The 144179-nt window shown below is 44.5% G+C and overlaps 2 protein-coding genes and 2 long non-coding RNA genes across 13 annotated transcripts; 2 read left to right on the plus strand and 2 right to left on the minus strand.

Annotated features, from left to right (window-relative positions):
* Window positions 1-11067: 11067 nt before the first annotated feature.
* On the plus strand, window positions 11068-73899 carry PCMT1 (protein-L-isoaspartate (D-aspartate) O-methyltransferase). 4 transcript variants are annotated; one of them, XR_002090550.2, is made up of 9 exons: window positions 11068-11209; window positions 31086-31190; window positions 33993-34024; window positions 43128-43232; window positions 57151-57271; window positions 60242-60327; window positions 62234-62403; window positions 66501-66699; window positions 71582-73899. XR_002090550.2 is itself a non-coding variant. In XM_059713928.1 (9 exons), the coding sequence occupies exons 2-9, from the start codon at window positions 24664-24666 to the stop codon at window positions 71592-71594; spliced, it is 711 nt and encodes a 236-aa protein (XP_059569911.1). In that variant the 5' UTR covers window positions 11120-11209; window positions 24569-24663; the 3' UTR covers window positions 71595-73899. The 4 variants fall into 4 exon arrangements, 3 of the variants coding, with proteins under 3 accessions (XP_006262109.3, XP_006262108.3, XP_059569911.1); XM_059713928.1 differs by lacking the exon at window positions 66501-66699 and adding an exon at window positions 24569-24742 and having other exon boundaries at window positions 11120-11209; XM_006262047.4 differs by lacking the exon at window positions 66501-66699 and having other exon boundaries at window positions 11070-11209; window positions 62234-62452.
* On the minus strand, window positions 68170-71583 carry LOC109283388 (uncharacterized). Its single transcript, XR_002090551.2, has 2 exons — window positions 69654-71583; window positions 68170-68825 (listed from the first exon to the last, which is right to left on the minus strand). It is a non-coding gene; the product is annotated as an uncharacterized LOC109283388 (long non-coding RNA).
* Window positions 73900-90377: 16478 nt separating the features above from the next.
* Window positions 90378-127815, minus strand: LRP11 (LDL receptor related protein 11). Of its 7 annotated transcripts, none has more exons than XM_059713957.1 (9): window positions 127184-127815; window positions 120628-120785; window positions 114347-114488; window positions 105723-105848; window positions 101045-101254; window positions 100048-100218; window positions 97589-97645; window positions 93592-93693; window positions 90378-90553 (listed from the first exon to the last, which is right to left on the minus strand). In XM_059713957.1, the coding sequence occupies exons 1-9, from the start codon at window positions 127707-127709 to the stop codon at window positions 90417-90419; spliced, it is 1629 nt and encodes a 542-aa protein (XP_059569940.1). In that variant the 5' UTR covers window positions 127710-127815; the 3' UTR covers window positions 90378-90416. The 7 variants fall into 7 exon arrangements, with proteins under 7 accessions (XP_059569940.1, XP_059569929.1, XP_059569935.1 ...); XM_059713946.1 differs by having other exon boundaries at window positions 90378-90596; XM_059713952.1 differs by lacking the exon at window positions 90378-90553 and adding an exon at window positions 90617-92265 and having other exon boundaries at window positions 101060-101254; window positions 127184-127811.
* Window positions 127216-129192, plus strand: LOC132243618 (uncharacterized). The gene is made up of 2 exons (XR_009455314.1): window positions 127216-127301; window positions 128140-129192. It is a non-coding gene; the product is annotated as an uncharacterized LOC132243618 (long non-coding RNA).
* Window positions 129193-144179: the final 14987 nt, after the last annotated feature.

Raw genomic sequence — 144179 nt, forward strand, 5'->3', positions numbered from 1 at the left:
GGAACATGCACAAGAATGGTTACTCTGTTGGCACACAGGTGATTTGTGACTGTAGAACGTTTAAAACAACTAGTAAAAATATTGTACTTTGTTTGCTTCACTGAAGTGTACATCAATAAAACAGTCTTAGCTTTCCTTCCTTTTCAGTTCCAAAATGTATTAAAATAATAGTAAATCTATTGACTAAATGTATTATTTGTTTATGGCATTCAAATAACTGCAGAGGATTTAGTTGTGCCCCTGCCACTCTGGTGCTGATATCCCCAGCTTGGAAAATAGAATTCTATTGTTTTTTTCCCTTCACACTTCCTTTTTTAATACAACTCTGAAGTCATGAAAGCTGGCAGAATATGCCTGAAATGGCACAAATAACACTCTGCAAATTCACCTCTATTTTTATCCCCATCTCTCCAAGACCCTGATTTTGCAAAGACTTATCATTGTGCTCAGACTGCAATACAGTTAAGCATATGTGTAAGCCTTCGCAAGATCCCTCTTTAAATGCACTATAGCCAGTGACCTTTATAATAACTAAGCTTCTCTTCTGTACTCTTGTTCTGAAGTTATTACCTGTAATAATCTTCCTTATCTCTTTCCTCAGCCATCACACAGAAGGCTAACGTGGACAGTACAAAAATTCTGCATTATACCCTCACAAATCAGGTTATACAAAACCATTGAGACTAAGAGAGATGTAACGATTTGAGGAACTCTCTCTCACACATCTCAAGCGAATTCACTCTCCTTTTGACAAAATTTGCAGAAAGGAGCAGTTTTAAAATTAAGGAAAATCATGCTTCATTATTCAGAGGTCTCATTAAACAAGAGATGTCTTCACATAATCAGTGGACTGGACCAATAGGCTTTGAAGTAGGTCTCCTGTGATCCTAGTGCAGAGTTTAGAGCCAGCTGGCCAGTTCCCTTGATTACAGAAAATAAGCCAGTTTCCCCAAGGCTGGCCAGCTTAAAAGGAAGCAGCAGCAGATGTTAGCCTATACACTGACATCTAGGAACACATGTACAAATCAAACCTTAGAGGAGTTATCTGACTGTCAGAGGACAGAGATTTAATTCAAGTAATTGAGATTTTATTATTGATGTTTGGGGAAAATTAAAACAATTATATTTAACCTGCATGCTATAGAGGCATTATCTACCCCACTTCACCCATCTCCCTCTCACTTGGGTGCCCAAATGGCTGTACAAGCATGCATTCTGAGATCTGCTGTAGAGTGACTTAATAGAGAGACATCTCTAGATCTTTTCCCTTTAGGGACTGATGAGGTCCTTTGCTGCCCCCATGCACTGTGCTAGAGGAGAGGGGCATAGGAGCTGTGCACAACATCTTTCTAAAAAATACTCTGTTCAAACTATTTTTGATACACCTATTAAAGTTGTAATCGTCATGGACCTGCAGTACTGCCAGGTAGACTTTACAAGCACTAATACTTATGTTCTGGATAATTTATCATTTGTGTTGAATCAGCTTGCTTTTGTCCTCCAGCAAATTTGCATTACACATTACTTTTTCAATTCCTGATCTAAATTACTATACAGTGTTGCATGCTCCACTTAGAAGTGGCAGCAAGTCAGTGGGGTCATTTTATATGTTTATGCATCTGTCAAACTTTATTTTTCAGACCAAGGTTTTCACATATTTTCACTGCAAAGTACAACGTACGCGGGCCGGGAGCGATCCGCGGCCCGTCTTGCGCACGCGGGCTGTGGCCAGCAGCCCGGGCACGCGGGGTCGGAGAAAACCGGGGGCGAGCTAGAATGTGTCACGGACGCGTAGTAGTTGATTCAAGATTGTTTACTTACACCAAAGATGGTCGTGGTGTAGGCTAGACAGTTTTCCAGGCTCAGCTCCGCTTAAATCCTCGTTTGAGGACTACGACAAGTTCACTCTCTCCCACGGAGTTGTTGAAGCTCCTTGGGTCCATCTCTTTTTGCGCGCAGGGAGGGATACATCTAGGAATCTATCGGCGATGGGGAGAGGCCAGAGGCTGATCAGGCCCCTGTTGCCTTTTAAGAAAAGCGTTGGGTCCGTAAGGATCCGCAGCGCTTAGAGATCATCACGCGAGGCGAAGGTTTGTTTCTCTCTCTCTCTCTCTCTCTCTCTCTCTCTCTCTCTCTCTCTCTCTCTCTCTCTCTCTCTCTCTCTCTCTCTCTCTCTCTCGAACTCCGACTTGAGCAGAAACCACCCAAGCTCTTTATACGGCTAGCAAGCCAATCGCTAGCCGCCACGTATGCATAATTTAATGTGAACCAATAATATTGGTTATTCGAATTTCAATACAAATGGCGGGAACTCTTTGCACCGAGCATTTCTTAGATGCAAAAAGAAATGCACCATGGAAAGAAAGCTACAAGTTGGCGGGAATTCTCCGTTGCACCGGGGTTCTCTTCTGCAGCAGAAAACTCCACCGTGCAAAGAAGCTGCAATTTAGCGGGAAAATAATTTAGCAGTGCCAAAGCACACACAAAACACAAAATCACAACTTTGGGTTGTGACACAGCGCTAAACCATACTCACTGAAAGGGTGGTAATGCCATAGTATATGGCATTATTGACACAGGTGTAACAAGCAAGCAAAGCTGGCACCTTGGGCAAACCCAGCATTGTAGAACAAGTCCTAGAATAATTTTGATGGAGTGTTCAGTATTATGAGCATTCTGTGCCATCCACAGCAGCGATTCTTAGCTGGGATTCATTCCATGAGATCCTTTTAAGGGTGGCACAGGGTGATGCACAAGATTGGCATTGGTAAGTGTGTAAACACCTGCACAGGATTCACAAGATAAACCCAGAGATTTAAAATAGGAATCTATAATATTAAAAACAGTTCTGTTACCAAGAACTCAGAAAGACCGCAAGAGGTCAGAAGACTTGCTGTATTATTTTTCCATATTAAAAAAATAAATTAAAGCTAAGAGCTGGCATTTTCTGACCAGGATGACTTGAATCTAAAAAGGGTGAGACCCACTGATTCAACAATCCTTGCATCATACGCTGACAGCAATCCTACCTGTCGTAACCAATTCTAGAATAAATATATAGAAGCAGTTCTTTTGGCACTCGTAGCAATTGCAGTAGGAGGTAGTATAATAAGGGGTGGGCAAGAGGGGCACCTGCCCCAGGTGCCAAGTTAGGAGGAATGCTGGAATCTCCTTCCACCCCCTGCAGAGCCTGTGCCCTGGCAGCAAGCTTACCCAAGCCAGGAACAATAAAACAGTCCCTTGCTGCTGTTGCTACTACAGCTGCTGCTGCTGCTTTAGGAGCAACAACTGGGGTGGACAGAACACGTGGCAGTGGTGGCAGCAGCAGCAAAGTTGGGGACAGTTTAGGAGTTCCCAGCATGGGTATAACTTGTGTCCCCTCTGCCCCCACTCTCAGAACCACATGACCTACTGCCATGCTGTTGTAATGCTTCCACTCAGAACCTGTGTGGGCCCCCCACCTCCTCTTGGAACCACACCCTGTCCTGTGTTGCTTCCCCCCACTTCCCGTTTTCCCACAGGGTTTGCCCAGAGCGCCAGCTCTGCTTGCCTGTCAATATAAAGTCTCAGTACATAGTCACCCCAAGGAAAACAATATAGGATCTGCAAGCCATCTAGCAAAATTTGCAACGACCAGAGGGACACTTTGGTGCACTGAGAGATTTTTTTGCTAAGTCCTTGGAACTAGAAAATAAAGTGTTAATTTTTTCCTCTGTTGAGAGTTTTCCCTCGTTGCCTTAGGAAGGCTTGATCTTAGAATCATAGTATCATAGAGAAGTGGGGCTGGAAGGACCCTCCAGACCTCATCTAGCCTGGCACAGGATCATCCCTAATCCAAACCATCCCATATAAATCCATAATCTAAATTCTACGTAAGACTACCATCAACTCTGACACAACACAGACCTAACACCCTAACCTGCCACAGGTAAAGCAGTATACTATCTCATACTGATCTGGCTCAGGGTGCAAGGTGAGTTTGACACTTGTGGTCTTAGGGAACCTGAACTTTTTTTACTCTCATGTGGGAGCCAGGATTCATAGAAGCCTTGCCATTCTGGGGGGCTCTTGACCTTTTCCCTGTCCTTTTGCTAGGACCTGAGGGGAGACAGAAACTCTTGTGTGACCTGAGCCCCTCTTGCTCCCTCCATGTGAGTAAGGCACTGAAGATGGCCCTAAAAATAACCAGATGTAAACTTATGAAAATCAGGACGTTCAAAATTAAGGTGCAGGTCATCTATGAATGTGGTAGGGAGAAATGACCAGACATTAGGGGGAGGGGACCAGCATGAAGCAGGGCTAACTGCTTGGCTGAGAAGGCCTAGATGAAACATGCAAGGAGATCAGTTAAAGGGGGAGGTGTTAAGTGAAGGTATGGAGTCTTATTCTGTGTACAGCTTGGACTACAGAACCAAGAAAGTGTTCAGTCCCCTAAGAAACTGATTTCTATGACATATGGCCACAACAGCAGAAAGGTGCCAGACAAGAAAGAAAATCTTCTCATATGCTTATAGCTTCTAAAATGCTAATGGCTTAATGGGACAGAAAGAGGAAAGGTGAGCTGGAAGTGGTGGCAGCGAGGACTATACGTTATTGGGGGGGCGGGTCTGCAGAAGTGGGGATACCAGTATTTTGTTAGTTGCTTAAAAACATTATAAATAGCTTGTAATAAAACTGTCATGAATTTGGGGAATGGTCAATGTATGTGATTTCTCTTTGGCCATGCTAACAAATACACCTCAAACATTTCAAAGCACAACTACAATACTCATGTCACTATGATGAAGGGGGCAAGAGAAGGGAGGAGCATTCAGGAATTGCAAAGCATCCTTTCCTGCCAGCCAGCCAGCCAGGTAGCCATGCCAACTTCATAACTACAAACTGACATGATGATTACCACTGCATGAGCTCCAGCTCTTTCCTACCTTGGAGATGTCAGCAGAGTCTCCAATGCCTGAAGAAGGGTGTTTGTGCCTGAAAGCTTGCTAAGAACTTTTTTCTGACTACTCAGTTGGTCTAATAAAAGATACCACATCTACCCAAAGAACCTTGCTTGTCTATGTCCTTAGACCACCACAGCTACCACCAACAACCCTGAAGCTCTTACAAATAACTGTTTCTGTTAAAAAATACTGTTAAGATCAACAATTAAAACTATTATCTTTATACACAAGATGCCACCTTTCACACATCCATCACTAGATCCATAGACCATGCTCATCTCCCACCTACTACCTGTTGGCAGTTTCCATGAGAGAAGAACCCTGTGCTCCACTGCTGACACTATCTATACCATGGCCATCCAACTTCTAGGTGGCTGGGGATTGCATGTAGCACAGAGGTCATACTAGCAGAGACCACACACCCCAGGGTTTAATTTGTGCAAGCCTCAGGCTCCCAGGGTGCACCCCTTCCCTTGTACCACTTCATGTACAGGCACCTGGTGCACCACATGACCCCTCCTTGCACCACACATGCCAGTGGCCCCTCCTTATCATCAACACTGGCAGAATCCTTTATACCATGAACGCCGGTGCTTCCCCATTGCACCATATATGTGCATACGGCCTTCACTTCAGATTCCTGGCTGCAGGCTCCCCCAGTACTGTGAGATGCTCCACCCTAGCCCCTGAAGTGAGAACAGAAAACAAAAGCTGGGGAGAAATGGGGCAGCCAAGAGAATCTGGCTGTAGCAGCAGCCAGAGTGATGCAGAAATGACAGCCAGATGAGAGTCTGGGGCCCACACATTTACCCGTCATGGGCTGCACGCAGCCTGCAGACTGCCAGGTGGACAGCCCCAATTTACACAATGCAGTGCTGAAATGAGACACGCAGGAGCTCTCAGGATACACCTCTTTCCTTTGAACACACATACAGGCACACACACACACATACATTAGGCAGAGGCAAATCATTTCCTATGCCCAGATCATGCTCAGGGGCAATCAGTATGGGTTCATCAAAGGCAGGTCCTGCCTGACCAACCTGGTTGCCTTTTATGACCAGGTGACTAAATCCTTGGATGATGGTGTCACCGTGGACGTAGTCTTTCTAGACTTTAAGAAGGACACTGTCTCTTACCCCATCCTCATCAGTAAATTAAGCAACTGTGGCATTGATGCCTGCACAGTTGGATGGGTAAAAAATTGGCTGATGGGGCTCACCCAGAGAGTAGTGGTGGATGGGTTGTACTCAACCTGGCAAGATGTGAGCAGTGGAGTACCCCATGGGCTTGGTCCTTGGGCCTGCACTGTTTAACATCTTCATCAGTGACTTGGACAAGGGGGTGGAAAGCACGCTGTCCAAGTTTGCTGATGACACTAAGATGTGGGGCGAGGTGGACACACTTGAAGGGAGAGAGAGGCTGCAACTAGATTTTGACAAAAGTGGGCAGACGAGAATAGGATGGGGTTCAATGTAGACAAATGCAGGGTGCTGCACCTTGAGAGAAGGAATCCACAACATACATATGGGCTGGGGAGTTCCCTTCTTGAAAGCACAGAGGCAGAAAGGGATCTTGGATTCATTATTGACTCCAAGATGAACATGAGCTGCCAATGCCAGACTGCAGCCAGCAAGGCCAGCCATACCTTGCCATGCACCCAAAGGTGCATCTCAAGCCGGTCCAGAGAGGTGATACTCCCCCTCTATACAACTTTGGTCAGGCCGCAGTTGGAGTACTGCATCCAGTACTGGGCGCCACACTTCAAAAGGGATGTGGCCAGCCTGGAGAGGGTTCAGAGGAGGGCCACCCACTTGGTGAGAGGGCAGCAGGACAGGCCCTACGAGGAGAGACTGAGGGACCTGAACCTATTCAGCCTCAGCAAGAGGAGGCTGAGGGGGGACCTGGTGGCTGCCTACAAACTCATCGGGGAGATCAACAGCAAATAGGCAGAGCCCTTTTCTCCCCAGCACCACCTGGGGTGACGAGGAACAATGGTAATAAGCTGATGGAGAATAGGTTTAGGTTAGAGATCAGAAGGCAATATTTTACAGTTAGGGTGGCCAAAATCTGGAACCAACTTCCCAGGGAAGTGGTCCTCGCCCCTACCTTGGGCAAATTCAAGAGGAGGTTGGATGATCACCTGTCTGGGGTCTTGTGAACCCAGCATTCATTCCTGCCTGTGGCAGGGGGTCAGGCTAGATGATGTGTTCAGGTCCCTCCTGACCCTAGCTACTATGAAACTACTAAGATCAGCTCATGTCACAATTACACCTCTACCAAGACAATTACACCTAATACCGCCACAATTCCATACAGTTACACCTATCACAGAAAATGCAACTGGAATGATTACAATTGAAATGCAGATAATTTTACTTGTCAGCTCCAATGAGACTGAGTTAAAGTGCCCGGGCACGTACCTTTACTGAAGTCAACACTCTGGAAAACTAAAAAACTCTTCACCAGGCAGAAATACTCTGTTTAAATTGGGGGGTTTTAGAGGGGGTTGGGGGTTTTTTTGTTTTTTTAATATGTATTACAGTAATTAGGGTCAGACTCATATAGGAAGAGTAGTTCTTTGAGAAAAGGGAATTTCCAGGAGAGGGGAAAACAGAATGGGGAACTAGTTCTCTAGAAGACAAATGGAGACCAGCCTGGGTCCCAAGAGCTCCTGGGCTTGCTGTAAGACTATATTGGATAATGCAGGGCCAGGCAGAGATATTTAGCTAGTTAGGAATACCCTAAATTGTATTTATTTTTATTCTGTAGCTTAAGAGCCCATCTGAAGTTTGTAATTAAAGGAAAGATTAGATGAATCCACATATACATGTAGACTTCTTGCAGCCCTAAACAAAAAATTCTAACATTTTAATCTGGTAACTAGTAAATCTACTTGATTCAGAAAGTTTTTTTTATAATGGTATGTCACTAATCACAGACTCCCAAAGGGAAGAAGGATAAACGTACTATTCAACAAAACATGGGCAACTGGTGCCTCTTGAGTCTGGGGGGTACCCACAGAAGCCGGCAGCGGCAGTGGGGACAGGGCTGGCGAGCACCTGCAGAAGCCGCTTGCAGTGTCAGCAGCAGGGACAGAGTTGGTGAGCACCTGCAGAAACCATATGTGGCATCTGCAGCAGGGACGGGGCTGGTGAGCACCCGTAGAAGCTGCTGGCAGTGGCGGCGAGAATGGGGCTGGCAAGCACCTGCAGAAGCCACTGGTGGTGGCAGGGATGGCCCTCTCAGGCGGGGCACATGTGCCCCGCCCCCTGTGCTCCTCCACCAGTCACCTATGCAACAAAACATAATAAGAAATTGTCACAGATAGGGACTTGCATACAGACCCTGGTCTAAAAGTGGAGGAATTGCAAAATTTCACCTTGCAATGGCAAAATGTCACCTTAAAACGTTTGAGGCCATAATGTCTAAAACTAGATGTACTCACAGAAACCATAAAGGAAACAGGAATACAAGCAATTTTGTATATGTGACAGTAGGGATTTTGTATGTAGCAGAACTGACGTTTACCTTTATAATAACACCAATTAAACTCCATGAATGAATACTCTAAGGCAGTTGTTTTCAACGTTTTTTTCATTTGTGGGGCCCTAAAACATTTTGAATAGAGGTTCAGACCCCCTTTGGAAATTTTGAATGAAGGTGCAGACCCCTTTGCATTTTAAGTGTGGCTATTCACATACTTTTGATTGATCATAGTCATCTTTAGCAGACCCCCAGAGGCCTGTGGACTGCAGGTTGAAAAACACTGCTTTAAGGAAAACTAGGTTGCAAATCACGCACTTGAAAATTCATCTAATGTAAGTTCTCTCTGGAAACTTATTTTTTTTCCTACTTGGGACATTCTAATATACTTTTTACCCCTTGCTATATTTTTTCCTTAGAATCACTGATTTGTCCAGTGCGCAGGCAGCATACACGAGGGCAGAATTAGGGGTTACTCAGGAACTCTCATGTTGGCATTTACTCATGTTTGAGTGCTTAACTTTGTAAATTAAATTTTTTTTTTCTTTTTACAAGTCTTTATGCAGTTTAGAAACAGAAAATTTGCATTGCCTAGATAAGCTTTCAGGGCGTTTCTTCAAAATAATCATATTCATAATGATAAACTTAATCCTTCAAAGTTTGAGAAAGTTGATGGAACTTATATTGTGCCCCATACCAAATTATATAAGTGAGATCTTTGAGATTACAAAGAAATATCTAGTTGGTATGTTGATAGACCAGTAGTTTTCAACTTTTTAGACTTGTGGCATTCCTACATAACTTCTGTGAGTACATACAGAAGTACAGGCAAGAGTACGTACCCCTCTCATAACCTTCTGCTTCCTCCCATTGTTCAGTATTGTGACTCTCTTGATCCCCATCCTCTTGCAAAAGGCAAAAAAATAGAAAAAAAAAAAGTCGTCTTTTGCAGGGTTTGTGTACACAGATTTTAGATTGTAACCTCCTTGGGGATGGGCTGTAGGCCTCAGCCTGACCTTGCACAAATATAAATTCCCATACAAAAAAGTAAATTAAGTTAGAGTTAAATTTGAGAGTATGTATTATTAATTGAATAGGAAAAACTGGAATATTTCAACTATCCTAACAACCAGCATTATAAACCTGAAAATTTAGGGTTAAAATTACAATAAGAAGAGCATGGCTGTTAAAGTAAAGTGTGCACAATAAAGGAACCTAAAAGACCTTACTTCACTACAGTGTTGATTGAAATGTACAGTTTTGTCATATTAATGTTTGAGGTGAGAGATTAAACTAATTTCTGTACAAACATTAGATTTTTCCCCTCATATTTTCCTTTGTGGTACCACTATGGGGCAAAGTGAAGGCTGTTTTTTGTTTGTTTTCTTAACGACTGTCATACACAAATGCCAAATTGCAACTGAGTCATTCTAGTGGTTCTGAAATTAATTTGCAATTGACTTGTTGAGAGGACTGCATGAGCGAGACATTTATAACATGACACAGAGGGAAGGAGAGCCCATTCCCCACAGATGTTGTTGTCCTTTAAGCTAGTGGTGTCAAACTCGTCCAGCACCAGGGCCAGAAGAGTGGTGCTGGTTCACAGGGTGGATGAATGGTGTGGGACTGGTCCATAGGCTGGACGATGATGTGCCATGCCATCTGTATCCCCCTTCATCAAAATCCTAGATCCACTCATGCATGCTGGGACCCTGGGCAAGTCTGGCAACCTCCCAGTCCAGGCTGAACACAGGCATGGGCAAACTGGGTGGCCACCTGGATAAAAAGGGGGCCCAAAAATGGTAATTCTTTGATTATCATCATTACCTTTGACAAAGGGGGGGCCAATACTAAAAGTTTGCCCGAATTACCAGGGACCTAGATACGGTGCTGCTCCTAGTGCCTCATTGACTGTGCCCAGGAGCCTCCCATAGGTGCTACGAGGATACATAGGGCAGGAGACTCCACTCAGGAGATATAATGAAGTGGGGGGGAAATCTCTCTTGAAATGACACGTTTCCCTTTGAAGCGCCCAAACAGCGCCCCGGAAAGACTAAAGTGGAGCTGCATAAACTGTGGAGCGCATGTGATGGACGACTTGGTCCTCGGTGCCTGGGCACTTCAAAGGCCAACATCTCATTTCAAGAGGGATTTCCCCCGCTTCCTTAGGTCTCCAGAGCAGAGCCCCCCGCCCTGCGTATCCTCCCGGAACCCATGGGAGGCCCCTGGGCACAGTCCGCCAGGCATTGGGAGGTTGCCGGACTCGCCCGGGGGGGGGGCTGTAGGATTTCACCTTGGGCCCGACTGCGGGGCTAACGGCCTCCCCCTGCTTTGACAAGGGAGAGGCAGCCCGCTCAGGGAAGGCAACATGGCACCCGGCTGGGGGGTCGGCTCTGGAGAAGGGCCATGTGTGGAGGGAGAAGCCCCTCAACCTCCTGCGCGGGGGGAAAGGGGGCGCACATAAACTCCCGCCCCAAACGCGCCCCGTAAAGCATGGCCGCGCATGCGCAGCGCAGGCGTGGGGAAAGGAGCCGGGCGGCGGCTGAGCATGTCCGGCGCGCGGGGCGGTGGCGGCGGGCTCGCGGCCCCTCCCTCGGGCGGGCGCGGCGCCCAGGAGGCGGCGCCTGTGTCGGCGCTGGAGGTGGTGTCCTTCCTGGGCAAGCTGCTGTGCGCAGTCGCGGCGTTGAAGGCGGCTCTCTACCTGCTTCGCCGTGTCTGCCTCGCCATGGCCTGGAAGTCGGGCGGCGCCAGCCACTCCGAGCTCATCCACAATCTCCGCAGTGAGTCTGCGGGACGCCCGCCCCCCTCCTCCCGCCGCGCGCCGGCCGTTGGCGACCGTTGGCATTTCCCCCGCCGGAGCGCGCCTGAGGGCGGCCGCGGATGCTGCAGGGCGGCGCCTCCCGCCGCTGTCACCCCGGGGTCGCCCCGAGGGGAGCGGGGCCGGCGGGGCTCAGCTAGGCCGGCCCCTATCCAGGCGGGACCAGCCCTCTCCAAACCCGCTCTGCGCAGGGGGGACCTTCTCGTTATTTATGTGGTTATTTTATTTACTTGCATATTTATTTATTTGTCTATCTAAGTATTTATTTATTTGCCAGACAGGCACCATTTTATTTATTGATTAACTTATCTGCAGGCAGGCACCTTTTATTTATCTGTTTGTCTAGGTCAGCTGTTCTCCATGCGGTGCCTGCAGGTGGTACCTCCCCCGCAAGGTTTAGTCAGGTGCCCATGTACATTTTCACGATCAGTAAAAATTGTTCTTCCAACCAAAAATGCTGTCATATTGGCGCCCAATTTAATTTTCTCTTAAATTTGAATGTGCCCTTGGCGCACAAATGTTGGGATCCCCTGATCTAGGTATTTATTTATTTGCAGGCGGGCACCTTTTGTTTGTTTGTTCATTTCTTTTTTGGAAAAACATTTTGTACTCCAGGTCGAATGAGCCAAATCCAGTTCTGAATCCTTGCAAAACTCAATTGTTCAAGCACCCTCTGTGGTGCTACAATGGGCAAGTGTCCTCCACCCCAGGCTTTTCAGTCAGGGGCTTCAGATACCCACTAATGGATCTGGGAGTATCCTATGTGCAGGCCCAAGCCCAGAGGCTTGGCATTTGGATGGCCTCGAGGTTCACTTGCCCTTAGCCAAGGGCCACAGGAGCAAGCTAGGGAGGAGTCCCCCATTTCCATGAAGTGGGCATGTAGCTGAGGGCCTCCCACTGGAAGCTGGCAGTGTACAGGTGGGTGCCTCCCCCAGGCAGCTTCTGGGATGCCTCAGTGAGGGGAGGGTGCTGCCAGTGCCTGCGCTGAGGGAAGTTATGAAACCTCCCCCCTCACACCAGCCCCCATGTTGGATGTGGTGGGGGAGGGCAGGGGGTATGGATGGGGGTGTGATCCAAGCTGAGGAGGGGCAGCATGGGATCCCACTAGTTGCCTTGGGGGGAGGTGCCTGTCTGTGTATGGGATGGTGGGGGGCTGGGCTAGATGAGCCCCAGAAGTACCTTACAGCCTTGCTTCTTTCCTGTTCCCCTGCTCAGGGTGGGAAGCATTGAAAGTACTTGCTGAAAGTAGCAAAAAACCAAAATGAGAGGTTAAAAATCAATTCTTTTTCTTCTTTACGCAGGAATTGGTCTAACCTTTCAAAAAGCAAACCAAAGTCAGTCTTATCTTTCAATTAAGAGTTTTGGCCATGGGGAGGAGGGAAAGGCTCTTCGTACCCTCTCCTCCCCCCACACTCTGCCCTCGAGCTCTGGGTGGGGGGGCAGGAGGGGCCAGAGGGCACAGCCCAGGGTGCTTCCTTGCAGCCCTTCCACTGAATAGAAAAACCTCTGCTGTCAGCCCTCGTGTGGCTCTTTTGGGAGAATGGTCTTTGCTATTGCTTCCCATCCCCTGATTTGAGATCCCTCTCTCCCCCTAATACCTCCAGTGCTTGCCTTGGTCGCTGCTCAAGATTCTCCCAGGCAACAGCACTGTGATTTGGCTTGCGTTTTGCTAGTGGCTGCAGGGCTCTGGCTGATAGCTGCGCTGACTGCTTAGGAAAATGGACGAGCAGTAAGAGTGTGTGAAGCAGGCCATGTTCAATTGGGATTTGGATTCGACTCAATTCAGGGGACAGTGATTTGATTTGGATCACCGTCCTGATCTCGATTCGGCCAAATCTGAATCTGAAGGTTCGATGCTGATTCGGAGAATCAGTGATGTGGCCATAGATACCGCTTTACATGTTTTTTCTATGTATCTTGAAGTACCAGGCGCAGCTTGTGAACGCTGACATGGTGGGGCAGATGGCGCGTCCCACAGGACCGTGGGGTGGGGCCCCCCCACGTGCTCAGTGGCGGACCCGGAAGTGGACTGGAAGTACTTCTGGTCCACTTCTGGGTCCACTGCCAAGCATATGGGGGACCCCACCCCCAAGGCTTGGCGATCAACTGTAGGGGGACCCTGGGTGCCTGGTGTTTTAATTAAACAGAAAAAAAAATTCTGATTCTTGCTATTTTATTAGCAAAAATCTCCCCCTTTCATTGAGAGAGCTGTCTGACGTAGATGTGGATTTTCAAACCCAAAAATGCATTGTAAATGGTTCCAGGCAGTAGTTAACTCCAGGATCCAGAAGGTGAGAGTGACTTTGGTTTGCTTTTTGAAAGGTGACTGATTCCTGCATAAAGAAGGGGAAAAAATGTTTTTTAACCTCTGTTTGGTCTTTTGGTACTTTCAGTAAGATACTGTGCAGAATAAAGCATCATATCAGTGACTTGGCTGGGACTCTAGGCTGAAGCAGTTGGAGAACTAAAACCAGATGTTCCAAATAAGGCATGGGAATTAAATTGAGAAATCTTAGAGCTTTCAAGTAGCACAGATTGAACACTGTTTAAAAAAAAAAAAAAAGACTTGAATTTGCAGGGTCAGGTACATTTCCATAATACATATTTTAGTATATAGTTGCATTAAGTATATCTTTCTAATTTTCAGTGCTAGAAAATAATTCTAGGCTGCATAAAAAAGGTTCTAAATGTTGCTTCCAATTTTTTTATTTAGAAAAAAAGACATTTGCAGCATATTTAACTTGTAACTGTTTTGGTATCTGTAACAGTCAGTATAATAACATTATCTATCATTAGATAATGATAGATAGATAATGTTGTTATACTGACAATAGATAGATATTTTTTTCGGTTTCCAAAAATGGCAAATTAGAAATGGTCAGATTCACTTGACATTAAGTTAATTTGCGTGACTTCAGGTAAATTCTAGGATAAAGAGGAAGCCAATTACTTTGCTAGGCTATTTTGTTCCATAAAAGTATGTAATCATTTACATTATACCTCGATGCTTCCATAATATGTTGACTCCAAAAAAAAGAAGCTTATAAGGAACTCATTAAGATTTTATACTTGAGAAGGTGCAGACTGAGAGGAGGGTTCCAAAACGAATTTGTTTGCAGAGTGCGATGTTCAAGATGTAATGGAGAGGCCAAGTGATTGAAGCAAGGGTCTTTGCAGGACCTTCAGTAATGTTTTGCACAGCCAGCTTGTTATAGGTACATGCACAACTTCCTTTCTTTTTTTATTAAAATATTTATTAACACAGAAATACTACCCATAAATGTATTAACTTTTTTCAAAGCTCTCAAGTCGGTTAAGTGAAAACTATTTTACTGCAGTCTTTTACTTTCAAAAGGACTTCTTGCCAAAGGCTGATTTTAAACCAATGATTGACTTTTACCTCCAGTCCCATAGAGCCATTTTAAGATATTCACATGCACCATTATAAAACTGTTCTTGAAACCAGTTTTTCCTTTCTTGAAACAGCAGGACTGACATTCTTCAAAATAAAAACAAAAAAAAGTTTGCCTTTTAGAGAGACCAGAAACTTTTTACCAATATTTACCAACTGTACTGAAAGTTGAAAGTGAATAAAAATAGTTATGATAGAAATAGCTGACCTTAAATATGTGGCTCTAAGTGGCATTTCATTTGCTTTTATATCTAGCATCTAGAAGGAAAGGAAGGGGGCTAGTTGCTATTTAATTTGTTGATGACTAGTTGGTTCAAGTGCATTGGGGATTCTAAACTAGCTCTTTCTTTCTTCTCAATCTGCTGACAAGTTAATTATCTTCTTGATTTTTGAAGCTCGTAACCCTTGGGATCTCTTCATCTCTTCCAGTCCTTCATATCTACTCTCTGACCAGATTTTGTTGTTTCGTACTCTAATATCTTCACTATCCACCTCCAATTTACTGCTGAATGTTAATCCCTGCCATTATAATTTTTCATTCAATTTACTGCAATTTACTCCTCTGATCTCTCTTTTCTGTCCTTTCCATTCAATACAGTATGCTGCAGGAAAAACAGCCTTCCTTGTTTTCTTTTCTGATCGTATTATGCCACTGCTATACCTGGTTATAACTCATCTCATTCTAAGATTGCCACCAGTCTCATCTGATCTTAAAATGATTAATCTTTAAAAAAAGATTACAACTTCAATTTTTTTCCTTAAATTGTTTATAGAGTTTCTAAGGGGGGAAAGGAGGGTAGTCAAGATTTTGTTTATGAATTTCTAATTATGTAGCTTAAAATACCCGCTCCTCCCCACCTTTTTCTTAAAAAAAAGAAAAAAAAAGAAAAAATCTTTCTGGCCACCTGTGTATATATGTTAAAATAATTGCAGCTTCTGTCCTCTTCGTAGAGTTCTTCAATTAAAACGATTGAGTCTCACTGGACAGGAAAGCTTGAAATATTTGTCTCTAGTCAGAGTTAGTGGAATAATGCTATCTTCATGTTAGATCTGAATTATTCTGGGCCTCCATTATTCAGTCTGATAAATGGAAATAAATACAAATCTGTGACAGGCAATTCTCATTATTTATAGATAAATAAAATGTCTGAATATGTTATGTAAATGTGAAGGTTTTAATAACACTCCAGGCTTCATGTTATTCATAGATTCATAGATGCTAGGGTCGGAAGGGACCTCAATAGATCATCGAGTCCAACCCCCTGCATAGGCAGGAAAGAGTGCTGGGTTCAGATGATCCCAGCTGGATGCTTATCTAACCTCCTCTTGAAGACCCCCAGGGTAGGGAAGAGCACCACCTCCCTTGGGAGCCCATTCCAGACCTTGGCCACTCTAACTGTGAAGAAGTTCTTCCTAATGTCTAGTCTAAATCTGCTCTCTGCCAGCTTGTGGCCATTATTTCTTGTAACCCTCGGGGGCACCTTGGTGAATAAAACCTCACCAATTCCCTTCTGTGCCCCCGTGATGAACTTATAGGCAGCCACAAGGTCACCTCTCAACCTTCTCTTGCGGAGGCTGAAGAGGTCCAGGTGCCCCAGTCTCTCCTCATAGGGCTTGGCCTGCAAGCCCTTAACCATACAAGTGGCCCTTCTCTGGACCCTCTCCAGGTTATCCATATCTCTCTTGAAGTGTGGCGCCCAAAACTGCACGCAGTATTCCAACTGCGGTCTGACCAGCGCCCGATAGAGGGGAAGTAGCACCACCTTGAATCTGTTTATCATGCATCAGCAGATGCATGATGAAGTGCCATTAGCTTTTCTAATGGCTTCGTCACACTGCCAACTCATGTTCATCTTGGAGTCCACTAGGACTCCAAGATCCCTTTCCGCTTCCGTTCTGCCAAGCAGGTCATTTCCTAGGCAGTAGGTATGCTAGACATTTTTCCTCCCTAGGCGTAGCACTTTGCATTTCTCCTTGTTGAATTGCATTCTGTTGTTTTCTGCCCATATGTCCAACCTGTCCAGGTCTGCTTGTAGTTGTTCCCTGCCCTCCGGCGTGTCCACTTCTCCCCATAGCTTTGTGTCATCCGCAAACTTGGACAGAGTACACTTCACTCCCTTGTCCAAGTTGCTGATGAAGATATTGAAGAGTATCGGTCCAAGGACCGAGTCCTGCGGGACCCCACTGCCCACACCCTTCCAGGTCGATACCGACCCATCCACTACGACTCTCTGGGTGCAACCCTCTAGCCAATTCGCCACCCACCGGACTGTGTAGTCATCCAAGTCACAGCCTCTTAACTTGTTTACCAGTATGGTGTGGGATACCGTATTGAAGATCTTCCTGAAGTCTAAGTATACGACATCAATCCCTACTCCTGCTTCTAGGCGTTTTGTAACCTGGTTATGGGTTTTTGCAGCTCCTAGTGAAAGGAAAAGTTACATTGGGTGCATCTACACGTGTTGTTAGCACAAAGCAGTAAACTCAGATGCATATTGTGCCAGAGTGTATTGGTCCTGGGTCCTGTATTTGAACATGTCTAGGACCACTGCACATTGAGTCCAGTTGGAGTAGCTGGGGCAGGCTGCCAGATGAGGGGGCTGCTCCACCCTGGCTTAACATGGTGGAGAGGGGCTGACTGGGGCATGAAGGCTCTTCAGTGTGGGACTAGCTGGCAAGAATTGCAATCCAAGTGTGCCTGGAGTGGAGTATTGTAGTAAACAACCATTGATCCTCTGGATCATGGTGTACGCATAAGTCTAGTAAGGTGCCTGATGAATCTACATGTACGGAGTCTTGCAACCATCACACCAAGACCTTAGACACATAGGCCTAGACATGAGTATGGAGGAATGGAGGCTGCCCAAGACTTAACATCCCCCTGCCCCCCCTTTAGGCGGTTGAGACAAATACCAAAGGCCAGACCGAGTTTAGACGTTCAGTGCCTCAGTGGCTGTAGCTTCTACTAGAGAGCCACAGATAAGAAGTGCTGCTGACTACCTAATACCTCAGCAAGGGTGCATTTCTGTCAGGGTGATGTCCCTTAGCCTTTCTCCAAGAGGTACCTGCATGACAGTGGGGGCTATTGTGGTGTCATATACTGGCCTTACTCTGAAGGTTGCAACATTAGTATTTTACAAGAGCTAACCCACTTCTCCCTTACCTGTCTGAATGCAGCCAGGCCAGCGCCATGCTCCTCCTGGTCAGCTGAGGGCTTACCCCCATGTTGTGGCTCCTAGTTAAGGGTTCTAACCCCACAAATGAATGCTGTGGGTGTTCTCTTGCATGGCATACCATCTGCCTCATGCTGCTGGGCTGGAAGAGATGCTGTGGGTCCCTGCCAAGTGCTGCTGGGTCCCTGCCGGAGCCCCTGGTGGGAGTGGGGTGGGAGGCACTGCCTGGGGGTTTAGGCACCCACAGGCTGGAGGCACCATCTGGGCGTGACATGGCTGTCCTGGCAGGTGAAGGTCCCTGTGGGTGCTATATGGGAGGGGCACCTGGCTCTGTGCAGCCATCACCTGCAGCACCCGATGGCAGCCCCACTGCTGCACTCACTCCTGTTTAAACCCTGCCACCAACTGGGCTTGCAGCTGTCTACCACCAGTCTGCCATGCAACTTTGCCTGGCTCTGCTCCCCCGATAACCACTAGTTACCTCGTTGCTGCAGCAGCCATGCAGTGCTGCAGCCCAGATCAGTGCCGCCTCCCAGGCAGCCCCTGCCAGAGCTGTTTGCCTGACAGTAGGCAGCACCCAGCTGGGAGGTAAACAGTAAACATTAGTATAAATAACCTTTTATATGTAGTCTGTTACAGTGCAGAAATCAGCTTCCCTGCTTACACTGATATTGGAGGGCTACCTTGTGGGGGGAAGGGCATGTGTAATATATGAGTAAATACAATGTAAGTTTCTTTTATTGTTCTGCAAATCTCTTGTTTCCTGTCTATAAGAAAAGTGAATCTTTACGAGTTCCTTGCAAAGTCTTTGTGTTCTTTTGTTTTTAACTATAATGAGGTCCCTGAGAAGTCAAACTGTAACAAAGAGTTCTTTGCCTGTGAGTGGACCTCTGGAGAGAAGATGCTGAAGCTTTTGGGGAGACTAGCAGTAGATGATTATCACTTACCTTGGGTGTAGGGAAGTTGGATCACAGGGTAGTATATCTCAAGGGTACTAGACAGGGAATCTAGATCACTAGTGTATCCCTGAGAAGTGGGACTAACAGTCAATATTTAGACACTCGCTCTTTAGACTTACCCAGGTAGGATACAAAAATTAGGTTCATTACAACAGCCCAGCACCCAGCAAAGGAAAGCTCAGCTATGTCTGTAATAGAAAAGTTTCGTGTGTGTGTGGAGACTGCATTGAGTAGCTTCATAATGCCATTTCTGCTGCTTTCTGCAAGTACTACTTTCACATTTGATAAATGATGAAATGCTTTTAAAATTAATTTTTCTATTTCGTTGTAGAAAACATGCAATTTCAGTAATTACTGACACTGCATTGAAAGCTCAAATGGTTCTGTAACTTGGTTGTACCTGCATATAGCTTAGGTTGTATTGTCTTTCTTTATTGCTCTGTGTTGCTTATAAGAATTTGTGTGTTCCATTGATCTAGTCGGGAGCTTAATAATTAGTGCCATAAATGTATCTTACTACGATAAATGCATTTTACATCTTCTAATTGTGACACAAACATCTTTCTCAAATTACCTGAGGGTGTAGGAATTCACTATATGTTTTTCCAGTAGGGAAACCAAAGTTAGTTTTGTGGTCAAGCTTCTGTAGAATGGCATCTTTATTGCATGAGATGTCAATATATTGCAATTTCATTTACGCAGCCTTATCAAGCTTGTTCGCCTGCACCTTTATCATTCATCTGCTAGATAGGGAATATAGCATTAACTGTAAAGGAATGAATGAAGAAGCACTTAATAAAAGGTGCAGTCTGCAAGTATGTGGCCCACATTTCTTAACTGTAGCAGCAAAAGCCCTGCTTGCAATTGTGTGCCACGCATTTAAAGCAATTAAGCTTTTGCCTCTGTCATGGTATGAGGTTTAAATTAGTGGGCTGAACTATTATATTTGCCACAAGCTAGCTACATTTGAAGCTTGTTCTAGCCACCTAGCAGTGGGGGCCAATGTTTTTAGTAGGTGTGCCACATATTAGCCCTGTACCCACCCCAAGTGCCACTCTGATCCCCTTCCCCTGCCAGATCTGCTGCTCTGCTTTCTGCTCCCTACTTTGTATTTCCTGCCTAATTTCCTGCACTGCTTTCTTTTTGCCCTCCTGTCCCCCCCATTTCATCTTTTGCTCTGCTTCCTGTTTCCTGCCCTATCTACTACTGTGCTGCCTGTCCTGTCCCTTATCAGGCACATGCTGTCCTGTCCCAGGCTGCCCTTGTGCCAAAGACTGGCCATCCTTGACCTAGCATAGGCTGTTTTGGAGGCAACACTGAGGTTGCCTAGAGCAGTAGTTCCCAACCTTTTCTATATTGTAGACTGGCATGGGAGTGGGATGGGGCGAATAGAGCCGGCTACCTCCCTCCCGGGGCTGCCCCGCTGCCCAGCGTGTGACAGCTGGTGGCGGAAGCCGCTCATCTGGGCAAACGGACAGGGCTCCAAACAGAGGGCTCATGCCACGACCCTGCAGCCAACCTTCTGTGGTCTGATACCGGGCTGCGACCTGGTGGTTGGGAACCTCTTGCCTAGAGAAAACTGTCCAAACAGAATGACTTGATGTAAAATGTGGTCAATGAATTAATGTTGTCAAACAAAGGTAGATGTAATGTCACAGGTTCTGCAATGTGCTTTCCAGATGCTGGATATAGCAGCAACTAGGCCCATCTGATGGTTTTCATAGTGCCTGTTATGTGTCTGGTTTTACATCAGGTGAGTGTTTACTAGCTTGGTGTGAGAAGAGTTGGGTCACACCAGGCATCTGTGCTCTGTTACGGAATAGCACAAGGTGAGCCTGGAGTTCTCAGTGTCTGTGCATTGGTTTCCTAGGTTGAATGAGCTGATTTGCTGAACAGGTGGTTTTACCCTTTTTTTTTTTTTTTTTTTATTTCCAGTGAGATCTTGGGGAATGCATTCCTTGAAAGTCAAAGTAGTATGATGCCTAGGTATGTAGGTGTCGGTGCAGAAAGATGTTGAGCTGTTTTTGCACGTTGGATGGAAGCAGCTGAGAACTGCCCTCTTGCCCCTTGGTTTAAAGCAGGGGTGGGCAAAGCCTGGGCCATAGGCCAGATCGGGCCTGCAGTGGACTCCATTTCCCATCAGCCCCTGCCCACTTTGCTGTGGCTGGTTTCTAGGGAGACCCCAGCAGTGGTGGGCCATGACAGCATGGGGGCCAGGGAGGTAGGGAGGGAAGAGAAGTGGGACCAGAGCCACACTTAGCAAATTGGCTTGTCTCCTACTTTTCTCCCATGCTCCCAGGACTGCAAGGAGGGCTGCAGGGGCACACACCAGCCTGTAAGACCCTGTAGGAGCAGCCTTGGCAGTGGCTACTGCCCTCGCCCCCTTAGGTACAGATCAGAGGTGGGGAGAAGGCAGACAGTGGAAAGAATAAGGTATGGAAGTCCGGCGCTTGTAGGGAGGCAGTTAGACAGGGCAAAGCTACCATGGAGCTGAGGATGGCATCCCAAATTAAGGATAACAAAAAATTATTTTTTAGATATATAGGGAGTAAAAGGAAGGCCCAGGGTGGAATAGGACCTCTACTAAATGGGCATAAGCAATTGGTGACGGACAGGGGGGACAAGGCTAAACTCCTCAATAAGTTCTTTGCCTCAGTTTTCCTAAGCGAGGGGCAAGACAAGTCTCTCACTGGGATTGTAGAGAGGCAGCAGCAGGGTGCCAGACTACCAAGAGCAGACCCTGAGATGGTGCAGAGGCACTTGGAGGAACTGGATGCGTTTAAGTTGGCAGGCCCGGATGAGCTCCATCCGAGGGTACTGAAGGCACTGGCTGACGTCATTGCACAGCCATTGGCGGTAATATTTGAACGCTCATGGCGCACGGGCTAGGTTCTGGAGGACTGGAAAAGGGCCAGTGTGGTCCCCATTTTCAAGAAGGGGAGGAAGGAGGACCCAGGCAACTATTAGGCCAGTCAGTCTCACCTCCATCCTTGGCAAAGTCTTTGAAAAAATTATCAAGGCTCACATTTGCGAGAGCCCAGCAGAAAAAATTATGCTGAGGGGAAACCAGCACGGGTTCGTAGCAAGTAGATCATGCCTGACTAATCTAGTCCCTTTTTATGACCAGATTGCAAAGCACCTGGACGCAGGAGTAGGGGTTGACGTCGTTTACTTAGACTTCAGGAAGGCCTTCGATACGGTATCCCACACCATACTGGTGAACAAGTTAAGAGGCTGTGACTTGGATGACTGCATGGTCCGGTGGGTGGCGAATTGGCTAGAGGGTCATACCCAGAGAGTCGTAGTGGATGGGTTGGTATCGACCTGGAAGCATGGGAGAAAAGTGGGGAGTTACAGTGGGGTCCCGCAGGGCTCGGTCCTTGGACTGATACTCTTCAATGTCTTCATCACTTCACTCCCTCTTCCAAGTCGCTGTACTCTGTCCAAGTTTGCGGATGACACAAAACTGTGGGGAGAAGTGGACACGCCGGAGGGCAGGGAACAACTACAAGCAGACCTGGACAGGTTGGACATATGGGCAGAAAACAACAGAATGCAATTCAACAAGGAGAAATGCAAAGTGCTGCACCTAGGGAGGAAAAATGTCTAGCATACCTACTGCCTAGGGGACCTGCTTGGCAGAACGGAAGCGGAAAGGGATCTTGGAGTCCTAGTGGACTCCAGGATGAACATGAGTCGTCAGTGTGACGAAGTCATCAGAAAAGCTAATGGCACTTTATCGTGCATCAGCAGATGCATGACGAACAGAACCAAGGAGGTGATAATTCCCCTCTATTGGGCACTGGTCAGACCGCAGTTGGAATACCGCGTGCAATTTTGGGCACCACACTTCAAGAGAGATATGGATAACCTGGAGAGAGGGTCCAGAGAAGGGCCACTCATATGGTTAAGGGCTTGCAGGCCAAGCCCTATGAGGAGAGACTGGGGCACCTGGACCTCTTCAGCCTCCGCAAGAGAAGGTTGAGAGGTGACCTTGTGGCTGCCTATAAGTTCATCACAGGGGCACAGAAGGGAATTGGTGAGGTTTTATTCACCAAGGCGCCCCCGGGGGTTACAAGAAATAATGGCCACAAGCTGGCAGAGAGCAGATTTAGACTAGACATTAGGAAGAACTTCTTCACAGTTCGAGTGGCCAAGGTCTGGAACGGGCTCCCAAGGGTGGTGGTGCTCTCCCCTACCCTGGGAGTCTTCAAGAGGAGGTTAGATGAGTATCTAGCTGGGGTCATCTAAACCCAGCACTCTTTCCTGCCTCTGCAGGGGGTCGGACTCGATGATCTATTGAGGTCCCTTCCGACCCTAACATCTATGAATCCTGGCCTCGTAGCAGCTTCCTGCCCAGCTGCACTCCCTGTCAACGCTGCTGGGGCTGGTCTCCGTAGAAACCCTGACTTCATGCTGTCACGGCCGCGTAGATCTGTCTTATACCTGCTCCAGTTAGTGGCATCTTTGACTGCTCCTCTGGGGATTGCCACTGCTGATGCCCTCCCAGCAGCTCCCTGGCAGCCTCTGTGCCACCTGCTCCTACTGTCCCAGCAGCATGCTCTGGGTGGAAGTGGGACCAGAGCCACACTTAACAAACTGGCTTGTGTCCTACTTTTCTCCCATGCTCCCAGGACTGCAAGGAGGGCTGCAGGGGCACACACCAGTCTGTAAGACCCTGTAGGAGCAGCCTTGGCAGTGGCTACTGCCCTTGCCCTCTTAGGTACAGATCAGGGGTGGGGAGAGGGCAGATGGTAGAAAGAATAAGGTATGGAAGTCCTGCCCCCACTGCCCTCAGCTAGCACCAACTAGATCAGTAGTTCTTTACCTTTTTAGCCTCAAGACACCCTTCCCTATTTTTCCTGATTTTTAGATTGTAGCTCTGGGTACAGTGAAATTCAGAAAAGCTATGGAGGGGTCCCTTGAGGCTAAAAAGTTTTGAGGACTACTGCCTTGCCTTGTGAGGAGTTCAGTGTTCATAGTGATTGGCTTCTTGGTGGGCAAGGAGAGGTGTGGCTGTATTCTCCCTAACCCGTTTGCTTGTGGGGACCAAACTGAATAGATGCTTACAAATCTTCATTATATGATCCCCTGCTTTTTCTTGGGTCTACTTAATCTATAGTTCTGCCAGCAGAGTGCATGCATACTCAGAAAGCCTGTCTGTCTGCGGCAGTGGAGCTGTCCTTTTCTGCTCCTAGAATTACTCTACCTCTGAGTGGAATTAAGCTTATGTTGCTGCCAGGCAGCTGGCTGAAGGCTCATGTAGAGGCTCCCTCATTTTCTGCTGACTGCAACAGACTTCGTGCAGAGGCTGCTATATTTGGGTTGCACAAAGCCACTAGAAGTGCTGAGGTGTCCATCTGCTCTGGTAGTTTATCAGTGGCAACTGCTGGATCAACAGGTAAGAGTAGACGTATGTTTTAGGTTGCAAAGATGTGAACAGTGTTGTTCAAAGTATTAATGGCCATCTGAGTTTTTACCTTGTGAGAAAAGTGGGGCAGGTTACACCTCAGAGCTATTGTTTCAGGTCATGCTGTACAGGGTGACCTTACTGCATCAGTTTTACTTGGTTCTTATTTTGAAGACTATGTTATTTAAAACTTTGACCCTAGAGAGCAGGAAGACAGTGTGGAAGAGGTGTGAATGCTCTGTTTTATGAGTTGCTGGATTATTCCAAGTCCAGGTGTCTTTACATTTCTATATCAATTCTATTTTTCTTAGCTACAACGGTTGTCTAGTAAAAATTTTAATACCTTTCCCTGGTAATATTAATACAGGGAAACATGGTAGAGGTGTACTGATACATCAGCCCATACCATATCAGCACCAACACAAGGAAAATTGATCTTATTGGCAATCGTTTTTTTTTCGGATGATGTGGCCGACAATATCACCGATAAATGCTGCAGCCAGGAGTGCAGCCCAGCAGCTTGGAGAGCAGTGTCTGGCTGGTAAGTCTGTGGGGAGGAAGGGGCGGGGACAGATCAAGGCCCCTGTGGTGAGAGGGGGAGTGGGGCAGGCGCTGCCCAGCTGGCACAGAGTGGAGCTGTGACTTGTCTGGAGGGCACAGGGAGGTGTGAAGCGGGGGGGTGGGTCCCATCGTTGCATGCACCCATGAGGGAGGAATGGAGGACAACTGCTTCTGTGTGCAGGGCGAGGGTGGGCTGCCTGCTGTATGCTCAGGGCTGGAGGCTGTGCTGGGCTTTTCCCAGCAGGGGCTGGGACTGGGCTCCGCTTGGGGCAGGTGGTGGCGGTGCTGGGAGGGGGGGACTATGGCAAATTTTTGGGTGGCCATAGCCTACCCTGTAGCCCCTCTCCCAGCAGCACTGCTGCCCACCCCGAGTGTAGCCTGGGCCCAGCCCCTGCTGGGAAGAACCCAGCACAGCCTCCAGCTCCAAGTGCTCAAGCAGCCTGCCCTTGCCCCACGCGGAGATCTGGGGGGCACATGCCCCCCGAGCATCCCCTGTGGGTATGCGCAGAGGTGGGAGCTCCCTCCCCCCACCCCTCCTGGGCCCCCTGGATGATCTGTGGCTCTGTCCCATGCCCTACCCTGCCATGGCTGGGCAGCATCTGGCCCTGTCCCTGCCCCACTCCCTCACTGTGGGAGCCTCAATCTGCCCCCCAGCCCCTCCCTGTTTCCCTCAGCAGACTTATCAGCCACACACTGCTCCCCAAGCTGCAGGGATGCATATTGGCAATGAGATTGGTATCTGCCGATATGGCTGGTTAATAATCAACCATGGGTATCAGCCCAAAAAATCTTTATCAGTGTACCCTTATATTATGGCAAAACTTTAGAATATAGTCACATCATTTACTTGATCTCTCTGACCACTATTTAAAATGTTTTGGTTCTTCTTTTTGAAATTGCTTATTTAGTGTAGTAATCACACCTTATTTTGTTCCAGGGGCTTGAAAAATACCATATGTGCTTAAATATTAGCTCACTCCTCCAATAATTAAATCCAGTATATTGGAAAATTATAACAAATTTATACATTTTCTGTTATAGAATCTAATTATTGGGGGGCTCCCCTTGAATTTGTTCCCTTCCCACAGCTACAGCAGGGAAAATAAATGTTGGTGGGGGGCAGGGGGGGGAGAGAAGAGGGAGGGCTGGGTAGCCCTCTTGTTCTCTGCCCCCTCAATTTCTTCTTTCAGCAGCCCCTTTTCTCCCCCCACCCCTTGCTGTCAGACTCTGCTCTCCCTGAGCACATGGAAGTGAGGGGCAAATCTTGAAAACACTGACCTTGAAATAAGTACACCTGTAGCAATTTGCATGTAGGGAACTTAACACACATGCATCAATTCGAGATAAGCTAAATCTATGAGCATTTTTGAAACTGCTGCAAGTTTTAGCACAGGAACTCTGTAAACACTTTTAAGCAGCACTTGTCTATAGTTAGGGATTTACCTTAATCACTGCAGAAGTTTGTGGCACAATGGTGCTTTCAATTTTGCTCTCCCCCCACCTCTCCTCCACTGAGTGGCTGAAAAGCAAAAGCTGCAGCATTAATTACCTCTTGACCACTCTGGGGGGGAAGGAGGAGTGAGAGCGAGAGTAAAGGTGTGACTGCATGACAAAGTTCAAATGGGAAATGATTAGAAGAGAAAGATGCCCACTAGGAAAGTTTTCCTGATTTCCTAGTTAACAGATGAAGCCACCTTTTGCTTAGGCATCTGAATTTGAAGCTCTCCAATGTCTTGCTTCCTTCTATAAGAGAAGTAGTTTTTCCACATTTCATTCTCCATGGGTGTTCCTGTTGCTATCAGGCAGGTTTGTGAGTTTTTGTGTTGCCACTCTTCTGGTAGACACCACCTATAATGGGAGTATTTCTCTCCCCTCCTCCTTCAATTTCTTGTCTTCTGAGGAGAGAGGATCTTTACTACTTTACTTTCCTAGACTTCAGCATCTTACGGTTCCTCTTTAGTGAAGAGCTCCAGGGCCTGCCTTTGCTGCAGTTTACAGCTTTTCAAAGTAGAGGTAGAGTGAAACTAATTTGATTTTTATTGATTTTCATGGTATGATTCTGTACAGAAAGAAAACTGACAATATTTTTGAATGATTTTTGGGCTCTTGTATAGTGAGAGATGGGTAAGAACAATAACAAACGTGCTGAAACTGCTTAGAGTGGATAAAAATCAATGTTTTTTTTTTATTTAATTGTTTTTGGGTTTTTTAAAGATGCTTTAAAAAAAACCAACCTATATAAGTATTGTTTTAATTTAAGAGATGTTAAATCTTAAAGATATCATCATGGATTAGGGATTATAACTTCTAATTTATATACTATTTGAGACAATATATTTGTGTAACCTTTTTAGAAAAGTTTTACAAATAGGTCACAATAGATCATGGACTATATTAGAGGCACAATCTTATGGGGTTCCCAGAGGCTTCTCTGTACATTAGTAAAGATTAAAGGAAACCACTCTACCCAGTGGGACTCAGTGCTCAGACCAGAAGATCCCATTAAGTATCTCTGATGCTTAGTTTCAGTTCTCAAACTGGATTTGTCTCTCTAGAGATAACAACATCCTTGTTAACAGCAGTATATGGAGGTGAGAGATAAGAGACCTGATTACCAGGGATCCTGGTTTTCTCTGATTTAAATAAATTCCGTTTTCAGTTAAAAATGTAACCCCACATTTTCCCATGATTTAAATGAAACACCATATATAAATATAAATAAAAATGTATTGTGCCCTATGTTGTGCACTATATATATATAGTGGTGTTTCTTTTTAATCACAGAAAAATGTGGATTTGGGTTTACTTTTTTTAATTGAAAATCGGGGATTTTTTTAAATAGGAGAAAACCAGGATCCCTGCTGATTACCTACCCATTGGCCCTATTGTTTCTCTGCAAGTTTACCTGTACACATGTACACAGAGTCAAGCCCTTATGTCTCTTAAAAGTGCAAAGTTTCAAGAAATTAAATGAATAGAGGATTGGGGATGGAGTAGATCTGGCAAGGAGTAAGAGTCTGGAGATGAATGCATGGAGAGATGGGCAGTAGAAATAAAAGAAACATTTTGATCAGCATTTTATTGAAAATACAAAATACTTCCATAATGACCGCTTTGCAGCAGCTGTCCTGAAGAAGGCAGGTAGAACCAAACTAAGTCTTCCATAAGACATGTGATGGAACCTCGGTAGTAGACTGTTTTGAGTGATATATTGAGATCTGGCTTAATCTGATAACAATTTTGTGAACAAAATCATGACAAAATAGATGCAACAGAGAAATGTTAGAACAGTCTGTTTACATCCTGCTTTACCACCAAACAGCTTTGAGGTAAACAAGCTATTCCAACTTTTCTCTGAGCCTAATCTGCCTATAAAATGAACCGCTCTAAACAGGAGATTTTTACCACACCTTTAACTCTCCTATGAAATAAGAACTTTTGTTTCTACCCAGGAGGACTTTTACAATCTTTTCTCTGATGCCTGAAGAAGGGTGCATGTGCCCAAAAGCTATAATTAAAGAACTTTTTTGCAAAAATCTAGTTGGTCTAATAAAAGATGCCACCTCTATCACGAGTTTTGATTCCTTTTGCCTCTAGACTAGTACGGCTACAACCTGGATATCAAATAACAAGAGTGCACTTTTTGTAGAAAACAATGATTAAATTGAAGCCTCCTGACCAGTGATTTAAATCGTCATTTAAATCAAATCCACCCTGCTGCTTAGAAGAAAGAAGGCAGCATTGGGTGTATCTACATGTGCAATTAGCATGGAGCAATAGACTGTGGTGCAGTTTCCACCAGAGTCAACAGCTCCCAAGCTGGCATAACATATACATGTGTGACCAGGGACCCAGCAGTTAGAGCTTGGGGGGAAGCAGCCCTGAGCTCTGGGTTGTGGTGTTGAGCGGCAGAGGAATGGCTGGCTGGGACATGAGGGTGCAACAGTGTGGAGCCAGCTGGCAGGCAGCCCCTGCACTGTAGCACTCTCATGCCCTGCCAGCCTCGGTCACCAGCTACACGTGTGTTGGCAGCATAAATTACTCTGCCATAGGATACTATCTGTCCTGGACAGTATTATCCTGTGTCGGAGGTAATTAATTTATTGTGCCTCAGTATGAACAAACGTGGACAGGGATGCTTTACTACGGAGCTGATTGGTTAACCCAGTGATAAAGTACACATGTAGAGGAACCCATTGTATTAGTTCATTTGTAGAAAGCTGTTTTGCATCTATGAAGGCCTAGGAATTAAAAAAAAAAAAAAAAAAAAAAAAAGAGAGAGAGAGAGAGAAAGATCTTCAATTCCGCATAAATTGAATGTAGTTTCCTGGGAAAACTTCTGGCTGTGTATGGTGGGAGGAGGGTGGATTTTTTTAAATTCTAGATAAACCTTTTTTCCCTTTTTGGTTTTAATCTACAGTTTCGTTTGTTTGTTTGTTTGTTTGTTTTTTTCCTGCTTCACAGATAATGATAGCAGTAGCAGTAATCAGTTTATAGTGTCTAACTTCTCTCCATTTTTCTTTCCTCACATATTTCCAAAATGTATAATTTTGAATATACATGAATATCTTACAGAAAAGGGAAAACTGTTTTAAAGCTGAGCGATTTATCAATATTCCTTTACAGGGAAAAATCATTTTAATATTAAAAATTACCCCTTGCATAAAATAAATGCAAAGTTGTCTTAACTATTAAAAAAGGCAAAGGAACAGATTTTATATATATATATATATATATATATATATATATATATATATATATATATATATTTTGGATTTGCTCCAGAGATGGTCATGAGAGGTCCCAACTCTCACTTCCTGAATACCCATGTGTCCTGTTTCGTCTCAGAAGCTCCTTGACATTCATACATTCATTAACTAGCCACTCCGTGGAGTATTTCTTTGTCCCTACCCCTGCTGTTTGAACAGTACCTAACATGGTGGCAGCAAATGATGAGAAGGAAATTTATGAGCCACCACAAGTCTTAAAATAAAATATATTTGGCATTAATATTTCCACATTAAAAAGTTTTATATGTAGCTAAGTAAGGATTTGACTTGAATACAGAATTAATATAGCTTACCATCCAGAATGAAGTCAGAACAGGCAGCGTGTGTAATGTGATATGGGAAAGAATTTTAGCTAGAAGGCCATGTGAGTCAGAGATAGGAGTACCCTAAATTAAGAATAAGGCTGTATAAGACATTACTCTTAATATCTTTGTCCCCATGTTTTGGAGGCATGTTCTTTGTGCACCCTCCTTGGTATATATTGTAGGTTTTTTCTTCCTTTTGGTTTTTTGTCTACAGAAAAAAGTTAAGCAAGTTTTGTTTGGGTACTTAGATACAGGTTTGGGGATTTTTTGCTTTCTACTTGAAAAGGCATAGAAATAATTATAATCAGGTCAGTGCAGTAGCCATTTCAAGAAATAGCTTTTAAATTTGCTAGGCCTTGGGGCTGAATTTTCAAAAATGCTGAAGTCCCACTTAAAATAATTTAAAAAATTCCTCTAGTTTAATCTAACTTCATTGAGCATTTTGTTTCACTTTAATTTATATTTTCTGTGTAAACAGATGGTTGAAATATGAAAATAGTGTTTATGAGGAAGCAGCATAGAACTTAACAGTTCTAAATCCTTGGATATTTATTAACTTTTCCTTTTAACTTCTATAGCTACATTCTTTGAACACATGCATATAAAATGGCAGAAGCATTTTTGGCTCATTTTGAAGAGCAGGCAAAATTTGAAATGATGTCTTTTGTGAATACTTTAATGGGGTAAGGCCCATTAATAGCATTCTAATGGTGTAGGAGTTTGATATGAGAGAGGCTTCTGCCAAGACAAAAACAGTTGAACAGTACTTGAAAATAAATGATTGATTTATCAAATTGACATGTCTGTTGCTTGTCATTTATAAAAGTTTCTTTTTTCTTCCTGTGTAGGGGGTCTTTTATTCTAGTATCACAAAGTTCTTGATGTTCATATTTAAATAATAAACCAGGATAGACTTGTGATAATCTTGCAGTCTTTGCAAAATAAGGGAAATTTAAAAAAAAACAAAAACCCTTAAAAATCTTTTTAACGTCTCAAAATATTGAAAGCATCTTAATTTACAGGAAACTTTGTGGTAGAGCTTAAAATTCAGTGTTTTGCATTTTGATCAAAACTTAAAGCATGAGGCAGATTCAAGAGTGAGTACCGTGATTGTTGGTAACTTAAGAGCTTATGCCAGTGCAAAGATAACATGTAAAACAAATTACTGTTTTTGCAGGTATGGTTCTTCATCTACAATTTTCATGAAAATTCTCTCTCTCTTTTTCAGAAAATGGAATAATCAAATCAGAAAAAGTATTTGATGTAATGTTGGCCACAGACCGTTGCCACTATGCAAAATGCAACCCTTATATGGATTCTCCTCAGTCAATAGGTAAGAACATTTATGTAAAAGTTGTGTGTACTTCATTTGGTATAACTCAACAATTTAGTTGTATGTGTTAAGAACGGAATTAAATCTAAAAGTGCTTTAATTTTTATAGGAATAGTTTTAGTTCCTCATCAGCTGATCCAGTCAATATTTTTAATTCAAAATTTCAGTTAATGCAGGATGCAATAGGTGATCACTTTAATGATGCATCTGAGAAATGTTATAGCTCTTCAGACTTTTTTAGTTGTGTACAGTTTTGGGTGAAGGGTGCTATCAAACCTGCCTGACCCATTAATCTGGAGAATGAGGCATAGATCCTAGGGTTCTCGCTTCCTAGGCAGGTACCCTAACCACTGAACCTAATTGCTAGCAGGTAAATGGAGAGTTTGTTTTTGCTTTGCTTTACACTGAAATCAGTGCTGTTGTCAATCATATGTGTGGTTCAGGTAGATCTACCAGGTAGAATAGGATTTGGGCCAAAATGATTGTGATCTTAGTCTTTCATTTCAAGTGAGAAAGATTTGGGAGTACAAGTTGAGCAAAGGATTCTGAACTCTTCTGGAACTTACTTCATGTCAATAGACCCTTAATTTTGTCTTTCAGGCAGAAGACTGACTGGTATAGAAACTTTATTCATTCCAAGTACATTTCAATGCTATATTAACTGACTAGGAGAGAGTAGTTTGAATTATTTTCTTAAATTCATTTCCGAGTTGGGTTTATCAGTCCTTTGGTTGATGGATGCACCTTTTGATATCTTTGTGACTAGTCTCACGCTCCAGAGGAGGCTAGTACACCCTGTGGGGGTCCCGTGACCCGTCACACTACTCTAGCCATGGGGTGCTGCTTCTCACTCACCTACCATGCATTAGATCAAGTTATTTGGTTGGAAGGGAGGCTGTGTAATAGGTCCCAGGGCAAGCCCTGGTTCCTCTAGGTGCCAGTTGGTACTTCTGGGGCACCAGCTATGCCTTAAGGGCTAATTACGTGGCTCCATTCACCCCTTTACATCATGCCCATGCCTCGCAGAAGTTACCAGTTAATGGCTTTAGTGGACATTTGGCCCCAATTTGATGCCAGGCCACCTCGGGCCTTTACACCCTTGTCAGGGCTTTGGCCTTTCTGGCTCAGCCCCTTTTCTTTCACTGGTTCCTGTAGCTTAGTCCCACTGCACCAGACCTGGCTTCCAAGTCTCAGCCCAAGTCTTGCCCTCTCAGGCTGTGCCCTACCTGGGCTCTGGGCCCCTGCTCCTGGTTTTGCCCCACTAGGGATCTCTGCCCTGCCTCGGGTATCAAGCCTCCTCCAGCTCCATCTGGGTCCCCTGGACTTGCCTCCGCTGCTCCTAAAGCAGTACTGTGGATTCTCTATTTTGAGAGTCCAAAGAATAGCTGCCCGTATGATCAGAGTCTTTAAAAGGCAAGCCATACGAGGAAAGGCTATGGGATCTGGACTCAGTCTGAGGAAAATAAGGCTGAGAGGGGACCTGGTACCAACTTACTGCTGCACTAAGGGAATACATCAAGGGCTCAGTGAGCAACGGGTTACCAGGGCACCCAAGGTGAAAACCAGGAGTAATGGCCACAGACTCCTGGAAAATCGATTCAGGCTCAAAATTAGGAAAAACTTCTTTGCAGCCAGGGTGTGCAGACTGTGGAGTAAGTTCCCTCCAGGGGTGGTGCAATCATCTACCACCAGGTGGTGCAATCACCTACCTGGAAATCTTCAAGAAGAGACTAGAGAGTCACCTTGCTGGGATCACCTGGCCCCCAGTTATTTTTCCTGCTTGGTGAAGTGGGCTGGACCCGATGATCTTCCGAGGTCCCTTCCAGTCTTTGAATCTAAACCTTTCTTGAGCTGGGTCTTCTGCCTCACCCTAAGCTCTGCCCTTCTCTGGGCTTGGGGCCCTCTGGCCCCAAATCCTGCCTTTTCTTGGGCTGTGGACCCTCTGGCCCTCCAGGCTCTCCCCTTCTTTAGGCTCTGGGCCCTCTGTCTCCAATCTGTGCCTTGAGCTTGACCCCTGGCAGGGCTTAAGATGATCACTTGGGAACTAATGGGACCTCCAAACAAACCCTTAGTCCCTTCCACAAGCCACCAGGTAAAATACAAACCAGAACAGCAGCACACTGGCTACAACTTAGTTCTCTAGCACGCTGGCCATCTGAAATCCCCCATCCATACTGAGTCTCATTCCCTGCCAGCCCTGAGCTTCTTTTACTGGCCTGTCTCCAGGAAGGCAGGATCTCTATCAGGCTTTTTTCAGCAAGCAGCTTACTGTGGGGCTCCTTCCCCTTCTGCCTCCAGGGCCAGATTGCCCCCTCTGGGTCTGAGCTTATGTTTATGTATTGCCCTGGCCCCGGCCCTGCCCCTTGTTGGTAACATGTCTCCCTGAGCTGCCACAAATTTTTCCTGATTTGGCTTGCTGGCTCAGCCTCAGGGTAACTTACTGCTGCTGGACCCTGCAGTGCTCCTGTACAGGACTCTAGTCCCTGATGCTACCACCACTGCTAGTGAGTGCTTACTTGGGTCCTTTCAACCACTGAGTCTGTTCACAGGGGCTTGGCTGGGCAGCAGGGTCCTGGGCTTGCTTCCCCTTCTCAGTAATGGAGCAGGGGCCCCATTACACCTTAATCATGCTTTTGAAATCTAATATTAATATGCAACTAAAAGAGCTACATAAAGCCTGATATGAGGGTTTGCATCACAGTATTGATAGAATTAACAGTATTTTCTAATTAAAATTCATAGGAATGTTAACAGTGATAATTTAGCTGTTATATCAGTATATTATATTTCCTTGTTTTGCAGGTTTTCAAGCAACAATCAGTGCTCCACATATGGTAAGTATGAGACTTATGATATGGAGTGGGTAGTGAAATGATTGGTACTCTAGCTGCTGCATAATGAAATACTTTAACTGGTTGTTGATAATAGCAATAGTGTTTTAAAATACTGTCTCTCTAACTGTACTATTTCTTGTCAATATTCATAAATCCCTGTATTCAGTATTGTGATAATTTTTCTCCAGAGAATGCGATTATACTGAGATGTGTTTTCTTTGCTGGGCATTTATTATCAGACTGAGTATTAAGTGGTAAACTTCAGGAGAAATTTCAGTACACTGATGTTGTAACACGGATACTAACCAGTACTTTGAAACTAAGAATCAATTTAAGTAGGAGTGCACGGATAGAGATTTTTGAGGCTGATACCAATAGCTTATATTTAAGGAGGTGTATCAGCCGATACCAATTCAATTTCCGATACAGCTGCGTCCACGTGGTAAGTCTGGTGTGGTGAAAGGGATGTGGGGGGATGCAGATAAATGTTCTCCGTGTTGAGGGCAGGTGCTGTTCGGGGGGGGCTGGAGCTGCAGCTTGTGGTTGGGGGTGGCTCCCACCACTGCTCGCACCCTGGGAGGGCATGGGGATTGGGGGGTGCTCCCCGGATCTGTGTTGGGTGGAGTGGGCTGCAGCCGGGGCTGCATGGCGCTCTTCTCAGTGGGAGCTGGACTCGGAGCGGGTGCTGGCAGCGCTGGGAGGATGCTGCATCCATCCCAAATTTTGCTGCCACTCTGATCCCAGCACCGCCACTGCCAGCCGCCCAATTCCCCGCCTCCACCAACATGCTGGGAAGAGTTGGGGCTGTGCCTGGTGGCGTCAGCACTAGGAGCAGAGCAGTGGCGAAATTTGGGGTGGATGCAGCATCCTTCCAGTGCTGCCAGTGCTCTCTCTGAGCCGAGCCCCGCCCCGTGCAGATCCAGGGGGCACACCACCCCATGCCCTCCCGGGGTGCAAGCAGCAGCAGGAGCCGCCCCTCCCCCTGCTCTGCTTGGGCAGCACCTGCCCCTGTCCCTTCCCTCACTGCAGGGGGAATTGATCTGCCCCCACACACCCCTTCCCTTCCCCCTACCCTTCCACCACACCAAACTTACCAGCTGGAGGCAGCTCTCCACAATGCCAGCTCTGCTTCTCACTGCCTGAGTACTGCGCTGTGGCTGTGCCCAACACAAGCATTTATTGGCCAGATTATCAGCCCCATCAGGCCGATATCGGATGCAGCCAGTTTTCGGTATATCTGATATTGGTGCACCCCTAAAGTTAAGTATGTTTTTGCCCTTGCAGTAGATTATGACATCCGTAGGAATACTTCACAGTTAGGGCAGCTAGGATCTGGAACCAACTTCCAAGGGAAGTGGTGCTGGCTCCTACCCTGGGGGTCTTTAAGAAGTGGCTCGATGCCTACCTGGCTGGGGTCACTTGAGCCCAGTTTCCCTCCTGCCCCGGGAGGGGTTCGGACTTGAAGATCTACAAGGTCCCTTCTGACCCTACTTCTGTGATTGTATTTGGGAAATATAAGATTTGTGGAGTAAAGAACAGTTTAAGAAATTTCATAGCGTCTGTATTTGACTGGCTCTAGTGCTATCCTTTAAATTCTAAATATCTGTATTAAAATATTGTTATTAATTACCTTAATGTTATCATTGTATACAGGGCTATACCAGGAAATAACAATATTAGTAACTGTGGTGTTTCAGAATCTTAGTGTTAGTCATCGCATTTCAGTTCATCCTACACTTATACTGGTGATGCACAGGCAACACTTCAGTGTTTCTTTACACAGGTGTATATAATTAAACTACACTCACTAGAATTAGAACACTACACCAAGTGTTTAGTACACAACTGTACAATTAAAAAAAACTTAAGCTTGAGAGAGTCTATCCATACATCACTAAATTTATATCGCTGATTGGTCATAGTGTTTAGCATAGGGATTCCATATTAGTGTTCAGTCAAAAAAGCAGGATAAAAAGTAAAACTACCCATTATGCATCTGTTTACAATTGAAAAAAAAACCCTGCACTGTCAAGAATTGTATTAGCTCAATAAGCAGTTTAGATGTATTTAATGGATGGCAAAAAACAATATAGTACATAAAGTAGTACCTAGCAAAATGGAGTCCTGGTCCATGACTGCATCTCTTTGCCCTTATGCCAATACAAATAAGTACTTTCTTTATAAATTTTTAATCAGTTTCGTGGTCATTAAATTAGTTGTTAGACATCTTAAATCTAACAGTGATATTATTCATATATTGAGATTATTTACAAACTTTAGACTTTTGTTGCCATTTCACTATGAGTTATGTTTAGAGTATTTTTGTTTTTTGCCCAATTCAGTAGGTTAAAGGGATGTTCTTCTAAAAAAAAAATTAAAAAAAAAAATGCTATTCCAAAGGTGATAGAAACACTCATTTATTTATTTATTTTTGGATGGGTGCATATGGAAGGTTTGTTGTTTTTGTTTGTTTTTGCTTTTGTTTCCTGCCAAGTAAAACAGTAATAATTAAAGAGTACTCTGGAGACTTAAAACTGCTATAAGAATACTTATTAAAGTAGAGGATTCTGTAAGTAAGGGTCAGGTTCTATCAGCTGATAAAGAAAAGTAGTGCTGTTTCCTTCTTACTGTGCCTCAATTCGATATTTTTGTTATTCTTACTGTTTAGGAGGGGTTACTTCAGTCATTCTGTTGGTAAAAGATGTGATTTTTTGAACATCCTATGCTATAACTACATTGACTTTACTATAGGTATCAATAACAACAGCATAATGAGACTGGCTTCATCTTCTACAGAATTACAGTTGGAAAAATCATGATTAGTCATCTGTGTTATGTTTCATAACTGCCTATTTTAGTTCCTTCTGAAATAAACTCTCTGTGTTGGGGACATCTGTTTATCATTGCAAGACAAATGGATGTGGCCTGTGGGCAGGGGATTGAGCACCCCTGATTTAAGAAAATCGCACTTCTCTTGTGACTGACATGTAAAACTGGCTGCAAAATTGCCCTGCAAGTTTCTCAGTCTAGGTGGAAAACAGCAACATTCAAGCCTAAATTCAGAGATGGGTTATTCTGTAGTATGAAAAGCATATAGCTCTTCAGATGTTCTGCTCAGACTGAAAAATATGGATGGATATTGGGGAATGAAAGGATTATTCTTAATGTGTTGTTGGGAGGGGAAGGACTAAAGAAGGTTGATCCATCTAGCCATGCTGCTGCATTAGGAGGCTCTGTATGTGGGGTCCGTGCAATATAGGGTTCAGGAGGGTATGAGTTGCTTACTTTTGCTCCTTACGGAGTAGTACCACACCAGTTGTGCTTCAAGAAGGCCTGGTACACCTGGGAAGGAAGGGGTTGAGTTTTCCCCTTATTGCATAAAACTAAACTTTGGCATTGTTGAAAATAAATTAACCTTGGAAAAAGCATCTTGTGCGTGAAGCCTGTTCAGCTAGATTTAAACTACTGATCTAATGCATCATAAACTGAAATATGCCTGTAGAAATATGCAAATTATAGGCATGTAATTAACATCAGCATTTTTAAAAATGGCTTAGGACAGCTGATACTCTGGTATTTTGCTGTTGTGACAATGACACCTTCAGCAGAAATGCTGTTTGCTATTCATGTTGATGTATGAATAAGAACAATTGGAACTAGAAATAGAGGAACACCTACAGTCATATGGTAACTTTGGAAAGAGTATCACACTGAATTTAGTATAAATATTCAGGTGCAGATTTTATTACAAGTGTGTTGTCTATCCTTAACATGACCAGGTCTCAACAGTGATCTGTCACGGACTTGGAGTCACAGTCTCTTGTGTTTCCAGGGTTTTCAAGTCATCTTTATTTGTTGATATAATTAGAAAAAAACTAGTAACATTTACATTTTCCTTTGTATTAGGGTGAATTGCATGTGGCCAACTTAAAGATACAGAGGCCTAATGTTTGGATTTGCTTAATAAAATGCAAAGTAAATTTAAGCTGACTGGAAAATTCCTTTGTAGACAGACTCTTTGCTGGCACAAAACAGGAAGAAGTAGCTTTGCTGCCTGCTTTGCTGCCACCTGGTTTACCATATCTGTGCTACCTCTGAGTAGAGAGATGGTGGAATGGGAAGAAGTAAGACTCTGTAATCTCCAGTTTGGTCCCGTTGGTGGCTGATACCATGTGTGGGGTGTTGTACCAGTAGTATAAATGAAAGCTAACTAGGAACAGCCTGAGCAGAATAAGGGAGCAGTATTTGGCTCCTGGCCAGTCCCTTTGCCGCACACAGGATGTGTATGGATGCAGCAGACAATTCAGCCTATAGAATGTGTTAGATGGAGTTCCTGACTAGTAAACTAATTATAGAGTGGGTATTGGTCAAACTGTAGCCATCCATAAATGATTGGTTCTGTTCTAAAGTCTTTGCTCCACTGAGTTTATGCTTGCTGTAAGGGAAAGTTGCGGGGGCTGACTTGGGAGGGAGGGTTGTGGCCTTCTGGTGCTAATGATGTTATATCTTGTTGATGCTGGCATTCCTTACAGTAACATTTAAATTACTCTAACCCAGGGCTGTCCAGTTGCTAAGTGGGAAGAAGCTGAACACCTTATGGGCCTCACCAGCAGGGGCTGCATGCTTGTGAGCTGTACCATGCCCCCTCCCCTCTTCTCCTCAAAGCTACATGTGGATGCCCTCTCACACCACAGCACTGTGGACCTGTGCTCCACCCCCTGTACCTCATACATGCCCTTCCCCCAGTGCTGTCCCATGCACCTGTGTGGCCTCAGGCACATCCTCTGTTTCCTTGCCCCCCCCCCTCCCCCACTGTGCTGCAGTTCTGCCCCCTGCCCCCCCCCCCCCCTGGCAGCAAAAGCCAGAGAAAAGTGCAGGAGGGAGCCTGAAGACCCCAGCTGCTCTTTTTTAAAAGCAATGTAGAGGGCAGTGGCTGGGCAGGAGCTTAAGGCTGCAACTTAATTCAACCTTTTTGGACATCTTTGCTCTAACCCAGGGGTGGGCAAAATGCGGCCTGCCAGGCCATTCTATCCGGCGTGCAGGGCCCCTAAAAAATTTGGAAAATTAATATTAATCTGTCCTGGGCTACCTGTCATGCGGACCTCGATGGCTTGCTGAAACTCAGTAAGTGGCACACTACCCAAAATAATTGCCCGCCCCCTAACCTGTTACAGCTGCCAAATGTTTTCCAAGATGTACTGTTACCTCCTGGCCAGAGCCGACCCAAGCAAGGTGCAGGCTCTGGGGGAAATCAGCCCATGCAAGGCCCCGCCCCTGCTCTGATCCCATGGGCCCTGGACCTGAAGAAGCTGCTGCTGCCATTGGTGGCAGCGAAAGCTGAGGGGGGCGAGTCGCAAGCAACTCCGCCCAGCTCTGCACTACTATTGCTCCATCCAGCTCCACGGGGCCCCCCAAGGCGTGGGGCCTGGGGCGGTCGCCCTGATTTGCTGCCCTCCAGGGATGGCCTTACTCATGGCAGTTGTGTCATAGCTTAGTTGAGCCACCCCCGTACCAACACTATTTCACATGGGGTGGAAGTTTTATCTGGTTACGTATTTGTGCTACCAAAGCACTATGAAGGACCTGGAATGTATCATGGGGGGAGGAGTTGTATGTCTGCCCTAATGCTTTTACTTAAAAGCAACCATTGTCTAAGTCAGTACTTCCCACACTTTTGATACCTGGGACACGCTTTCTTTTTTTCTGGATTAAAGTTAATGGGTACACTTCACTCTTGTACCTGAGAAGGGGTGCGTTTGTTTCAAAGTATGTAATAGACTAGTGAATTGTCTGTCAAGAATGATGAATGAATTTCAAATAACAAAAACAAACAGATTTTACTGTTTATATTTATAAAATAAATATTTATAAAACTTAAATAAAATAGGCTGAACATTTGAAGAGGCCAGTCCCTTCCTGCACTCGCTCTCGTTCAACGGGCTGAAGGCGGACCTGCCCATGCTGCTGCCCAGCTGCTGCCTGTGCACCTCTTTGCAGGGCAGGGGCAGGCAAACTCTGCACCTCGCAACAGCTGCCCACACCCCAGGTCTTCCTTTGCGCTGCCCCTGGATGCTTCTTTTCCTGCTTGGGGCTCGGGACAGGGCCACTACTGGTCGCCCACTACCTCACACCTCTGCCTGGCTCCCGCTTTTCCTCAGCTGCCCCTTCCCACTGCCCTCCCTGTCGCGCTAGGCTCTCAGTGCCCTCCCGGGAGGAGCTCAGTAGAAACGGCCCTGGCCCCTGACTTTTTTCCCCAATGCTGGAAGTTGGAATCATCCTCACATGGTCACTAAAAAAAATGCTAAGGTTTAGCAAAGAAATTTCTCTGAAGACACAAATGTTCTGTCTCTTACAGTTTTCAAGCTATTTGCATTTAAAGAGCATTACAGACAGACACAGAGACAGACTGACTAAACCCTATAGATAGATAGATTGCCTGTCATGAATGATGGATTTAAAATAACAAAGGAGTGTTTACATGGCCACCCTGCCTCCCATTCACCCTTTGGGGCCGACCATGTAAACACTCCCTGTACTGCTGCCGCCTCTTCTTCCAGCCACCAACTGGTGCAGGGGCTCCTTCCCTCTGTGTCCTCCTCTGAGCAGCAGGGTTTCCCCCTGCCTCCCCTCTTCCCACTCCCCTTTGTCCCCACCATCTCCCCCTCCCTGCCAGCTGTTGGGTGTGTGCACGCCTGCCTCCACCTCCTCCCCACCCAGGCCCACTCAGCCAATTGCCATTCACACTGTAGTGGCGCATGTGCAGTTGACCCAAAGCGTTACAGACAGACAGATGCATGGATTAAGCCCTTTATTACAGGGGTGGGCAAAATACGGCCTGCAGGCTGGACCTGACCCACAAGGCCATTCTGTCTAGCCTGCGGGGTCCCTAAAAATGTCATTTGAAAATTAAAATTTATCTGTCCTTGGTTCCTGTCAAAGATGACAGGAGGCAAGGGCAGTAGGACCCAAGGGAAGCCTGGCTGGCTCCCGCAACAGCAGGGTCTACCTGACCCGGCCCCCGTGGTCTGGGACCAGGTGGCTGCACTGGTGTGGGGAAACTTGGGTAAGGGAGGGGAGGGCAGGGGATGAGCTGGTGCTGAGCATGGGGAAAAGTGGCCCCTCCTGTGGCCCGCGCTCCCTGTTGCAGCCACTTGCAGCCCACGTGGGGCTGTCCTGAGCAGGCACAGGCAGTTCCACGTGGGCTGCGAGCAGCTGCAGCGCAGGGCACTGGCCATGGGGTGGGCAAGGGGCCGCTTTTCCCTACCCCCGTGCTCAGCACCAACTTGTAACCCAGCCCCACGCTGGCTCTGGGCTCGCCCATTGGGGCTGCACCGCAACGACAGCAGCTAGGGGCCCCCTGCCATGCTGGGCAGTGTGTGCTGCTGCTGCCCACCCAGAGCTTACGCTGTGATAGGCTGTGGTGAGGCTGCCAACTGCCTCCTAGCGCTGCCTAGCATGCGAGCTCCAGGCAGACAGCAGCAAACACTGCCTGGTGTGGCAAGCTGGGGGGCTGCAGCTGCTGCCATCATGGCACAGCCCCAACGGGCAAGCCCGGAGCTGGTGTGGGGCCCAGGCTGGTAGCAGGGGTGGGTTACAAGCTGGTGCTGAGTGCAAGGGAAAAGCGGCCCCTCGCCATGGCCGGTGCCCCGCACTGCAGCTGCTCACAGCCTGTGTGGGGTTGCCTGGCCCTGCTCAGGACAGCCCCCGCACGGGCTGCGAGCAGCTGCAGCGGGGACTGCAGGCCATGGGCCGGGGGAGGGGCCGCCTTTCCCGTGCTCTGCACCAGCTTGTTTCCTGCCGGGGAGCAGGGGGTCGGGGCTGTGTGCTTCCCCCTGCCTGTACCACAGGGCTGAGGGGGCACTGGGAGCGAGCGGGTGTGGGAGCACAGGGCCAGCACCAGCAGGGCCCAGAGCAGGGCAGCGAGGGTACAGGGTTTCGGCCGGCTGAGGCTCTATGGAGTTGGGCCAGCTCCCCCTCTTCCTGCTGGTGCAGCCCAGGCAGGCTTCATAGACCCTTGCCAGCCTGAGCCCTGCTCTGGGCCTCACCGGTGCTGCCCCTGGGTCATTGATCCCAACATGGTGACCGGGGGCGGGGCACCTGTCAAGGGGTGGGGCTACCCATGCAGCCCTTGACAGACTGCCAAAACTGGGTAAGTGGCCGTCTTCCTGGAATAATTGCCTCCCCCTACTTTATTATATTAGAATTCCATTCCTCTGCCAAAGGAAACTGAATCAGTGTTGAGAGGTACTGTTAAGTTGTGAAGTTTTTGGGTTTTTGTTTTTTTTTTAATTTGAATTTCATACCATCTTAGTTGAAAATCATTGAGATCTAAATCAGAAAAGATATGGAGGAGGCCTTGAGGCTAAAAAGTTGAGAATCCCTGATTTAGGTGGTGCCACTTAAGGGTGGTGGGACAGAATTATGCCCTCCTCTTTCTGCTGTCTGCCCCCTGCTGACCTGTTATCTGTACCTCAGGGGCAAAAGCAGTCCCTGCCGCTGAGGATTCTTCTACAAGATTTTACATGCTAGCAACTGTCACTGTGGCTCCTTCTTCCAACCCTGGCAGTGTGGATGGAGTGGAGGGGATGGGCTTGGCTGCAAAGTGCATCTGTCTGTGTTGGCAGAATTCACTACTGTGAGTGTGAGGGTGACCAGCATCGGGGCTGCCAGGAGGGAAGGCAGCACTAGCAGTTGCAGTCCCCAGGGTAGCTGGGGCAGGCACAGGGTGCTGGAGAGGGAAGGAGGGCATTTATCTTCTCATGATGGATTTTATGGCATACTTCCATTACTTCCGTGGTAAGCTAGTATGTTGTGACACACCCTTTTGGAATCCAGTGATCTGGAGACCATAGTCTGTCTTTTTGTGGGATCAACTAAAATAGTTGAGAATATTTTGATATGTTTTAAACTTAAATGACAAAAGCATCAAAATAATAGTTTTGCTGTGGCACAAAACGTAACAAGAACACAACATTGAAAGTTGTTTTCTTAAAGCAATCCAGGATTATCATGTATTACTTTAAATCTTTGAAGAATTGAACATTCACTGGGGGAAATTAAACCTTTAAAATACTACAGACCTTTTTGTCTTTCTTTTTATCAGCATGCATACGCCCTAGAACTTTTATCTGAACAGTTGCATGAAGGAGCCAAAGCCCTTGATGTTGGATCTGGAAGTGGAATTCTTACGGCATGCTTTGCACGAATGGTGAGAAACCCAATTTTAACTACTTGAACCAACCAGAACATTTCAATCTGAATATTTGAATTATAATTCTGGTTAAATTTTAAAGAAAAATAGGAAGATGAATGCAAAATTTCATGATTACCATTTTCTTTATATGAAACAGTCTGTCCTCCTTGCTTACTACTAGTCTCAATTCTGTATTTCTCCTGTATCTTCTTTCTCAAGGTAAAGTGACTAGAACTAAACATAAAACACATGGTACTAACAAGTGAGTGCACGCTGTTGACTTGTATTATATTAGTTCCTTGTCTAATCATCCTACCTTTTATTTTTTTGATCACTGCTGGAGAGTTAGAAGTAAATTGAACTATCTGTCTTGACACTTAGAGAAGTGAAACTAGAATACAACACAGTTTGGGAGTGACTACAAGGAACAGTTTTTATACTCAAGTACATTTGGTCTTTTTCACTTTCATTGTTAAATAAGTTGCAGATGTTGATGTAACTCTGGGATGGGCAATTATTTCAGCTGAAGCGCCTCTTAATGAGTTTTGGTGAGCTGTTGAGGGCCACAAGGGTAGCCCTGGCCCTTGACAGCTGCCCTGCCCTCTATTCACCATCTTGGGACTAGAAGTCCCACCCCTAACCCCTGACCTTTGCCAGCATTTGGGGGGGAGGGGGTTGCCATCTTGGAATGGAAAAAAACCCAAATCATATACTAAAAATCAAACATCTACTATAACGTAGTTTAATATTATTTCAAAAAATATTTTTGTCCTGATTTGTGTGTGTTTGCATAGTGTATATAGAACCCATTGCATAATAGCTCAAAATGAAGTCATACTCTTGTATGTTGTGTGTGTGTGGGAGGTAGGGGGTTTGTGGGGAGCTGTGTGTGTGTGTGGGGGGGTTGTGGAGGGGTGTGGGTGGGTATGGAGTTTGTGGGGGGATGGGTATGTGGGGTGTGGGGGAATATGAGCGTGTGCTGGTGGGTGTGGGGTTTGTGGGGGCGTGGGGGGATGTGTATGATGGGTGTGCAAGTTGGGGAGACCCCCCTATAACTTATAGAGCCCCACCTATAAACACACCCTCCCCCCATTGCGCACAGCCTCTGCCGCTGCCAGCAGCAGCAGGCCTTTGAGGTACCTACAGGTTGCAGCAGGCAGAGCCCCCTGGCGGCATGCAGTCCTGGTAAGCCCCAGGACTGCCCGTGGCTAGGCTGCTGGTTCCATTGCATGGGGCTCACATGTAGTTCCTGGGTTCTCCACCCAAGCCCTGCACTGCTGGGGGGAGCCCCGCACAATGAAGCCAGAGGCAAAGGTCATGGAGCTCAGTCAAGGAGAGAAGCAGAGCCACTGTAGCTCCATAGTGTGGAGCTCCCTGCTGTTCCCCATGACCTGCATGTGGCAGTGGGCGGGGCTGGGCCACCAGTTCAATTGTATGGGGCTCCCCCAGGAGGCACATAGCTTGGGTGAAGGACCTGGAACTGCATGTGAGCCCAGGGGAGCCCCGTGCAATGGAGCCAGGTGGACCACACACCTCGACAGCGTGGTGAGGTTTCTGCCACTCCATCCTGCCTGTTGCTGCTTCCCTTCCAACCACCTGCTCATTGTCACTTCCCCCCCACACACACACACACACTTCCCCTGCCAACTGCCACCATTTTGGCCCTCTACCCTCCTGCCCCCACCTGCTGTTGCCACCCTTGCCCTGCTCACCACCACCACTTCCCTCCCTGTATGACCAGGGTCAGGGCCATCCAGTGGGTGAGGGTGGGAGCACAGTGCACACAGCAAGGGCAGCCCGGGGCTGGTCTGGATACAATGAATTGGTAGGCACATGCCCACAGGTGGCTAAATCACCTGGCGGGTTGGATGTGGCCCACAGGCCGTATTTTGCCCGCCCCTGATGTAACTGGATTAGAAGTTGCTGAGGCTTAGCAGAAGCTAAGATTTTCTTGGTGTCTATTTTTCTATCCTCTCTAGTGCACCAGTTAGTTAAAAGCTGACTCCCACTTCTGTGTTGTTTTTATGATGTCACATGATTAAAGGTCTGTTCTTAATATTGCTGGATTACGTAGAAAATTATAGAAGTAAAACTATTGCTACAGCTAACAGGTTTCATAGAGAGGGAGGTTGCATGTGACTTAAACATGCAATTATTGCATCATGGCATTTCCCAACCCCCCTGCTCCTTTTTTCACACACCCACTGATGATGTTTCACTGACTAGTCTCAAGTATTCAGTCTGGCCTGATATAACAGTCTTTGGAAAATGCTGATCAAGCATAGGAATTCCAGATCATTTTGCTGAACTCATGGCAGGTTTTCCCCATCAATGAACAGGAAGTGGTTTTCCATTTGGCAGGTGTATTCAAGGCATTTTCTATGCATATTTGGCCAGATTGGAAGGACCTGGGATTACCATTTATGAGCACTTCTTAATCTGCCTAGGATATGCTGATGACACAACTCCTTGTTATTAATACCAATGCAATGCAGTGGATGTTGGAGTTGGTGTTAGGGGAAAAAGATTAGTGAGAAATGTGGGTTGTTATCAGTCATGCATCCTACCAGGTCAGATATGCATATCAGGATGTTTGATTTTGGGGATCTGAGATAAAATTACTCAGATCCTATGACATGCACCCATAACTTTTAAAACTGTACTGTGTAGCGTGGCAGTGGGCACTGGTCCCTGAAGCCAAGCTGAATGGCACAGCTTTTAAGGTCCAGGTGTCTGTGGAGACCAGGATTGCCCAGGCTCCCCATGCACTGGCAAGTTTAAAGCTGCAGTAGGACTTTAAATGGTCATTAAAAGGGGCTCCCCATGTATGTACACCTATAATGTGGAATATCCTTGTGGCTGGTTCATATGGAGCTTTAATTTGAACATGTGGCATATTAAGCCTTATTGTGAAGCCTGGCAGGGCTTTAAAGGTGCTGGCACGTGGGGAGCAGATGGTATCCCTGTGTGCTGGCCAGTTTAAAGCCTTGTCATGGAGCCTTGTGTTGGCAGGTTAACATTTTATGTGGAATGTCTTTGTGGCTGGCTTGCCATTTTATTGCGTGATAAATTGGTTGAATGGTATAGCATGTTACAATCATCATATGATTAACATGTTAATCACATGATAAATGTAACATCTGCCAGGGGTCTAAGAAAACTGAAAAAAACAGACCCATCAACCCAAGGGAAGAAAGTGTACCTGTTTCATGATTTTCTAGGGAGAAGGATTGAGCTTTGTGGTGAATCTGTCCATAGGATTTACCATACAAATAAGCATCTTTCTGATTTTATTCATTCATTCTTTCATGTTTCTATTTTTATACGTATACCTTTGCAGACAATTGACAGGAACAGACTGTTGATTGTCTGTTTCCTTTTTTTTTTAATGCAGTAAGCTCTGGAATCCAGGCACAGGCACAATCCTGTTATTTATAATGAAACTTTCAAAGTTTAGCAGTGATAAGAAGATGCAGAAATTTGTGTACCATATAAGATACTAGGCTAAGCCCCAAACATTAACATCTGAAAGTGAGCACTCTATGGGCGCGTCCAGATGAGTGTGCACGTGCCTGTTGCCCCGCCTCAAACCCCTTTTGAGGCGGGGCAGCAGGCAAGTGAGGGAACAAAAAAATGTTCCGCACTCTGCAAGTTTGCAGCGCGGGGAGAAAATTAGATCCCTGGATATCCAGGGGTCTAAAAAAACCGCTCTGCAATAGAGCAGAGCAAGGCACGGTTCAACACCGTGCCTGGAGCCAGTCCTCCAAAAGAGATGCCCCGGCACAGGGGGCAGAGGCGGGAGCCAGCCCTGGGGCCCGGGCCATGCTGACAGGAGCCAGCCCAGCCCATGGCCGGGCCCTTTCAATAGCTGCAGGACCTGGCCCAGCATGCGGCGACCAAGCAGAGTCGAGCCGGGTCCTGCTGGCCTTGGGGCTGCTTGTGCTGCGTGGCTGCCAGGCAGCACGAGCAGCCCCAGGACCAGCAGGACTTGGCTTGGCTCTGCGGGCCGGGCCGGGGAACACAAGCCTCCTGGGGCCGGCAAGACATGGCTCAGCTCCGCACGGTCCCCGTGTGCCGGTCTGGGCCAGGGAGCATGAGCTGTGTGGTCCCTGGGCAGCTTGTGCTCCCTGGCCCAGCCCAGCACACAGGGACCGTGTGGAGCCGAGCCAGGTCCTGCTGGCCTTGGGGCTGCTTGTGCCGCCTGGCTGCCAGGCAGCACGAGCAGCCCCAGGACCAGCAGGACCCGGCTTGGCTCTGCGGGCTGGGCCGGGGAACACGAGCTTCCTGGGGCCGGCAAGACATGGCTCGGCTCAGCACAGTCCCCGTGTGCCAGTCTGGGCCAGGGAGCATGAGCTGTGCGGTCCCTGGGCGGCTTGTGCTCCCTGGCCCAGCCCGGCACGCAGGGACCGTGTGGAGCCGAGCCAGGTCCTGCCGGCCTTGGGGCTGCTTGTGCCGCCCGGCTGCCAGGTGGCATGAGCAGCCCCAGGGCCAGCAGGACCCGGCTCGGCTCTGCATGGTCACCGTGTGCCGGGCCAGGTCCTGCAGCTGTAGGAAGGGCCCGGCCGTGGCAGGACCCAGCGCAGCATGCAGGAACCGCATGCCATGCCGGCTCTTGTCAGCATGGCCCAGGTCCCAGGGCCGGCTCCTGCTTCTGCCCCCTGTGCCTGCTGGGGGTGAGGACCTGGCCCAGCCCCATGTGACTTGCTAGTCCAGCCTTGCACCTTACTCCTGTGCACGCCTCCCGGAGCCGTGTGACCTACTCCAGTGCAAAGCCAAACTAGCAAGCCTCAGGGATCTGGGCTCAGCCCAGTTGGGCTGCAGAGGGGCCCCAGGGCCCGGCTGGGTCCTGCTGCCACAAGACCAGCCCGGCTGATGGGGCAAGAGCAGCCCCAGGGCTGGCAGAACCAGGCTGGGCTCGGTGCGTGGTCCCCCTGCTGCTGCTGTTAAAGGTTAGTTATGGACCCTGGGATGGGGGCTGGGGCCCTGTGGGGGATAGGGGCTGTGGCCCTCCAGGGTGGAGCTGGGACCCTGGGTGGGGGGGCCTCTAGGGTTCCTGGGACCCTGGGCAGGGGTTGCTGGGACCCTGTGGGGGATAGGGGCTGTGGCCCTCCAGGGGGGAGCTGGGACCCTGGGCGAGGGGGGGCATTCCATGTGGTGTGTGGCAGGGACTGCACCCTGTGGAGGCCAGGGGACCCACCTCTCCTGAGCAGCCGCCACACAAGGTTCCCCATACCCACAGTGCCCCCAGCAATTGCCCCACTCCTGCCCACAGACCAACCCACATCACCCTCCGCCTTCTCCCACACCCCTTCCCACCACCTTCCTGCAAACACCACATACCCCCCATCACACACCCATCATGTGTGAAGAAAACCAAAAGCACAGATCAACGCATAGGTATTTAGAATTCATTTTTTCATGATGATAGAGACACTGGTAGGCTTCCAAATTGCTCTAACATTGTAAATATACCAATAAAGCATTTACCCAACTTATCACTGTCTCTCTCTCTCTCTGTCTCTTTCTAGGGGGGGTGTGTGTGTGTAGAGTGATTTTTTGTTTTGTTTTGTTTTAAATGTGGGAAAACATGGATTTGGGAGTATTTTAAAAAATGGATTTGGGATGCTGCTGCAGCAGTCCAGCTAGCACAAGGGGTAATGTCCCCAGGTATTAATTGGCTGGGCCCCAGAAGCTCCAGAGAGCAAGTAGCCCCGAGCTGCTTGCCAGGGCAGCTTTTTGTATGGATGGGGCCAGGACAGGGCAGCTTCTTATACTGCTGGGGACAGCACAGGTGCTGGCCCCAGGCTCTAGCTCCCCTGCCTGCAGATCCGGGAGGAGCCAGCAGGGTTATTTTTCCCCAAGTGGTACAATTTGCTCCACACCAAAGCGCATGTCCGATCACGTGCACTGTGGCAAAAGGCCTCGGCTCAAATTTGCACTGCTTCTGTTTGAGCTGCTGCAAGCGCACATGCTTGCATGTGTGGACGCGCCCTATGAGACTAAGTGAAATCGGGTTTTTGCATGAGTTCAAGAGTCTGCTTCTAGGATGTATATCTTAAAGGAATGTTTTTTGCTTGCCATGTAGATTTGAAAGTAGAATCTTGATTAGTTTAGTATGTGGTTGGAGTGGTTAAAAGATTAGGTAGTTTCTAAAAATACTGGGTTGAAAAATATAAGTGCATAAAACAATTAGAATTACCATATCTTTTCCTTTTTAATGTAAATCTGTATTTGGAGGGAGGAGGAGGGGCTCATAGAGAAGGTAAATTGACTTCAGTGTTTTGGGAAGAAAATTCTCTTAAGATGACAACTTAAGTTTCATTTCAGATATGTCCAAAATCTCTGATAGAATTTATGCCAGAATATGTCCTTCAGATTTTGCCAGTAGTGTCATAAGAATTTGAATACATCTTTTAAATCTGAAGAGTAGACAATATAAGAAGCAACTTAAATTACAGTTTATTTTAATGCTGTGAGGAATCCAGCATTACTTGCTTCCATTGTAACCCTGATGTGCTGTTCAGGTTTTTCCATTTGTTGTCATTTGACAGGAAATGTATAGCATAACAAATTAATATACAATTTCTTTGTTAATGTTAAATCCTGAAGAGCATGTGGAAACATGATCAGTTTAATAGTGGCATGGCTACAACTATATTTTTTTAATGACAAGTCTTTTTTTTTTTTTTTTTTTTTTTTTTTTTTTTTTTTTTACATCTACTTTTTGGATAGTGTTTGATTGAGAATCTTCATAAATTATGCAAATTGCATAATGAAGATTGCACCAGTATTGCATTGTTTAGTATAAGAACACTGTTTCTAGTTTTATATTACCATTTATGTAGAAGGTAGGGCAGGGTGGCACTTTCCAGAGTAACCTGTTCAGAAAGTCATAAGCTTCATAGGTGACTGCCTATGAAAGCTTATACCTCTCTGAATGAGTTAGATTTCTAAGATGCCATCTTGCCCTGCTTTGGACTGTTTAGGCTACACTGTATCCTGAACTGCATTGGTTTTTCAAAAAGTAGCATCCCAATATGCAACTTACTGTATTTTTGCTCCTCAAGTGAGATAAGTTAGAGTGAAGACTGCAGGCATGCTTTACCTTCAGTCAGATCATCCTAACATGCCTTTGGAATTTCTGATGTTTGCCTTTGCACCATGATGTTCTATAAAGAGATTTGAGAGAAATCCGAGTCTTGACATGAACCTGTCATGCCCAGGTTTGATCTCCCAGAAGCAAATGCATATTACTGTTGAGTTCAGTCCCACTGGTGTTGCAGGCTGTGTCAAAACAGAATGCTTCAATGTGGCAGCTTATATCAGTATTTTTGGTAGAAGAAGATATTGTGACTATTTTCATAGAATGTCCCAAAATAACTGTAATAAGACTCTATTAATCCTAACTTTACTGAACAAAGAGAAGCTGTAAGAGCTTGGTTGCTGAGGGTAGAACATTACTTATGTGCCAAGGACAGTTTATATTTTAAACTAGGGGTGTTCAACCACTGGCCTTTGGGCCAGATCCAGCCCTTGTGTCTAGAAATTTGGAGACGGGGAGTGGTGCCAGCATTAATTGCTGCTCCCATGCTGTCAGAATTCTGGATGTGTGGGGAGCCCAGTGGGCTGGATAGTGTGGCCTGACTGTATGTGCTAGATCCGGCCTGTGGAGCTGGGGTGGCCTGAGGCCATATCCTGGCATGTGGGGCCAAGTTTTGGCAGCACAGGGTCTGACCCTGGTACATGGGGTGGCAGGTTGAGGCCATGCAGGGGCTGGAGGGATCTGGCCCATGGACTGGCCTCACGTTATTCATCTGTTATGGGGATGAAAAGTTAAGCACCATTGCTTTAAACTCTTCTACTAGAGCTAGATTTCCTGGCAGTATCCTAAGGCAATATTTTTTTTTTCTTTAGGTTATTTAGCCATGTTCCAGATTCACAGAAATTGATAAAGACACCTCCCCTTTTGAGGTTTCTTTAATGATAAATGGAGATAACTCCAGGAAGAGGGTAAAAAAACTTACATCTTTCTTTCCAGAGAGAGCCTCTCTCTACAGCAAAAATACAGTTCCAGAGGAAAAAACAGCTGCTGCATTTTCTAACACTGTTTCTCCTAATAGGGAGGGTGGAAAATAGAGTACGAAAGAAGGATTCCTTGCCATATATCATTCCCCACCCCAGTTGGTTGCTAAGTACTGTAGTATTTTTGACAGAGCAGTTAACAACCAGAAATTTTTCTTCCCTCACACACTTAACCACCCTACTACAAAAGAAGGCTATAAAATTTTCTTCCATATATCTGAGTTTACCTGGAATCTCGGAAACCTCAACAGATATTTATGAATTACTTTGAAGTCCAGCTTATTAATGCTGGGGAATGTCTTGTCCCTGCTTAAAGAGAAGCTGATATTTGTTTTTCTGCCTCAGTGGTTCTTAATCTTTTTAGTCAGGCTGCCCCTTCACAATTTTTTTTGAATGCGGCAGCATTCCCAGTTGAAAACCACTGTTGCTCAGCTTACCTCAGTGGTTCTCAATGGGGTGCCACTGCTCCCAGCTAAAACGTATACAGCACATCTAATGCATGGCCAGACCAGGAAGGGCTGAGGTATGTGAATGTATTTCCCTTGCATTAAGGTTCTTTGACTATAAAGTAGGCAAGAGACCAAGGTCATACTGCAGTCCTTCCTGGTCTGACCCTGGACAGTGTTTCCTGGAAAGAGGTGCTTGGGACAGGTGGAACTGTCTTACACCCCTTGTTTTTCCAGGAGGATTATGGAGGAGGGCTGTACCAGAAAGGGCTGAAGTACAAGACAGCTCTTCTTCCTGCATTAGGGCAAGAAAGCGCATATGTTGTAGCACCTACGTCACAGCACCATTGGGGGGGGTCTAATGGGACCCCAGTTGAGAACCACTGACCTAAATACTGTCCATGTGGAAATAAAACCCATTCATATCAAGTATCTCCTAGTGTCACGTGGGGAACAAATTGTTTCCTGCTTTTATGCTTCCTTTTGGACCGTCACGGCACTGGGTCTCTGTAGAAAATATCTCTGTCATTGCAGCCTAACTCAGATGCACACAGGTTGACCATGGGGCTCAAGTGCTTGGACAGTTTGGCTGGTAGAAAATTGGATCCTGTGTACTCCAAAGGGGATATATTTGCTTTTTATTCTCATACTATTCTGGTTGTCACATATGTCTCAAACTTGGATTGTAGTGCTCATTGACACAACCTCTAGGTTGCATGAGAGTTGAACACATGGGAACCCAAATTTTGCATGAGTGATCTGGAAATCAGTGCAGGAAGATGTCCTAAAAAGCCTTCTGCTAATGCATGAAGAACTGTCTGGTAGAAGTCCTTGGAGATGATGCTATAGTCATTTACTACATCAGGAAAAAGAAAGCACATGTAGGCCAGGAAGATGTTATTCTGGTATATTCATCATCACATTCACCTGCTAGTTGTAGCCTTATCAGAGAGAAACAGTATCTTTTTAATTTGCTTTTTCCTCCCCACACAATTGCAACTGTAAATACTTTGAGAAATTTTTTAGTAAATCTGACGAACCGTGATAGAACTTACATTAATATTAAAAATTATTTCTGATTTACTTTTTGATTATTTTTTCTCATGTATGTTTGAGAAAATAGCAAGACAAGTGAGAGAGAGCCTCTTAACTTGCACCATAAATAGTATGCATGTTGTGCCAGCTGCTGAAGTACATGTCAGGTCAGTCTCTCTTGAGTATTGACTCCTACTACAGTATCTCTGTTCCTCAAAAGCATTAAGGAATTGATTCTCTCAGCCAACATCCCTGCATGGTAGAAAAATGTTATTCCCATTTTATTGATGGGGAATTGATGGATAAAAAAGATGGATTTTGAACAATACAAGCATAAGAAGTTGGCTTGCTAATGCAAAGAAACGTATTGAGCTACGTTTTGATTCAGCGGTAAACCATAAGACCATGCTTATTCTTACCCAATTTTTTCAGACCCGTGTTTATCTTTCTGTTCCTGAAAAATAGTGTCTAAAATTCAGAATCACAAATGCAGGTGAGAGGGAGTCTTAAGATTTAAGGCTCCCTGCCATTTTTAGCTTCCTGCCTATTGGCTACGTTGTATAACTTTGTAATATTTGCTTTTGCATTTACAAGTTTCAGTGAAAAGAAGGAACAACCTTATTAGGTCAGATCTTTTGTCCAGAAAGTCCAGTAGCTTTCTGACAGTGGTCAGTACAAGATGATTCAGAAGCAGATTCAAGAATTCTGCAGAAGCAGTCTTAAATCTTCCTACAAGGAAATCTTCTTAACCCAGGTTATATTTATATATAAAAATTCTGAATAATTTGGTTGGACATATAAATCCCCTATTGGCCAAATCCTCTATTGAATCCTAGTGAAATTTTGCTCAACGTTGTGTGAAAAGTTTAATTTATTAGATTTTTGGTTTTTACTTAAATTCATTCTTACTATGGAATAGGCCAAGGTCCTATTTATCTTGTTCTTTGATTTGGGCAAGTTACTATGTTTCTCTGCATTCACTTTTCTCATTTGTGAAATGGATTCTTATTTATGGTGATTGACTGAACCCGAAGTCTGGGTATGGCAGAATATTTCTTTTGCCTTCCCTCCCCATGTGCCAACACAAGCCTTTGATAAAGAGACTACCCATGTGCAGTCAGTCTCCCTGTTGCTTCTATGGGTGTGTCCCCATGCGCGCCCACATGTGTTTCCCTGGGTACAGATAGCAGCATGTGTGTTTGTCCCCAGGGGATGCCCCTGCACACGTGCTGTGGTGCACACCAAATTGCTCCCGAGGGGGTGAGGGGGGCTGCAACCAGCAGCCTTACCTGGGACCCTGGGGGTCTTCCGGGGCTGCAGAGGCGGCGATTTGGGCGCACAGAGCCTGGCCAGCAGCTAGAGAGTGGCTCTGGCTGGCCAGGCTCGTTTCCAGCAGCGTACACCACAATGGTTTGTTTTGGGGTTTTTTGGACTTTTTTTTTGTTTGTTTGTTTAAGATACCAGGATTTCCCAGTATCTAATTTTGACTCCATGCTGCAATATGGTATGGCAAATCTTTTCATGTATGCCGTGTGTGTTTTGTGGTACCTCAAAAGCCTGTGAGGCACTGCAAAGCACATGTTTCCACTCGTGGGGCCGCAACCTTTGCATGTGCCCAGTGAACTACACCCCATTGATCCTTTGGAGAATAGAACAGGCAGCTTCAGAGCAAAACATACGTCAGGAGCTCAGATGCGTTGCCGGATTGAATTTTGATGTCTTGGAAACTTAACCCTGTGATAGTCATCTGTTGGTTTCTCTAGGGAAACCCTTAATGTCTAGTAGAATGTGTGTATTGTCTGACAAATTAAGATGAAACAGTCAGATAAGATGTATGGATAGGAGATAGCAACTGCAGAATAGTCATCCTCTTGTATTTTTTGGAACGTGATTCATTAACAATCCTGTGAATACTGAAATTTTACACTGGGTGGAGTGTGGTTTTATTCTGGGATCAGATGCTTCTTTTGCTTTCTTGATGGCTCACTTTGTTTCATAAAGTAGAAGTGGAAGGAATAGGGTGTGCAGGATTCTGAAATAGCATAAGGGGCTCTGACAGACTGCTGATGTTCTTGGGAGGTGCTGTTATTTTAAAAGAGGCTATTTCATGCTGTGCTCTTTTTGCTGAACTTTAAATGCGTGAAGTTACAGCCTGCCAAAGAGGATGACTGCATCAAAATTTTTGCCGGCTTTCAATCCTGCTGGTTGCCAAGCATTCCTACAAATAGTAAGCTGTTGTTGTCATAGTGAAAACTTGCAGTCTCATGTGTTCCTTGTTCTCACACTCAAATGCTAGGCCTGCCTCATTTCACTAGAAAAAAAAATCAATTAGAAAGGTGGATATTATTAATTTCAGTTTTAGAATATAGAAATTAATCAGTTTCTTCTCTTGATTTCTGCTAAGCTGTCCCTAAATCTAAATGCTTATAAAATTAAAATGTACACTATAGAAATATAACTTGGAACAAATACAAAGCTACTAGCGCTGTGCAAAGCTTCAGTCCCTGATTCAATTTGGTGGCTGAATCTTTGAATCTGAATCGAAACAGGAGACGTTTTAATCTCTCTGAATCAAATCGGAACTCTCTGAATCGATTCGGAAAGATTCAGTGATTCGGATATAGACACAGCTTCGAATAGTTTTTTTCTACATACCTCAAGGGACCAGGTGGCTTGTGAATGCTGCGCTGGTGGGGTGGGTGGAGCATCCCACAGGAGCGCAGGGGGCTCCCCAGCACGCTTGACAGCAGACCTGGAAGTGGACCAGAAGTGCTTCTGGTCCACTTCCGTGTTCGCTGCTGAGCATGCAGGGCCTTCCCCTCCCCCCGGCGCTCCTGTGGGATACTCCATCTGCCCCAGCATCGCAGCATTCACGAGCCGTGCCTGATACCTTGAGCTGTGTAGAAGAAACATTTAAAGCTGTGTCTATGGCCAAATCTCTGATTCTCCAAATTGGCATTGAATCTTCAAATTTGGATTCAGCCAGATCGAATCGGGGACAGTGATCCAAATCAATGAATCGAATCACTGTCCCTGATTAGGGCCAAATCTGAATCAAATATGGCCTGTTTTTCACACCCCTAAAAGCTGCTGGTAAAAGGATACAATTATTGACCAAATGAGTTGCCAAGAGCAGGTCACTCTTTCATCCTGCCTTTTGCACTGAATCCTTGAATCGCTATTCAAAGACAAGTATAAAGTTTCAATCTTTTTCAGAGCCTCCCAGTTATAAATCACTGTTTTGTTGTGGCATTGCCTAGCCTACAATTTTATTTTGTAATCTTTGTACATGTTAAAATGTCTGCGCTAGATGTTCTACTGCCATTAACATACTAAACTAAGTCTGTTGGCATTCAGTTTAACACATGCTAATGGCAATATGCCTTGCCTACACTAATGTGCTTATATGTTTTTAAGGTAATAGGTGCTAATACTCTACCTCAGCTGCCTTGGGAAATCAACAAGCATATCTATAACCATACTGTTCACTTAGTGTTTTGTACATGACCCCTCCATTCTGGAGCATGTGACTTGAAAATAAAGTCCTTTTTTGGAAATACGGATACTAGAATAAGCAACCATTTGAAGGGGAAGTTAATTTTTACGGTAACAGAATTATGATTCTACTGTTGCTATGCCAGTCAGTTTCCCTGCAGATAAACCTAAAATGTTAGTGTCAAAGGCCAGTGTCTGATCATAAGCTGCTATGGAACAATAGAACAAGAGATGAACATCTTGCTTTCTGTTCTCTGACTATCGAGCTTCTTTCTGAAAGATTAGTATGTTATATGAACCCTGGCACCTTGCAGCAAAATATAAAACCTGTTATTTCAACTTGGTTCTCTCATGTTAATCACACAAACATATGGACAAGCAATGCCTCTTATGCTTAAGAGGCACTCAATTAGTATGCTAGATTGGTGTATATGTAGAGGTAAGGAGCAGAAACTGCAAAATCACATTTGACCAATCCTTTATAACTATTTCTTTTATTATAAAGTTATCTAGAAAATGTTAATCATCTTTTAACAAGAAAAGTGCTAAATATAATAAAATAAGACAACTGTTTAAAACTGAAGAGGAAGATCATTTTAATGCTGTAAAAATCAGACTTCAGCAGAACCACTTCTTAAAGATGTGTTGTCAATTTAGTTTTTAAATAAAGAACTTAATAAGTAACAAAAATTGTACTTGCACACTTAACTATAAATTCTGGAAGACAATTTGTTGTTCCAAGCAGTTTCTTTAATTGCATCGAGGAATTCTATTTTGGATTTATCTTCCAAATGTATTAGAATCAAAAAGGTTCAGGAACTGGAGATGGTGGTTCTGTGGCACAAACTGTTCAACTATGTTTTTTTTTTTTCTAGGTTGGTCCCAAAGGGCGAGTTGTAGGAATTGATCATATTAAAGAACTAGTAGATGACTCAATAAATAATGTCAAAAAGGATGATCCTACATTGCTGTCTTCAGGAAGAGTGAAACTGATTGGTGAGCATCAGATTTCAATATATTTGGTGTTGCTTATTTTCACTAAGTGGTTGCAGCTTAATTGCTTAGCTTCCCTTCAGGCCTTTTATAAGCATCCCCCTTCCATGTTGGGTAATAGTTTGATTTTTCTAGAATTTTAAGAAAACATTCAGAATCTATGCTAAATATACATTTGGTTTAATATGTGTAATAAAATGCAGCAGATCTGAAGAATGAGAATTTGATGCAGTCTTAATGTTTTTATTTTTTTAAAAAACTGTACTTCCAGCTTCTTTTAGTATACATGAATGAGCTTCCAACTTAAACTGGAGCAATATAGCAAAAAAATTTCATGCTTGTGCAGTAACAGTGGTGACATTTTGCCAGTAAGCTTCTCAAATGAAAAATGTACTAGAAAAACAGAGTGTACTCATTGAATTGGTCTGTCCAGAGTTTTTAAAATGTATTGATAGCATCTCTCGCTCTCAGGACTTAATATTATTAATTTATATCAAGAAAATAAAATCAGACAATGAGAAGAAAGAATGCTAAAGAGAAAAGTGATTGTTTTAAAACTTACTTTGGTTACAAATCAGCACTTAATCATCATGAATATTGATGTCTTGAGAGAGAGAAATTTGGAGTGAAAGCTCTGTCTTGTTGATAACCAGTCTTCGGGTGAATTCTTTAAAAATGGTTTTGGGCTGGGTAACTAGGTGTTTTAGTAAGAAAGTTATGAACACACTGTTTGTCTTTATATTTACTTTTCTCTGTTCTTTTGGAACTTTATAGCTAAATTCTTCTCAAGTCATTTTTGGTTCTTTTTCTGTCAGTGAAGCTGTTCCAGATCTCTCTGAAATTAGAGAAATGATACACTAACCAAGAATGTGCCTGTCTTATGTCGGCACATTTAAAACATCTTGTTTCTGTACAAAAATACTCCTGGTGGTGAACCACCACAAAGACTTTCTTTGATCAGGTTTAGTCATGACATGGTTTTCTGCTGTTGCTCTCCGCTGGTGAAGTGTCAGTCATTGATAACACTTGCAATGGCCACACTAGTAAAAATGGTTTCTCACCTTGCTACAATACCGTCCACCATTTTCTTCATAGGGAGCTTGTCTGTTCTGTTTTTTATGCTCCACTGCACTGGTGTTAAGTTGCCACTGAATTGTATGAATAATGGTGTAAGGACATGAGAGCTCAGCTATTTGCTGTTTTGACCTGCATCCAACACTTTATTTCTTCACCTCAACTGACTGTACTATAGGAAGATCAGTCTACCAGTGTGCTGCCAGTTATACAAAAGTTATTGTGCAGCCCAGGATCCATCATGGGTGTGAACGGGGGGGGCAAAATAAGATCCAGAATGACCACAGTTGAATGGCAGACATGGATTATGCCATAGGAAGACAAATGGCCCATGACAGAAATGACAGCAGAAAGCAAGTTATTGTCTGATGGCTAGGACCAAATACTTGGGATTTTCTCATGCTATTTTGCCCACCCTTTCTTGTAGATATTACAGCAGCCCTTAATAGTGAGGGACATGGAGGAAAAAGTGTCTTTGAACTAGGTGGATTAAGGGAATTAGACTGATCAGAGCTTGTTTAGTAAAGTTTTGGGATCTTAGAATTCATGTAAACTGATAGGCCATTCAGATAGCAGTTGGTGTGTGAATTTAAATATTTGATTGTTGGTCTGTGGCTTTCCATGGTTGCTGATGAAACATCTTCTACTGCTTCAGTTATGTCAACCGCTTTACAAAAGCTCCAGCAGAACTTTCTTACTGAGCTAGGAACAGGAGCAGAATATTTTTTAACCTCCAAGTATAAGAAATACCAACCCTGAAGGGGTTTGTAGGTTTTCCGCACAACATTCATGAACTTTCTCAAGGTTCCTCAAGGGGTTTTTGAAGTCTCTCAAAACCTCAAAGATCTGGCTGAGAACTGAGAGTTAGGTGTCCAGAGGAGACTGCAAGTGAAGGAGTATAGTGAACATTGAAACAAAGCAAAACCACAACTTTCCTCCTCACAGGGAAATATACTTACTGCTTTGTGGATAGACTACAATAGCACAATATCAGCAGGTCAGGTCTATTGAAAAAGACAGACAAAAAAAAATTTGTGTAAAATTTGTATGCTAGAAGACCTGTCTTTTTCAAAAACCTTTCACAGGTTGCATGTTGCTTAAACTCCAGATTAGTTGGTAGAAATGGATACTGAAGGGACATGAGGTTTGCTTTTATCTTTTTCCTATGGGAATTGAGCACACTGCTTCTACAACAGTTGTCCAAGTCCAGAGTGAGGCCAGTTTGAACTCCTGGTGTCCACTGGGTGTTGAATTTATGGAATCAGGCCAGGACCCTTTAACCTTTCTGTCTACTCATATTAAGTAAAGATAGGTTTTTGCTTTTTGTTTTTGTTTTTTAAAGAAAAAATAACCAACCCCAAAATCCAGGTGCTTTTAAATTTCTTTGAAAGCAACGTTAAGACATTTGCTTAAGCAGCACAATAATACTTTACAATCCCAATGCTTAAAATGTGGCTGTCATATTTAATGACTGTGTTATCATCTCTGATCAGAAGATAGAAGTGATTAAAGTTACTTTACTCTTAACTAGTACAAAATATGTTTTAAATGAGTATTTTCTCTGTGGCAGCTATATCTGCAGTCTGAATGCCACTTACACTCTCTTGCTAGTCTGTTAACTTTTACAAATGAATTACTTTCAATATAAATGGACTCCTCTGGTTGTTATTGCTCCAGCAGCACTTCACATACTATGTAGATGCAAATTCTTTGGTTGAATTACTTCACATAATGCAGCTAAATGTGACAACTCGTTTTAAATATCATGCAGTTTTGCTCAGGGCTTCAGATTAAATTTGAGCGTAACATTTCATATGCAGCTGTGAATGGTCTGAATATTTTAAGCTCTGTTCTCCCCTCTACACATATGGAAAAGATAAAAATATTGCTTTCTTGCAGTGGGAGATGGAAGAATGGGACACACAGAAGAAGCTCCCTATGATGCTATTCATGTAGGAGCCGCAGCACCAGTTGTGCCCCAAGCAGTAAGCGCCTTGTTTTTATGTGAATCATTAATTTCTCTGCTATGAAAATGTTGTATTTTTTTTCATTGAAATACTGGTAGAGCTATCCAGTTGGGGTCATGAGTGCATGCACACAAACACACACATGCAATGTTAAAACTTGTTTCTAAGTAAGTATATTTAAAAATGGTGTACTTACTGGATCTTCATTATTATCTAGAACTTTTAGTGCAGTAAATGAATGAAACTCCTTGTCATCAAGTAATAGGTTGTAAAGTTTAAATAGGTGCCTAATTTTTTGCATCTTGGGTTTTCAGGGATTGTGTGGAATGTAGAGGAAATATGCTCAGCCCTTGCAAGGAAAGAAAGTGGGTTATGTCACTCAAGGTTGATAAAGAGCCAGTGTTTATGGCCTTCAGAAAAGTGTCATCCCATTTTTTGCTGGTAATGATGAATACTTGCATATGAGTGTAAATAATGACAGTTTTCTCTTTTTCTACTTTGGGGAAAGGAGGAGAAGTGATGGAGTTAAATATTGTGCTGTTGTCGAAGTGTCCACACATTCATTAATATGCAGTTGTTACTGCACATTTATTTAGTACTTGTACAATCAGGTGCTAAATAAATGCGCAGTAACCGTAGTTACTGTGCAGTAGCACCAGCAAATGCCTTTTAAGTGACGCTACTGTGCAATAGCCTAATAATACTGCACAGTAATGTATTAGCATTGTTTGTGCTGTGATGTGCTACCGTGCAGTATTATTAGGCTACTGTGCTGTTAGCGTCTCTTGTAGATGCATCCAACATTATTATTATTATTTTGTTTTTAAGGAAAGTTCTTGGTATGGTAAGTATCACAAGTCTTGAACTGTTGTTGAAGAACTTTGGAAACTCCATTAAATAATGCTTTGGAACTAAGAAATTGCAGTAGCGTGGAGAGGTTATCCATTGCTAGATGTTGGTTGATGCCTTTGTAACAAAACGTTTCCAGGAATTGTTGGCAGATGTAAATTTTAAGTTTTGTTATCTTCTGAGGTAAAAAAAATGTTATAGTGAAAATGCATAGTTAAATGCTTTTGTCAAATGCGTATTTGTTTAACTTTGTAAGAGACTCCTTTATTTTATAACAACATCAGGAAAATTGACACTTCATAGAAGCACAATCTAGTTATAAAAATGAGGTTAAGTACCATGGCAAAAAGTTTCTTTCTTCAAGTAATTCCTATTCTAACACTCCATCAAATAAATTGCATTTTTACTCAGATATCTTGTAAATGAACTCAGCCTGTTCACATAATAGGAAATGGATTATATATTATACAGCAAAAGCAGTTGGGTAATTAAGATATCTTTCTGTAGTTTATAATTTAATAAAACATTTTGATCTCTGGGATAATGCTGCAATTCACATATCTTGTCATGATCATTGAAGCCCTTGTTAGACTTAGTATATGGAATCAACAGCAAATAATGAGCTGTTAAAATGAACAATTTAGCAAATAGAATTTTCTGCATTTCATTGTAAACAAGACTTGTTCCATGACTGGATAAATTCTCTTCTTATGGAAAAACTTGTGCTGCAGAAGCATAACTCCTAAGAATTTCATCTGTATCTGAGATGATTGTTTTCCCTTAAATTTCAGATGGTTACTTTAAATGTTTCTAAAATACAAGTAGTTATACCTTAAGGTTGTACTACTGTTTTTTCAGTAAAATTATTGTCCTTGTTCAAGCTACTGTATACTGCGTACAAGGTAAAATAGCTCTTGTTAACGCATCGTCAACCGACGATGCAGTTTGACTTGTACTTTGTGCAAAAATACCTTGCTTCTATGATAAAAAATACAGCAGTTATTTCACCTTCTGCACTGAATTATATTGCACTTATCCATATGTACTCTGATTACTTCTATTTGTTATGTTCTAGCTTATAGACCAATTAAAACCTGGCGGAAGATTGATATTACCAGTTGGTCCTGCAGGGGGAAACCAGATGTTGGAACAGTATGACAAACTAGAAGATGGCAGTGTCAAAATGAAGCCTCTGATGGGAGTTATATATGTGCCTTTAACAGATAAGGAGAAGCAATGGTCCAGGTGGAAGTGATTTTCTGTTCCACTTACTTCTTCCACACACACACACAAGGTGAAAGGGTGTGAATTTTAAGCAGATAGACTGCAAGGGCTGCCTTTGCTGCATTGCTTTCTGCTCCATACCATGAAAAGTGAGCATCTCTACATTACACCACCATGAGGAGGTTCTGCTAAGTTTTGAGTCTAATTTAATTTAAAAACAGAAAAAATATTGCATGAGTTGCACTTTGTTTCATTTGAACTCATGGCTGTTGGAGGCTTTGTTGGTGTGTTGAAGTTGTATTTTATTCATTGTTTAGAACACAGTGCTTCCTAAGCTTGAACTTCCCATCTACTGGAGCATGTTTGCTAGCACAAGTCTCTAAGTTAAAATGTAAAAATACTTTAGATGAAATCAAACACTATGTGCTGTGCTTCACAGGACTGCTCTGTTTATCATAACCTTCCTTTAGTAGATCCAGGAAAAAAAGCAAGTTTCTAATTTGCCACTTAAACTCAAGAGCCCATAAGTAAAGAAAGTTCTTGATGTTCCTTAGTAGGGAATGATATAACTAATATTCAGATATTTTATTTCCGGGGCTTAAAAGTAGCAGAAAGTGTTTTACTCCATGCCCTCCTAAACAAAAAAACAAGTGCTTAATTGAACAATGTTCAAAAAATGCTTTCTCAAACATACCCTATCTGACTGTCACTTGGGCATTTTATTATTCTCCCAAATAGCAAGCTGCCAGTCCTCATCAGTTTTAAAGAAGTCGTTTTCAGAGGTAGACAAACCTTCTAGTTGTTTTTTTGGCTCTCTGATCTAGCACAGACACAACACAGCTGTCAGCTTAAACCATACCAGACATTAGTATGCAAATGAATGAACCAGCAGTCCCAGTTTGTTTCCTGGATAGAAAGGTTTGTGAATGCTTCGTTAATTGAAGTGTATACATGCATACTGAGTTCTTAAGATAAATCTTGAGCCATTTAACTCTTTTGTTTTGTTTTAAGTGTGGTTTTTTTTATTCTTAAGTTACTCTCAGTTATGGCACACATTTTGTGCTTTGACATTTATCATTTAAGTTATAAAAATGTTAATAAAAATAAACAAATAAAACAATTAGCTTCACTTGCCTTCAGCTTATTGAAGCCTCATGTTAGTTTTTGACTGATTACCATATTTCTCTAGTATAAAGCTGCCACTTATAAGCCAGGGCAGAATGAGTTTAATGAGTTACTGCCTAGTTGCAAATTAATTTTATATTCAGATAATTTTTTCAGTATTATTCAAATGAATATCTTGTCCCAGCAGGCACCCAGTGCTCTGTCAGTACCACACTGAAGAGTTTCCTGCCTTTGGCCCATGCTTTGGATGTTTCCTTTTTTGGCCTGTTTCCACTGCTGACATATCTGATATATTTGGCTCAAATTTGGACTTTCTCTTCTGCCTCCAGAAGTTTGAAAGCTTCTTTGTTTCTAAGCAGGAATTTTTACATGTTTCTTCCCCCCCCCAGCAGCTTGTTTGATTGTGATAAAACAATAGTAATTTTTATTTATAAAGTGCTTTTGAAGGATTTATGGAAGGCAAGGGATTGCTTACTTACACTTGTAACAGTGGTTGCAATGGACTCAGTATTGAGATCAAAAGGGCATCAGTGGCATAGATGTGTGCTGTGATGCCCATTCTCTCTGCAGGGGAGGGATTGATTGCTCCATTCTGCTGTCTCCTCAGTGTTTGTGCTTTCCTTGCTGCAGAGGGGACAGCAATCTTCAGTGAGGGAGCAAAGCAAGTATAGGCAGGTGGCCACTGCAGGGTGGGCCACTGAAGACTTCTTTCTGGCCTGCACCCATGGCCAGGTCACCAACAACCATGCTGGCCAAAGGCTGCTGACCACTGATCTAGCTCACTAGGCCAGTGTTTCAGCTTCTTTCCTCCCAGGGACAGGATAAATAGCTTTTCCCAGAGTTTTCATGCCTCCAACTTCAGGAGTTATATTCTGAGAGAAACATCCAGACCAAGAGACCCAGGTTGATGTCAGTTACTCAAAGGTACTATGAAGACAAGCCTGCTATAAGAACCTGAAGAGTTATGATTTCTGATTTAGGAAAGTTTTGAATACAGTCCTTCCCCCTTTTTTAGTTGATATATATTACTGTTGTATTTTTACAGCTGTATTATTCAGAATCGCTTTTTGAAAAGGTAGGCTACAAATAATAGTATTGGAGTGAATTGAGTTGGATTCCATTAGGACCTTTTCCCTTGCACTGATAATTTGTTCCTACTTTGGACAACTGTGAATTCTCAAAAGAAAACGTCTTTAATTTTATGGCCCAGTTGACAAGTAATGCTCTTTATCTGCTTAACTAAAATTGATCTTTTTGTGTGTGCATGCTCCGTTCCAAACTCCTTTCTCTGTCCTAAATTTACAGTCCCAGGTGCATACATGTACCTTTAACCTGGAAAACTGGATACATATGCTTCTCAGGGGGATTAAATTATTTGGAAAGTACTAGCAAGAAGCCATTAAATACACAGTCAAACTGAGCAATCTGCTTTCTCCCTTCAACTCTTTCAAACATGGAATGAAAACCCTTGCATTTTTTGTCTAATAGGTATTCCTTCTGGTGGCGATCTTTTGACTCATTCTTCTTCATCTGGAATTATTTCTCTCAGTTATCCAGATCACAGGTCAAGAGATCTTCAGTCTGGTTTTACAAGTTGTTATCAAAACTTTGAACTTTTGATAATGTCACTGTCTTGATGTTTTACTTGGTTGAAGTGATTTGCAGAAAGGGTGATCTCTTTTGATGTAATAAATGAATAAGGCTACCTTCCTCCAGGTATCACATTTGCAGTTTTTTCTGGATAAAGAACAGGTTTCCCTTGCTTTATGCAGGTTCTGTAAGAGTGAATTTGCTCTTATGCGATGACCCTTTTTATACCAAAAATTCATTATATATGAGGTAAATTCACCTTTATGCAATTGGTGTGGTGGAAACCTGCAGTCAGCTGCTCTGTGCGATGCATTGTAGGAGTGACACGCACCAAATTATAGTCTCCTGTGTGGATCTATGCTCCTCACTCATTGTCTGCAACACGTGTTTCTGTAGTTGCCATCCCTATTATGATAGTACCCTGTGCTTGTGTGTACTGTCTGCTATTGGTGAGTAACCAGATTGTCTTGTAAAAGTGGTAGAAATGGGTCTGCAGGTCAGTACAGTCGAGGTCTTGAAACGTATCCCTAGTAGTTGCATTGTAAAGTGGGTTCCCTTTAAGCAAATTTGAGTTATGTGCCGTTTTCCAGGAACACATATACAGCATTAAGTGAGGGAAACCTACAGTGCTTGAAGCAGCTTTGGAATCTGAAATTTCACTCTTGCATAGTGGTCCACTCTTTTAGCTTCCTTTCTGTCTGAAGCTCTCTTTAGCTTCAGAAGCAGTTGGGCAAATTGGATCTAGTCAGGGTAATGTTGTTTATAAAGAACAAAACCTTTGTGGAATTTGAATGTAGTCCTTGTTCTATAGGAACATTCCTAAGCGAATGAAAGGCATGTAAATATGCAGCTTTCAACATTTTCATTCATTTTGTTACTCAGTAGTTTTCTCTTTTCAGGTATGGGGCACACTGTATTAAACAGTTCCTGAATTTACCAAACTTTAGCTTTGTCTGTGTATTACAAGAGAAGTATATTGGCTTTATCTGTTGGGATTGTTCAGATAATCCCTCCATCTTGCTTTTCAACTCTTCCCATAAGTACATAACAGAAATTTTCTCTTGATCTTTGTTTTGAAGATGACTGCTACTGCTTGTTACTTCTCACCAGTACTAGAATGAAGGAAAGTAGGTACCCATGAGGACAGAAATTGTACAGCTTTGTCTCTAAGGGGATGCCCACTGCTATGTCAGAATCTACACTCTGCTGGTCTAGGAGATGAGTCAATTCTGATGATTTTTCTACTTATTTTTATCTATATCATTGGGTCTAGATGGGAGGGAAAGAACATTGAAGAGCATTTTTTTTTCTTGGTCCATTGATTCTTCTTTTTTTTTTTTAAGAAATTTATTTTCCTGAATGTTGTTGTTTTATTTTTTCCTGAATATTGCTTTATTTTATAGGTTGTTTTTTTAATTCAGCTGTGGCTTTATACCTGGGCTCCAAACATGAATGTATGTCCCCTCAAACATGCCATCATAGAGCATTTGCAAGTAAAATAAACTCACAGGGAATTTCTCTGAAGAGTGGTTCAAAGGCAAGAAATTCTTCAATATACCACACATAGAGCAGCAGGTACCTACTTAGAGGATTAAATTGCAGGTAAGGGAGCTTAGCCTTTCACATACAATGTCTTAGTTGTCTGCTAAGTTTTTGACAAATCAAGAAGTTTTATATACATAAAACCCCCCAAAACCTTTCATACCTCACCCTTTAGAAGATAGCAGTTTGGCTGGATGAACTTTTTAAAGTAGTTCCTATATAAATTAGGACTGTCCTATTTTCTTTGGTGATTCATTAAACGTAACACCCCAAAAAAAGAGAACTTGTAAATAGAGGGTAATCATACCACAAGCACAAAATAGCTTGAGTCTGCAATACGTTTTTTATTTTTTGATATTTTGATGGAAATAGACTGAAATTTGGCACTGGTGGAATTTTTTTTCCCAATTTCACGCTATTCAAAATCAATTAAACGTTTTCAGTTAAGAAATAAGACTGATAATATAATGCATTGCTAATTGGATACCAACATAAATTACTTCAGTGGAATCAAGATTTTATCCTAGTTGCATCTTCATGTGCAAAATACTCAGTTAATCTTTGAAAACTTTAAAAATAATATATATTTTTGTTTAGAAGATGGTCCTTACCGCTGCTTCAAAGCACTGTAAAGGAGTTAGCTGCCCAGTTCACAATTCAGTTTTGTAGACTGATCAGTAAGATGAGCATTTTCAGTCTGATGGGGTGGAGAAATTTTTTTGCAGACGGCAGGGTCCTTCCTAATTTAAAAGTCTGTGCATCTAGCATACATACATCATCTACTGCATCTTAACTTCAAGATACAAAACCTGGTATCTTAGGTTCTGAATTCAGTGCAAATTGGTTGGGGTATGAGCACTCTCATAGACTGAACACTGGTTGAAATAGTAGGTGGCAAAGTAACAAAAAGTGTTTAATCTTGGGATGTACTTCTAATAGGGTATTTCAAGGATACATGTTGAGTCTAGCCTTATTTATCTCTAATAATCAGGAGGTTGGGAGAGCTGACAACTTGTTGAAGATTTTGGAAGGTGTTGCAGCCATCACAGAACAGATGCAAATACTGAGGCAATTTGAAACAGGGCAACCTAGTAGGATGCAACTAAGGGAAACAACAGTTAACATAGGTAGGGAAAATAATCCTACATCCTGTAGCAGGGAGAACGGGAAATGATTAACACTAAATTGAATCAACAGGTTTGAACTGTAAATGTAAGGGTAATCAATTTATGCTCATCTAGAAATTTAGTTACACTTCCTTTTAATCACCAGATGAAATAAGATCAGCAAATCTTCTAATTGCTCCCTTTTAAATAAAACGTTCTAGTTAGGTTTTAAAGTTATTTTGCATTTATTTCCAGTGCTTGTGATTTTTTTTTTCATGAGTGCCAGAAATTGGTGTTTTTTTCTCTGAAGTCCCACTTACTGGAATAGGTTATTTCTGGGGAATCTCTATTGTCTCTTCATTGTCCCACAACTGTGGCAGGAAACTTGAAAATATGAACTGTAAAGATTCCAAACGCCAGAAAGCAAATACAACTCCCTAGATTTATTTTTAAAGATGAAAGTTTTAAACCAGTAATTTTTTAGGTCTGCCTTTATATGGGAGTATTTTGGGCACAGAATACTGGTTGTTCTGTGTCCTGATTCTTTAGTCTCCTTCAGTTTACCATGCTAGGTCAACACTTTCAGTGGCTGGAAGAGGAGACTTTAAAGGAACCTCCAGACAATTGGCAGATGGTGAGAAGGGAATAGATAAAGGCAGGCTTCTAGGATCCACAGAATGCCACCTCTGCTGCAGCACGGAAAACAAACTGAACTCAGCAGGAAGTAGAACCCTAGCAATGCCTCCTCTGCTGCTGTGGCTGGAACAGGCTGTCAATGCCCTGAGCTGCCCCATGTCAGATCTGGTCCATGGCTGTAGGTTGCTGACCTAGGTTGTCTGTCTTTAGTCATTAACTTCAGAACAGCTGCCAAAATGGATCAGAAGTGACCAAATCATGAAATTCTTCTTACATGTGCAGTTTAGAAAACAAATGCTGTTTTCTGCAATACGTTGTAAAATTAGTCTGAATTAATTCAGGAAAAAAATTGAGAATTGTTACTTCTTGATAAAAAGTAAAGGACAAGTGTATATGTTGTTTTTGATGACTTAATCCAGCATTGCTTGGGTTTCTTCTTAGCTTCTGTAACAAGGAAAAATGAAAGGCACAATTAAAATGCATAATATATGGTGTCTTCCTGGGAGTTGATATGTCTATGTTCTGACTTGATCAAGGATGTAGCAACTGATAACTCCAGCAAAAACTCTTTAGACACCAGTTGATTTACTTTACTCATTTAAAGTGGATTTCAATGTATGACTATCATAGTGTCACTAATTTGAAAGGGAGATTTGATAGAGTTTAAATGAATTGATAGGAGATTATACATATTAGTCAGGGTGTGCTTAACACAGCCCAACATTAACTGTCATGATGTATATTTATCATAATATCCTACTCGTCATGCATGTGAATACTAGGAGCATGTTAGTGCTCCAAAATCATACTAAGTTATGCTGATGGAGAAAATTTCCCTCGCCCCCACCATCTGGCCCCCAAAATACTAAAAGCTGGCTTGCTACCACAAAAGTCAGACTCTCTTTTTAAAGCTGTAATACTGTTTTTGTGCTAAGATATTGCACAAAAGCAATATTTCAAGTGTTGCTTAGCATCTAGACATGAAACCATGTTTGCCAGTGAACCTAAGTTCACTTACATTTTTCTGTTGTAAATATCAAATGGAATAAGTGTAGCCTAAATGTAATTCGAATTGCCAAGAGTAGCACTAAGTCTACCAGTACTGTATCATAACAAATCCAGCTTGATATCCATAGTTAATGTAGTTAAAATGAATAACATGACCTGGGACGTTTTGCAGAAAATAAATGGTTTGAAAACTCTAAGACTTGCATATTGAGCATTAACTACAGAGATATCTGATAGCTAAACACTCAATTTTCTTCCAGTTACCTTGCCAGGATTTGAGTTCCTCTTCCTTCTGTGCGTCTTGTTTTTATTTCTGTAGCACCCAGAAGTTCCAGAGAATCAGGGTCTCCTTGTGCTGGCAGTAGATGGTGCAAAGAGTTAAAGACAGTGCTAACAAATCATTGCAAAGATTGCAGCTGCCTGGTTTTTTTGGGAATTAGTAGCTACAATTTCAGGACAACTAGAACTTTAAACTATAATGCTGACTGTTGAAAGCCCTCACTTGCATTAAGAAGCTGCACATGCTGTCATTTCATGCAATATGATTCTACAAATGCATCCTCATTAGGAGAACTTTATTGCTTGTGTGCATGTAGCGATAATGGTTTTGTGATTTATTTTTTTTTTATGTTAGTAGGTTGGAAACACTATTTCATATTGCATTAGTGAAATTAAAATAATGTGTGCCTTTATGAAGTTAATGAAGTAAAATACACAATGCCCCCAAATCTAGACTACAGCATATTTTATCAGTTTACAGAACATTCATTTTCTCAAGGCAAAGGCAAACTTAATGCTGTGTAGCATTACCTGTTCTCCTTGTAGTAGTAAAATCATGCATAATTTTAAACTTTTTGACTAGTAGGAAAAACATTTTATTTAAAGTTTATTTTTCAAATACACAGTCACTGCACAAACATCACTAATGTATCAGTTCCATTCAGGTTCTACTGGGTTCTATATTTCACTGTGTTTAAATATACAGTAGGAGCAGGTTTCTTGATATTCTGGAGTCATCGTAGTGATCAAAACATTTGGGAGGAGCTTTTTGTACCCTTGTACACATTTCTGAACCTTTTATTCCTCTGTATCTTTAATTTTCCCGGTTGCTTAAGGTATTATGTATCATTGAATTAAAGCAGGGCTCTCCAAATGGTGGCCCATGTGCCACATGCGACTCCTAAAGGGTTAGTATAATGGCCTGCAGGCTCCCAGCACAACTGCTGCTCCCTCTCTTTCACTGTTGCACTTGCAAGCAGCTGGGTTATTCAGTTTCCCCCTTCCTTCCTCCAGCTTTTACATCATGCCTCCACTCATAGGAGGGGGACTGGGTTGCGTGTTCTGTGAGAGAGAGAGGGGCAGGAGTCAGGCTGTTCACACTGCAGATGTGCATGTAGCTGGGAGGGGAGGAGAGGGCTCCATTTGCAGTGGGGAGTTGAGCTGCCTGTCCTGCAGGGTAAGGAGAGGTGGGGTGTCTCCTTGGCATGCACAGTTGGAAGGAGAGAGGGGTCAGGTTGTGTGTGAGGGTGAGGGGGGCATGCTATACTGCCTGTGTGGCAGTATAGAGCTGGTGAGAAGGCCACCTGTACAGTGATCAGCCCTTTCTCTGGTCCCTGCCTCATGCAGCCTCCAGGACTACAGCCCATGTGGAGTGTGGCCCTCATGCTCAGAATTTGGACAGCCCTGACTTAATGAATACTTCCTTCAGGAACAGGCAAAATTGCCCTGTGAAAGCAAAATATATAGATGCTATAGAACTTCCTCCACTTTAGGGTGAGGTGATGTCCAGCATTCAACACATGCTACAACTAAACTTTAATTTTGAAGTTAGGTTTCACATTTTGCCTCCTTTTGTGCCATTACCAAGAATTAGACCACAGTTTCAAACACGGTTCAGTCCTGTAAATGGTCCAGGGAGCTAAGAGAGTTGTTAGCTATGGGTGTTTTGATTTGAAGCAAACGATACACTTTAGACTGAAGGAACAGGGATCCATATTGCACATGCTACTTTGTAATATGCTGTGCTCTGAGATTTTTCTTTACTTTGGCTTAAATGTTTGACAAGCTTTCTGCAGTTCTGCTGCTTGCTGTATTTTTGAGCACTGCTATGCCTTCTGACTCGATAGCAAAACTTTTCAAGTGTGAACTCCACAGGGAAATGAAACATAACCACATTTGTTTTCTTTCTGCAGGGATGAATTGTAAAAGCTACATCATCTTGACCCAAACATAGTGTTACAGTGGACTGCTCATCTCCAGTTCTAAAAGCTTTTTGAAAACCAACAGCATTGCAGCTTGTTTTGGACTTTGTTATACTGTTATCAGCATGGAAAAGCGTGGTGTTTTGTTTTATTTTATTCTTTTAGAGGCTCAAGGCAAATCTGGGAAAGAAATGGTAGAAAGTTTAAATAAATGCAGGCAAGGTTTGGTTTTTTCTTAACATGCCTTTATTTTGCTTTCATATGTTCAAAGAAATGGATTTCTGCAAAAATGCAGCCAGAGACCCACAATTTGCAAACTCCTGTGTTTGATTGGGGGGCGGGGGGTACTTGAACACTTACTTCATCTCTGTGTTCCTTGGTAAAACAGCTTCTGTGCACCTTATGACACTACATAAACAATATCAGGTTTTCTGTGTTCAGATGTCTGCTAGATGCTACTAAAAATGAACTTTCTTTTTAAAGCTTTTGGTGTGGTGTCATAGACTAGCATGTAGTAGATACAATCAGCTGCTTTATTACCTTTAAAACCAGGCATTTGTATATATTAAACTTCAAGACATCGGAGATTACAGCTCTTATAAAAACTGCTGTTCAGGTGGGACATAACTAACATAGCTTTTGCCTTCCTCCTAGAATAATTAAAGGAAACTTGAAGCTCAGTATTGCTTTGTAGCTCACTGCTGGTGGGATGTATTTGAATTTAATATAACAAATGCTGTGTAAGCTATGTCCTAATCACTGAACAGTTTATGCAGTGCTGCTTTGCCAAATAAAGTTCAAAGCAAAAAAAGGGTTTTTGTGTGCTTTTTGTGTGGAAGAACAGGATCGGTGTGTATGTTAAATATAATTGTGTGAGGTGCAGATCTCTCTACTCCAGTAAAATTAACATCCATATTGGTTAATTTGACACAAAAATCTCTGCTGTATTAATTTTCTTATTTTTTCCACTGACAGGCAATCATGGAAAAATTCTGGGTTCATTTTAGAAAGTGAACTGAACCTTTGAGCAGTAATTCATAGATTCTGAAGAACTGATGTTGGGGAGAAGCATCGACCAAATACACATATAGCTGTAAACATAACAAACATCCATTTAAAAGAGTTGGGAAGTTGTAAGCCTTCTTCCACCCCAAACTTTGTGGTCTGTTTCTTTCTGATATTGTTAATGTTTGGAAACCCCAAAATAGTGTAAGAACTGTATAGCTCTTGGACTGCTAAAGGGAAGTGTGGTGCTCTTTCAATTTCTGGTCACTAGAGCCTGAATGGTAAAATTCCTGTGTACTACTGCGCTCCTTGCTCTTTTAATTGTGAGTAGAGCTAATAGCCAGAAAAAAAATTTCTGCAAAAATGGTTCAGTGATCCTTGTTGCTTCATCCTGCTTTTGACAGAACAGCAATATTTTGTGATAAAATTAAGCAGTGAAAGCATGAAGGGAATAATTAAAGGTCTCTGTGAAAGGAGAATGTCTGAATGACCTTTATGTGAAGGTCAATTCCATCCTTCTCCAATGTCCAGTGTATTTACTTAAAATGTATAACCTTATTTATTTAGACATTTGTGAGGTTCATATGCCTCCTTATAATCTAATTGAAGCCTGGGAGCACATATACAAAGGTTAATCTTATAAAAGAGATTAATATTTCATATTAAGGAGTTGCTCAATTTTCGTGTTTATCCTAGAAATCCTAGAAAATCCACTTGCGTCCGACATGTCAGATTTATATGAACTCACAAACAACTGTGAATCTAGTTCTTAGTGTTAAAGTGAAATATCTTAAATGATGCATGCTAATGTTAAGCCTTTTGATCACTATCATTCTTCTTGAGTTCAGCTTTATTTCCATCTTTTCACTAATCGGTTACATGAAGAATAAGAACTCAAATGCATCCAAATTCTTGTCTCTAGACACTAAAGTGTGACAAATTAGCCTAAGCTGGAAGAGGTGATAGACCTGACAACATGGTGGATATTTTCTTTGTAGAAGAAATGCATTTCAGGAGCTGTAAGACTTCTGGGACCAAGGCATTGGGGTTGTTATGCCTGTTCCACAGGAGGGCTCAATGCTGATCCTGCTGCTCATGTAGTAGGATCTTTCATCTGAACTTGGGGTAGCACTGAGAATCTAAAAGTAAGACCCCTCTGCAACGCAGCAATGATTTTGGAGTTAAAGATTTGTTGGGAGGAAGAGGAGAAGAGTTGAAATGCAGAGGATTTGAAGAGTGTGAATAAATGCTGTGTGAACTATCTGAAATGCTACTTTGCCAAATAAAACAAAGTGAGGAACCTGTATGAGTTTTCTTTCTCTTTAAAAAAAAAAAATTGGATAGTTTTTTATCAAGCTGAAAACATCCTCCATGTCATATTAAACAGTCATCTATGCATCACATGGATCTTAGCTCATTGAATGAGCTGAAATATAAATTTGCCACTAAAATTCATGAATGGCTTGTATCCTGGTAGATGAGGGGTGATGCTCAAATGTATCCAAATTCTTGCCTTGAGACAAAATAACAGCCTAAATTGGAGGAGGGGATAGACCTGACAACATGGTGGAAATTTTTTTTAGAGGTAGGGACTGGCTGACTTCACATACAAAGACTTCGGGCAAGAGACAAGAAGGAAGTGTACTTTTGTAGCAGAGGTGTCCTGTTTAATGTTGAGCTAACCTAACTCTGGACTGGCTTACTTGAGAGAGAGGATGAGATAGAAAGAAGTAGGAGAGGAAATATGGAGTCCTGCCTGAACCTGCACAATTCCAGTTTCATGCCCCTTGAAGAGTTAAAACTGCTGACCTAAAGCATGCCCAGCTAGGCTCTGATGTATTAGTTGTAGTTCCAGAGGTAAGTAGTTGGACTGCAAGCTCTCAAGTGTTAAAGAGGCTCATGTTAGATCAACAGCCAAGTTTATCCCAGAGTCCAACCAGAGATGATTTCTAGACTCACCTCAAAGTCAGGAGGTTTAAAGCCCAAGTGAAATGGGCTCTAGACCCACCAGTCTGGGAGTGCTCAGCCAATAGGAGAGTTACCAGTGCACCATGTTTGTGTCAGAGTGCATTGGACTGTAACAGGCCACAAAACTTTGTTGTGGGATTCAATCAAATAACAGCATGAGAGCTTAAGTTTCTAGAGGCTGAGGAAGGAACCGTGAACTAGGAACATTATTGTTGCCTGAAATGTGGAAGGGAAGGACCCCTTTAAATTTAAAACGTAAAACAAAAAAAGCTATTAGCTATGGCTGTCAAAGCCATCAGCACAGGGTCAAGCTCTTTTTAACACAACAGACAGCAATTAAGGAAACAGGCTGCCTAGCTTCCTTGTACATAAGCATGCTTGTGGCTTATATTTCACGCAAATAATGCCAGGGTTGCAGTGCCAGCTTAATTTTGGCACGAAGAGGGAGCAAGTGTGATTAAACCAAAGGCTTGTTAGATATGTACAGGTTCAGAATGAAAAAAGGCATAGAACTGGGAATGAGGGAAAATGCAGAATAGAAATGCTGATTTCAGTAGCCAGGGAAATGGGGTCTGAGACAGGCCTTTAGAAGTGAAGATTAAAGTTAATGTGATGGGCAATAAATGGAGTCCAGAATGGGGATTAGCTTGCTAACAGCCAGGCTAGGGACTGAAGTTACACAAACTGGTTTAAGTGATCAGAAACTGGTTTAAACCTGTAACAACAAGTTCAGTGCACATAAACTGCTTTTAAAAAGGGCCAAAATCAGTTTAAGATAGATCTGGTTGGGTGTAGTATCAGACTGAATTGATTTGGGTCCAACTGTTTTATGGAACTTCTGTCCCAGATCCCTTCCTGGTTCTAGTTAACTCTCAGTTCCCGAGCATCCCAGGATGCTTTACAGCTCTGGCCTATACTGTCTGCTTCAGTGGAGCAGGGACTGCTTCACCCTTTGCTCCTTAGCCTGTGCCCATCAGCCTATAGGTACTGGGGAGGCAAGGGAACAGACCCCCCTCCCCCCAGTCAGGGTCTATACCAAGGGAAGACAAAATATGGCTTGCCAGATGCTTTCATTCGGCCCAGGGTGCCCACCAGCTAATTATACCCTATCCAGCCTTTCTGCCCACGAGGTTGGGGGTGAGGCACACATATATACAGCACCCCCCCCCCCCCACACACATACCCTATTGCCCCCTGCTCCCAACCTTGTGGGTGGAAGGGCCTGGCCTGCCCAGTGCACAGCTTCTGGGTAGGCTGCTGCTGCCACTGCTGCACCCACTGCGGGGCTGCTCAGCTTCCCAGCATCCCACTTGCTCCAGACAGGAGGTCGGGAATTTGTGGGGGTGGGGAGCTGCGGTAGCTGGGAGCATGGGGCTAGGGCTGGGACTGGCAGCAGCATGCAACCCGGACTTGGGGCGGCAGCAGCGGTGCCGAGCTCAGGTGGGCAGGGTGTGGGTGTGAGGGAGGGTGGAAGGGATATGGAGACCCCCCCCAATGGCGTGCAGCTCTCGCAGGCGGTGGCAGCAGCAGCAGGCAGGGGCGCTCGTGCCCGGTGCAGGAACTAGCACCTGGCAGTGTTTGGCTCCGGCCAGCGCTGCACATTGTGGTGTGGATTGCAGCTCAGGCTGCCTCTAGTACCAGGGCTCCCTGCTGCGCAGGTGCAGCTTCCGCACGCGCACGCCACCAGGGGGAAGCTCCACATGCTGGAGGCGGCTGCCTTCGCTGCTCCTGCCATGCAGGTCCTGGGACTACTCCAAGCGTAGCGGAGCCCCAGCCCGTTTCCCTGCAGAGTCCCGGGACCTGCATAGCAGGGAGCAATGAGGGCAGCTGGCTCCAGTGCATGGAGCTTCCCTCTGGTGGCAGGCAGGTGTGGAAGCTGCGCATGCGTGGCAAGGAGCCCCGGCGAGAGAGGCAGCCCGGCTAGGCTGTGCTCCTCGCCACGATGTGCAGCGCCGGCTGGAGCGGTGTGTCGCCAGTCGCCGGTGCCTGGACTGGGCACGGGCACGGGCACGCGGAGTGCCCCTGCCTGCGGGGCTGTGTGCCGTGAGGGGACGGGGGGAGGGGTCTCCACAAGTACCCACCCCTACGTACCCTACTGCCACATACACAGGCACGCCCGCTGGCAACCCTCTGCACCACACCCCACCATACACACACCCACGCCTACACCCTACCATACACACATACATCCCCCACCCCGCCATACGCCCCCCCACAACAAGGTGGGCCAGCACCCGGCAGGGCTTCCTCAACCCCCCTGTGGGGGCACAGTAGGGGGTTGGGCGCTTGTCCGGGGGAGCCAGTCAGAGACATCGGCTGGGAGACCTGTCTAGTGCCCCCTGCCTACTAGCCTGCGTCAGTGCTTTCCCAATTGAAAACTGAATGTCGGTTGAGTTGCTTATTGGTGCAACCTGTGCAGCTTAGAGGAAGCTGCCTAGATTGAATCGATTCTGCCTTGGGCTTTTTGACTGCCTGTACTTAGCTCCAATGCCTACAGTAAGCCGGTATCTTGCTCTAGCCTTTGTCTAATTAATTCATGCCTCTGCCAGTTTCTGACACCTGCAGCTGACCACCTGAAGTGGAGATGCTTACAAGAAGTGCACAAAAGTTTATCACATGTCCCAGTACTTAGTCCTGACTTTTTGGAGTTTTACCGTGCTCAGGTTAATGTGTGACACAGATGTGGCCTCAGTTTCCTTTTTTTTTCCCCTTGTTAGAAATGAAAGAAATATCAGGCTCTGTTTTGCTCCTGAAGTATCAAGGGAATGTCGGCACTGGCTAGAATGAGGCATTGCATAGGCATGTGTTGCAAATTCTTCCCCAACCGCCTCTTCACCAAAAGCACCAGCACATCATTCTTGACTTGCAGGGCTGCCTACCCTACTAGTTAACTGTTCCCCCTTCAGCAGAAACTCACAATGGTGCTAATGTGATGGGAGAACAGGTCAAAATAATGAAATGCTTTCATCTGTGGTCTGCTCTGTGAAAGGCTAGCGTGGGTTGGGCTCTCAGGCCCTTGGCAGCATCCTGCATGAGAAGTTTAATGCAAAAGATGGGATTTTAGCTTCTAAGCCATAAAGCCAACGGATATTTTTGTTTCCAGGGAATGCAACTCCTGAAGTTTAACTCTCAGGAGAAGCATTAGGAAAACTTTGCTCTCAAATAAAACATCCCTGCAGATTTAAAATAAATAATGGTGGGAACTTTACGGTTAACATGATACACATTTGAACAATTTAACCATGCAGATTTTTAACAAAAGAAACATCTCCAGTCTGACAAGATGATGTCATTGTAGGTAAGTTTTAAATACTGACCTGGTTTATTCTTTACCTGAATGAACACCTTGTGATAAAATCTAGATTACACTGAGCATCTATACACATGCTCTGGGGTGAAGGTGGAGGGGAGCTTTAAGCAGAGCCATCTAAGAGCCTCTCTAATTAAAGTGCCTGCAGCATCACGTGTATCCAGTGTCCCATGCTTCAAAATGGTGGTGGGGGCACCTGAAGTAAAGCTCATTCAACAAGCTTTAATTAAAGCACGCCTGCCACCATTTTGAAGCACAGGGATGCTTAATAGACATAACAGAGGCAACTGGAGCATGTTAATTAGCACACTAGTTAATGGTTAGTGTGTTAGTTAATTAGCACACATTAGTTAATGGGCATCTGCTCTGATGCATACTAATTAGCACACATCGGAGCAGACTTAACTGACAGAGTCTGCTCCGGTGTGCTAATTACCATGCATCAGAGCAGATGTCCATCTTCTATCTCCTGCCAGTTTTCTTCATATGTTTACACAGGGATTATTTTATCATGTGGATTAGCATATACTATTATCTGGAGGAGGAAAAATGTCAAGGAGGTATAAGCAACTTAGTCCAGTTCTATTTTCAAATTAGGGCAGGTGGGGGAAAGGGAAGAGAGAGCGACAAAGTGGATGGGCTTTGTTTGGCCTCTTAAGTCACTTAGGGAGCATCTACATGAGACATGTTAATACACATTAGCCTAATGTAATGAACATCATGGGCATTTGTCTACACATGCTCTCCCTTAATGCACATTAAAAATGGCAAAACTAGGCTCATTGTGCCTCAATTTGATACCTACAAATGCAGGTATCACATTTAGGCGTGATTAGTAGAGCACATTAACACATGTGTAGACGTGAGCGGGCACTAACTTTAGTGCCGGTCTGCCAGGCACTAGGGGCACATGGCAGAGCTGCAGGGACTTGGCACTAACTTGAGTGCACTAACTTTAGTGCCAAGTCTCTGCATGTGTAGACACCTGCCAAAAATCTCTTTATGTGTATTTAGTTTAATGCACATTAAATTTAGTCGCACTTAAATGTACGTGTAGATGCACCCTTAGAGTAAAATTTTAAAAAACATCTTTGTTTCTAAGCACATTAACTTATTTCTTACATGAATAAGAGAATTGGTTTATAATTCTTGAAAGTCCTCTTTCCTAGTTGCTATCAACTGTCAGTTACCCAGTTTATCAGCAATTTTTATAGATTTCATAGATATTAGGGGCTGGAAGGGACCTCATGAGATCATCAGGTCCAGCCCTCACATCCTGCGCCATAGGCAGGAAGTCAGCTTTTCACCTTCTCTGTGTCAATTCAGTCTTTACAACAGAATCAATCCCACTATTTAAAATCTTGTGGTTCAGTATTGGTTACCACTTTCCTTTCTGTTGACTTCTATTTGTTCTTTCCTATTTCTCACTCATTTAAGTAAACTGCTGCCTCTTACCTTTCAAGTTCAGTCTTCCATGTACAACTTTAGTGTGTTAGATATAATTGGCTCCCCTGTGCATTGAGAACTTGGTGAGATTTCAAATAAATAGAGGATTTTAACCCAAACAAAACTAATTCCTTCCTCTGACATTTTAACAGCTGAAGACAGCTTTGCAGGGGTCTGTCCCCGATTCCTTTAAGCACTGAACTGTTCCTTTGCTACCTCACAATTTCCAAGGATGTTTTAAATGCATCTTTTTGTTCCCTTGCACTCCTGCCAATGATCTCTAGTCTGACAGGCATACTTCTGTGCACCATGAATACTACAAATCTAATAAATTGAAGTAATAAACTCAAATGGCTCTGCTAATCCAGCAGTACACTGGCTTTCTCACCAGCATGAGCATTACTGCAGAACCACTGCCAGCATCAGCATTTCCACTTATATTATTTAAGCCTGTTTTTCTTTTTCTCACAATTTAATAGATTTCTCTCAATAAGAGCTTCAGGCATGAGCTCTCCTCACATATCCTCAAGTGTAAAGGAGAACTGTGAACAGGAGTGCAGTTGCATAGGCACATAATGGTGTAAGGAAGGAGGAAAAGCTCACATCAAATGCTGCTGCAGTTTGGAAATGCACAGAGACCTGGTGAAGGACAAGGAGAGTGGGGTTGGAGAGCAAAGCTGTCAGCGCAAACCCCTTTGTGAGTAAAGCTGGGGGTTTGAATGTGATGCAGGAGTTAGGAGCCTGCATTCCCCTCAGGCTTCAAGGTTTAAGTGCCTCAAACATGGCCTATTTAATACTAGTTCTTTTAAATTGTGCACTGTGCTCAAACAGATATCATTGTGAAGCAGAGAAGAGCAGTCAGCAGGAGTCATGGTTCCTGTCAAATTACAAATGCAAGCTTGGCAACCCTTTTGTTTCCCTCACTGACTTGTTATTTGGGGTGTGGGGGGGTATAGATAGTCTCTTCTGAACAAATTTTCATTCCAGAAGTCCTCCTGGCCTTGTACACAAGTGTCTCTCCTCACCCCTGGTCAAATAGAGCCTTTCTAATTCTCTTCACACTGCTAATTTATTTAATGCTCCCTCTAAATTGTGTGTTTGGACCTGAAGTTTGTTAGCTTCCTTTGAACCATTTCTACAGATTCCTCTTAGCTCCCTTTTCACAGAAGCATAAAGCCCCGATTCTTGATGACCAAGAAAGCAGCTAACCTGGACCTCAGCAATGCATAACTGTGAATTCTGCTGAGGCTTATTAAAAGGCTTTTTTTCACGCTTCTGAGTCACCCCCTAGTTTTGACCTGAAACATTTGTGCTTTATCTAGGATTTAGAAGGATAGTAGAACATTGCACTGAGCTCTTTCAGGCTTTGTTTTTTTAAATGTTTTGGAACTGCCTGTGCTATAATTTTGCATTGATTTGGGTGCTGTAGGCTGATCTGCAGCTTAATATCCATTGGAAAGCTGTGCAGGAAAGCCAGTCTCTCTGAGTGAAAAGTGATTACCTAATTCCATCTAACATACAGATCAGTCCTGTGCTTGCTTAAAACTGCAGGCTGTCAAAGACCACTGTTACGTGATGGCACAAGCTGTTTCATGTGTAGGAATAAAAAGAATGTAACAGGTCTGAAACAGTTCAAAATGTAAATGTTCATCTGGCTGAAAAATATAAAGGAATGCAGAGTATTTTTAAATATGTTTTTATAAAACTTTCCTGAAGTCCGGCATTTTTCTTCTTTTATGGAATGAAGGGGAATACCCCAACATGGCCTCAGAGCAACCAATATTTTCTCATTTCCATCTATGAACCATTAGGCAATACAAATGGGTATACTATTTATATTCCCAAGTGCTCTAAGCTACCTGCTTTATAAAATACTTTTTATAGGCACAAAACAAAACAAAACAAAACATATTTCAGCTACCATTTCTGGTCTCTGCATTTTTTTCAAAGCGCTTGGCAACCCATGATGATTGCCGTCTGAGACATAGAAAACAATTATTTTTTTGCTGTAATGAAAATGTTTGCTAGAGACTTGGAGAAACAACCTCTGGAATCTGGTCCTGTTCATGCTAAAATGTAACTCAGCGTTTAAAATCAAGAGGGGAGTTAGGAAATTGAGAAGCTGCAAACACTGGAGCAGTTGCTTGGCTTTTTTTTCTGTCTGAGATTCTGACTAATCTATTATAGGATCATAGGAAAGTAGAGCTGGAAGAAACCTAAGGCGGTCATCTAGTCCAGCTTCCTGCTCTAGGCAGGATCATTCCTGACTAAACTATCCCAGCCAAGTGTCTGTCCAACCTGCTCTTGAAACTTTCCAAGGATGGAGATTCCATGATCTCTCTAGGTAGCTTGTTCCAATGCTTAACTACCCTCACAGTCAGGAAGTTTCTCTTAATCTCCAACCCAAATTTCCTCTGCTGCAACTTGAGACTATAGGACATTTATACATGCGCTCCAGGAGGCAGAGGGTACTTTACTTAAAGTGGCTCCAATAGCCACTTGAATTAAAGCATCCAGAGTGTCACGTGTATCAGCATCCCTGTGCTGAAAAATGGTGGTGGGGGCGGTTTAGCTAAAGCTTTTCAAACGAACTTTAGTTAAAGCACCACACTGCCATTTTTCAGCGCAGGGACACTGATACATATGATGCTGGAGTCTGCTGGACTGTGGTAATTATCACACTCAAGAAGACTCAATAAATTGAGCCTGCTCTGATGCACTGTAATTACAGTGCATTGGAGCAGCCTTGATGCATGTGTATAGGCACCCATAGCTCCTAGTCCTGTCCCCTGTGGCCACAGTTTATTCATTATGGTACAAATGTTGAAGATTTAAATTCTATTAAATTCTATTAAACATTCACAATGCCAAGAACATTTCATTTGTCATTTTCCATCCAGCTAACACGATGAAGTTCAGCGCTGATAAACATAACGTGCTGCACCTTGGGAAGAATAAACAAGATGGGTGACAACTGGCTGGATGGGAGCACTATAGAGAAGGATTTAGGAGTTTTGGTGGATCACAGACTCAATATGATTCGTAGTTTAGAGGCAGGCAAAATACAGCCCGTGGGCCAGATTCGGCCCACCAGGTCATTCTATCCGGCCCAGGTGACCCCTAAAAAATTTAGAAAATATTTATCTGCTCCTGGCTGCCTGTCAAAGATGACAGGAGCCAGGGGCAGTGGGACCTAGGGGGAGCCCCGCCCACCCCCAGCTATTTTCCTGCTTCCTGCCCCTGCCCTGCTCCAGCACCATGTGGCTCCCAGCTGCATGGCAGGACCAGAGAGTATGGGGCCCCATTAGTATGGGAGGGTGTGTGCAGGCAGGGGCAGAGAGCGTGTGTGTTTGGCAGGGGCAGTGTGTGTGTGGGTGTGTGTGTTTGGCAGGGACAGTGTGTGTGTGGGTGTGTGTGTAGGTAGGGGCAGTGTGTCTGTGCGCATGAAGGGGCAGAGTGTGTGTGTGTGTTTGTAGGGCAAGTCCCATATGCACACCCCCCCATACACATGCACCCACACCCCCCTCCCACTGCCATAGATGCAGACCCCCACACCTACACCCCCTCACACACCCCAGCCACCATCCCTCCCACATAGTCCCCCCTCAAACCTCATATACACCCACACCCCACATATACACACACACACACAGACATGCTCCCTCATCCCACATACCTATACCCACCCCCCCACAACATACAAGCGTAAGATTTCATTTTAAGCTATTGTGCAATCACCTCTATGTACACTATACAAATACATGTAAACCTGGGCAAAAATATTTTTGAAATGAAATTAATGAATGTTTTAGATGTTCATTTTTTAGAATATAATTTGGTATTTTTCTGGTTCCAAGATGGCAAAACCCCTTGCTGAAAGGAGTACTTCCGGGGGCAAGAGGAGGGACTTCTGGTGGCAAAGGTCAGGGGTTAGTGGACGGGACTTCTGGTCCCAAGATGGCTACCAGGGGGTGGGGCACCTGTCAAGGGGCAGGGCTACCTGTGCAGCCCTCGACAGCTTGCTAAAACTTGGTAAGCTGCCTTCCACCTGAAATAATTGCCCGCCCCTGCTGTAGCATGATGCAGTGCACAAAAGGCAAATATGTTTTTGGGTTACATCAATAGGAGTATTACAGGGGCAGGCAATTATCTTGGCTGCAGAGATGCTTCACGAATTTTGGTGAGATGTTGAGGGCCACAAGGATAGCCTTGCCCCTTGACAGGTGCCCTATCCCCTGATTGCCATCTTGGTACTGGAAGTCCCACCCCCTAACCCCTGATCTTTGTCACCAGAAATCCCTGCCCTTTCCCTAGAAGTACTCCTTTTGGGAAGGGGGTTTGCCATCTTGGAACCAGAAAACCCCCCAAATTATATACTAAAAATCTAACATCCACGATAACGTATTTTAATTTTATTTTTAGAAGATTTTTGTTTGTCCGGATTTGTGTGTGTTTGCATCATATAGGTATATAAAGGTGATTGCATAATAGCTCAAAATGAAGGCGTACTCCTTTATATTGTGTGGGGGGGTGGAGTGGGAGGGATATGGGTAGGTGTGTATGGGATTTGTGGGGGGATGTGGGTGTATGTGAGGTGTGGGGGAGGGTGTGTAGGGTATGTCTGGATGTGGGTGGGTATGGGGAGCTTGTTGGGAGGGTGTTGTCATATTGAATGAAATAGTTTGAATGTTTGTAAAGGTTGCCCATTAGCCAGTTTCAGGAAGAAGATAAGATTTATCTCCTTATCTAGTTCATTGTTTTGGGGACTACGTGCAAAAGATCCTGACTTCGCTTAAAGTCTTAATTTAAATTTCATCTTTTAGAAGTCTTTTACAAAGAGAGCAAATATCCTGAATTCCAAGAGATCAAACCCTGAGGCCTTTTGACCAGGTTGGTAAGAAAAGGGCATTTGCAGTGATATGGAAGTTTCCCAAAGGTAATTTAAAATGCTCAACAAAGGTAAAAGAATCTGTTGAGTAAGATCCGAGCCCAAATTTGGGAGCAGTGACATATATTGAGTAGGAGGAGCCCTCTGACGGCAACTTGCTCAATAAAAACGGTAACTTGCTGTCCCAATTTGGAGGTGACTATACTTGTAGAACAACGAAGGAAAAATCGCAAGTATAGCCCGGTTCAGACTGATCACCTGAAACCACCCTCTCCGTGAACACGAATCTCTTAGTTCACGCTGAAGCCGCGGAGCACCTGAAAAGGACTGAAGGAAGGGGACTTAGTCCTATCACTGCTGAGGCCAGCCTATTGAATTGTATTGCTGAGCCCATTTCATTGAACCGTACTACTGAGGCCAACCCATTGAATCGTACTACTGAGGAATGAAACCATATTTTGGTATTTGGCTTCTTGGAATTCTAGGATTGTAAGTATATTATGAAAATAATAGTATTGATTCAAATTTAACTTTTAGTTGTAATTGTAGTTGTTTTTGTAACACTAATTCTTATAGTATTGTTTGGGAAGGAAGTGCATTCGGAGCATTGTTTCTGATATATGTAATTATTGTGTTTTTAATGTTTGTGGTGTTTCTTAAAGCTAAGCAGTGTTATATACGTAACAAAGAGTTTTAAAATAAAATTGTGTTGTATAAATTGTGTAATCATTGTGAAATCGTGCAATCAGTTAACTACTCCCCCAGCCAGTGCATCAAAATGAATCAGTAAATTGTGTGGGATTTTCTCTATTCCATAACCCACTAGAGACAGGTGTTTGTGGGGATGTGGAGGGGAATGGGGTTTGTGCAGTGTGTGGAGGGGGGAGGGTGGCTGGGTGTGTGTGGGGGGGTGCATGTGTGGTGAAATGTGTGCAGGTAGTTGTGAATGGGGCTTCCCCCAGAGACACATGGGTTTGTGGGACGGGGATGCATGTCGGGAGGCATTTGTGGGGGGGGTGCAGTGTTTGTTGGGTGTGTGATTGTGTGTAGGGGAAAGTGTGATTGTGGGGTTTGTGGGGGAAGTTTGTGGGTATGGTGGGGTGTGCATGGGAGCCACTCCCTGCACATTCCCCCCTGAGCTGGTCAGCACCAGACCCTGGCCTGCAACAACCCAGAGCCTGTGCGCCCTGCAGTGCCTCCCCACCACTGCCAGTAGCATGCAGCCCCAGTGCAGCCCACGCCCACTCCAGACTGACCAGTCTCCAGAGCAGACTCGCCTGCTCACACTGAACAGCTGCAGCAACAGCAGTGCTGGCAGGGTGGCCCCTCCCTCTCAGCTTTGCCCAGTGCTTCCTGCCACACCTGTGCAGAGTCCATGCTGGGCTGACCTGTGGTTCCTCTGCGCTGCCCCTGCTGTCTTGCAGGGCAGTCCAGAGGGCTCAGTGCAATAGCTGCAGGGCAGCACTGAGAGCGTGGGACCACTTTTCCCCTTGTCAAGCACACTTCTGCCCCTGCCCCCCTCCCCCCGGCGCTGCTGTTGCTGTAGCTGTTCAGCATGAGCAGGCAAGTCTTCAGCAGGCGCAGGGTGGGCAGGGCTGCGTGCAGGTCCGCACCAGTAATGCAGAGCTGGGGCCAGAGGCTGCTGCCACCTGGGCTGCCTAGAAGGGCAGTCCAGCATTGAGTTGCCCCAGCCCCGCTGCATGTCTGGGAGGTGGTAGGACGCACCACTGTGGGATGATGCCTGGGCCAGGCAGGACCGAGGGATCATCTGCGGGCCATATTGCCCCCACCCCTGGAATATTAGGTGCAAGACACTGGTGATGATAGCGCCTCTTTACTCAGCACTGGTTAGGCTTCATATGTATCATGTGCAGTTCTGGGCTCCATATTTTAAAAAGGACATGGAGAAGTTTGAGAAGGTCCAGAGTTGGGCAACAAATGATAAATGGAAGGCAAGCCATATGAGAAGTCGAAAGAAATAGGCATGTTCAGCTTGTGGAGAAGGTGATTAAGAGAGGGCATGATAGCAGTCCTCAACTACCTGCAATAAAAAAGAGGCAGAACACTTTCTCTTTCTGCAGAGAGCAGGCCATGGACCAATGTCTTGAAGTAGTAGCAAATTAGATTTAGATTGGATATCAGAAAAAAATTCTTCTCTATTAGAATAGTGGAGCAGTGGAATAAACTGTCTAGGGCAGTGGTGCCCAACCTTTTTCCTCCATGGGTCAGCTGGATGGTGCTTAGGCCATCCATGGGCCAGATCTAGCCAGTGAGCCCAATCCAGCACATAGGGAGAAGAGGTGGGGTCCCATCCAGCTGTGGCGGGGAGGGGGCGTGGCTCTGTAAAGAGCAACATTTGAAGCTCAGGAGGATCCTCTCCTGCACAGATTGGTGGGAGATCATGAGAACTCTGTAGCTTCCAGCAGGACACTAGAGATGACTATACTCGGCAGCAGGAGAATGAAGCAGAGCTCCACACCTGGCTTAATTATAAAAGAAGGTTAAAGGAACTGGGACAGGTTTATGAAGGGGGTACATAAAAGGGAGTTCTGGCTCTCCAGTAACAGGGTGTGATGTGTGGGGTTCTGCTGCTTGTCTCCAGGTTGCAGAGCACAACGCAACATGTTTAGTGCCTCCCATGCTTTTGGGCTTTGCTGGTTAACGCGTGGAGCTGGGAAGGAATTCTAAGAAGGTCAAGGTTTTTTAGCTTTGTTTTTTTTTCCTCCCATCTTCCTCAGAAGGATTTGGTGTTGGCTACAGCCAAGGCAAGGATCAGTCATATTTAGGGTCTGGAAGGCATTTAACTGTCTGGTCAAACTGGTGCATGCTGTGAGGGTTTTGCCCTCCTCTGTAGTGGGGTGTGTGGCCTTCTGTGCTGGGTCTCTTGAGCATTTTTCAAAAGCCCTGCAGAGTTGTACGATGACTGTCATAGTCCCCCTGCTTTACCTGTGGCTAGGGTGCTATGCCTTATAGTCATGTGAGAAAGGTTGATTGAGACCATAGTTCCTAATCCAGTCCCCTACAGCTGACAATGATTTGTCCAATAGTCCAGTCCCCTACAAACCTACAACGATTTACCTGGGATGGTTTGGATAGGGATGATCCTGCCTTGGGCAGAAGGTTGGACTAGATCAGGGGTGGGCAAAATGTGGCCCATGGGCTGGATGTGGTTTGCCAGGCCATTTTATCCAGCCTGTGGGGCCCCTAAAAATTTAGAAAATTAATATTTATCTGCCCTTGGCTGCCTGTCATGTGGCCTGCAATGGCTTGCCAAAACTCAGTAAGTAGACCTCGCCTGAAATAACTGCCCCCCCCGGACTAGGTGACCTCTGTAAGTCATTTCCAGCCCTACTTTTCTATAATTCTGTTTTTTTTAAGTAAAGCTTGCTGGAATGCTTAGGTCTCAAAATGCATTTGCATGTAGAGGTGATGTCCAGACATGTTAATGTGATTAGCAGGCACAGAATAAAACAAGGGACCTGGTGAACTGCTTGAGAAGCTACCTGTAACATTTTTGCTTAGCATTGACTATATTGGGTCAAATTACCCCTTTGACTGTTAAATTAAATATTCTCCTATGAAATATAAAGGTTATGCTCCACTGAACAGACTTGAGTTGTAATTCATCATGGGGGGTCGGGGATGTTGTAAGTTGGTCACAACTAACTGCCACTAACATAAATAAAGTGCTAATTAGCTAGCCTGCCCTAAGTAATCTCTAGGAGAGAAGACCAGAAGGGGCCAGGCATCTTTCAGGCCCTAAAGTTGAGGTATAAGTAGTGCATTAGTCTTAGGCAAGTGGCCTACAAGCTGATGAGGATCATCCTTCTAGTCTTAGTGTCTAGCATAGTGGTTCTCAACCTTTTTAGCCTCAAGGCACTCCATGTAAAACTCAAGGTACCCCTTAGAAAATGCCATCTCTTAGTTTTCTCTTATGTCTTGACTATGGAAAAATAATACACCAATCCCTCTGTCACAAAGAATGTGAAAACCCCACAACTGGTCAGAATGTTTTTGGCACTATGGATTCCTATTTGAAATCTCTGGATTTACCTTGTGAATCATGTGTAGGTGTTTGCAGATCTAACAGTGTTAATATTACAAGGCAGGGGCAATGCATAGGGGGTGCACGCAGGTGCAGGTGCACTCCCTGAGTGTGGCAGTGCACCCCCTACAAAAAGGCACCGCTGACACTGTCAGCTGTGCCTGCAGGTGGTCACCACTCACCACCCCACTGCTGACACCATCAGCGGTGTCTGCAGGCAGTCCGCGATCCCCGCCGGCTGCCGCTGCTGGCAGCATCTGCAGGTGATTGCCGACTCCTGGTTGGTGCTTGCCACCACCCTGCTACTGCTGACAGTGCTGGTGGCGTCTGCAGGAGCTCCCCTGCTCACTGCCACCGTACTGCTGCCACCACCGTGCCCCCCCAGCTATAGGGGGCACATATCATTCATGTTACAAGGCACCCTTAAAAGGATTTTGTGGCATTCTGGGTGAGAATCACTGGTCTAGAAGCATGCATTTCTGCATGAACAACTGGTGTCTCCCGCGACCGGGGGGGGGGGAGGGTGGGCACCATGGTGGGATGGGAGGGGGTGGTGAGTGGTGGGCAGCGAGCAGGGACTGCCCACAGCTGCTGGTGGCTGCGTCGGCGGCAAGGGGTGGGCAGCAACTGCCTGCAGAAGCCAGTGGCAGCTTCAGCAGTGGCCAATCTCAGGTGGGGCACGTGCCCCCCTGTGCATTGCATGTGCATTTCTGGTGGGAAAACTTAACAGTTATAACAAAGCCATTCTTAATACTGCCTGCACCATACATGCTACCTGCTGTTTTTTCCAAAACTCTAGATAAGAGTATGCACAGTGTTTCCTCAACTCTCCTGGAGGTGGGAATAGAGACAACTTGGGCTGTCAGACAAAGTTGCGTGAGAACTGTGGCTGCTTACAGACATTAAAAAAAACAGTGCTTTACTTTAAACTCAGCACACTCCTGCACCGAGTCCAGTGCATGCCCAGAAGAGGCATCACTGTAGTTGGACCTGGCTTGCCTAATGTCTGTATAGATCCGATGCTTTAGTGAAGCTTTTATCTAATAGCCGATTGAATCAGCTATTAGATAAAAGCACCAAAAAGCCCCACTGAAGTGCCCAATCTATACAGATGCTGCAGAGTCAGGTTGAACACGCTGCTTCTTCCAATAAAGTGTGTGTTTTTTTAACATCTGCAAGCAGCCTGTATGTACATATTAAATTGCCTTACTGCACACTAGACTCTGTTCCCATCTCCTCAGTGGGCCTCAGACATTTCTGCAGAATCCAAAGGCTTCCATCCCTCCTATCAGCTTAGTCTTAAAGATCAGGAATTTCACTCCTAGGGATTACATGGACACAGTAGGGAAACAATAAAGACTTTGATATCCAAGATCAGGGATGAGCCTTGGAGAGAGGAAAGAAGTGCTAGAGCAGTGATTCTCAGTCAATGCTATGGGATCCTTGTACAGGTTTTGCTGGGTGCTGCACAACATTAACACCTGCATATGATTCACAAGATAAACCCAGAGATTTCAAATAGGAATCCACAGTGTTGAAAACACGCTGACCTGTTGTAACCTTTCTGAGTTCTTTGCAAGAGAAGAATTGCTCTGTTATTTTCCTGTAGTCAAATACTGAGTAAAAGCTAAGAGCTGGCATTTTCTGAGGGGTGTTTTGAGTCTAAAAAGGCTGAGAACCCCTGTGCTAAATGTCTAATTTTAGAAACAAAACAAAAGTATTACTGCAGGGCACTAATGCATTAATGCTGGGACAGTGAGCAGGGCTGATTGAAGCAAATTTGGAGCATCTTCTCCATCCTTTAAACCCCACTGATAGTGCAAGTTGTCTTGTATACCCTAGACAACTTGATGTATTTGTTTAAGGCATTCAGCCCCTATGGTAGAAAGGAAACAATAAATGTGTCCATAGATTTTGGATAGTTTCTATCAGCAGAAAGTAACCTGTACCCAACACTACACTGGAACATAACTAGGGAGAACAAGGACCTTTTAATTTGCATCTAGTATGTAGCAACATTTTGTCTTACCTTGATTTGCTTGTAGATAGTACCAGCATCAGACTTCCCTGACAGGCTGGCAAAACAAGGTCTACTCTTACTGCAATTTAAAGTAGGATGTAAAAATTTAAAGCAACCAAGTTATTTATTATGGGAATTATATCATTAGATGAAGCAAGTAGCAGCAGCAGGTATAAGTTCACAGCTCCTCTTTTGTTTTCTCATACCACAGAAATACAGACTCCAACCTCTTCTTGGTTTTGGGAAAGCCAAAGTGCTCATCAGATATGATGCTTGCTCTCCTGTATGTTCCAGAAAATTCAAACAATTTAATTTCAGTTTTAGCTGAAAATAAGCACAAGACATTTAAGAATAAAATAGGTTTATTATCGCTATTGTACATAAAAGTAATCAAGACATCAAGACATGGGGTTTTTCTGATTAACTATTTGTACACCATGGCAATATTCCAATTGACTTAAATTCATTGAAGTACAAAAGACGACATACAAAAAGATGCATGCCTTATCTGTCTTGATTTTTACTGGGACCTTTGATGAATGCGACACCCTTGCATGTTCAGACAAACAGGATAAACGGCACGGTATATATATCTAACATGTACTGCCCATAGTTTACAGTTAACACGTTTGACGTTCATTCACACACATCAATTACTTGCTCTAATTCTATAAGATTTGTACTGGGAGGGTCACTGAAGCCTTAAAGCTTGCTGGGTGCTAAGTGATGATCAATGAGCAAGATTCTGAAATGTCTCAGGAAGCAGGAATGGTATCCCATCTGCATTACATGGGAAGTTAGCCCTGAGTATCAAGCTCACTGTGGTAGAAGCAGTAACAGTGCTGCCTGTGTATATCTGGCTGGAACTAACTTAATTTTTATTACTGACAGCACAGTATAATAGAACAAACCATGTCCTCCTGAACAAAAGCATAGCCTATCTTGAGCACAGGTCAAAGTCACTACACGTAGCTCTTTCAAAATCCTGGAAGTGTTTGGCTAGGGGTGGAAAAAACTGGGCAAGCTGAGTTGTGGGGAAGGGGCATAGCCCCATGAGCTTGCTCACTTGCCACTGGCACTGGGCTGTTCCACGGAAGTCCCTGTAGTGCTGATGTCTTTCATGTCAGTGCTTAGAATCTGCAGCGCTCAGGCCTTGGCCACCAAGGGTTTTAACGGATGATGCACAGAGTGTGTGTTTCTATTCCAAATTATATTACAAAAGCTGACACTTTTTTAGTTATGGGCAACCTGTACCTAGGCAAAGACAAACGCCTCTAGTAAAAATTTTGCCAATGCATGAGCAGGGTTTTGAAACACTCCTCAGATGGTAAATGGACATGCTAAAGCATAATGCATTGGTACTTGCTTTTTTCCACAGGTCTGCCTACGTTGTCTTTACCCTGCCTTACCATAGCCCAATACTTCTCTAATCTCTCTCTTTCTAATGTAAAATACTTGGCTCTGGCTAACTGTTATTTCAGATGGGGAAAGAATGAGGTGGAAGGCAAAGATACTCTGCCATCCAGTGGTGGTCTCTTCAAGTTGCAGCCTTTTTCTGCACACAGGGTAAACATGGGTACAAGGTTATTTTCAGACATAGCCTGAACTGTTCTTGTTTTCTGTCTGCAAATATATATGTATCCAAATTAGTAACTGGACTGAGAAATGGGAGAGCTTACCATATAGCCAAAGGAGAAGAACAGATAGGTCAGCTGGCAAAATGATCTAGAAATAGTTTTTATTTTGAAATTTTACTGAGGAGCTTGGTCACTTGCTAGAGGCAGAGGTTAATGGAAAAAACTGTGAAGGGGAGAAAACCAGCTATCTACACCGTCTGTTCAGAGATACATCCCATTTATGAGGTAATCAGATTCCTCAGATATAATGGGTCGGGCTTTCTTCAGTTTCTGTCTCACTAAACGCAGCCGGCAAGTGACCATAAGTAGCAGTAAAGCAGTGATCGCCAAGCCTAAAGCCAGGGGTAGCACAGCACCTAGAAAGAAGTTAAAAAAACTGTGATGGAGAACTATTAATAGGTCTTTTTTTTGTAGGTGTATCAGCTAGACCAGTGTTTCTCAATCTGTGGGCCGCAAGAATATATGAAAGTGTTGCGAACAAGCTTAAAAATGGATCAACAAACTTTAAAAATGGATTTTCCTTTAAAGAAGAAAACCTGAAGAAGTTCCAGCTTGCATGGGGCTGCTCACCCTCTCCCCCTGGTCACACACACATCCTCCTGCCATGTACACTGGGGGCCTGGGGGCAGAGGGCAATGGGTTGGGAGTGAGGGGCACTGGCAGGGCCAGGGGGCTGTTTTCTACTCGGACTATTTACTGGGTTGGGACTGGCCATCGGTGTTTACAAACGGGTCCTGGCACAAAAAAGGTTGAGAGTCACTGAGCTAGACTGGAGTAACACAGAGCCTTCTAGTTACCCTTAGGAGAATCACACACACACAAGCAGCAGTGTTAATAGAGCACAGTAGTACTCCTTTCCTTTATTTATCTGGGTCTGTCATACTAGCCTCTTTGATAGTAAAGGTAAACAATACAGCTCAAGAAGTGTAGCCAATAGATCAGGGCTGGACAATCATTTCGAGCTGAAGGTCGCTTACTGAGTTTTGGCAAGCCATCGAGGGCCGCATGGGTAGCCCCGCCCCTTGACAGGAGCCCCACCCCCTTGTCGCCATCTTAGGATGAGAAGTCCCGCCCCCTAACCCCTAACCTTTGCTACCAGAAGTCCCTCTGCTTGCCCCCTGGAAGTACTCCTTTCAGCAAGGGGTTTTGCCATCTCGAAACCAGAAAAATACCAAATTATATTCTAAAAATTAAACCTACTACAACATTCATTCATTTCATTTCAAAAAATATTTTTGTCCTGATTTACATGTGATTCTGTAGTGTACACAGAGGTGATAGTGTAATAGCTTAACATGAAATCTTACTCTTGTATATTGTGGGAGGGTGGGTATAGGTTTGTGGGTATGTGGGGTGTGGGGAAGGCAGGGAGGCAGGAGCAGTCCCAGGCCAGAAGCCTCCAGAAGCCCCTGGTAGATAGAGGCTTCTGGTTGGGGCTGAGGGCGGGGGCGGGAAACAGGACAGGACCGGCCCAGACTTGCTGCTGCAGCTGTTTAGTTCTGCCGCCGGCTCCCCCTGGGTTCTACTGCCCCTGGCTCCTGTCATCTTTGACAGGCAGCCAAGGGCAGATAAATATTAATTTTCTAAATTTTTTAGCAGTCCCGCAGGCCAGATAGAATGGCCTGGCGGGCTGCATTTTGCCTGACCCTGCAGTAAATTGACATGCATAGGAAGAGTCTTACCTGTCTCTGGGACTGGGTGTCCCCCTCCACCCTGATCGCTCTTCAACAAAACAACGTCATTTTCCATTTTATCACCTGTCCTTTTCCCTGAGGAACTATTATCTGCAGAAAATCCAATGCAAGATATATGTATTGTGGTCAGTGATTCAGGAAGCACATTTGCTAGAACACCATGACAGACTATTCAAATAATAGGACCTTGGATACATTTAGCAAACTGCAAATCAAGAGCTGCAAATCCTTACTGTACATTTTGAAAAAAGCCATTTGAAGCTCAAGCTGAAAGGAAAAAAATTCTACATTATAAACCAGCCACAGCATATCACCAACATGCAGATCTCTGCATTGCGCATGGGTTAGAGAACTAAAACAAATCCCAAACAGAAAGTCAGCAATAAAAGGAAGTAAGAGGTATAAGCAAATGTCAAGCAAAATTTTACTTAAGTAAAATGACATATATTTAAAAACTAGGAGATGTCTAATGATGTTAACATTTAAAAAATAATCAGCTGTGGTAAATCAGGACTTGCATAAGTTTCACAAGCAACCTTAATTCAGACTAATATTCCATCACATTGTATAGTTTGGTATTTGAGTAGTCTTAAGCTATAAATATGTCTGGAAAACATTCCACACTGAAGTGAGGAGGATATAGTGAATTGGACTTTTCAGCCCACTGCAGAATACCAGCTATAAAAGAGTGTTGACTGTGTAAGGAGGGCTGCAAAGGCACGTGTTTTACTGCTGCTAAGAAGTGATTGTTTTGGAACGCTGGCCTGCATGCTATGGGAGTTTTGCTTGCCAAGAGCTTATTCTCAGCCTGTTTCTTCCATCATGCTTGCACAGTCTGAAATGCTTTATGTATTGCACTACTGAGCAATAATGGGATGACTTAATGAAAACTGATGGACTTGACCCCAACAACCCCATAAAAACAGACTGATGCTCACCTTTTACATTTGTGTTTAATGGTAATATACACTGAGCGCATCTACACGAGACACTAGAAATGCAGTAGACTAATTCTACTGATCACTAGCCACACCAATGCATTAACACATAGTAGAATTAGCATACTGTGCATTAGTGTCAAGGGAAAAAAAAGGTGTGCTGGTGCTACTGCACAATAGCGTTGATTACGGTGCATTAAGTTAGTATCTGTTATTACAGGTACTAACTTAATGTGCTGTAATTACAGCGCATTAATGCACATGTAGACGTGCCCATTATGTGGGACACTTTGGTTGTGATATTAACTACTCCCCCTCGGCTCTGGGAACTGTTACTGTGTCTGCAGAAGTATCCTGTAGTACAATATCAATGCTGAGGCAGATGCTTCCTCAGCCTGATGCAGAGTGTTTCTATCTGAAAGCTTGCAAAGAAGACTTTTTCCAACTATTTGGTCTAATAAAAGATAACAGATTTACCCAAAGAAACTTGTCTGCCTAATTTTTGGAAAAATCATATGAATTAAAACAAATTTGAAACAAATGCACTTATCAAAGTGCACTGACTCTGCCAGAAACTTGCAACGTGTTTCCCTGAGCCCTTCCTGGAGTCCTAACCCTGAGCTAACAAGATGAGTGCTGCTTTTACTGACACATCTTTGGAGGAAAGTTTGTGAGCTTAAGTTTCTTGTTTGTCAAGTGGCTTGTTTACCAATATTAATCTAAAGCAAGTCTATGTCAAGATTTGGTCTTCTGACTCTCCTTATTTTCTTGTCTGTCTCCAATATAGTGTGCTTTTATTTAAAGCCATGGACATGTGAGCAGGATATCCTAGGGAAAAAAACTTCCCCTAGGAAAAAAATGCTGGGAGCACTTGATACTATCTCTTGAACCTATTGTAATCCAGAGCAATTTCCACCTGGGACAGCTGGCTGTTTGTGCACAGTTGCTCTGAGGCATTTCCCTTGAGGTTTCCTGTCTTGGGACAACTCCTTGTGTAGTCACATTTAAGAGAACTGGAACTGGCTGCATAGGCTTTAATTGTAGCTACTACTGCTGGATGCTTCTGTAGCAGAAGCTTTACAATGGCTTGGCATTTAATCAAGTGCTGTAATTCTCTCACTGAACAGTGCTGCAAAGCACCTGGCATAGAGCAATCTGAACAGAGAGACAGAGATTAGGCCAGAGGAATGCAGAGCTGTTACAGTGATTTATACTGTGAAAATCTTTGGCCTGTTCCTAAACTCAGACCTCCTACATGGTTGTGGTTGCTAAAGCTGCTGCCCCCAAGACTTCTGACTATAGTTGCAAATATTTTGGCCACTCCATTAGGCAGAACCAAATCATAAACTTGTTACAGCAAACTGTTCAGAGCACAAGGTTTTTAGCATTCATTCCCATCAGAAGCTATGGAGCTCAACAGCTTCTGACCCCATTTGGAAACAGTAGAAATGAGCTGGCCTGTTGTCAACAGTAAATAATTTTCAAAGTGTGATCAAGGTCCTAGAAAATTGCCACCATAGCAAATCCAGACAGAGCTTTAGCAGTTTATCCTATCATAGGGTTTTGTCCTGCTTGCCGTAACCATATTATCTGAGTGGCTCTACTAAAGGCATGTATTTATGCGATAGCTTTGCTGAGTTTTTGGCTGTAGCTGTGTTGGTCTAAGGACATAGGAATGCAAGGTTCTTTGGGTAGACATGTTATCTTTTCTTAGACCAACTGAGTAATTGAAAAAAATGTTATTTGCAAGCTTTCAGGTACAATCACCCCTCTTCAGGCATAGGGAGTCTATACTGTTCTGAGATCTCAAAGGACAGCATTCCTTGGAGATGTCAGAACAGCAGTCTCCCTGTCCCTGAAGAAGGGTGATTGCGCCCAAAAGCTTGCAAAGAACTTTTTTTCAGCTACTCAGTTGGTCTAAGAAAAGATATCACATCTACCCAAAGAATGTTGCCCGTCTATGCAATATCTTTCTGCATTTATGCATGTGCTCCTGGAGTGGGGAGGGTACTTTAATTAGAGGGGCTCCAAGAGCCATTCTAAGTAAAGTGCCCAGAGCATCTCATGTATCAGTGTCCCCGCACTTCAAAAGCTTGTTTGACGGGCTTTAGATAAAGCGCCCCGCCACTATTTCGATGTGCGGCGATGCTGATACATGAGACGCTGGAGGCTGCTGAAGCACGGTAATTTCCAAGCTCCAGCAGACTCTATTTATTGAGTCTGCTTTGACGTGGTGTAATTACACAGCATCAGAACAGCCTCACTGCTCGTATATAGGCATCCTTTGTTTCCAGGGATAGGTTTACTGATGGAAAGCTCCCAAGTAGTGGTGAAAGGTAAAAGGAGTCCCATCTACACCTGCAATAATAACCATCAGGGCAAGTAAAAGCAGAAATAAGAACAAGCCTCCCACATCTTATGAACTGTAATAATAACAACAACAACAGTAATATCCCTGATTGAAAAAGGGCTCAGATGCCTTGGTTTAGCTTCCAGTTCCTGTGTAGTGACAAAGGAACTCCGTGATAAGTCCCTGGCCCCTTTTAACTCACTGTGATTTGTTTGTTCATACCCGGAATACCTAAATCAAAACTAGATGACCTTGTGTTATACACTTCCATCCAGCCACAAGTTATTGGGCTTTATACAGGAATTACTGGCTGAAATTCTTTGGCCTTTCTTAGGTAGTAGGTCAGCCCAGACGATCCTAATGGTGATCTTCACATTTACAAATGTAAATGGTAAGACCTTGTTATCTTTCATAAGTGATTGCAGGAGGCTGCATTTTAAGTCCTCACCCCTTTTTACTCCTGGTTATTTTGTTTGTCCATACCCTCTGAGTGATGGATGCCCCCCACCCCTGTGTAGACAGTTTCAAGAGCTAATTCCACACTATGAAATTTGTACTTATTTCTTGTTTGATTTTTCCCCAGTTGTGACTTCAAGCCATTGGACTGATTAAACCACAACATTTACCTTCCTAACCTATACTTTCACGTACAGAATAATTATCAAATACAAAATAATTATCAAAAAAAGGGTCAGACCTGGCTCTGAATTGGAATGAGATGATGGATCCATTGTGGTCTGTTGTGCAGTCACACCTGTTAATAGGTATTTTGAAAAGAGAGTCACCACATTGAGATTTAAATCTCATATCATTATCTTTTAGGAGGCATAGTGATTTAGAATACTGTCTTTTTAACACTGTGGTGATCTAGAGTTCAATTTGCCTGACCTACAAATAAATTTAGCTTGCTTGTTCTGATGTAGTCCTTCACATGATATATATGTGGACCATTTCACAAAAGCACTTGAGAATTTGGAACGCCAGCTCAGGAGAGGACCCAGCCTTAAATAGGAAGATTGCTAAGAGTTCTTCAGAAAAAGCAACACAGCATCTTGTAAGAAAATCTCATGTCTGCCTCCTGAGTCTTACACCTGTGCATTAAGTACCTGGTTTTTGAAGACCTTTACTTTTGTAAAGTGCAACAAAGTCCAATTGATTTTTTAAGAGGGGAAAATAAAAACCCAAGTGCTTGGATTTAGATATTTTCATGAGAAATTCATTAGCACAGATTTCCCAACAAGGGGCATGAAGAATATTCTGTAGACCCACTATGATTATTAAATCTTCATGTTTCATGTTTATTGGCTTACTTTCTGATAAGTATTTTGAATTGATTCCAAACTTCAATTTTTTTACTTTTGTTTCTGGAGAAACAACAAGCAAAAAAGAATTTCATTTAATTAAGGAGTTGTTAAGGATCTCTAAATCGAAGTATATTTACTCATAAAATATCATCAAAATGACAAGTCAACATTTCATGTCAGAAGTGCTGAAATGAAACGGTCCATAATGACCATGATTCTATAATGTGGGAGTGAGGTCACTCACCTGGAGGTGTCCTGGGTTCTTGACCCTGCTATTTAAAACTCTTTAATATAAAATAAATCAACAACCCCAGGAGCTGGAACTAAAACCCAGGAAATCCCCTCCTAGTCTAAGAAATCGTGCTCCATCTTCCATGGTCTTTTCTCTCTGGGCTAAGCTTTTTATTACTCCACACATAATGGAACAGCAGCTGGATGGGTGGAGAGTGCCCATCTGAATAGCTTATAGTCTGTTAATTAAAGCACACTCCTGAGAGGTGGGAGATCCCCTCAAGTAGATGAGGAGACTGAACCTGGGTCTCCTACGTCCCCCAAAACTATTATAAAATGGCTGCAGCAACATCCCACTCTTAATCTTTCAGAAAAAAATGGTCATCACTGCATTTTAGATAGAGCCCGAAGTGGTAGGTGTTCTCTAAAAATGTCTACCAAATGAAGGTCCTCAGCTGAAGTGGGTGATGGCACTCCTAGTTTACGGATCTTGCTAAGGTTTAGGCATAGAGTGGCCATATTATTTTGAAGGAAATCTGGGACACTGTCCCCCCTGGATAATCCCAGCCTCAGGTAGAAGGAGCTGTGCCCAGCCCGGTCTGCTCCCCACATCCAGCCACTGCTCAGGAGGAGTCAGGCGAGGCAGTGCGGGAGGGTTGGCACCAATCTGGCACTTCTGTTTCTATTTTCACCACCAGGACAACCCAAAAAATCCAGGACTGTTCTGGCCAAACTGAGACGTATGGTCAGCCTACTTAGGCATGACTAGGCACTGAGCTGCCTCTGTCAAAAATAAGCTGCTTCTGGACACATGCAGAACAAGAACTTTAAGCAGCTGGGGAACTTTAATGACAAAAAGCAAAATCCGTTGGTTAGGTGGCACCTGAGTGGGGATTGTGGAGACTGTGATTTTGGATTTAGGCAGGATTTGGAGACTTAAATCTGATGTTCAGTACTTGAGTTCCTTTTTGGATCTAGGCCAAAAGCTATTTTAATTTTACCAAGATGTCAGTAGAGACTGCTAGTTTTTCTGGACAAAAATATGAGACTCTATTGAGATTTTATTCTGTGAGGAATTCTTAACTTTCATTGAAATGTATTTAAATTCTGATAGAAAAACTTTTTAAAAAGTAATATTAGAAGTCCAAGAGTTAAAAAGAGACAGTCAGATGGAAATCTTGTCCGGTTAAGAAAAAGTGAAGTAAGTAGGCTCTGGTACCATACCTCTCCCTGATTCCCTATGCCAGTTTTCTGGGGTTTACAATTGGCTTTTTATTTTTAAACCTGTTTTTCCATGTTCTCTGATGCATGAAAGACTAACAAGGGCAGGTGACCGAGTAAATAGCTGTGCAGGGTAAGCACGGAAACAGACAATACAAAAGGGCAGTCAAATGCCCTAAGTAAACCTAACTGAGAAAAAGCCACAACTACCTTTTCAACTAACATGCATTTATAATCTTAGGTAGCAATTAGCTTTATAAAAGGTAAAAGGATTTCAGGCAGAATGGGGAATTTTAGATCAGCCTCTAGTCTAGAGAGCTCCTGTCACATACTGCGCTGCCAGAGGAAAGAAAACTCTACAGAATATGTCCCCCTTTTCCCACCAGAGGTAATGTTTTACCATGGATTTTTACACATTCACTGAGGCAGTCAGATTCTTGAAGGAAGTTGTTTTCATTCCCTTTGCAGCCGCCATAGATGAAATGTAAGCAAGTGCCTGAAGAAACATCAAAGTGCCAGCGAGGGACGTGCCCTTTACAAGGGCCGGCAGCGGGGGGCGCTAAGCACTGCTCTGTTGTAACAAGAAAATAATACTGTATTTACAATGAGTTGGAACTCTGGGAGCTTAACTCTAAATATTAACCATGTGAAAATGGTGTCTCTTGTACTCTGTGTGTCTGTAAAAGACTCTGGGTATGGCGGCTAATTTAATTTACTTGCCATGCTAGTTTTTTAACTTCTCAGCAGCGGGCTATTCATGCTTTGAGTTAAAAAGTGAACCAATTTCACTGCAGCTTCCATTATTGGCTAAGAGAGTGTTCTGTATTTGCTCACAGCCATGGTATCATTCACTGACTCTCAATAGCTTCTTTGCCTCTGAAGGCAACAGTGTGTGGGGTTTTTGATCTCCACAGGTGAAAGTCCATGAGCATCATATCAGGCTATGAGCTGCGTGTGGCACTGAACCTTCTGCATTGACACCAGATGGTCATGCACTTAAGTGCAGTTCTAGAAAAGAAAGCAACTTTAATATGAAAAATATTTCCCCAGAATCAAAGCCCTTGATGGTTCACATTGGGACAGCTGCTGCCACCCTTACTGTAGTGCCATGGCAGGCACATACTGCAGTGTCTGGGGCAGAAATGTTTTCAAACTTATCTGGGTGTTTTGTTGGTTGGATTTTAATTCTAGTGCTTGGAAAATGTAACTTCCTTTTTTACCAGCTGCTAGAAAGGCCACTGGTAGGCCTTAGAGATAATTTTTGGTATATTTATTAACCGCTTATAATTTCCCCTACTTTTACTACATTTGCAAAACGTTACTTGTGAGTAGGCGTCAAAAATGGCACAAGGTACTCCTGTGCCAATAGGGCATGACTGACTGAAACCATTTCTTACCTGGTATAAACCCACCAGTTTGTTTCTTTGGTCTCTGAGAAAGCGTCTGGTTTGACTTGTCTGCATCAAACGAAAGTGGTTGATTTCTTATAGTGGCTTTCAGGGTGTTTTCTGCAGAGAGGTCATCATCTGCGTTTTTAATCAGCCCCATGGGTCTTTGCTGGGCAATGCCAATAGCTGCATTAGTCACTGTTTTTCGGCCTGGACTGACTGAATTAAGGGAAATAAAAATATGCTTTTTATAAACATAAGGGCAATAATGTTCATGTGGAATTAAAGTGGATGGCTGTCTCGTACTGGAAAAGACTGCACTATAACGTAGCATTCATGTTTAATAGACTCTGCTACTGCTCAACATTCAAACTCAGTTTAGATGGCAGCTTTCTTTGGCACTTGAAACACTAAATATAAATTTTACTTTGGATTTAGGTGCTTGTTTCTGACTGAGTGAATCCCCTAAACACATCTGCCGTCTGAAAAGCAGCAGCACGGTGTGAGCAATGTACTCCACTCACATGTGTACTGGATAAGTGCAAATTCTGTGTAACTGCATGGCCTTTTTCAGTCTCAAGGCTATGCACTGTAATGGACCATGCTGCATGATTAAAGCCATTAATCAAACCAAGCTGTTAATTTCACTGTTCTCATTATTGCAGCAAATCTGAACAATAGCCAGTCTCTGGTTTCTCTGTTGTCCTATTGCTTGTTACATTCCCCTTCCTTAAAGAAAAGCATTCAAAACTCTTGGCTGCCAAGGGCAGTCTTGGGGGTGTAGTGTAATTATAAAAAAAACCTTATTAAATCTTTTCCTTCCTTCACAGAACTTGCATGAAAAACCAAACCACGATCACCTCTGCTTAATGGTCATTTTTCACTTCATGGGAGATTGTGGGCTATGGCTTAGCATACAGGTGTCAAACACATGGCCTGCCAGAGCAGTATCATTCGGCTCCTGGTGCTGCCTGTGGGTTTTATCAGATGGCCCTGAACACTATAGGGGCATCCACTCCAGCTTGTGCCCCAGAGCAGCTGCTGTGAGTAGCACATGTGACTGTTCTGGGGCTATGAGGCCACAATGCACAGCCCGGTGGCCGCGGTAGCTCTCGGGCTGCAATATGGGTCAGTCTGTGGGTCCAATGAGGCCAGAACCTGGCCCTTGGCCACTCATGCTGCCTTGGGGACCAAATGAGTTTACACTCCCGCCATAGCAGTTTAAACGTTCAGGTATTTCTCTTCACAAAATGGTTGGGGCTGCTTTGAAAAATGTCTTTCAATTACAGGACTAGGCTGATTAATCTGTTGTGGGAATTTACAGGACCTCCCTTGCCCTATCGAACGATTACCTTACCACCTTTGAAGTATTTACTCTCTTAAGAGGTTTGAGTCTGACCAATGTGGAGAAAGTGGTGAAGAATCTGAAGATGAAAAGTGTGGTATGAAAATGATCACACAAGGATCAGTCCATGAGTCTAAGGAAAGGAAAGAGAAGTGAGAGCAGCAGAATAAGGACAATGGATTTCAGAAAAGCAAACTTCAAGTAGCTTTTAATGGTAATTGTTGAACTAGGAGAGAGGACCTCTGCCCATGAACAACACATGCCCCCAGCAGGTGCGGGGCACAGAGGCAGCAGGAGAGTGGTGGCGGCAGTAGGAGCATGGTAGTGGTAAGCAGGGGAGCTCCTGCAGATGCCACTGGTGCTGTTGGCGGCAGGGGGGAGGGGCGGTGAGTGGTGACTGCCCACAGGTGCTGTGTCAATGGCACCTTTTTGTAGGGGGTGCACTGCCATGCTCAGGGGGTGCGCATGCACTCGCGTGCACCCCTACACATCACCCCTACCTCCACCTCCAGTTTGATTCAGTATTTTCATTAATGACTTGGATGATAATGATATATTATATAAATAGCTTCTATTTTGTGGATAGCAACAAGTTGTGGGAGGCTTTAGATACAGTGCATAGAGAAGTGTGTCCGGAAGTGATTGATCTTGGTGAATTAGAGAAATGGCCGGCACTCAACCAGATGAAGTTCAAGAAAGACAAATAAAAAGTGCTACACTTAGGAAAGAGAAAACAAATGCACAAAGTCAAAAATGGGGAATAAGGGTTGGAGGTTATACTGGATCATGGACTGAATGAATCAGCAGTAGTCCTCTGTTGTCCTTAGTTCTCTGAATTCAGGTATGTCAAGGCATCAAAGGCTAATCAATCTAGTTAATTTCAGCCTGAGAGTATCCATTCAAGGATCCCTATCACTGCACTAAGTGTGCATATGACTCACTAGGCCAATTCGCAAAAAAAAGCTTCACCCCCCCATCCCCCCCCCCCCCCCCCCCAAAAAAAAAAAAAAGACCACTTGCAGTCCCGTGAGATGCTGGCTTATTCTTTGAAGTCAGTAAGAGACATATTGGACAGATGTAAGGAACAACTGTCTGTCAATATAAACCACAGATTGCCTCATTTCTTTATAATTGTGTTAAAGTTGTAATCCACCCTTCCAGGTGCATGAAAGCCAATCTGAGCCTCTAGGGGCTGCTTTGAAGAAGAGCAGCATGACTAAAGTGGCTGGCAGAGGCCTGTGAAGAATATTAAGGTATCCTTGGAGACAGCTGTGCGGCAGAGAAACTAGAAACTCCTGACTGTGTGAAGTAATTTAGATGAACAGTCCACAGGACCACCGACAAAGCCAGGGCACATAGCCTCCAGCAATTTAATGGAGCAAGAGACAGGATGAATATAAAACAGAAGAAAGAATTTAGAAGCGAGAAAACAGCAGCAATATGTTTCTGGGAGCTGTTGTTTCATTTCTGCTCTCTCTGAAGGACATTTTGGACTACTCTGGGACCTTGGTTGCAGGGATCTGACAATTTTAGCATTGTAATAATAACCAAAAAGCAGGGAAGGGAAGAGTCCTGGCCTAGCATTAGCTACCTAGAAGCACCTGAGACCTTGTGGGAGGTTCCCCAAGAAAGAAACCAAACAGCCTGAGTGCAGCCAGGTGAGGATACACCCCACTAAAAAGTTAAGACGAAATAGTAAGGTGGCTTATGCATAAGATGACAAAAAACATAATGCCAACACTTCATTCAGGACATTCAACCTCAGCTCTATATTAGGGGAGGGACAGAGGGTAAAATACTTTCTAACAGTGTTTACGTATCTGATAATGAGCAGTTAAGGCAGGGGTGGGCAATTATTTTGGGCAGAGGGCCACTTACTGAGTTTTGGCAAGCCATCAAGGGCAGCATGACAGGCAGCCCAGGGCAGATGAATATTAATTTTCTAAATTTTTTAGAGGCCCTGCAGGCCAGATAGAATCGCCTGGCAGGCCACATCCAGCCCCTGGGCTGCATTTTGCCCATCCCTGAGTTAAGGGATTCAGCCATATACTCCTTAGTCACTTTCTGAATAAGACTTAGCTTCTGGCCAACTTTCATTTTGCCCCTCTAAAATACACAAAACATGTATATAAATATAATAATTTACTAGGAGGTTGAATTCCTGTTTATTCTCTATTCAATGGACCCATTGTGAATAAAGCACGAACTTAAACTATATTGTTCACATATTGCCATGCAATATAATTAATGTAGTTAAAAACTACAACCTTACTCTTCCACCTACTCTTATACAAGATAACACTACCGTATAATCAACACTTCATAACAGCAGAGCAATTATTCCACTCCTATTCATAAAAACATTAGCATGCACTAGTGCATCAAATTGAGGGAGTATATAGAACTCTGACACAACTACCATATTCTCAGAACCACCTGGGAACATATTTTTTCTAAATCTTAACTACACTCCTATTGTAGTCATGGGCAACTGGTGCCTCCTGAGTCTGGGGCGGGCACCAGTAGTTGATTGCCGACCGGGGTGGGGGCAGTCACTGACCCTGGAAGCCCCGGCAGCAAAACTGGAAGTACCAGCAGCAAAACCAGAAGTGCTGCTGGTGCTTCTCTTGACGCTCCCGCTCCCCAGCTGGCACCAATCTCAGGGGGAGCACTGGCCAGCACTTCTAGCAGTGCCCACACTCCCCAGCCGGCAAGGGCAAATCTTGTGGGGCACATGCCCTCCATGCGCCCCCTCCAACGCATCGCCTATGATTGTACTGCATCAAGAATAGGCAGTCAGCAGTGCTGCTGCTTTACAGAACAGATCACAGGAGCAAAGTCAAAGCCATGTGAAGGTGCTCAGCTGGAGTGGTGAAGTATGTCAGAACGGTGGTGAATTGGCTAGACACCTTAGCTGCTCATTTTGAGGCACCCAACTATTTCAGATTATTGCAATGTGCACAGCTAGAGCAATGCATACTCTACATTAAGTGTCTGACCTCTCAGCCATGCCTTCAAGTAATCTAAGAACCCTAAGCATAGCAGTAAAGAAAAAAACCCTGATATTTCAAAATGTGGTGTTGAGAACTGTGATTTTAAGTCTGTTACTTTAACATCTCCTGGAGTTTCAATATCCTTTAAAAAAAAATTAATTTCTGTTAAATACCTAATGCCCTGTTATGCCCACTCTTTTCAAGAAAGGGCTTGAAATGCTAATTTTGATAAGAGAATGCAAATTGTGCATTGAAAAAGAGCAGAGAGATTAGCCTAATCTTACATTTGTAATAAACTCCTTTCCCAACCACTACTGCCAAGATAAAAAAAAACATGTTATGTACTCACGGCTCTGACAAAAGGTTTCATCTGATCCATCAGGACATTGCTTCACTCCATCACAAGCAAACGTGATGTCTATGCAGCAGCCATCATCACAAATGAACTGGTAGCGAGAGCAAACTCCAACACAGCCTGTTGAAGGGAGGCCCAAACAGTGGGTGTTGAGTCAGAGAGTTATAAAAACTTAAGAACTATATTAAGTTTGTCAATATAAACATGTAGGGGGAAAAAGCTGAAGAGACTCAGCCTTTTGATTCTAGTCTAATACCTTATTGACAAAGAAGCTCTTAATAAAAGCAATAACCTGGAATTCCCCATACTGCTGTGGTACTGCCTCTACAACAGGAGAGAGGAGCTGCTTATAGTTTGGGATTTGTAGCTCCTAAGTGTTCTTCTAAAGCAACTCTTCAAACTCCATGTAAACATAACCATGGCCTGTTCTATGATGAGAGGAGATCAAGACAGTCCTCTTCTCCCTGCTCCACCTCTTTACTTCCTGTTCGTTTCAGTGAGTGAGTTTTGAGAAACTCTAGTATCTGATGCCAAGAAGTACAGCATATAGGGTAAAAGCTAATACTGCTCTTATGCTGAGCAGAAGAAGCTTTCTTATTGCCCCTCTCCCTCCTTATAAGCTGTTCTGCAGTCAGAAAGTAGAGGGAACAGGGAGAAATGGTAACACTGAAAGGCAGTGACTACTAGCTGGTTTCCTGGGTGAGCTGCACAGCAGCTCTAAGGGATGGAAAGCAGTTCTGCTTCTACAATACAGAGGAAGCAAGGACCACACAGTTTGGGTAAGTGCTAAAGACAATCAGTAGCAAGTCTGGTTTGGATTTCAAAACTGAAGACAGTTCCTAAAGAAAACAATCAAGATCATCTTGAATTAGGGGATTGCAACTGCATTTGCTACAGAAACCATTAATAACAGTGTATTTGTTTTGTATCTATTTGTGAACTGTATGCTACATGCACAAAACAACTTTATTTTTATGTTTGTGGGCTTTTCCCCATTACGTGTTTATACTCTAATAAAACTGGTTAAAAGACCAATGAAGGGCATGATCCTATGTTCTTCACTTACTCAAGTGATTCCCTTGATTCAAACACAGCATGCCCAGGAATAGGATTGAGCCCATATCTTTGCAAGTGACCTTCACTAAAGAATTGGATTTCTGCCTGCTTTAATATTTAGATTCCTCTGGTAATGGAGAATGTCCCTGGACATTTCAGCATTGCTGTTAAATATTTAAGACTTTCCAGCAAACACACTTTTGACCTTGTAATTATCAGATTTTTACAAGTCACTATTGCTGAAGCACTTTCAATGCCAGTGTGTTTCTTTGCTTTTTAAAACTCCATCAATCCTATGTTTGGTTAAGATTGTACCAGCAAATTATTCTGTGTGAGTATCTCAAATTAGTGTTTAGTTCAGTGGTTAACAACCAGTCGATCTCAATCTATCTGTACGTGGTGGAGTCAGCTGCTGTTGCGGGCTGCGCTTTGTGCCCTGAGCCCCACTGCAGCCTGCCTGGGAGCGGCCCAATGCCACGTGTCCCTCTGCTGGGCAGGCAGGAGAAAAGGCTCAGCCCAGCAGCAGAATGCACATGCTGTGGGGCTGCTCCCAGGCCAGCTGCAGTGGGGCTTGGGGTGCAAAGCCCAGCCCACAATGGCAGCTGCCTCTGCTGTGCACAGCTGGGGGGGCATGTGCCCCCCCCCCAACACCAGGCAGCACGGGTGGCTGCAGCAGCTGTGAGGGAGGGAGTGGGGCTGGAGCAGGGGCAGGCCCTGCACAGCTAGGACATGGGATGGAGCCAAGAGCAGCAAGTCTGGGAGGCATGGGAGGGGGAACATGCAACCTGGAATGCCACAGGGAGCATGTGCCCCAGATCTGCCTGCTGGTCAGGCTGGTTGCTGCTGCGGGCTGGGAATGGGCTGCGCTGGGCTTCACTCAGGCCAGGCGGTGGCAGCACTGGGAGCAGGGCTATGGGGGGGGCAGGGCTGCAGACTCCTCATAATTTGCCATAGTCCCCGCCTTAAATCTCCTCCCAGTGCTGCCACCACCGCCTGGCCTGAATGCAGCATGGCCCAGACCCCTGCTGTGAAGAGTGTGGCACTGCCTTCCAGCCCCAGTCCCCCCCTCCCCCCCAGTGCAGATCCCAGGAGGAAGGTGTGGGGGAAGGGGAAGGCAGTGCTGTGTTCATCATGGTGGGGCTCTGGGCTGTGTTGCGTTCAGACTGGGCAATGGTGGTGATGCTGGGAGGGGAGGTTATAGGGGGGCTGTGGTGAATTTTCAGGTGCCTGCAGCCCCCCTGTAGCCCCGCTTCCAGTGCTGCTGCTGCCTGGCCCGAGCGCAGCCCAGGCCCAGCCCACAGTGGCAGCTGTCATAACCCAATGATTTTTAGTGCCTCGGCACATTGGAATTTTCCCTCCACATGGAGCTTTCTTTGCAGGGTGGATTTCTCAGCTGCAGAGAGAAATCCTCGGTGCAAAGAGTTCCCGCCACACATATGCAAATTCGTACCCCATTATTGGCTGATTCTAAATTATTCCTACGTGGTGGCTAGCAATTGGCTCGCTAGCCGTATAAAAGGTCAGAGCAGTTTCCGCCCAAGTTGAAGGACTCCACAACCATCTCGTGGGGAACTCTAAGCGCACTGTGGAGCCTAGCAAACTCCGCGTGTGTCTTGGAGGAGGACAGAGAGGCCTGATCAGCTCTTAGCCACTCCCCGTCATAGTGTAAATTTGACGTATCCCCCGTGTGAAGCGCTTGTGGAGTCGTATATCGACGACTCATCTCAGTTCGGTGCGGTTTGGAAGAGATCTCATTTGTGTTTGTTTGTGTGCAACTGCAACTCAAGCAAGTTTCCTTCCTGCACTGTGACCATCGGCAGTGTAAGTAAAGCTTTCTTTATAAAACCAATATGCTTCCGTGCCTAACTCTACTCCGTCGTGGAAAAACCCCACCTGACGGTCCGGGCTACTGGCCATAGCCTCAGACCGACCCTCAGTCCCAACATGGCGTCACAAACAGGATGCGGAGAAGACACGATGGAGTTAGAGTTAGTGAGAAACTGCCCTTGGCGCAGTGGAAAACGGCATGTAACAGACACCGAAGAATTGGAGGTGCATATTGCTTACCATCAGGCGGACGGAACGGGTGAAAGGCCCATCAGCGGCTACTTTTCGCTGAAGGGAGAAGAGAAGAAAGCGCATCTTCACCCCGGAGCTTTCGGGTGTGTGATGGGTGGAGATCAGGTCCTATTCAGATCCCGAGAGGAAGGGGGCACCGTATCCTCAGCCCGAGTGAAACCGGTGGGCGCAGTGGACCCAATCCTCGACCCAAAGTATACCCGCTGCCTGCAATATGTGCAGGAGACGGAAGACCAGTTTACTCCCCAAGCAGTGTTGTCTAGATTGAGGAGCCGCGAGCTCCCGTCCGATCTCCGTGAGAGTTTTGAGACGGAGGGGAGTGCCGCAGCTGAAGGGGCAGCCCTGAGGTGCGACAAGGGAAAGATGTTAAGTGCAATGGTCCATGCTATGACAACTCTCATGCCGGAAAACGCAAGTTTAAAAGCCCAGCTGCTCGTAACCGTTCAGGCGGCTAAAGACGCGGCTGTGAAAGAGGATCTTGAGACGCCATTCCAAGATGGCGCCGAGCAAGAAGGGAGCCACGTAGAGGAGCCAGAAAAGATGGGCAGAGCTTCAAAAGAACGAGCGAGAATCCGTCCAGCGGTCCCACCCACTGAAGTGACGTCGCCTCCGGCGGCCCCGCCTTCTTGCCACGGGGAGGGAGCATCGAGCGGAGGAGAGCATCCGCCCCTCCTACCAGAATCAATAATGGCTCTAGCAGCAGTTCGCCCTGTGACACCGACCTGCCAGACAACTGATCCATCGAGTGCAGCTTGTACTACCACCTATCGTGCTCGTACTTAAACTGAGTTACAGAAACTGTACGAGGAGTCAAGGATCAAGCCCGAAGAGACCCTAGCCATGTGGATGGGACGCCTAGTTGTGGAATTTGGGTCCGATTTGTTGGACCTAGAAGAAGCAAGCTTCCTAATCCGGCGGGCCTCGTGGAGTAGAGGGCATGCCATCAATGTCAATACAGTGACGTTCAACACTCATTGGCCCATTCTGCTTCCGGCGCTTGCTGCAGGACAAGTCAGTCAAGAATCTCACGCATGGCATGATGGCCGGCCAGAGAAAGCCAGCGCGGAGCAGCTTTTGCTGGCTATGGTCGGAGTCTCGTACTACTCCTGGAACCCCAGAATGTGTGTACTGGGACTAACACCATCCCAACAGAGAGGGCCATGGCCTCACCGTTATCTGCGAAATCCTAAGACGGTGCCAATAAAGCTGGACAGCGTAAGAGTCTGTGTTGAGGTTTATGGGGGAAAGAACATCGTCCTCCGAGTTTTCCTCAACCCCATGGTTGGTCAACCTGCAAGCAACCTTTTGCGTCAGCTTTCGCAATTGGGCATCCTCATGAAGTCGAGAACACCTAGCGACTGGGAGCATCGATCTACTATATACCTGGTCGAAGCTCAGGGCGCAAGCCCTAGCGAATCTGATCAACCGTTGCCGCAGAGAACGCCTGAGGAGCGAATCGTGTTTGGATTCCTCATAAACCATTCTGGGCTCACCAAATGACAGCTCCGAATCCTGGGAGACGCAGGATAATGGCAACTGGCCTATGAACTGGGTTTTCAGTATCCAGACAAGCCAGACGACGACTCCTCGACGTTGTCATCGACGTTTTCGTCTTGCTGAGCATGGATAGAACCCCGCGGTGTTTGCCATCCACTTCCGCGTCAGTTGTATCCACGAGCGTGCAGGAGAAAAATTGTCTAAAGCGAAGCCGTGCCTGAGCACCTGTATTGTGTGCTGTGAAAAGCGGGAAGCGGCGACAGGTCTCGCTGACTGCCTTATCACGCGCGGTTCCACGTAAATATTGTAATATAGGTTAATTTATCGTTTTGAGGATTTTCTTTTTATAGGTCCAGGACTCGAAGTGCGTGGTGGAGGGAAGTCCCGAGAGAGAGAGAAGGAAAACATCATTGAAGAAGCGAAGACTTGACTCGTGACTTCGCCATGGCGCCCACTGAAGTCCTGATAGTTGAATTTCTGGTTATGAATATAATTATGTGTCTGTGTGTTAGTGCCGGCTATTATCTAATTCGGTCCTTAGAGGACAAACCTATTATGTTGTCTGAATTTGTGTTTAACCGTTTAACTTACGAACCAGCCGAGAGAGCTCATAATGACTCACACGATGCGCGTGTGGTTTAAAATTCCGGCTGTGCCATCGGCAAGGGGGCATGTCATAACCCAATGATTTTTAGTGCCTCGGTACATTGGAATTTTCCCGCCACATGGAGCTTTCTTTGCACGGTGGATTTCTCAGCTGCAGAGAAAAATCCCTGGTGCAAAAGCGTTCCCGCCACACATATGCAAATTTGTACCCCATTATTGGCTGATTCTAAATTATTCCTATGTGGCGGCTAGCAATTGGCTCGCTAGCCGTATAAAAGGTCAGAGCAGTTTCCGCCCAAGTTGGAGGACTCCACAACCATCTCATGGGGAACTCTGAGCGCGCTGTGGAGCCTAGCAAACTCCGCGTGTGTCTTGGAGGAGGACAGAGAGGCCTGATCAGCTCTTAGCCACTCCACGTCATAGTGTAAATTTGACGTATCCCCCGTGTGAAGCACTCGTGGAGTCGTATATTGACGACTCGTCTCGGTTCGGTGCGGTTCGGAAGAGATCTCATTTGTGTTTGTTTGTGTGCAACTGCAACTCAAGCAAGTTTCCTTCCTGCACTGTGACCATCGGCAGTGTAAGTAAAGCTTTCTTTATAAAACCAATATGCTTCCGTGCCTAACTCTACTCCGTCGTGGAAAAACCCCACCTGACGGTCCGGGCTACTGGCCATAGCCTCAGACCGACCCTCGCTCCCGACAGCAGCCAGCCCAACCGGCATGCAGATCTGAGGGCACACACCCCTGTGCCCTCCCGGGCTGTGTTCTCACCCTCCCCACCCCCCAGATAAGCCGCTTACAGCTCTGTTCTGTGCCCTGGCTGTGGAGGGCCTGCCCCTGCTCTAGCCCCTCTCCCTCCCTTACTGCCATTGGGGTGGGGTTAGGGGGAGCAGATCAAGGCCCCAGCAGTGAGGGAGGAAGTGGGGCTAGGGCTGGGGCCTTAATTTGCACCCCCCCCCCACTTTCCTTTCCCCCTGCCCTTTTCACCATAGCCTGACCTCCTGGGGGTTTGCCCCTATATACTTTTTTTCTCCCTCTGCCTCGATCTGCACCCTCTTCCCTCCACACAGACTTACCTGCTCGGGGAGTGTGGGGGGGGGGTGGCACATGGTAGATGTTGGGTTCCTTTTCAATGCCAAGGGTGATCTCCTACTTAAAAAGGTTGGAGACCACTAGTTTGGTTATTAAACCTACACAGTCCATAACAGCAACTTTAAGAGCTAAGCACTCCAGTGAAAGCAGGGCTTGAACGCACACTGCCTCTGCACGTGCTCAGGGGTAGAAGTGGGGGGCTACATTTTAATTGCTGAAGAGCCACTCTATTAAAATGCTTCACTGTCATGTGTATTACACCCCCAGAGGTTTAAAAATGGCCGTGGGATGCTTTATCTAAACCTTGTTGAATGAGGTTTAGATAAAGTGCCCCAGAGACCAGTTTTAAATATGTGGTGGTTTATACATGTGACAATGAGGCCACACTAAAGTATTCTAATTAGAGTGCAAACCACCATGTGTACAGACAGTCAATTAGCTTAAAAATCATATTGTGAAAAATGCATTTTGTTAAACTTTAATGTTATGGCTAACATCCCCATAAATTTTGTGTACAGTAAGGGAATTTGTGCTGGTTCAACTACATTCATTTATGTCAGTTTGCAATTTTTTTGGAGACGATTTAAAAAAAAGGGAAAAAAATAACTTTATATCACCACAACTGAGCACTTCATCAACTTGGCTTCTTTTCCATCATTTATGCTATTTGTTTACTTCTTGTATTTTCTAGAGCTTGTGGCTTTAAATACATCAGTTAGTTTCAGCCCCACATGCCTGTGCTGGCATAAAGCTGCAATAACTGGGGTGCAAACATTTAAGAGGGAAACATTTGAAAGCATAAAAGAAAAAACAAGCCAACTCTTTTTAGTTTAAATAAATGCTTCTTAATGTTATAAGTCTGTGAAACCTTCAAGTTATTCATTTATTCTTTAGGGTCTCTTTCTATAGCAAGGGTGGGCAAAATACAGCCTGCAGGCCAGATTTGGCCTGCCACACACTTTTATCTGGCCTGCGGTGCCCCCAACAAATTGTACCCCACCCAGCCCATCCACCTGCGAGGGTGGGAGTGAGGGACCTACACCTGCCCCCAACATATCCTATTATGCCTCACTTCCACCCTTGTGGGCAGAAGGGCGGGCCCTGTTAGCATGGGATAGGATGCTGCTGCAGGCTTTCACGACATCCTGCTCCTTTCGGGTAGCAGGTAGGGAAAAGGGGGCGGGGCTGCGGTTGGGTGAGACAACAGAGAGCAGGGTTGGGGCTGGCTGCACTCGCAGGGCACTGTAGGGAAGCCCCAGGCACCGGAGCAGGCTGGGATGGGGAAAGCAGCCAGCTTCAGCACCTAGAGCTTCCCTCCTGTGCCCTGTGAGTGAAGGAAGCAACAAGGAAACAAACGGCCTGGTGGGGGCTGCGCTCCTCACATTAGTGTTGGCCAGAGCCAGGCACCAGTGCCCCCACCTGCTGCTGCGCCATAGGGGGGGTGTGTGTGTGGGGGGGGTCCTCACACTCCTCCCATGCTCCCCCACACCCCACAAATCACACACACAACCCCACACCCCTCAGTGTTGCTTGCATTGACTGCAGAAGTGGACAGTGTGTTCCAGAGGCACACACCCACACCCCACAAATGCCACACCAATGGTGTACTGATGGGGAGGGGTTGGGGGGCCATGACAAAAATATTTTTTGTAATAAAATGAAAATATGTTATAGTAGATGTTTGACATTTAGTGTATGATTTGTCTTTTTCTGGTTCTAAGATGGCAACCCCCCTCCCAAAAAATGAGTATTTCTGGGGGGCAAGGGGAGGGACTTCTGGTGGCAAAGGTCAGGGGTTAGGGTTAGGGGTGGGACTTGTGGTCCCAAGATGGTGGCCAGGAGGTGAGGCACCTGTTAAGAGGCAGGGCTACCCATGCAGCCTTCAACAGCTCACTAACCCTCATTAAGCACCCCTCCACCTGAAATAATTGCCTGCTCCTTTTCTACAGTGTATGCCTTTGCCACGCTCTGTTGATCCTCCATAAACTGTGCAATGCACCATTTTGATATGCAAGAAGGGGGCTGTTGTTCTGCTGTCCAATTCTGTATGTTCATCAGTAACCAAGTGATTCAGAAGCACAAAAGTATTATTTCTTCCTCTTTACCAACAAAGTGATTTTTATCCTTCAAGTCTGAAGTAGCCATGTGAAGATACAGAAAAGGTACTGTTATAACTTATAAGCAGAGTAAGATTATGATATGTATTTCCATTCATATCTCCACCAAGACAGAGGAATTCATATAACCTGACAGTCATTCAAGCTATAATTTAAATAATTTTCTCACCTAATGCAGAATGAACCATGGGAAGAATGGTCACAGAGATATTATCTGAGCTCCTTTGACCAGCAGTGTCTGTCACAGTCAGCTGGAAAATGTACACGCCTTCTTGAAAGTGAGATAACTTTAGTGTACCTGGCTGAGGTACCTAAAAAAAAGAAAAGACACGGCATGTTTATTTTTGAAATTCTCTTAAACAAGCTACTGTAGCATCAATTACAGTATATTTCTCTTTCAAGTCTCACCAGATCGCTTAAGCTCATATATCAGTCAATAGCTATTGGTCTTTTCCTGCTTTCCATTTGGTTTTGCCAAATGTTGAACTATTATGTAGTGGTCTTAATCATGAACGACATGTGCTCCTGGAGGCTAGGGGGACATGACAACCGCCCACAGGGAGCAACAGTGGTGGTGGGGCTGGGGCGTGGCGGGAGCGAGTGCAGAGTTCCCGCAGGCAGCCACAGCAATGCTGGTGGCAGGGGGAGGGGGTGATGGCGAATGCCAACCAGAGGTCTGTGACCACCCACAGATACCGCCAATGGTGGCAGCAGTCAGTGGTGATCAGTAACCGCTTGCAGACGCCACCGCCGGTGTTGGCAGCAGGGGGCGGTGGCAAGCAGTGAATGCCTGCAGGTGCCGCCAGCAGTATCAGCAGCAGACGATCTCAGGGGGTGCACGTGCACCCATGTGCACCCCCTATGCGTCACCGATGGCCTTAATAATAATTTTCTGTGCCCAAATACTGAGGCTCACTCTGAGACCCTGAGACCCTGGGCAACCTCCCTAAATACTATAAGATCCATCAAGATATGGCAGGCAAGGTAAAAAAGGAGGGTAGCCCAAGGAGCCGGTGGGGGGCAGGAGTCGCTTGGCCACCAGGGGGTGTTGCAGCCAGGTCCTGCTGTACAAACTACATCCATATTAATATGAAGTATGATAAAGAATGTATTTTTAGAACAAGCTCTAAGGCTCCAATCCTGAGTTGGAATTTAGCACCTGATTCTCATTTGCAATTTGTAGGCAGAAAAAAAAATATGCAACCAAACTTTGTAACCCAGGCAATAATTTGGGCTGGAGTGCCACTTAAATTTTGGTGAGCTGCTGAGAGCTGGGGGTGGGGTTGCCACTTGTCCTATCTGGCCCACCAGCTGCCACTGGGAGCCTGAGAAGGGAGGGCAGTGCTCTGCGCTGCTCTGCTCAGCCATAGCTGGGGCTGGGCCATGCAATGTGCAGACCCCCCTGTATCCATTTCCCTGCCCACCCCCGCCTGGCTTCCTGTTGGTACTGCACAGTTCTGGCACTGCATTCACTGGCAGCCAGGCCCACAAGGGATGGGGAGTGATTCTGTCTGCCTGCTCACCCACAATCATCTGCTGCTGGCACTGTGTTTCATTGGGAAATTCAGGGACAGCTGTCAATGCTCATTGCAGTGGCTGGGCAGGTGGAATGGCTACTTAGAATGCTGCACCATGCCCTGTTCTGCACAGACCCAGCTGCTGGCAGTTGCAGTGCCAGGACTGCACAGCTGCAATGCCAACAGGAAGCTGGGGGTAGGGTGGATGTGGGGGGAAGGGGTGGGGAATCTGTGTGCTGCACTATGCTTTGTGGCATGGCCCATTCCTGGCTGCAGCAGAGTGCAGCAGCATGGGGTGCAGCCATACCTCCTCAGGCTCCCAGTGGCAGCCAATGGGCTGGATAGGATCAATTGGCAGGATGTATACAGCCCACAAGCCATGTTTTGCCCACCCCTATTGTAACCAGACAAAGCTTGAGTTATGTCTCTCATTCCAGTTACAACACAAATGCAGTTTGTAGCAGAAAGGAAATCTTAAGCCTTAATATCAACGTTTTAGCCTAGTTAAAGAACACGGTCAAAAGTCTGATGCTACAAATTGCGGTTGTGTGGTACCTAGGTCCTCTGACTCGGACTTAGTTGGCACATGAATGGGCTCAGAGAAATCACAAATGGAAGTCAAGGGAGAGAGAATGAAAGCTGAGAGAGTGCTTGGGAGTCATGTTAAAAAACTATAGCAAAACACTGGAGTTATCAGGTGTCTAATCTCTACAGACAGTCCAAGTAGAAAGTAGAGCTACTTAGGAAAGAGGAATTATATCATGTGACACTGAAAGATCAGAGCCAGAAAAGTACCTGTGGGAACTGATTTAGAGTAGCAAAGGGACAAAGACAAGAGAGAACAAGCAGCCCATGGAAACTGTGATTTGGTAAATAGGCAGCTACAACAAGAGTAATAAAGATAAAAGGTCAAGTTCAGAGGCCTAACCAGGTGCCAAGAACACTGCTGGGTTTTGGCTACACAAAACAATTGATACAGCTGATCTGCATTCTTGCTGTGTAATTTTGCTTTGGCTCTTAAAGTTGAAGCCACATGTTCTGTTCAGTGCTGTAATACAGGTCAGTTTTGGACCGGCTACCATCTAGTTCCCATATCTGGGTAAAAGTTTGCCTAAACAAGGAAGCAACTGTTGGGGAACAACTCTCTGTGAAGATACTCTATTCCTGAAGATATAATTTTATTCTCACATAAGCAGTGTGTTTATAAAATGGAGTAGTTATTCTTGCAGTTTTATTCTAGAATAAAACATCTGTATTGGGAGTAACTGCAGTGTAATGACTATTATTACTTAGGTGCCAAGTTCCAGGAAAGAGTTGACATCTGTGGATTTTAAATGGAGACATGCTTTTCCCAAGCTCAGAGGAACTTCTTTCATATTAGACTTCTGGTGCTAGACAACTTCTAGGAAATGTTGTATACTTCAACAGAGCCATTGAGTGTGTATAGCACCTTCCAGGAAGCATTCAACATTTTACAGGATTGAGCTCCATGTGAGAAATACTGAGCAAAGATATCCCTTATAAACATCTTTAATAAAAAAAAAAAAAAATAGAAACATTGTGAAGAGTTTTGCTTTGACCCATTCAAAATGGCATCTTCATGGGTAAAAGTCATCAGGAATTTCCAAGGCATAAAAGAGCTCCCACTGTAATACCTGATTTACAACATGGTTTGTTGATAAATTCATTTATTTCTTCTGATGAAATGAATATCCCTGCTGTAACTTCTGCTTGCCAAATACAATGATTGTATCTAGTCCTGTTGGCATCTAGTTACATGATGCTTTGGCTATTGGTTCTTTCTTTTATGTTGATTTCCAAGTTTACTCTGCTTTTTAAAATTACTTTTTCCTCCCTCTGATTTAATGGCTATGGCCATTACAACTTAAAGAATTAAAATGCAATGACCTGTTCAGCCAAATTCTAGTCTGCAGAATGTATTTCTGTACAAGACAGCAGAATACAGCCTTGTGACTTTCTGGTTTCCCTTTTCTTCTCTTCCCTTTCTATTCTGAGCAGATCCTGGATCTCTCTTGCTCATTCTAAATCTTTGATGAAGCTAGCAGCAAATTTCCAGGTTATAATTAAAAAAACCTGCCTGTTGCACAGTTCAGTGGCCACAGCACATAAGCAGAAATTAGACCAGCAAATTACTCTTGAACTAAATAATCATAAAACAAAACCTTTTCTTTCCACTGGCAGCCTGCTGCAATACGATAGGATCTCTTTATATAAGCCCTTTCAACACCTGTGACTTCTGTTTGTTCTTTTGTACTTAAATGCAAAGCAGCAGCTGTCTTTTATTTTGTTTAAACATCAGCCCCAGTCTCTCTGGTACTTTTGGATGTATATACAGTTTTTAAAATAGACAACAGACTTTTGATGATCTGGAAGCAGGTTCCCATAGCGCGTATTAATTTAACAGCACTTCCATTTATATCTTTACATTTTTGGTTTGTTGCATGACCAAAGTAATTTCTTTAATCATGATTATTTTAGAAAAAAATATTTAAATAAATAAAATATTCTGAAAGGTGTTTGCTTAACAGCCCTAGATATTTAGCTCTTTGGTTTATCTACAAGAAAGGTGGCAGGTGTTCTTCAAATTCCATTCAAGGTCTCTGCATACTTCACTACCTACCTAGTTAATTAATGCCTTTTTGACCTTTTAATCTTATATCAACAAAACAGCATATTAAGTACATAGACATACAATGGCATGCTGACTTGTGGCAAACTCCCATTTTGAAATCTCTAAAAATCTTCTAGGATTGGGCTGATCAGTCACTGGGCTGATTAGTCTAAGAACTGGGCCTTGTAACATTTTTCACAATGCTCAGCATTGGCTTAACTAATACTTTTGAATATCCTAGTCCTATATTTTGTGAGTGGTATAGCAATATACACTCAGCTGGAAAGCTAAGCTACCACACCGACCTGAGAGTCACCTAGGAGTCAGTGTCAGCTGTGGTTCCTGGACTTAAGAGGAAGTGGGTGTGTCTACACGTGATGCTACTTCACTGTAACAACACTCTAGGGCAATGTAGTTTTGGAAGACAAACTGTGATGCTGTAGCTACGTCGCCGTAGTGATACACTCCTTTGGTATAGTGTGTTGCTATGGGAACATAGGGGCTAAATTTGGAAGTACTAAATGATGGTGCAGTAACAATGGCACCATAGGGGCACGTGTAGATATGCCCAGTATGTGGGTTGGGAGAAGGCTGAGTAGTATAGAGGAAATGCTGTCAGCTAATCCTGCCAGAGACCACTTCCCAGTGACAGGAAGGGGTGAGCTACTAATTGGCATTGGTGTCATACTGGATCTGGAAAGACTCCAAATCAGAAGGCAACTTAAAAGCACATTAGCCACCCCTTTCCCTGGGGTGTACCTGTATGGGCTGTGCTTCTGAGACAAGCAAAACACAAATTGCACAGAAGGTCAAATTCTGCTCAGTTCTATTGAAATAAATTGGGTCTAACTGTCATCTTTAATGAGGATGATTGCATTTTATAATGATGCAATGGAAGAAAAAAAAATTGTCCCAACAGCTGTCAGACCTAATTTACTAAATAGGTATAACTCAAAATATGTTCATCAAACCTTGAACAGTCAGTGGTTCCTTAAGGGTCCCCAACTTTAACTCCACACCCAGTGGCAGGCATTGAGGCTACCACTGCTTGGAGGGCTGTGTATTTTTCATGCAGCACATATCTATGCTGTGCACTATGGCACATTAATTACAGTGTTGGGACAGCAAAGGCTCTTGGGTATTATTGTGCCATTGGAAGACTGTTGGACTGGGGCTAAAGAATCATTGACTGGACACGTGGGAAAACCCACTCCTGATCTGTTGTACCATTAATCAAAACCCAACTGTCTTCTTACCAGTTCATCAAATCTTTTGTGAACTACATGGCAAGCTTTATTAAGACTGTGTATGTAAATACAGTAGGACCTTAAATTAACACTTGAGGGATTAAAAAAAAGCTTGATTGCCTAAGGCAGCTGTTGGGACAAACTTTGCCTTCAGTTGCTTGATTGTAAATCCTGAGTGTCTTCACCAAAGATGGGCACCAGCAGTATGCAAAATATCTACAGCAGTGGTTCCCAAACCGTGAGTCATGACCCCAAACGGGGTTGCAACATCAGCTGATGGGGTCATGGGGGTGGGGGGCTGAGGATTGGGAGTGTGGGGCTATGCTGAGGAAATGGGGTCATAAATGGGGTTATGCTGAGGAAAAGTTTGGGAAGCACTGCTCTACAGGAATATGTGCTGGGATGAGTCCCCAGCATGCTATCAACACTAGGGGTGTGAGCGGTTGTGCATAAGACTTTTATTTCTGTACTTTATGCAGTATCTGTGTTAGGGGAATTCTATCCAGCCAGCAAAGGGTTGTTCTCTAGGTCTTTTCAGCTTCTTGAGGACCAGGCCAGTGTCTAATTTTAAGATGAAACAAGACTGTATTTTAAACCTCAGGAATAAATTAAAAGTTTCGTATGATGATCATCTTGAAGCATCCCTTATTGGAGATGGTCTTAGTACAACACCTTTAGTTTCTCAGCAAACTCTTACAACAAACTGTTAGAGAAACTATTGTGTTATTTTAATAATGGAGTTATGGAGGTGTCTGACCCGGCTCCTAGAAGCTGAACAAGAAGGCAACATTTACAGTTAAGAGAGCAGAGCTGATTATCTAACAGATTTTTGGAACCTACTTATGTGATACTGTCAATTTCCCTTATTGCTAATTATGTGCTTTCCATCACTCATATAAAATACGTCTGTTGTTTTTTAAATTATCCTAACTTTACCATGAACCATGTCCACCTGAGTAAAGGGAGATCATTACATGTTTTATTTCCACATTTACAAAAGAACCACACACAGTTAACAACAAACAACTGATTTTAAATGAGCTACTATGTGTACCTTCATATCGACTGCTGGATCACCTTGCATTAAAGTCCACTCATACTGTATGATTCCATGGTCATCTAAACTTCCTCGGCCATCCAAAATCGCCCAATCTACAGGTGACTGTAGCACAATATCTTGTCCTGCCTTGCTCTGTGGAGGCTGGTCTTTTTCTTTAAAAAATAAAACAGATTAGTTATTCATTAGGGGAAACAGAATTCTTCCTACTTATTCTGTGATTGAGATGTCAGTTTATCATTTTGCTTCCCTATGGTTTGAAACCAAGCACCTTGCAGCAGATTCCATTTGTTATTCCTTAAAATTTCAGTGTGCATATGTTTTCATCTATTCAGTATTACAACAAGTTCACTGTTACAAGTACTAATTTACTATGGAGTTAATTATCTTAATCCATCCTAATAGCACTGCACATGTAGACTCTGAAAAGTGTAGTGCAGAGCAAATTAGGCAACTCTGCAGTAAACATTTTATGTAGACTCACCCAGGAAATAGCAGGGTAGGGATGACTATGATCTTACCTCCTTGTACTGGACCTGGTCACAGACAAGCTTGTACTTAGCTGCTCACTCAGTGGGAGGGGGGAAGAAGGAGGAGTAAGCGCTTAACTCCTCATGCAGAGGCAGACAGGACAAGAGTGAGCTTACCTCCTTGCATGGAGCCAAGCAGAGATGAACCTGGCTTACTGCCTTGCATAGGGGTCAGGTAGGGAAAAGTGAGTGCTTATCTCCTTGCACTGTACGGCACTCTCAAAGGGATCTCGCAGCACCCTAAGATGCACACCTGTTAGCAACCACTGCCTACATAGTTTGAGGACTTTCATGGGCTTCTAAACCTTCATTAAAATATATGGTTCTGTCATTTATAATGTACACAGATGCACTGTTCTTTTCCTTGTGTTTTAGACAGAACCAGAGATATACCAACGAACATTAAATGCTGAATTTGAAGCTTAGTTATGCATACTTAAGTTTTCATGCTTTTAACTGTTCAACATTATTGAATGATGGTCTAGATGTAGCCAGGAAGGAAACTGTTGTATTCTCATGTTCTATTTCACTTGCAAATATGTTACATATAACACCTCAGCTGCACACACTGATGCTTCATTATATAGTAAATATGAAATTTATTTAATCGAGGAAGACCAATCTACGTGCACACAAAATAATTTAATACACGGCACCAACCCTATATTTACTGTATTTCCAAACCTAGCCCTGAACAAAGAATTATTAATTTCCTCGTATCCTCTTTTATGGTACTCGTAACTACAGGATCCAAAGGTTCTATAAACACTTCGCTGATTAATTTAGAAGAAATCTCCAGTGAGATGGTGTTATTATTTCAATGTTAGAGATGGAGAACCAAGGCAGAGAAAGATTAAGGCCAAAACTCTCAAAAGAGATCACTAAGTTTGAGTGTTTGTTACCAAGGGCTTGGCTGTTCAGAATATTAAGAATATAAAGGACTTGATATCATTATATAAGTTAAAGGCATGAAATCCTGGTGATGCACTTCAGTGGGCAGGTGCTCCCAGAGGTTGAGGGGCCTGATCCCGTGTGAGGATTCCTGGGGTGTGCAGGACTGGGCCCCTCAAGCCCCAGAAGAACACATTTCAACATATTTGCTTCATTTGACGATGTCTATTTCTATCCTAAGTGACCTGATGTCACATGCTTGGTTTAAATGACATGACTAGCACCACACAGGAATTCTGTGACAAGCAGGAAGAAAATCCATTCAACGTTCAGCTGTCTTTTTCATCAAGCTATCCTTTCTCTTTATGAACCCCCCTGACTATTATTACTTCTTTAGGAAATAATGGAGAGGTCCTATAGTTAGTAGTGCCTTTCACTACATAACCCTGATTCATGCCCAAAGTAAGTATAACCTTTTTGCTGGAAGAGGCAGGGTATGGTTAAAAAATATAATATATAATTATATAATCAATGAATATATCATAACGCATATATAAAGGATCCAGTGAAGGCCACCTCATACTGTCACTTCCTTGGTCTTGAGAACTGACAATGCAGTCATAGTAATGTTTTTTTAACATAGTTCTCTTATGTATAATTTCCTAGGTTTTTGAAAAAACATGAATGACATGGTGTGGCACTGTACCTACAACCACAGTTCTTCAGGTAACTTGGAACCTTTGGGTGCTATAGGCGCACTCGTTCACGTTCTAATTAGAATGCATTAGGATCAGACTCTGTTCTGCATTCTAATTAGATGGCTGCAGCATCGCCTCGCCATCACGTGTATTAAGCCCCCGCACATTTCAAAATGACCATGGGGGCACTTTAGATAAACTTAATTGAATGAGCTTTAGATCAGTGGTTCTTAACCAAGGGTCTGTGGCACACTGTGGGGGCTGCAAGCAGGTTTCAGGGGGTCTGCCCAGTCCCACCTGGTGCAAGGAGGAGCTGCCTCAGCCCCCCAGGGCTGAGGTAAGTCCCAAGGAAGGGATAGGGGCAAGCCTACCCTGCCTGGCTTCACAGCCTCCATCTTGTGGATGGTGCTGTGGATGGGTGGTGAAGGAGGGGGCAGGGGCAGGTGCTGCCCAGCCGGGGCAGGGGAGGGACGTGGGATGGAGGCATGGCTCGTGGGGTGGGGGCAGCTCCTGCCACTGGAATAGATTTCGTAGCAATAGATTTCATAGACAGTAGGACTGGAAGGGACCTCGTGAGATCATCGGGTCCAGCCCCCTGCCCAAAGGGCAGGAAGTCAGCTGGGGCCAGATGAATAGAATAATAGAAAAGATAACTTTAGAATTTTTAACACAAAAAGGCACAGGGAATTGGAGAACTAAGGTATTCTAACCTTTATTCAGATTTAATAAAGATACTGTTATTGCTAGTGTGATGATTAAGTAGCATTCTCACACTGGAGAACTTGGCTGCCTTCAGGAAAGTTAGTGAGAACTTAGCAGAGGTCTCTAACTTCTTCCCCTGTCTGTTTTAGAGATTTTCACAATTTCTAGTAAAATTGAGAGCTGTAGAGGCTTTGTTCTAAAAAGGTTACTTCTATTACAAGCTCTTACATTCTTGTTGACACCATTTTACCTTTATATTAAATCCCCTAACCTTTACCAGCAGCAAGTGATCCTAAAGAAACAACTTACAGCTTTCTGGTCAGGTACTCAGGGCCCATACTCTCTCTCTCTTTCTCTTTAAAAAAAAAAATGTTGTTTTCCCCCCTCTCTTTAAACAAAAAAAAATCTTTATAAAGGACATCAAGTTCTTGACTCACAACCATGTTATTCTAGTTCTTGCTCTTCTAAATTCATTGATTCATCAGAGTTTCACCGGCACAGATCTGGGGTACCTCCATCAAGACTGAGTGCCTCACTATGCTGGAATATTGTATCAGGTAAAAATAGACAAACCCATTTCTGCTGAAACTCCACTGACTTCTCTAGAATTACACCAGAGTTGCATTTTAAGTGAAAAAGCTAAAACTCTCTTTAGCTGTTCCCAGAATTAAAAATACAATGAACACTAGTTTCAGATATTACTGAAAACTGTTAATTGAATTTAACAAAAAACCCAAACAAATGACAAAAAGACAAAAACAAAAGAAAAAAGAACAGGTCACTATATGCTAATGTCTAAAAATATTCTAGGAGTACAAGGATTGTATGGTTTTGTAAAGGTGTATTTTCCTGAGATGAACTGAGAAGGAAAAAGTAGATGAAAAAATATTCAATATCCCATGAACCTGAAGTTCACTAGGTTCACTAAAGAAAAAAAGAGAGGTAAAGTATGCTTCCAGGAAGAAGGAAACTCCTGACATTTTCCTGTTTGCTTTATCTCTTTTCAGTTTAATTCATGAATGCAATGGTACAATAACATTAGACAGCAAAATATAGTGTAATCAGCTTTCCTTTTGTGGTTTATGTCAGGGGTGACAGGCATTTGAATCAAGGACCATTTTCCTTCATAACTCTACTTCAGTGTAATTGCATTAGGAAGTCATAAGTCCCTATTTATAAAATCACAACCATCCTAACTCAGAAATGGAAGGAGCATAGGTAAAGCCAATGGCACATCGAGCACTTAACAGATTTAGGTCAGAAGATAAATTTCCATTCTCATAATAAAGTACATTAACAACAAGTAGGTACAGCTCTGCTCCTTGCTCCTAGGCGAAGCACAGACATTCAAAAAGCCTGAGCCTGAATTGATTCAATCTTTGCAGGTTAGTCTAACCTGTGTAGGTTGAACCAATTTGCAAGTGAATAAACATTCGTTTTTGGTTCTGGAAATGGAGCCACATGCCTGCAGTGGCTCAGGATAGAAGCCAGGGGGTGCTAGAGCATGCCCTCCCTTCCCTTCTGCAGCAGCTGCAAGGCTGGAGGGAAGCTGACCTGGGTGGGGGGTACGGCCAGGCCCTGGCAGGCCGCTGAGTATGATTGGGGAGGAGTTTAAACCCCTACCCTGCCTGCAGGGCCCCTAGCTGGGGTGCACCTGGAAGGGGAAAGGGGAAGCAGCCCTTGCAAAGTTTGTCCCCAGGTTGGGGGGAACACAGCCAGACAAGCCGGGGCAGTGCCTCAGGTGAAGTGGGGCAAGGGAGGGGAATTAAACTCCCCTGTCTCCCACAAGCGCAGGGACCCCAGCCAGGGTCTGCCCAGCTTTCTGCCCTGCTGGCAGTTTGCCTGGCAAGAGGCATGGCCAGAGCCAGCCAGGGCAGCAGCCTCAGGTGAAGTGGGGGCAGGGAAGGGGATTAAACTCCCCTGTCTCTCCTCTTGGGTACAGGCATGAGGACCCCAGTCAGGGTCTGCCCAGCTTTCTACCCCACTGGCCACTCACACGCTGGCCCTGTCATCCACCCACCTTGCCCAGGGCTGGGGCTGGGGCTGGGGTTGTGGGGCTGAGCCAGGCTTGCCCCAACTGAGGGCGGGTGCAAAGGGGCTGGCCCAGGCTGGGCTGTGGAGGCAGGGCCCTTCTCAGCCAGCTGTGGCTCAGGCTGGGTGTGCAGGAGCTGTGCACCTGGATTGCTCCAGGCTCCCCACACCCAGGCTGGGCCTGGCTGTCATAGAGCTGCAGCCAGCTGGAAAGGGCCCTGCCCTTGCAGCCTGGCCCAGTTCGGGCTGGTCACTCCACACCCTCCCTCAGCAGTGCCCACAGCTGGCCCAGCTCAGCCCTGGGTGAGGTGAGTGGATAGCAGGGCCAATTCGGGCTGTACTGTGGGAGCAGGGCTCTTCTCAGCCGGCTACGGCTCCATGAGAGCTTGGCCCAGTGTGCACGGGTGGTGACTGGCTGGGCAGTGGTGTGAAGGCGATGCTGCTGCAGCTGTGGGGGAGCACCTTGGCAACTGGATTGGCTGCGTGCGATGATTGCTTTGTGTCTGTGGCTACTCAGGGTGGCTCAGAGGTGCCGGCAGGCCCAGAGCCCGGCAGGTGCCCACTGCAGGGTCTTATGTGCCCATAGCCACCTCTGCTGCTGCATCTTCTGCATGGTGCCTACTCATCCATCTCACATGGCAGCTACAGACGTATGAGTGAGCACCATGCAGGAGCTGTGGCAATGGCGGTGGCAGTGACTGCAGGCACGTGAGCCTCTGCAGTGGATGGCTGCCAGGCTCTGGGCCTGCCAGCACCTTTGAGCCAGCCCAGGCAGCCACAGGCATGAAGGACTTGTCCCATGCAGCCAGTCTGGCTGTAAGAGGACTACCCACAGCTGCAGCAGTGTCACCTCCAGGCCACTGCCCAGTCAGCTGCTGCCTGTGTGTGTGGGCTGGGCTGTCAAGGAGCTGTAATCAGCTGGGAAGGGCCCTGCCTCTGCCACCCGGGCCTGCTCCTCCACACCTGCTCTCAGCACTGCCTGCAGGCCAGCCCAGCCCCAGCCCAGGCAGGAGGATGGTGGGGCCATGTGTCTGGACACACCCCTGCCCGTGCCACTGAAGCAGTGAGCGGGGGGACCCTGACAGAGGCTGCCCCACTCCAGCCAGGCAGACCCTGGTTGTGGTTCCCCAAGGGGAGATTGGAGGGAGGGGGAACATGGGTGACTGATGCCCCCAGCAACCAGTTGCCTGAGCGGGGAGTGCGGCCTGTCAGGGGGTGCACATGCACCCCCTACCTATTGCCACTGAGGGGGAATAAACCCCCACCTTGCCCCTTCACCTTAGGGAATCATGCTGGCCAGCGTCTGCCCAGGCCCCCACCCTAGAGAGCAGAGAGGGGAGGCCAGCCCTGCTCTCTGAAGCAGAAAGCACATCCCAGGGCGCACACATATACATGTATACACAGACACACACAAATACATATATACACACCCCCATACATCCACAGAAAACACATACACACGTATGTACATCTATATACACCCCGTCACACGTGTAGACCGACCGCCCGCCCAACCACACAGACGCTGCGGCTGGGCGAGGTGCAGCCCTCCCGCCCTCCCGCCTGCCTGCTCCTGGGAGCCAGCAGGAAGGGCAGCACCTGCTGCCACACGCCCGGCCCCGGCCGCAGCCGCAGCGCGGGGCTCAGCAGCGGAGCAGCGAGGCCCCCGGCCCGGCCCAGCGCGGCGCGGCTCCCCCTTACCGGGCTGCGGCGGGCGCTGCGTGCGGTTGCGGCCGGGCGCGCCCAGGCTGTAGCTGCTGTAGCCGCGGTGCGGCGCGAACTGGCAGACGGCGCGGCCGCGGGACGTGCAGTCGAAGAGGTAGCAGCGCAGCCCCGCTCCTGCCACGGCCCCGGCCCCGGCCCCGCGCTGCACCACGGCCAGCGTGCAGCGCGGCTCGGCGCAGCAGGCCTCCAGGCACGGCCGCCAGCCCGGCCCCGCCGCCGCCGGCGCCCGCAGGAAGGTGGCGCCCGCCGCCAGCGAGTCCTTGGTGCGGATGATGGCGTCGGGCCGCGCCGAGAAGCTGCTGCCCCGGCAGCCCTCGCTGCCCCTGCCCGGCCCCGGCCCCGGCTGCAGCTGGAGCCGGAACTCCTCCAGCAGCGACTCCACGCCCGACAGCTGCGAGCGCAGCTCGGCCAGGGGCGCCGCGCCCTCCCCGCCCCGCGCCCCCAGCCCCAGCGCCAGCTCCAGCTCCAGCCCCAGCAGCAGCTGCAGCAGCCGCAGCGCCATGGCCCCGGCTTCCCGCCCGCCGCTACTGCATGGCCCGGAGCCTGCGGGCGGCCGCCGGCAGCAGCTGCAACAGCACCATGATCCGGCGGGAGGAGGAGCCGCGCGCTCAGCACCGCGGCCCTGAACAGCGCCCGCAGGCCCCGCCCCCTGCGCCGAGCCGGGCGGGGCCTCGCCCGGTCCCTCCCACTCATCCTGGCCACGCCCACCGGAGGTTCTTTTTGGTCACCCTTGGGCCCTCTTGAGCCTCTGGCCCTGTGGTGCTTTAGGGCAGCAGGGTGGTGGGGGCAGGCCAACCTCTTCCCTAGCTTTTAGGACACCTAGCCCCAGCTGCTGGGGTTACAGGCAGTCTTCCATTTAAGACGTTTGGAGTTACAACCAATGGCACTTAGGGCACTTATAAATTGATACCGTTTCAACTTTCTGACCTCAGGTTTGACTTTACGACTCTTCACGCGATGCCACACCACGCCAGCAAGCAAGTTCGCTGCATCACCTATCTCCCTGGAGAACATCTGTCCAAACTTCCTTGGACACTTGCTTTAAGAAAGCAGACAAGACTCCAGAAAAACCTGCAGCTGAGACTCTGGAGAAGACTCCAGCCAAGAGCCCTTCAAAAAGTCCAGTAAAGTCACTTCAAATAAGTCCTCCAAATCAATAAGATTGCTATTTACAATATAAATACACTGATGTAGCGATATTACTCATCTGTAATTGATTGAGTACAAAATTCTGGGTTATTTTTGGTTAATATAGGGTATTGGGCCTTGGTTCAGGAACCAACCCCCCATTTATAACATTGTTCCTATGGGAAAATCAGTTCCAAGTTACGGTGTTTCGACTTAAGATGTGGTTTTCAGGAACGAATTGTGTCGTAAGTCTGAGGACTGCCTGTATTTAACCCCAGCAGTCTTTCCTGCCCAGAGCAGGAGGGCTGGATTTGATAATCGCACGATGTCTCTTTCCTCATCCAAGTGACCTAAAGTTGTGAAAAGGCTTTCTCAGTTCTTTTCACTGGGTATGGGATTCTGCTTTCCTACCCATCCTAAATTTCATGTTGGTGTGGGTGCACGCTCTTAAATTTGCCCCATGTAATCTCAGATGTGGGTGGAGCAAAATAGCAGGTAAAGTGCACATAGTGTGAAGTGCATATAACATGCAGGTAAAGTGCATATAATGTGATCCAAAATTATTTCGTATACAAAACTCTCATTGTCTTCAATAGGAATTGGATGCCCATGAAGGGAATGAAACATTTTAGTATTCATTGGAACATATTGGATGCTGAGGAAAAAGTGAACTATCTGATCAAGAATAATATTCCCCACATATCAGGTCTCTTCATAGATTTCATAGAAATTTAGATTGCACTGCATTTAGCACATCCAAAATTGGCTACATCAATAGTTCTTTATAACATTCAGTAAATATGATTTTTAAAAGTTCTATTGACATATTAAAACGTCACTCCACAAGCCAATCATAAAACTTGTTTCAGATGTTTTGTCAACCCATGCAGGCACAAATCATATACCCTTAGTGTATAGACAACTTTCTGTTAATTGCTGTTTTTAATTAATTGATATCATAAAATTTTTGGGGCAACATATAATTGAAGTCAATGGGAATTTTTTGAATGTGGAAAAAAAAGCAAAATGGAAATTTGGCAAAACCCCCAGACATTGTTCATTTTGCTGTACCCAGAAGCAAAATTCAGGTTGAAAATTTGTCTTGTTTTGGGAAGAGAAAGTCATGCTTGGTTTTGGGAAGAAAATATGCCTGTTTTTGAATTAGAGAAAAAGCCAGATTTGCCCATAAGTTTTTAAATGAAAATTTTTACCCACTGTAAATCAAGCTCAACTTTCAGAATTTATAATTGAATGGTGGTTTTGCTGTTTTTTGCACACAAATGTACAATCCCCAGTAGCCATTCCTCATCTTTTGATGGGAAGAATATTCCTTTCCTTCTTCTGTTCCTGCTTCTTCCTTTCAGCTTCTAATGTTCTAATTACTCAGTAGCCTAGAGGCCATTCTGTTTCACCCTGTTTCACAAGCTCCAAAACTGCTGAGGGGTACAAATTGAATAAGGACCTCTCATTTTGGCCTGTGAGTGTGCCTAAATGCAGTAGTTTTCAAACTGGGGTCTGGAGACTCTTGGGGGCCTGCAGACAATGTCTAAGGGGTCTGCAAGAGATGACTATGATCAATCAAAAGTATATGAATACCCACACTTGCATTCCAAAGGGGTCTGCCCCTCCATTCAAAAGTTTTTAGGGGACAGCAAATGAAAAAAAAGTTTTGAAAACCAAATTAAGGACCCTGTGGGTGCATCTACACAAAATGTTTTAGTGCGCATTAGACTAATCTAATGAGCAGTAAAGCATCACCATTTACACCATCTACATACATAATCTGCACAGTTGATTAGTCTAATGTGCCATTTTTTAGTATCTGTAGATACAGGTACTAGAAAAACAGCACATTAACTAATGTGCTGCACTGCATGCATAGATGTTGACTGGGAACAAGCTGTTTCTTGTCAGCCTAGGTAGCAGAGGGGCCATAGGGGGCGGGTGCCCATCCCAATTTTATAGATTCACACATTCACAGGAGTTAGGGGCTGGGAGGGACCTCAGAGATCATCAGATCCAGCCCCCGCTGCTCAAGGTAGGAAAGACTGCTGAGGTCAGATGGCTCCAGCAAGGTGTGCATCAAGTTGTCTTTTGAAGATCCCCAGAGAAGTTAACTCTACCACCTCGGGGGGGAGTCTATTCCAGACTCTAGACACACAAACCATAAAGAAGTTTTTTCCTAATGTCTAATCTGAAGCGATCCTCTATTAGTTTATTACCATTATTCCTAGTCTTCCCCTGGGGTGCCTTGGTCCCTTACATACTTAAAGACTGGCACTAAGTCCTCTCTGAGTCTCCTCTCTTCTCCAGGCTGAACAGTCCCATGGCCCTCAACCTCTCTTCAAATGCTCTGTTCTCCAGACCTCTAATCATTCATGTTGCCTTCCTTTGAACTCTTACCAGCTTCTCGACGTCCCTCTAGAACTGTGGTGCCCAGAACTGGACTCAGTATTCCAGCTGTGGCCTCACCAATGCTGAGTAGAGCAGGATGATGACAACCTTAGTCTTGCTTGTGATGCATTGGTTGATGCATACCAGAGTGTTGTTTGCTTTGCTGGCTATAGCATCGCACTGGTGGCTCATGTTCATTTTACAGTCAATCGTGACCCCCAGGTCTCTTTCGGTTGTGGTAATGTAGCATCAGCAAGCCTGTAAGTGGCTGGGAGAGCTGTTCTGGCTGCCAGGCAGCTGCATCTCAGTCATGTGGAGATCTGATTCTACCCCCACCTCTCCCCCCGCTGTGGTCTAGCCCAATCTCTACCCAGCTGGGACAGCTTCCCCCTGCCCTCTGAAGCTCAGAGCTAAGCCCCTATTCCCTTGCCAGCCCAGGCCTGGGACCTGGGGGAGCCTCAAAAGAGATCCAGATCAAGCTTCTTGGTACCTTGCATCCTAACATCTGTTTGGAATGAGGAGGTGATTAATATCCACCTATGTTCCTGATATGTTAGAACATACCTGATTGACAACACCAGCAGCATCCAATTCAAAGTACAGCACTAAGGGCAGCTCCTGAGATACATGGGGGCAGAAGGAGATCAAGGAAAAAGCATCTGGACTCTGTAGCCAGTTGAGGAGGAGCCCTGGTGGGTGAGTCCTGAGTTATGAGAGATCAGACACATATGTACCCATTAGCTTTTCCCATTAGCTACCTTTGATTACCCCCTCCTCTCTGCCTAAGTTGGCAATGCCTAAGTTGAGGTGCCTGTGACAATGACTTGGATCTGTCCCTACAGCTGCAGCATGAGACATTTTGAATGCTCCAGTAGCATTATGAGGAAAAACAAACAGATATTACTCAGAGATGCTGAGGCATGCCACTACATCAAAAAATGGAGGTTGTATACAATTTTTTTAACGATAAAAGATCAGGTTGAAGGCTTTATATCAAACATAGGATCCTATCATATATTACTGGAAATATTGAAAGGCTCTGTGAAATACCAGTGACTGTTCATTAAAATATGATCTTTGGGTGCCACTCTTTTCAGTTTTAAATAGCTTTCAAGTGAAAATAAAGAATAATGATATAATAATTGATTCAGCATCATTTATTCCTCAAATTAAAAGGAATAAGACAGTCAAACATCTAGGGGTAAAGTTCTGGCTCCTTTGAAGCAAATGGCAGATGTCAATGGGATCTAGGCCAATTTGCCTTGCTGGAAGTTGGTGCCGAAATAGAAAAAGGCAAAATTAGCTTTAATCGTCCTTTTACGTCTTCATATTCTTGGGCCAAGAAGGGTCCTTGACATAAAGAAGAGTGACCTTAGGAGTAGAGCTCTTTTAGCTAATGCTTCTGCTGCAACAGTCCCATATACATTTGCCACAAAATTCAGATACAGATTGGAGTTTAGATACCCCTAGCTCTGCTTCGACTCCTCAAAATTCTGGCATGTCAGTTTAGTGACTCAGAAAGCTAGCTTAATTGTACTGTTTCTGAAAGTAATAAGTCACATTACTTTAGTCTGTGGAGACTGAGGTAATCTGTTCACAGGACAGGTACAACATCAGCCTACCCAGTAGAAGCTTCCTTCCATTGCCCTGCCAACAAGCTTGAAAACTGTACATGAATCTGATGGAAAAGAAGAGACTCATGATTTGCTGTTTAGAGTGGTAGCAGTTTTGTGGTGTGGGCACCTGCTTTTTACGAACTCAAAAAATTCACATACATCAGATCATTTTAGAGCAGCCACTGAAACAGATACAGACTTTGCTTCATTTTGTAGTGAATAAACATTAATCAGATAGAAAAATGTTTCCTTCCAGAAAATTCAAACATTTTAGAAATTAAAAAGTACAGATAAAAAAATGTAAAAATAGCTGTAAATAGTATAAATAATTGACTTGAGTGAAACTTGAACTTGGAGTGAAATTTCATAGATGTCATAGATGTTTAGGGTTGGAAGGGACCTTAGTAGGTTATTGTGTCTGACCCCATGCCCTGGGCAGGATAGTGTGCTGGGTCAGGTGACCCCAGGCAGGTGCTTGTCCAGTCTCCTCTTAAAGACCTCCAAAGTTGGGGAGAGCACCACCTCCCTTGAAAACCCATTCCAGATTCTGGTAACCCATAAAGAAGTTCTTCCTGATGTCTAATCTAAATCTGCTCTCTGTCAGTTTGTGGCCATTGTTTCTAGTAACTCAAAGGGGTGCCCTGGTAAACAGAGCATCTCCTATTCCATGCTGTCCCCCTTACCCCGATGAATTTGTAGACGGCCACTAGATCCCTTCTCAGCCTTCTCTTGCGAAGGCTGAAGAGAGCCAGGTCCTTTAATCTCTCCTCGTAGGACCCTACCTGCAGGCCCCTAACCATCCGAGTAGCCCTCCTCTGGACCTTCTCAAGGTTTTCCACGTCCCTTTTGAAGTGTAGCACCCAAAACTGAACACAGTACTCCAGCTGCAGCCTTACCAATGCCACATAGAGGGGAAGTATCACCTCTCTAGACCTGTTCGTCATGCATATGCTAATGCATGATAGAGTGTGGTTAGCTTTACTGATCAATTCATCACACTGACAATTCATGTTCATCTTGGAGTTGACTATGACTCCAAGATCTCTTTCCACTGCTGTGCTGCTGAGATGGTCATCCCTCAGCCTGTAAATGTGTTGGTGGTTCTTTCTCCCTAGGTGCAGTACTTTGTACTTATCTTTGTTAAACTGCATCCTATTCTGTTCTGCCCACTTTTTCAATCTGTCCAAATCTGCCTGAATCTGTTCCCTGCCCGCTAGTGTGTTTACTTTGCCCCATAATTTGGTGTCGTCTGTGAATGTGGGCAGAGTGCTCTCCACGCCCTCATCCAGGTCACTGATGAAGATACTGACCAGCACTGGTCCAAGGACTCAACCTTGGAGGACCCCACTGCCCTCATCTTTCCAGATCAATACTGATCCATCCACCACCACTCTCTGGGAATGTCCCTTAAGTCAATTTGCCACCCACCTGACTATGTAATCATCTATGTCACAGCTGCTTAGTTTATTTATGAGAATGGGATGAGACACCGTATCAAAGGCCTTTTCAAAACCCAATGACATCAACCTCGACTTCTGCATCTAAGCATTTTGTGACCTGGTTGTAAAAGGAAACAAGATTAGTCAGGCAGGATCTACCTGCTATGAACCTGTGCTGGTTGCTCTTCAGCATTATTTTTCCTGCTGGACTTCCACAAATGTAATCCTTAATAATTTTTCCAAAGGTTTTTCCAAGGATAGAGGTGAGACTAACTAGCCTATAGTTACCCAGATCTTCCTTCCTCCCCTTCTTGAAAATAGGGATCACACTGGCCCTTTTCTAGTCCTCTGGGACCTGTCCCAAGCACTATGAGTGCTCAAACAGTCGTGCCAGTGGTTCTGCTCTGACACTGGCCAATTCCCTCAGCACCCTTGGATGAGGATCATCTGGGTCAGCTGACTTAAACACATCCAGGCCCTCCAAGTATCCCTTCACTAGGTCGGCACTAACTGTAGGTAGGTTGGTGCCCCTCCTGTGCCTGCCTACAGTCCAATTGAGAGATGTGTCTTGATTTGTGCTCAGGAATACAGAAGCAAAAAACTCATTGAAGAGCCCAGCTTTGTCCCTCTTATCTGTCACCGATTGCCTTAGTCTGTCCTGTAGGGGTCCTATGTTACCATGTGCTTTCTTTTTGCTCCTTATCATCCTGAAGAAGGACTTTTTGTTGTCTTCAATTTTTGTTGTCAGCCTGAGTTCTGTTGCTGCTTTGGCCTTCCTAACTGACTCCCTGCAAATATAAGCCAAGTAGGTATACTCCTCCTTGGTGGCTACCCCCTCCTTGTACAGTCTGTATGCCTCTTTTTTCACCCCTAGGCTTTCCTGGATTTCCCTGTTCAGCCAAAAGGGTTTCTTGGCCCTCTTGCCCCCTTTTATGTGCAATGGGATTGTCCCCTTCTGTGCCCAAAGGATTGTTCCCTTGAGGAATGACCACCCTTCCTGGACTCCCATTTCACCAGTGCTCTTGTCCTTCAGTGCCTCGCTAATTAATCTCCTGAGCTCATTAAAGCTAGATTTTCTGAATTCTAGCACTTCTGCCCTACTGGTTATCTTTCCTACCTTTTGCCGGATAGTAATTCTAACAATTGGTGGTCACTATCCCCTAGGTTACCCTGTATCTGCAGATCTCCCACCAGGTCATCCCCTATAGCAAACATCAAGTCCAGTAAGGCATTTCCCTTAGTGGGACCATATACCTCATGCATTAGGTGAAGGTCCTTTTTGCAGGTTAAGAACCTACGTGAACAGTCAGATCTAGCTGGCTGCTCCTCCCAGCAGATGTTGGGGTAGCTTAAATATGTCTGAAGTGTGCAATGAACTGAACTATTTTGCTTAGTAAAGATGGGATTACATATATGGTTTCCTGCCCAGGGCAGGGGGTCGGATTCAGTGATCTGTTGAGGTCCCTTCTGACCCTGGTATCTATGAAAATTAAACTCATACTTAAATGCTTTGCTGAATTGGAACTAAATGTATAATTATTTTATAGGCAGACAAGGTTCTTTGGGTAGATGTGATATCTTTTATTAGACCAACTTTCTATTGATTTTAACATGTTACGACAGTGGATATAATCCAGATTTTCAGTAGTGTAACAAAGAGGAGAATGTGTCCTATTGTCCATGGTTTCCTCTTGGGTCAAAATATTTATTTCAACTACATGTTATTTTTATAGTTTGAAAGGGGTTACATTCATTGTCATTTTGAGTTTTATTCAGAAGGTGGCAGCAGTTTATTACTTATTATTCAAATAGCTATTCCATAATGGCTGAGTATGGATAAATGTTCATTATATTTAAATAAGTTACCCTTGCTTCTTGCATTATGTTTAAATGCATGTCCATTTATACTTCATTATTGTGCATATTGTAGATTATTTTTTCTAGGTAATATCGCTTGGTCAGATCAATAAAAGGTATTATATGTTTCCATCTGTCACTGAAATGTAATTGTAAAACAGTCTGGCTGTCAAGCACTGATGCTAGAGATTGGCATCAGTGCTAGATAATATGTAGATGAGTTGCTAGGTTTATTCATCCTTACACAGAACTTTTCAAATGTTATTTACATGTACACCAGTTTAATGTCAGAACAGATGTTTCATGAAAAAATGGAACAGCTTGAGAAACTGCAAGTTTGTTCTTTCAAAACATGATGGCTAAATGGTGCATTTAGTCCTCAAATATAAATATCTGATTGCTTAATAGGTAGTTTCATAACACATGAACCTTCATGTTTAAACAGCTTGTTAATTGATTTTCACCTCTGGGTATATTCAAACTGCATAGGAGAACACAAATATGGAAGCCCCTGATAATGTGTGGTTGTCCCTCTTCCTTTTTTTTATTTTTTACTTTTATTATTTTATGTTTTATATAAATATAAAAATAGGGAAGAACAGGAAAAAAGACAGGGAAAGGAGAAGATGAAATGAGAGGAGAGGGCAAGGAGAAGGAGGTTGGGTATGGGGACTGAAAGGAAGAGCACCATATTTGTTTCCATCTGCAGATCACTCTTCAGGACTAGCTGTTCCATTTTTGTTCAAAAACGTACTCTAAAAATAAATATGCCTCACTTTTCATTCTGTCTTTTCAAAATGTTCTGTAAATAATAAACACATCACACAAACCTTATCTACATAAAATCTGTCATCAGCATGATTCTGTGGTTAAACAACTTTTCTCTCTTCTAACCTGTTTGTGAGTATCTGTCAACTGATCGCTCACATGAAAAATGTAAATCTTCCTGTAAGCTGGAAGTAGACTTCCTGTTGATTGCTGGCTGGGTTTGAACAATTTGCTGAAGTATGAATTGAATCAATAATATTTTCTTTGTAGTTTGGATGAAAATGAGAGCCAAACCTAGGGCAGCAACAATTAGTGAGCTTAGCCTGGAATTAGGGTTAAGAGCAGTGTTAAGAGAGCAATATGATAGATGGCTTCACTGTTGTGTTCTGTCATTTTCTAATAAATTTTACTTTCTGAAGGAAGAAAAAGAGAAAAGTTAGGATTTTTACCGTTTCAAGATCCCCCTAACTACAAGCAGTAGTGAAGCACAGGCTGAGCAAGTCATATTATGTGATTATTTTAACTTGCATTTGTATGTGCGCTGATTGTTTCTCTGCCCAGATACTGCATAATTGACCCCTCAGTATTGGCAGACAGTGGGTGCCTCCACTGGAGATGTTTACTGTGCAGCTGACTAATTAACTGTGCAGTAAACATCTTGGCATTTGCATGTGCGGCCCTATCCTGCTGTGTACTATCCTGCTGTGGAGTTTCTTCGTGGGCAGCAGCACGTGTAGACACCGACAGGGCTGAATGGGCCATGAAAGCACTTCAGTACAGGGGGGCTGCCTGCTGGTGAGCTCCCATGCTGAAATACCCTCATGCCACATCCAGCTCCTCCACAGCATGTGGAGCCAGGTCAGAGCTGCCCTGGACTGGCAGGCTGAAGCCCAGGACCTCTGCCGGCTCAGGATGCTCCGGCCGGGCTCCACATGTGGCGCATGAATAAATTGAAATAATTGCTCTGGAGCAATATGCACCGGAGTTGATTCATATGCATTAATTGCATGTGTAGATGCACCCATCATGTAGTATAGTACCAGGTACTATGATGCCAAAAGCACTGAATATTTGGTGAAAAGAGAGATTTTTCAAACCTGTTTTTAAGAACGGGAACAAAAGGGGCAGATGAGGGAAGAGAAACATTCTTCTCCGGTTCATTTATTTGTCTAATTTATTTACCGTTGGGTGAAATTCATTCACAGCTGTAGGAATTGCTGAAGCCAGCTATTCCTTCCCCTTCCATCACTGCAAATCTACTTACCAAAGCCTGGGTATCTGTGGAGAAGGTGAACAAGTTGAGACCTCAGAATAGAGGCTGCCCTGGAGAGAGTTGTAGCATGGGAATGTCAGGTAACTGAATCTGAATTTCTGATTTAGCAGCAGTCATCAAGGATGGAATTGGATCCTGGAACCAGCCACCTGGGATACTGTAACATAGCACAAATTGTGCTTTGTTACTCACAAGGGCATGGGCAAGCAGCAGAGCAGCCTACGGGTGGCTACACTCCCAATCAGGCACAGCTGACTGATCGGGAACAGGGCTGGCTGTTTGGTATAAGAACAGGTTCTGAGTAGTGGAGCCAGCAGTTTGCTGCAAGCAGCTGGAGAGAGAGAGCATCACCTGGCTGAAGCTGCTGCTTATAACATCTTGGAGGTACAGGGCAGGAACTATGGCGATGGAGGAGGTTCCTGGTCCTGGGGCATGACCTAAAAATATACCCTGCAGGGGCTGGATGGTGTAGTGGGACTGCCAGTGGCAGGGCAGTCTCAAGAAATGCCACACCTGTGCCTCCCCAGTGAAGGGCAAGTTTGGGGTGCCAGAAAGCCTCAGCCCCTGTTCTCTTGTGGGGTTACCCTGTGGAAGGGAAAGGCTAGGGGAGTACATTCTGAAGACAAAGCAAGAGCCCAGGCTCACAGTGAGGCCCAGGTTGTGTCAAAGGACCTGAGGCAGAGCCCAGGCTCACAGTGAGTTTCGAGGTGTATGAAGGAGCCAGGTGCGAGTCCCCAGGGGGGATGGGGCCCTGGGCCCATGAAGAAGCTGGGTGTGAAGCTCCTAGGGCAAGGGGATTGAGGCCCAGTGTCCGGCAGAGGATGAGGCCCCAGTGTGGGGGCGTGAGGGGACCAAGAGGGTCCCAAGCTGAGCAGGGAGCCTGAGGAAAGGGAGAGGCTGGGAGCCCTGAGGAAATGACATTGAGAGTCCCAGGATTATAGGGTGGGTGTTAGGCCACGGATGCCATCTGCAAGGCATGGGACACAGTATAAGTGGAGGTTTGGAGCCATATATAGGCCCTTGGCATCAGGGCAAGTAAATGGGCAGCCTCCCACCTTGTTAACAACTTTACATTGGTTTCATCAAAGGTGCGGCAGGTAAGGTAGGTGGGCAGTTAGCCTGACACAAGTGGGTGGGCTAATGACTCGACTGAGCCTGGGACTCCCACTTGTTACAGATACGTCCTAGAAAATGCTGGTTTTCTTTCTAACACAGGATCCAACTTTAGTAACTGTTTGGTCAATGCCTGAGATGGAGAGGGTCAATGATGAGTTAGAGAAGAGGTGTGAGAGGTAGGCAAGGCAAATTGACATGCCAGTGGAACCGACGTGCCAGTGCAAGCTCAACCGAGTTTGTGTGTGCAGTTTGCCAGAGGATCTGCCTGTCATGTATTGGACCCCTCAGCCACTCAAAGGCTGTAGTGGTATCTGGTAACCTACCAAGGGTGAAATCCCCATAGTCTCCTGAGACCAGTGGCTGCCAGTGAATGATGGTCAGTGGCCACTTCTCAGAACCCTTCCTTGAGGAAGGTAATGTAAGTGCAAAGGGAGAAAGGGAAGCAGAAAATAGCCAAGTCATTAATACATAAAGACCTCCATGTCTGAGGCATTAAAGAAACAACCTCAAGAGGGAATATGAGACATTTAAAAAGAAATTACAAAAATTAATTCAGACACACCCACGAGAGGTATTTCCATCATATCAGAATCTTTTTGCATGAAGAATCACCTCACAGAAGGGTAGTAGACTACGTTCAGATCTCACAGACACTGAAGTACTCATAATAAGTCCTAAATCTTGAAGTCACTGGTTACTCTGCATTTACAGTAACCTAAGTGAGATCAGATCTGATCCATGAAATTCAGTGCTGGCATTAGGAACTTACCACACATGTCTATGAAATGGTGGAAAATTTCAGAAGCTCAGCACCTAGTGTTTCCTTTTCTGTACTCAGTTATGGAGCAACTACCTGCTACTTCTCATCAAAAGTGAATTATTTTCATCCTTCAGACAGAAATTTGGAAACCATTTTCAGCATTTTCTGAAGGCTGATAATGTTTTATAATGACGTCTTAACTTAGGTCCTGGTTCCTAAGTCTGGCCATCCTGTGCTTGGCGGGGCATAAGTGATAGTATGTTACTTTTGCACACCCCAATCTATGTAGTAGCTGAAGCCAGTTCATTCCCAGGATGGGATCGGAGGGCTTAGTTCAGGGGCCATGACTCTGGATGGAGATCAACAAAACACAGCATGATTAAGCCAAGGATATTTCTAGGCTGATTCCAAAGTAATACAAAGATGATGATGACGACCATACTAAGGTTACATATTTGCTGAAAACTCTGTATTAGTTACCTAAACAATAAATTATGTCACTTGGATTGTAATTAGCTGCATGAACTCATCTCCCATAGACTTCAGTGGGAGAATGTGAGACTGTAACTTGGCCTTTAGTGATTCTTGTGATGAGGAGCTGAATGAAAGTAACCATGAGAGGTCTCTATTCCCAAAACCTGCCTCTCAATCGACATGCCATTTTATTTTTGGAATAGTTCTCTTAATCTTGACTTCATTTTTTTTATGGTAAATTTGCTCCCCTGTTGCAGTAGATGTACTATCTGGTAACTTTGCTCTGCTCATAGTAGGTATGGCATGTTGCACAAGGTAGAAAATGATGATGAACAATAGCACCATGGTATAGGGGAACCTATGTTTATGGCAAGGGTGGTTCATTGCTACCAAGTTGTTTCTGTCTAATAGCAGAAGTAAGGTGAAAGATGGGAACGTGTAGTTAAGCATTTTATTTGTGCATTTGACACATTTATATTCCTCTTGTATACTGGCCTTTTTTTAACCTGTTCTTGTGAGAGTAAGAGAATGGATATAAAAAGGACTTGACACTTCTGTCAGTGCAGGACCCACATCAAGTGCTTGAAGTTTTCTGTTGCAAAATATAACTAAGTGTAATGTCATCACCTACTCTAAGAAGTATATTCGAGTCACCTCCCTTCAATGATAAATTAGTTTTTATCACTTTTTTGTCCTGTGTTCTTCTGCAGAAGCAACACAACCAAGAGAGAAAGTGAACATCATAGAATCATAGACCTAGTAGTCATCCCCGGAGTGCCAATCATATGGGGTTTTAGCTGATCAGAACCTAGTGAACAATATATTCTGGAGATGCAGAAATGGGAATGGAATCCAGTTCACTTTCTCTCCCAATTATATTGGCTAATTTTCCTAATTATATTGACTCTACAAAGAGCTGCTGCTTTTTTTCCTTTTCATCCCAAAGCCTCTTTACAGACACAGGTAGCAATTCAGCATAGCTGTTTGTGCCTTTTCAGGGTTTGGTGCTTCATTTAGCTCAGTTTGGACATATCTCCAGGGATGATGTCCAGACATTTATCTGGTGGTTAGCTCATCAGCCTGAGCTGATGTACTTTCATGACTTTCTGCAGTGTCGTTATTATCCTACTCTTTTTAATTGTAGCCACTCCTAAGCCTTCCTTTCACAACCTACTCTCCTTAAAAATTCTTATAACTACCCATAAATTAACCCATAGATGTTCTACAACTTCCCCATTGCTGCATTTCAACACTTTGATCTTTATACATTTACTTAGACACCACCACTATGTATTTTTGGCATTTATTATAAGCCCAAGGTGACTGCATCAGTTTTTTCAGGTAAAAAAGAACATCGTTATCATTAACTCAAAACATGTCTGCCACTTGTGTGATGTCGTCTGCTTAAGCAAAGGAGCTTAATTCTACATAATCACTGCATCACCCAATTCAATGTCATGCACTCCCACAAATCTAATATCCTTAATGGCAGCTTAGGTACATGATGTAAAATGGTGGTGACAAGTCACACCAAGCTTTGACTTGAATCAGTTGCTTGATTTTCTACAGTCATTAGGGAGACCTCAATGTAACTTTTTAATGGCAATAACTTCATCTGGAACACAATATAAATTTAGTTGTTTTCCATTAGATGTCCATCCAATCCAAATCAAATGCCTTTTAAAGTGGGGAAAAAAAACAACACATGTCTTTACACTCCATTACTATTTTCTCATCAAGTGTCAGTGTGTGGAGCTATGTTATGATTGATACAACTTCAGTGTAGACTGAAACTATGCCATTCCTAACCCACTACTTGTTCTAAAACTAGTTTTAATCTCGTATCCCTAGTTTTGGGATACAAGGCTACAAAGGTGGGTCTCTTGAGGGATGGACTGGATAGCCTGTTTCAGGGAAACAGAAAACATTGCACTAAAAATTGTAGAATCAGGTGCTGGAGGTACCAACAATATCAAGAGGAGGAAAACTCTGATCTCTCATGGGGGCAGGCAGAACTCATGCAAGCCTGTTTAAGAGAAGAACATTCTGCAGGGAGCAATTTAAAAGATGTTTTTTGTTGTCAAAATAAGCAAAGGTGACTCACCCTACCTTGTAGAGAAGGAGATGGTACTCAGGGCAGCGTACCTGGAACTATGGATCTAACTTCCTTTGTAGAACCTTTATTACCGAGTATATGAAAAGCAGAATCTGAACCTGACTGTCAGATCCCAGACGGCTTTCATTACAGAGGGTTAGGAAAGAACTGCTATTTATTTCTAACAGTTGTTATGGGAATGACTATGACAATAAAGGTGGACCTCTGCTTTTCCATGAGTCTGCATATTTTAACCATACTTTGTACCCGCACACAGTCTCTTCTCAACCTTGCACTAGACCATAACAGCTTTGCACTCCAAACTGTTTACTTAGCTGACATTTGTGAGACTGAGGCCTCTCTGTCCACTCACCAGTGAACAATTCCACTTGCATATGTGCCTAAGGGGAAGGCAAAACTGACAGCATAAAAATGCTGTGATGGGCATTTGCTAAAAGTTTGTAAAGCTGGAAACTGCCCCACATCTATAGCAGAAAAATCTAGGTGAAAAAAACTGATGAATCACAATGTCAACCATGACTTTCTGTGCAGCATGATATATTTATAGGAAACAGAATTGTAATAAATTTGGGTGGAAATCTAATGTATAGACTTTTGTATATGACATTTGAACTACCAACAACAATGGAGTGGATCACTTTATTGAACAGCTACAGTGGAATATTTCAAGAATTGTCACTCCATTAATTTCCAACATGCTTTTTATTGTACCACACTTAAATCATTCATTTTTAGATCTAAATCTACTTCTGTCCATCTCTCACCTACTAGTATCTTAATATCCTTTATACAACAGACCTCAAAATATAAAATCTTGAGTTTAGTGTGGTAACATCATAATACTAAAAGAATCCATTTTTATTTCAAGCCTTCCTTTCTACTTCTTTATGGTGCTTTCTATATCAGGTGTTTTAGATACATTACAAAAATGCAAGAATCCTAAACTTTGGTATTGTGGGCTGAAAGCTATATATTACATACAAATGGCTGGTGGCAAACTATCCTTATGCCTCAATTACTCGAAGAATTTCTATTTTACTAAGAATATTTACTTCCTATTCTGACAAGAATAATATTGGGGGAAAATTAATTTCTCCCAGCTTAAGGAAATGAAACCATATCTACATTCCTCCATGAATCACGAATTACTTAGAAGCCTTGCTTAGATTTCTAGCAAAAAACCCCCAAACTGTACTGGCATGTGATTAAATGATATCAAACTCATGAATAATAAAATTGTAGCAGTGGCATGCACACAGTAATTTTTCCAGAGTTCTGTTTGTTTAAATTCAATTGTGATCACATTGGTACTGGACCAAAGTATTTTTGAGGTACACATGTGGCACCCCTATGCTCTTATTTTATGTTTAGGGCTGGTCTACATGGAGAAGTTTTTTCACACTATCTTGTGTTTATTTTGGGGTTAAAACACGTGGTATGGAATTCTATTACCTTTTGGGTGCCTAGACTGCAGTTTTCCAGTCACAAGTGATCTTTTCTGCCATTTATACACAGTTAGCCAGTCTATTATCTATGCAGTGTGAAATGCACATGCGTGTGTGAGCGTACTGAGTGAGCATGCACAAAAACCTATACACTGGTTGAGCAGCCATTTAGTTATGTACACACGTACCTGCACATAAGTCCTGGAAAAAAAAACAGGAGAAGGATTCTCCCATGTTTTAACCCCAATAATGGTGTAGCTAGAGTACTCTCCTAAGTAGCAGGAGTCCTAGGTTCTAGGCCCCTCTTGCCCAGAGAAATTTGAACATCCATCTCTCTGACTTTCCAGTAGAGTGTTCTAGCCATCAAGCCAGAGGTTAAACTTTATCTGTTCCCTTTCTCCAGTGCTCTTTTCAAAGCTGAGCCACTGCACCTTACTTTTACTCATCACTAGTTTAAAAAAAAATAGATGGCAAGCACTGCGAAAGTTTCTGTCTCACTGGGACCAAGAGTCCAAGGAGCACTGGAGTGGTCCAAAAAGGCCATTTATATGGCTGAAAATCTTACAAAAACCAGTAATAGAGTTCC

Source organism: Alligator mississippiensis, chromosome 1, assembly GCF_030867095.1.
Source record: "Alligator mississippiensis isolate rAllMis1 chromosome 1, rAllMis1, whole genome shotgun sequence".
Lineage (NCBI taxonomy): Eukaryota > Metazoa > Chordata > Crocodylia > Alligatoridae > Alligator > Alligator mississippiensis.

Excerpts from the sequence above, each read along its gene's own strand:
- PCMT1 (XM_059713928.1), top strand. The coding sequence starts at position 24,664 with ATGATGTGGCCGACAATATCACCGATAAATGCTGCAGCCAGGAGTGCA. Across the intron at positions 34,025-43,127 it reads CAATCAGTGCTCCACATATG|CATGCATACGCCCTAGAACT; the intron begins GTAAGTATGAGA and ends TCTTTTTATCAG. Across the intron at positions 43,233-57,150 it reads CGGCATGCTTTGCACGAATG|GTTGGTCCCAAAGGGCGAGT; the intron begins GTGAGAAACCCA and ends TTTTTTTTCTAG.
- LRP11 (XM_019488332.2), bottom strand. The coding sequence starts at position 127,709 with ATGGCGCTGCGGCTGCTGCAGCTGCTGCTGGGGCTGGAGCTGGAGCTG. Across the intron at positions 105,849-114,346 it reads CATGGTTCATTCTGCATTAG|GCTGTGTTGGAGTTTGCTCT; the intron begins GTGAGAAAATTA and ends TCCCTTCAACAG. Across the intron at positions 93,694-97,588 it reads TCATTCCAATTCAGAGCCAG|ATAATAGTTCCTCAGGGAAA; the intron begins GTCTGACCCTTT and ends GATTTTCTGCAG.